Source organism: Amia ocellicauda, chromosome 17, assembly GCF_036373705.1.
Source record: "Amia ocellicauda isolate fAmiCal2 chromosome 17, fAmiCal2.hap1, whole genome shotgun sequence".
In the NCBI taxonomy this organism is placed as follows: Eukaryota; Metazoa; Chordata; class Actinopteri; order Amiiformes; family Amiidae; genus Amia; species Amia ocellicauda.
Window position 1 is genome coordinate 745,251 of NC_089866.1, and position 142,584 is coordinate 887,834.

General features: G+C 48.3%; 4 protein-coding genes across 10 annotated transcripts; 2 read left to right on the forward strand and 2 right to left on the reverse strand.

Moving 5' to 3' along the window:
• Positions 1-835: 835 nt before the first annotated feature.
• On the forward strand, positions 836-41,855 carry axin1 (axin 1). 3 transcript variants are annotated; one of them, XM_066689769.1, is made up of 10 exons: positions 836-977; positions 16,964-17,929; positions 28,921-29,061; positions 31,144-31,240; positions 32,987-33,124; positions 34,759-35,312; positions 35,583-35,753; positions 35,933-36,181; positions 38,692-38,841; positions 38,985-41,855. In XM_066689769.1, the coding sequence occupies exons 2-10, from the start codon at positions 17,052-17,054 to the stop codon at positions 39,109-39,111; spliced, it is 2,505 nt and encodes an 834-aa protein (XP_066545866.1). In that variant the 5' UTR covers positions 836-977; positions 16,964-17,051; the 3' UTR covers positions 39,112-41,855. The 3 variants fall into 3 exon arrangements, with proteins under 3 accessions (XP_066545866.1, XP_066545865.1, XP_066545867.1); XM_066689768.1 differs by lacking the exon at positions 836-977 and adding an exon at positions 12,819-13,040; XM_066689770.1 differs by lacking the exon at positions 836-977 and adding an exon at positions 12,820-13,040 and having other exon boundaries at positions 35,936-36,181.
• Positions 41,856-42,949: 1,094 nt separating this feature from the next.
• gtf3c1 (general transcription factor IIIC subunit 1) lies at positions 42,950-56,637 on the forward strand. Of its 2 annotated transcripts, none has more exons than XM_066689766.1 (37): positions 42,950-43,448; positions 43,597-43,806; positions 44,085-44,261; positions 44,427-44,570; positions 44,701-44,797; positions 45,047-45,170; positions 45,581-45,742; positions 46,347-46,462; positions 46,719-47,088; positions 47,180-47,385; positions 47,463-47,605; positions 47,696-47,849; positions 47,960-48,063; positions 48,170-48,363; positions 48,537-48,854; positions 48,939-49,084; positions 49,195-49,292; positions 49,423-49,519; positions 49,826-50,003; positions 50,102-50,243; positions 50,426-50,558; positions 50,837-50,918; positions 51,188-51,367; positions 51,740-51,900; positions 52,028-52,170; positions 52,331-52,412; positions 52,599-52,711; positions 52,802-52,867; positions 52,964-53,057; positions 53,294-53,466; positions 53,659-53,946; positions 54,251-54,495; positions 54,604-54,893; positions 55,040-55,550; positions 55,666-55,723; positions 55,892-56,087; positions 56,205-56,637. In XM_066689766.1, the coding sequence occupies exons 1-37, from the start codon at positions 43,228-43,230 to the stop codon at positions 56,427-56,429; spliced, it is 6,441 nt and encodes a 2,146-aa protein (XP_066545863.1). In that variant the 5' UTR covers positions 42,950-43,227; the 3' UTR covers positions 56,430-56,637. The 2 variants fall into 2 exon arrangements, with proteins under 2 accessions (XP_066545863.1, XP_066545864.1); XM_066689767.1 differs by having other exon boundaries at positions 55,669-55,723.
• Positions 56,638-56,719: 82 nt separating this feature from the next.
• LOC136712770 (SEC14-like protein 5) lies at positions 56,720-79,883 on the reverse strand. 4 transcript variants are annotated; one of them, XM_066689525.1, is made up of 17 exons: positions 79,424-79,883; positions 78,365-78,456; positions 76,690-76,759; positions 68,141-68,290; positions 67,752-67,883; positions 66,317-66,445; positions 64,799-65,036; positions 63,232-63,344; positions 62,718-62,747; positions 60,833-61,111; positions 60,636-60,706; positions 60,263-60,434; positions 59,909-60,043; positions 59,392-59,529; positions 59,034-59,273; positions 58,327-58,505; positions 56,720-58,075 (listed from the first exon to the last, which is right to left on the reverse strand). In XM_066689525.1, the coding sequence occupies exons 3-17, from the start codon at positions 76,750-76,752 to the stop codon at positions 57,970-57,972; spliced, it is 2,175 nt and encodes a 724-aa protein (XP_066545622.1). In that variant the 5' UTR covers positions 76,753-76,759; positions 78,365-78,456; positions 79,424-79,883; the 3' UTR covers positions 56,720-57,969. The 4 variants fall into 4 exon arrangements, with proteins under 4 accessions (XP_066545622.1, XP_066545620.1, XP_066545619.1 ...); XM_066689523.1 differs by lacking the exon at positions 78,365-78,456 and having other exon boundaries at positions 63,232-63,341; XM_066689522.1 differs by lacking the exon at positions 78,365-78,456.
• A 2,180-nt stretch (positions 79,884-82,063) lies between these two features.
• LOC136712834 (syntaxin-binding protein 4) lies at positions 82,064-121,289 on the reverse strand. The gene is made up of 23 exons (XM_066689628.1): positions 121,183-121,289; positions 117,585-117,658; positions 115,681-115,776; positions 112,836-112,905; positions 112,104-112,178; positions 105,619-105,698; positions 101,730-101,853; positions 100,243-100,384; positions 99,446-99,552; positions 98,121-98,262; positions 97,553-97,625; positions 94,240-94,331; positions 92,163-92,259; positions 91,599-91,726; positions 91,323-91,415; positions 91,117-91,182; positions 90,722-90,913; positions 90,224-90,340; positions 89,734-89,783; positions 89,342-89,466; positions 88,310-88,367; positions 87,901-87,952; positions 82,064-83,572 (listed from the first exon to the last, which is right to left on the reverse strand). The coding sequence occupies exons 1-22, from the start codon at positions 121,248-121,250 to the stop codon at positions 87,922-87,924; spliced, it is 2,100 nt and encodes a 699-aa protein (XP_066545725.1). The 5' UTR covers positions 121,251-121,289; the 3' UTR covers positions 82,064-83,572; positions 87,901-87,921.
• Between the last annotated feature and the right edge of the window lie 21,295 nt (positions 121,290-142,584).

Below are 142,584 nucleotides of genomic sequence, written 5' to 3' on the forward strand. Positions count from 1 at the left end.
AGGTGTGTGTGTTAGTGATGGTGAGGGGTTAGTCCTCATCGGAGGAGTCTGCGGAGTGGAGGGACAGCAGTCAGACTCGAGACGCTTCACGGGTTAACGAGCTGTCACTGACTAATTTTTCCGTAGCGATAAACAGTTTGTTGTTTCTTGCGTCACAGAGCAGGGCCATGGCGGTGGGAGTCGACACATTTGATTCACATTTTTTGGTGGGATATCAAGGTGTCAGCAACAACAACAACAACAAACATCACCACACAAACAACACTAGCGCCCCGACGCCACCTCTGCATTATTGATGGCAGTGTGTTCGGTGTGCCATGCTGTCGTGACTCGCGGCTCTGTGGGGGACGGGTCTGCACAGTGATGGTGTTTTGATTGTTGAGTGCTTGGTTTTGGTGTCAGATCAATGTTTCCAGCAGAAACACAGTACAGTGCTGCATTGGAGCTCAGCTGTGGGTCGGACAGCCCTGGTCCATAGTCTTCACCCCTCTCTTTCATTCCAGCCAGCACTCGGTGACACTGATTAGTGACTTAATTAATCAGTAGTAATATAATCTTTAGCCACCACCTGTGAACGCATGCCTCTGTACTTCAGTCTGAACCTGAGAAATGCCCGTGAGAGGTGAAGGACTGGGGGAACCGGGGCTGTGGCTGGGGCCACTGCTGTGGTGCTGCTGAGCTGAACTGCAGCGCCCAGCGGTGGAGAAGGCCCTGCCTGACACGGGCACAATTCAAACCCATCTTCTGGACTGCCAAATGTTCTGTCTGTTGTGTTGCAGGAAGTAATGGATAGGACATCCAGCCCGGGATGGCAGCATGGGGGGCCTGCGCAGAAACTCGCTGTGCTATGGACCAGGACGCCGAGTCTGCAGGACGGAGTCTGTGTGTCCGGAGGTTCAGCACTGAGCGGCCCAGCCAATGGATTTACAAATAGGAGGTGTGCGTCTGTGTGCCAGATATACAGCTGCTCCGTGAAGGTGAGTACAGTTAATCTCTTTCTTACATACAGTGGGACCAGAAGGGAGCAGCTCGGCTCGTGTGCGGACTGATACCTGGAGATTGTGTGTGTGTGTGTGTGTGTGTGTGTGTGTGTGTGTGTGTGAGCAGGATACGTGGGGTCGATAGTAAAGGATCCGTCAGTTAGAACTTGGCCTCTGGGTTTGTGCCAGACCTGACTGAACTTAAAATTATAAACGTCCAGCCTTACAGAGACCACTTTCCAACGAGTTGATGGAGAATTCCTCGGTGATGCCGTGTGAAGAATGATTCAGTGTACCGACCACTCCCACGACTGAGTGATGTCATCGGGCAGCACGGGAGGGAGGGCTGGCCAGACACATGTTTGCCATGCAGTGTTTGTGTGAGTGTGTGTGTGTGTGTGAGAGAGAGAGAGTGGGAGTGTGTGTGTTTTATTTCCTTCAGACGCTTGCCTGTGAATGCCCCATGTGGCACGGCCAGGAAGACAGGAAAGGAGAACGGAGGTGTAGAAAATAAACCTGAGCTGGTGGTGGCATGGCTGTTTGGTGCCTACTGATTAACCCCCCCCCTCCCGCCCCCATTCGTGGCTGGCTCAGCTCCCATTCCTCTGCAGGTCCCGCTAATGAGCTGTGCCGGCCGGCCAGTCGTAGAGCGAGCGGCTCCCTGGATCTGTGCAGAGACCACTTATACCTTTCACATTGATTGGTTGATTGATATTGGTGTGAGGAATGTGTTGACACACACACACACAGACACACACACAACACCACCAAGTACAAACTGCAATGGAAACCTCTTCCTCCGTTTCCATTTCAGTTGGAGAGCAGGGTCTCAGGTGAAAAGGTCACTTGGGGGATTGAGGAGCAGAAACAGGCTGTTCTGAAACACAGGCTGGAGTCTGAGCTTTGGTGTGGAATTTGTAAAACTGCAGTTTCCTCTTCTTTTCTCTGTACATGATCACAGAAGAGAGGTAAAATACACACACGTGTAAATAAGTGTAAATACGGCCGAGTGGTGAAGACACAGGATCTTACACTCACTGTCCATCCCTAATACTCGTTTCGTAAAGTAATACGTGTGGTTTTATGCCGTCTGCAAATAATTCGAATTTGTTATACTTATCTCGGGCCCGAGAAACATTCATATAAACTGATGCAATCAAGGCCGCCGAGTACAACAATGGCTCTCTGCATTCCTGTGTGCTTTGAACTTTGTGCAGTTAAGCCTGCAGATTACATCCCCAATTGTTTGCAGGTGTGCCGTTTATAAAGTGTGCAGGTTTAGCGCTTACAGTGCTGAGATAAAACTGCAGCCCAAAGCTGCCAGAAAATCCGGCTCAGATAGTTTACACGGAGTGAGGAGAAAATGCTGCTATACGACTGAACTTTCTCCCATTGCCTGTGTAAACTTCAATAGAAAAACACTGACAATGAGTTCTTAATTAGAAGGGAGAAGAACTAAGGAGCAAAAAGTGTTTTAACCACAAATAGCTTTTATAGATGTTTGTGTGTTTCTTACCCCAGGAAACGGTATTAAAACTCACACTTCAGCCCAATTAAATGAAAGCTTCAGCCCCATCACCCATCTTAGATCTCTGTCCCGAGACCAGAGCGCGACCAGAGAAGCCTCTTGGACACAGAAACAGTGCAATAGTGGGTTTGTACTCTGCGATCGGTGGATGGGCTTCATTGTGATTTAATCCAGACACTTAAAACAGGTGAAATACCTCCACAGTTTGACTGCACGCATATATAGAGACAGAGAGAGAGAGAGAGAGAGAGATATGCAGAGACTGATAGCTATCCTTTTTAGGCTTGAGCAGATCAGAGGGCGGATAACAGGAACCACCTGCATGTTCTCGCTTCGTGAAGGCAGCTCCGCCAGGGAGGGAGATCCAGACGCACAGCCCTCGATGGGTATCTCACAGGCAGCGGTGAGACGGGAGCGGGGAAACGCAGAGGCCTTTGTACCTTCAAACGCAAAGCCCCGACTCTCCGCTTTGCTCCAGCGTGGATTGATTCTCTGACTGATATGATATAAACGCATTTCTTTGCAGCCGCTCTGATGTACGCACATCTCATGAGTGCCGATCTCCGAACCCATAGAGGAATCCTAACAGGCAGATAAGCCGGTGCTGCACGCCTGGGGACGGACGATCCCGCTGTATTATCTGCTGATTGTTTTATTTCACGCCCAAATTAAACTGCAGAGGAGCAGGTAAACAAAGAGACGATCTGGGAATCCCATCGTGCCCCCCCAGTGTTCCTGTATGGCGATAATGATCTCGCGGCTCCGATCTCATCTGGGATTGATTCCCTCAGTGCTGCACGTGGCGGGATGAGATTCGGCTCCACGCTGGGCTTATCTGTGCTCGGCTTCATTTCATACACTGCCACACATGTAGCACGCTTAAAAATTACTGGTGTTCTGGAATCTGCAGGAATGGTAGTGCTGTTGTGTTCTAGAACTAAAGCTGACAGGCTCATCAGAACACAGTGCAGGAAAAAGGCATGTTGTAATTAATAATATTCGAGGGGGGGGGTAGGGACAGCAGTTGCATCTTTGGTTTTATGATTTTGGTCAAAATCAAATTTGACGTTTGAAACGATAAGGCCAGCCGCCTGTCGGTAGATGTTTTTCTGTTTTCTTGCCCTTCTGAGATGCAGTGTTTTGGTGAGGTTTTTGGGTTTCTTTCCCCCTCTGTTGCAGATTCAGCCAGTGAGCTTCACGTTGCGACGAGGGCTTTTCATTCTGCCTTATGTGTCTGAAAAACTCTCTCTCCGTCATCTTTACATGTCGTTTGTGCCAATCTTCCCTTTTAAACCCACCAATTAGACGAGCTAACGATGCGCCGCTTCACCGTTTCATATCGCATCACTGTCTGAAGCTGGAGCCTCTGTAATGCAAACTCCCGTTTATTTATTTATTACTTCATCAGACAGGTGTGCGGTTTTATTTCATACAGACGAACAGGCCAGCGCTGCATGGGTCCACTGCCCTCTGTGGCATCGTGGTGATACAGCAGTCATTGCGGCGACTTCACCAGCATCGCATTCGCATGTGATTCATCACTCGGTGTCTGTCTGAGGTTCCATTAAGAAACGGAGACAGTTTATGGCTTAAGAGAGATGAAACGCTCAGGAATTAGACTTGCACAGCACACACCCCACCTGCAGGTCTTCCTAAAGCAACCCAGTGAGTGTTAGTGTCGTAGAGAAGCGAGGGATTTGGTGGAGGGTGTACAAGTGTATGCAGAGTAGAATTAAACTGAATTGAGTGCGTATAGCTCGTACCCAAACAGACAGCCACCACATATTTGACCATTAATATGATGTACCCACTTAGAACAGTTTGTGTGTATGTGTGTTATTGTGTGTGTCGTAGTGCAGGCCCTCCTCTTGCCTTGCGATGTGGGGGGGGTGTCGAGCGAAGTGTGTAACAAATTCTTTATTCTGCCAAGATTTGTACAAGGCTTTTTTAAACTGTGCAGATATTTTCCGCCAAGAACATATATAAATAAATAAACAGAAATAAAAACACGACTCCACAGAAAGCAGAGCTGACCGACACTGGACTCCAGTTCTGTGTTGACATCGTTAACATATTTAATACGCATATTTAACACTTCCTGTCCTCGAAATCGAAAGCTAGACATCTTGAAGGGAAGTCAGACGCAAGCTAGTTTGAAAAGCCTCACCCGGTTGTGTGAACATTTGTAAGTGCTAACTCTGTCCAGGATGTGTCTGCCGAACACAGCACTCCACTGTGCATAAACGTTTCCAGAAGAATAATTATAATTCTGACAAAAGGTTGGAGAGATGGAAAGGACTTGGCACAATCTGTAAGAACAGCAAACACTACATATTTTTATACAAATGCAATGCACACTGCCCTTCTTGCTCTGTATGTGCGTTCCTACCCCTTACGCTGCGGTACCGGGTTTATAAACGCACACATTTACACACACACACTGTGTTCGTCTGCCAGAGAACGGTGACCTCGACTCTGAGATCCCTCCTCTCGGAACGACATTGTTTTTATTTATTCAGCTACTGAAGTCTCTTCTCCATTAACAATAAAGACATCTGCAGACTCTTTAACTGTGCAGGAGTGTGCAAGTGCAGTTGTTGTTGCCTGGCTGTTTACAGAAACGCTTTCATGATGAATTCACGAAACAAACAATTGTCAAACAAACAAATGAATAAATAACCTTCTGGACGGATTTATTCTTACTCAAACTTTTCTTTCTCTCTCTCTCTGGAGCGAGTACAGGAGCAGTGAAACACACATGAACTTGTGCAGTTGCTAAACTTTCAGTCTGCACATAACCTCAGTGGTATTAAATTATGGATTCCACTCATCTATAAGCCAGGCTGTGTTTCTTATCCTTGATTTCGAGGGAAGGTCATACATACCTCAGTTTTGCTAATCCTATCTGTCACGTATGACTAGCTTTGCCCAGACAACACTGTTTGAATGTGTATTACTGGTAGCTTAAGCAGTTTTTCTGACTTGATCTTCAATGTGCATTAAAATTCACAAAGCAGTCCAGTTGTGTATCTGCGTATTATGTAAAGTAGTAGTAGGGCCATAATGATGCAAATTACAGAGCGGGTTCCCGTACTAATTCCATTGTTACACCAACGGGCTCAGTATGTTTTTACAGAGATTTTTTCTGTGCATCACAATGCGCTTTTCTTGAAATGAGAAGCTCATGAAAGGAAAAGAAAAGTTTTCTGAAGAACAGGTTTTTGCATGTGGGGTTTGTGATTTTTCTCTGCTGATTTTCTTTCATTCTTTCCTTTTTTTGGATGTTATGCCTAATTTGTACACCGTGTCACAGTTCAGTTTTTTGAAGCTATTGTGAATAAATAAATAAATAAATAAATAAATAAAACCCGCCCAGAGAGAGAGCACAGATGAAGGTCTGCATTCTGGGGCTGGTCCGGCCTACATCCCAGTCGGTTAGTAAATGGTTAGTTGATCGGCTGTTATCAGCGGGAGTCACCGGTCTGCAGTTCGTGGCGACTCCAGCTGGACCTGTTTTGACTGGTGGGACACATGAACGCCCGCTTAGCACACGGCCTGCAGAGGAGGGTCCAGTTATAACGGTCAATGCAGTTCCCCGTCCCTTACCTTAACGTGATCATGTATAACTTTCAGATGGCACGTCCTTTCTAAGGGCTGTTGTATTAAAAGAACGATCCCACGGTGACTCAGATCCAGACACAGATCCATCTCTCCCCAGCACGGTGGCCCAACGGCCAGGGGCCCAATTTACCCTGCTCAGGAGTGGCAAGTGTGTTTTGCCACAGAAATCCACCCTCGTCGAAATTGCACACATCGGTAGTTTATGGAAAGCATGAAGGGTAAGCTAATAACGCTGAATTATTAACTTGCAGAGGATTTATACGTGACAAAATAAAATGTACCCTTGTGTCAGAAACAAATAGTGAATCCCTGGTAAAGTCCGGTCACTGCAGAGTTAGAGATTTATAATTCTGGTTTATAAAGAATGTGTCATGGCTGTTTGTGTGGACAGATATAAAGTGGTACCCAAAACAATAACAGAAATTAAAATCAGGCGGCTGCCGTCTGTATGAAGGATAACAGCACTGAAATAAGAACATAAGAAAGTTTACAAACGAGAGGAGGCCATTCAACACATTGTGCTCGTTTGGTGAATGTTAATGAAAGTCAGGTATCTGCAAATCCACTGGCCATGCAGGGAAGGGGTCAATGCATGAGGTCTCAGAGGTTGTTCATAATATCAGCCTGAAAACATGGCGGAGCAGTGAGAGGGGGTGGGGGTCTTGACTCTGACCCCGCTGACCTTCATGGTGGTCAGATAACCGTTTCACCCCCCCTCCTGCTAGAATTGTTTAACGGGAGATATGTCAGTGAGAGCAGAACCTCTAAATCAATAATTACACTGGAATTTGAATTGAGTGCAAAGTCAGTTAAAATAAACACCACACTTATGCAATTGCATTTTGTACTGTTATTATCATCATTGGTAGTATTATGCTGCTACTGCTGTCACCACTTCAGTCCTCTTCACAGAGAGTTAATAAAGACACAGGGCTGTGCTGAGGTGTGGGGGTTGACCAGGGGAATGGACCTGCAGCTGCAGAGACCGAAGTCAGAGTCCTGTGGATTTTGTGAAGCATTAAGAGGCTCTAAAAGGGCTTCGTGTAGGATCGGAATCTCCTGTGCAGGTCGTTAAATGTGCCGTTAATGCAGCCCAGGAATCCCACACACTCCCCCTGCCCTTGGGAGTAGGGCTGATCCCGCCAGCTACACAACTGTGATCTGAACAGCATTAAAAACGCATTCAAATAATAATGAACAGGTACACGTCCACTGTGTCTTCTGCGTTGGTGCGACTTCGGTACCCTGCACTCCCAGCCCGGCTGCGGGGCACCGTGTCGCAGTGTGGGGCTTGAGCCTAGCCTGCCCTGCTGTGCGTGTCCGCCGGACTGCCGCTCTCTCACACTGCAGCCCCGGTCTTGCGGATCTTCATCCGTCTCTTGCATTTCATGCGGATAAAGTTCTGGTTGTTTTTATCTTGGTACTTGCGTGTGATAAAGTTGTAACTGGGTCAATTTTAACATAACGCATCTGCTTTTGGGAACAGTCGGGCTTTGAAAATAGCTGTCGCCCGTCACCCACGCAGAGCCGGGATACAGAGCCGTCTGCGTGCGGGGCCGGCGGCGGGGCCCGGGTCGCAGGATGGAGACTCCGGTGCGGCTCCTGCAAGGCGAGGGGAAGGTCTGGTTCAAGCCAGAGTAATCGCGTCGTCTTCGGCAGCCGTGACTGGGAGCCTCCAGAACAAACCCAACCGCACAGGCTCTTCACAGCGCCCGAGTCTCCGCGCCGTCAATGGCTGCAGACGCGCGTCTGCTGGAGAGCAGCGTTTCATTTCTGCCGGTAAACGCGTCTGATCGCTGCCTGGCGGCTCGGCGCGGCGCGGCGTCGTGGGATCCGCACGGTGGGGCTTAGATTGCAGTGTGTACGGATTGGGTTTGTAGTACGGATCTACATTTAAAATTTTTTAAAATACAATACACATTCGCAACAGAAAGCAAATATTTTAATTTAAATAATAATCTGTTTTATTTTATGGCGTTTTACGTTGTGTTGCGATATCTCTATTGAAATAACTTGACTTTTCAGTGTTTGTCCAAACGTATAGCGACGCTTCTAGTTTGCAGTAGCACCTGGGCTTGGTTCCTGTTTTTGTTTTTAATTGCATATCCAAACTGTCTATTATTATTATTATTATTATTATTATTATTATTAATAATGTTCATAATAAGAAATAACTCAATGCATAATGCATACTTTTGTTTTCTTCCTAAAATGGTACATTAATGAAGCATGCAAATATAAATTACTTTCTCTTATTACTTTCTGCGGTCGAAGGAAGAGCACTTAACGCTTAATTAAAATGTACACCTTATGCAGATTATAATTTAACATAATTATAGAGACCTGTTGCGTTTGTTTGGGCGATTGCAGTTGCCATTAATAATGTTAATTTAACGGCTGAGGTTTATTTGCCTAAAACAAGTGGATAATCTCGCAGCGTGACATTTTCCTTCTAAATATGGAGAGCTGTTTCCCATTTTAAGTGCAAATATGTAGTTGCTGAATGTAAAAATATACCAGTGCCTTCTGGAGCGTTTGGTTTGTATTTGTGCATTGAGGGATATTTCTTCAATGAGGCTTTTGAATTTGGGAAGAGAAAAATAAGGCGAGAGCCCCCAGACTCGCCACGCACATTGCCAGGCTTCCCCGCCCGGTCGGGTTCGGGTCCATTGTGTTCAGCCTGTATGGACAGGGGCGGTATGGCAACTCGGGGCCTCTGGAGGTGTCTGTGAAATCACTGCCAGTTTGTGCAAGTACAATACTATCTTTGAATGCTTCTCATTGTGAAAATGCGCTCTTCAGCTTGCAAATGTTATTTCTAGAGGATAACGGCATGGCGCGAACTTGTTATTCTGTGTCTGGGCGACAAGAGCAGCACCACGTTTTCAAATATTACTGTTGGCTTCCGACTAGAACTTCCCTGTCAGCCAACAGCAACACTGAGGTACCGGGTGCGAGCAGATCTGCAGGGGGATCCGAAGAGACTGTCCCCGGCTTTGCAGACCACCCAAGCACTGCATCGGTCCAGATGGGTTTAGAACCGGATTCTGGTTGTAACGGACCCTGTTACACTGCAACTGTCCCTCAGTTCACATCTTTGTGTTGCTTGAGCTGCTTCCATGGCGGAGCTTTTGTTGAGATCCATGGGCTGCTTTTGAATGCGTGTGATGCTATTTGGTTTGTTGTTCTTATGTAGACTTGATATTTATCTCATTATCAGAAGCACGACACAAATACAGATAAAGCAGCTGTTGACTGACATAGATTGCGTTTTGATTCATTTATACTGCGTTTACACTGTGGCCGGACTTAAAGCGGTTTACATCCGACCCCGCACACCTCCTAATTACAAAACGTGACGTCAGAAGCGGAAGTGGACCGCAGCGCGACGCACACGGGGCCGGGCGCGGTTGTACAGACTGCGTTTATTACAAGCAAATAAAATAACACAGTGAAAGTCAAATTACCGCGAACAGAAAATACTGAGACCAGTCCCGACGCGGGTCTGCATTGTGCTGTAAATGTGGCTTAAAAAGTCGTTAAGAAAACAGAATATTTCTTGTACAGAATACAAACTAGGAATTTAATCAGAACGCGTGGACACATTTAAATACCTCAGTTTCCTGTTTATAAATTGCTTAGTGTTTCAACTTGAATCGACCTCTTTATTATTTAAATAATTTGTAACCTGCATTCTGGTAGAGGATCGCAATCCCTCACAACCAGTACATAAAATATATAATGTAGCCTATACTTTTACATCGTCTTATAAAACATATATTATTAACTCATTGTTACCAAGGTTAAAAAAAATAATGTGAATAGACATTATATAGTCTATTCACAAGATACACACTATACGCGTTTGTTTTCCTGGCACATTATTTCTCATTTACACACATTATACGTAGAAGCAAAAACATAATTATTCATAAATCATACATTTGTCGTTTCGTTTTCTTCCGCTTGGAGGAGGAGCCTAAAGTGACGCTCACTCGACGGGGGCGTGGCCTGGAGACGCTCATGTTGTGCGTGACCCGTCCGAGGGCCGACCTACGGGCCGCCTCTTGAGCACAGGCCGGCAAGCGCAGTATTAGAGCTGTTTCCAGAGGTGGGAAAGCTAGAATGTAAGATGTTGGTCAGAGTGTGTTACAACTAACATATCTTGCCCCACAGTGGTTGGAATAAGCTGCCCTTTAACTCGATTTATTATAATAATAGTGATGATAAAATCCCTATTGAACAATAAAGCAGTGAACACAGCAGCTATTCCGTTACCTGTCGAACTGTTAAACGTGTTCAGGTACTTTGTGCAAAACCCTTAATCTCCATGAACAAACTTCAGTTGTATAATTCAGCTGCAACTGGCCCTTCGTTTCAGGGATTCGGCGTCTGTTAATGAGACAGATAAATAAATAAAGGGAAGACGGGCACGGTGCCCCACAAGGCCCTTCTGAATATCAGTTGCATCTGGCTTCCGATACAAGTCCGATATATTGGACTATTAATGAAACCTGAGCGTGGTGGACGTCCGCCTTTTCGTGGAACTCACCTAAAGCACCGACTGTCCATGTGTAATTAACATATTTATATATGCATTTGAGTGTGTCATCGAGTATTGTTCTCGTTTACGGAGTTCGTCTTCTGAACCACTGCAGTAACACTGTGCATGAAAATTAATTTCCCATGGAGCTGAATTGTCGTCTCTTGGATCTCAGAAGGCCTGTTGACCGGTCTGTGTCTTGAGTTTTATTAACTGAGGGGAATTTACTGTAACAGCCCTAATGGCGCAGTGAGAACATGCCACTTGCTGCTGCCGCATGTCAGAAAGGTCTGCTAGCTATTATTCTTCCTCTCCCCCAGTGATTACTGACAGGGAAGTGTAGTTCTAACAGATGACTCTTAGATGAAGAGCTAAGCTGTTGTTTGTTTCCAGTCATTGCACCAGTCTCTGAAGTTTGTGAGCACAGTGGTGCATTGCTGATATTTGGATTGGTTCATGTTTTCTTTTTATAGGACACCGATGTGTATAATACACAGGGCCTGGGGGAATCCTGGTTTCGTTGGAAAACAAAAATGCACCCTATAACTGAGAGAAGTTAATAAGAAATGCAAGAATGATAGCAGTATAAATCTGTGTGTGTCTCAGTGGAAGGATGGTGTTTATTTTGTGTGTTGTACTTTAAATGAGTTGGAAATCAGATTTTACACGGGAATGCTTTGCACACTCATGTGAGCATGTTCCAGTCCTAGTGAATGGTGTGTGTAAGCAGGTTCATGTGTAATGCAGCTTCCCAAATGAATACAGTGCCCTGCGTTGTGCCAAATGTTGTGTAATGTAATTGCTAACTCATTGAACAAGTGCGTGGCAGCACCCACACACTTTGAGACCCGTGATGCGAGCCAGAAAACTCTTTGAACTCTGTTTATTTATTTATCTGTTTATTATTCTGAGAGCTTTTCATTTCTGCGGGAGCTGTTGCTTCAGATCACACATTGGGCAGATCGATCTAAGAATATGGTTTCTGTTGAGTTTTTTTGGGATGATTTAAAAAAGTAGGGGGCAGTACATGGCATTAGCTTAACCCTAACAATCCATACCCAAAAGTATGAAAAGCCAGTGAAGTATTGTTTTAAAAACGGTGTTTGTGTCAGTGAAATAGTCATTCTGGAAATTACCTTTGCTTGGTATGTGAAGCATAAGCAAGTTTTAAAATCTCGAAGCTTCCCTGCCTACTGCTTCAGCCAACTTTCACTGAATTGTTCATCAGAAACAACTAAGTAGTGAAATGAGCTGAACAAGTGGACATTTAATCAGGAAGCCGCATAATGCAAAAGACGTCTGCTGGGGGCCTATTAGTCGGGATTAATGATTAATTTAGTGTGGTTTGTAACGCTTGTACTACAAAATGAGTCTGTGTTGTGTGCGTGCGGAGGAGGGGGGCAGTTACGGTTGTATTCATCTTGAACAGACATTTCAGTGGATATGTGGGTCACAGCGCCGGCCAGGATCGATTCATTTTGCTCTGGATCAAACGCATGCGGGCTGCGGGGCCGGACACGGGGCGGCATCGATCCCTGGGCTGATCAGACTGCCACCCTTCCTTGTATTTTGAGAAAGCGGTTTACAATCCCTCTGTGGCACAGCAGTCTCCCGTGCGTGTGTGTGTGTGTGTGTGTGTGTGTGTGTGTCAGTGTGTGTGTGTGTGTGTGTGTGTGTGTGTGTCAGTGTGTGTGTGTGTGTGTCAGAGTGTGTGTGTGTGTCAGTGTGTGTGTGAGTGTGTGTGTGTGTGTGTGTGTGTGTGTGTTTGTCAGTGTGTGTGTGTCAGAGTGTGAGTGTGTGTGTGTGTGTGTGTCAGTGTGTGAGTGTGTGTGTGTGTGTGTGTGTGTGTGTCAGAGTGTGTGTGTGTGTGAGTGTGTGTGTGTGTGTGTGTGTGTGTGTGTGTCAGTGTGTGTGTGTGTGTGTGTGTGAGTGTGTGTGTGTGTCAGTGTGTGTGTGTGTGTGTCAGAGTGTGTGTGTGTGTGTGTGTGTGTCAGTGTGTGTGTGTCAGAGTGTGTGTGTGTGTGTGTGTGTCAGAGTGTGTGTGTGTGTGTGTCAGAGTGTGTGTGTGTGTCAGTGTGTGTGTGTGTGTGTCAGTGTGCGTGTGTGTGTCTGTGTGTGTCTGTGTGTGTGGTTCCCAGCCCGCAGTGCGCCCCGTGGCCGCCGGTGGCGCTGCCGAGCACCGCCTGCTCCGCACATCCACACAGACAGCAGAGCAGGAGAGTGAGGGACAGCCATGGGGCGGCGGAGGACGGACTGTTTTCTTTGTTATTTATAAACTCCTGCAACTCGTCCCTATGACACGATTCGCAGCGGGCTGTGGACGCCGGGATTCCCGATGCACTCGGAAACGGAGGGCAGCCTTTCACGGGTAAAGTGAGAAACTTTTCCTCGCCTGGCTCGGGGTGTCGGATCGCGGGAGCCGGAGAGGAGAATGTGTCCCTCCGCTTCCCCCGCCGCTCTCGATCCGGTCCGGTCCGGCGGAGCGGGGGCTCGGCGGCGGGCTAAGGGCCTGGGTCCGCCGAGCGGCCGCGGATCGGCTCTGAAGTTGAGCCACTCGGGCGGCTGTGCGGAGGCCTGGCGGTGTGTGTGTGGAGTTTGTTTCTGCTCCCCTCCCCCACCCGGCTCCGCTGCTGCCGCTGAGACGGAGGCCGAGACGGGCTGAGATCCGGGGCTGCACTTCAAAGCCGCCGGGGGGGCGAGGGGTGCGATCGGGCCGGAGCGAGCGAGCCGAGCGCCAGGGCCTGCGAGCCGGGAGAGCCTGCTCCGAGGAGCCGCGCTCGGCGGAGAACAGGGTGCTTCTCAGCGCTCGCTCCGTGCTGGTGCTGGGGGGAGGAGAGCCACCGATCCCGGGGAGAGGGGCTGCGGGCGGCCGCGCAGTGCTTCTCTAAAGTCGGCAAAGTAACCGGAGCCGCGGCCGCCTTTGATGTCGCTAATGCACGTTTCTTTTCTTTTCAATGAAGAGGCGACGTGGTGCTGGTGCAAATGAAAAACAACCCCTCCTCCGGGGCAAAGGGGTGAGATTGTGCCCTCGGACGCCGCTTGTTGTCTTGTTGCCCCCAGCTTCGTTGTAATTGTAAATAATGTGCTGAACGTCTGGGCTCTGTACACACGACACAGCACCGACGCAAGCGCTGGGTTGCCTCCGGTTTGTGCTTCATGTTCGTGTTAGGAAGTTCAATTGCAATCAAAACACTTCGATTATGTTTTGCTGATGACTTGGGTGTCAAAGCTGTATTGTGTTGTGGATAACAGTGTTATTTGTGATCGATCTAATCTGATTTGTTAATACAAAAGTTCTCACCAGGAGGCTTCCTGCAAACATTTTGGGTCATGTTTTTCATGCCACAGACTGGATGCAAAATGCATGTCGTTCATTGGGTAATAGTTCTGGACAGGAATGGAGTAGGTTTGCTAATAACAGCCATGGCAGGGCAGATTTGTTGTGTTAAGCCTTCTGAAAACAGTATATTACAAAGAACAGGAACATTGAAGCCGTTCCAACCATATGTGTCTTGGAAGCATTGTCTTTTAGGCAGATCCACTGAAAACAGTTCCTCTGATGAGCCAGTGCAATCTGCTGCCTTTGAAGTGCGTGTGGTGTGAAGCCCTCTGACAAGCCTTCGTTCAGGGCAGTTAATTTCAGCGAAACTACTGGATACTGTTGTATTGCTTTTCTGCAAAAATGCATTGAGAGGAGCTGCTGCCGTCTTGTGTAATTTATGATGACAAAGGCAGCAACAAAACAACTGAATTGAACCCATTAATGACATCATTATTGCTGATTTTGAAATAAAAACATTAAATGTGCTTACACGCACACAGTCTGAATTTGGAGGTGGTGTCATTTCAAAGTGGACACAGGATCCTGCATCCTTGTGGTGTGTGCAACACAAAGCTGTGATTTATTTATTTTTGCCCCTGATGCAAACAAAGTGAAACGTGCCCTAGTTGTGTTGTGCACAATGTATGGCATTTCGAACAAGCAGATTTTAACAGCGCCAATCTGAGCAGGAGATACTGTTTGCTGTCCTTTGATTTCCCATCAGAACGGGGAGAAGTTTCACTTGCTGAGGGAGAGATGTTTGTGCGTTATGGCAGGCCGGTCACCCGTCTCCCAGTGTGTTTTCATATGGTGTATATACACACACAACACACATACTTTTGTCTAGAGAGCAGTAAGAGTGGAACTGCAACCCAGAATAGCACTAGCAAAGAGATTGGAGGGTCAGAGACCAAATCAGTGCAACATTAGCTTAAGAAACAAAAGTTATGGCCTATTTCTCTCATTTATCAGTGCAATATGGGAACGTGTGGAGTGGTGTCGGCTGGATCGTTTAGTTGGTGAATGTAAAGGTTTGGGCTCTGTAGTGCAGACAGGATTTTTCTCAGGAGGCTGATTTTCAATGTACAGGTGATAACGGAACAACACAAATAGAAATGTGGGTGTATTTTATATTTTAATGTCCTGTATTTGTATAGAACCTCAGGTTTTGTTTAGTTTTTTCCTGTGAGGAAGAGATTGGAAAATAACCCCAGTGGACGAGTAACGTCTGCACGGGCTCATAATATGAAAGATTTATATCCAAAGAAATACAATATTTTTATGAAGGGGAATCACAGTGTATTGGTCACTTTGATCCTCTGGAAACGACTGTAGTCCAGTATAATATAAATCAATATAAATATCAAGTTTATCTCTCAAGTTTTCTTCCCCAGTATATGTGCTGTGTGTGAACACGCAAAGCTGGAGATAAGAGCCGTACACTGTGCAGCTTTGCAACATTTAAACCGAGTGGTTAAGTGTTGTGGGGGGGGGAACTTATAAGAGCAACATGCCTGGTTTTGTGCAGCTCTTCTCCAGCAGCTAATGAGGGTTATACAAAGTCACCTCCTACCACCACCGTTCGCTCCCAGCCCCCTCCAGCCCTCCGCAGGCCCTGAAATACTTCAGCCAAGGTCGGCTGTTGAGATGTTATCAGTGAGTGACTGCATGTGCCTCAACTGTCACCGTCATGGCAGATCAGGCGGCTCTCTGCTCTGCAGTTGCTTTTTTAACCTTGGAAGGATCCAGCCCCCTTTTTTTCCCCGTCGCTCCTGGCTGATAGGTGTCCGAGCTGGCGAGACGGCTGAGATTGTGTTCAATTGTAATCTCGGCTGGTGTCTCCGTGGAAAAAACCTCTCCATGAGATTTTGAATTCCTGCAGTAACCTCTGGGGCCGTCTTCCCCCAGCCGCCCGCGGTGAGCATAAGGGTCAGGTCCGTCGGGGGGTTTTGTTAGCAGGATTCCTGACATGGCAGAGTAAATGTTGACCCTTTTGTAGAAAGACCCAGAAGCTCCCTGGACCCTACGGCACTGACTTGAATCCACCGAAAGTATGGAGATGGGTCTTTGGTTGACGTTGATAGTCCACTCACCCTCTGCCTTTTGTGAAAGCTGCATGAGAGCGTGCCTTTAATAATAATAATAATAATAATAATAATAATAATGGGCCAGACGTGTACACTCTGAACTGTACAGATATTGGTTCTCGGAGGTAGTAGCGCTATATGAGACCTGTACAGCATTTAATTTTTGTAATGCTCTCGTAACCTGTCCATATGAAGCCGCCTGCCTGATTCTTATCACAGCTCTGAAATAAAATGCTCGTTGCTGCCCGTGCCAGCTTCTCCTGCAGACTTTGACACACCTCGACTGCGCGGATGCATGGTTTTACATTGTTATTTATATAGTTATTTATTTTTAAGGTTGATAATGACCGAGTGAACAGTTACGTAAGAGCTGAACGGGTTGTTGTCTGATCCAGGGGTATTTTTGCCATGGCTGTGGACTGAATCCGGGGATGTCTTCTAAATATTTCATTACAGAAGACGGTCTCATACATTTTAAATGTTATTAATGTAGAAACTGGAGAGATTTAAGCCTTTTCTGCTTAAAATCCTATCAGGTTGTTAACCTGTTTTCTGCATCACAGTGTGTTTTGTAGCCCCGGGTGGAAATGTAGACATCGCCTTGGGGGAGAGTCTTGGATGAGGAAACTTGATAACAAGAATGTGTGTGTTTTAAATACACAGGTATGTGGGGAAGACAGCTATGCCACTAAATACTTCACACTTGATTTCTGAGGAATCTCTCGGTGGATGTTCTTGGCGCTGCATGGTGCAGGAGCTCTAGGGCAGCAGTGTGGGTTCAGTTACGCTGCCGCCCTGAGACGGGGATGCAGCTGCCCGTACCAACGGGAGGTAAAGGGCGTCTTGTTGTTTTCTAATGCTTCTCTCTTTCTTCTCTTGCAGGAGGAATTCTTCGGCAGCAGCGCTTGTAGAAGTCTGGATTTAATTTGTGTGAGATTTGGGCTGTACTGGGAGTGGGTGCGCTGTGGATATGAGTGTGAGAGAGAAGGGGTACCCGGTGGACCTGGGGGGCAGCTTTACTGAAGACGCCCCGCGGCCACCTGTTCCCGGGGAGGAGGGCGAGCTGGTGTCCAGTGACGCCAGGCCGTACCACCACAGCTTCTACTCCGCCAAGAGCGACGGGCTGAAGAGCGAGGCGTCCACGGCCACACCGCGGAGACCAGACCTCGACCTGGGCTACGAACCCGAGGGCAGCGCCTCGCCCACGCCCCCCTACCTGAAGTGGGCAGAGTCCCTGCACTCGCTGCTGGACGACCAGGATGGCATCCACCTGTTCCGGACCTTCCTCAAGCAGGAGGACTGTGCCGACCTGCTGGACTTCTGGTTCGCCTGCAGCGGCTTCCGCAAGCTGGAGGCCAGCGAGGGCAACGAGGAGAAGAAGCTCAAGCTGGCCAAGGCCATCTACAAGAAGTACATCCTGGACAACAACGGGATTGTGTCGCGGCAGATCAAGCCAGCAACCAAGAGCTTCATCAAGGACTGCGTGATGAAGCTGCACATTGACCTGGCCATGTTCGACCAGGCCCAGACCGAGATCCAGACCATGATGGAGGAGAACACCTACCCCGTGTTCCTCAAGTCGGACATTTACTTGGAATACACCAGGACAGGCGGGGAGAGCCCCAAGCTATACAGCGACCAGAGCTCGCTCTCGGGCAACGGCAAGGTGCTGCCGGGATACCTGCCCACACTCAACGAGGACGAGGAGTGGAGGTGCGAGCAGGAGCCCGAGGAGCCGGCCGAGAGCGACCCCACGCCCGCCAACCGGCTCACGCAGAAGCTGCTGATGGAGACGGCGCCGCAGAGGGCCGTGACCAACAAGAGGTACCAGGAGAGCCGCGAGTACAGGTGAGTCGAGGGAGGGGGGGGCTCTTTGAGCGTAATGTGTGTACCGGGAAACCAGGTTCATCTGTGGTGCTGCAGCTGGCTGGGGGCAACTTCACTGCCGTCCTCCTGACTGTCGGGTTTTATTGGAAGACTCTGATCACCTTGTCATCCCCCACGTCTCCGTTCGGTTATAGTTCAGAGCTCTGATGGTGTTTTGAGCCTCCATAGGCTCTAACTCTGTAAATACGGTGCAGACTATGCTGTCTGTGTTGATCTATTTGTTTACTTGTGAGGAAAGGTGGGGTTTATGCCTGTGACTGTAGGGGGGGGCTCTGATCCCTGTCCACACTGAAGCAGATGCTGCGCTGGGCTGGTGAGCCGGTCAGGAGGCCCGGTGCGGCACGGAGGATTAGAGAGCCGTGTCCTGGAAACGATAAAGGGGGCGGCCCTATGTATATACATATTAATATAGATATTTTCTTGTATATTATTCTGCACTTGCTGGTGAGGAGGATAGTTTCACCTCTAACACCCAGAAGTGGAGCCAGGCTAGGCGGAGGGGTTTCTCCAGAGAGAGGCGCCGAGCTCGGACGGTGTTTTCCATGGTGCTCCTCGAATCCCAGCTGACCTAGATTTCCAGGAGTCCTCTTATTGACAGTCTTGACGTCTGTCAAAGATGGTTATTCTGTTTCATGCAAATGTCATTCATGTGGCTTATAAATAGCAGCTGAAAAATTTGACGACAATCCGCTTTAATGTGTAATTCAGGGTTTTTGTTTGTTGTTTTTATTGCATGCGTGTGATCATGTGCTAGGCATGTATTCTGTGCCTTTGTGTGCTCTGTGCTCAAAGTGCTCTGTGTTTGTATTTATTTACCTTGCACACTCCTGCCTGGACTGCAGGTTCACATCTGCAGTGGATTACCCCCCCCACCCTCGCATTAGGCAGGATTATTCCAAACGAGGAGAGATGAATTATGTAGTAGTTGCAGTTTGAGGGGAGCTCAGTCAGTGGGGCTGCTCTGAGTGCCAACAGGGAGAAGGCTTTATTATGGGCGCTGGATGAGCCTCTAACAGGCACCAGTCCTCCCAGCACAGGGGCCTGCCCCCTGCTCTGCACCCCGGGGTGCGGCCGCCCTGCACCCGGCCCCTCCACCTGCCTGTCGTCTGCACGGACGTGTGCCACTCCTCGGAGGTGTGCTGTGCGTCGCTGTTGGCACATTGTGCACTGGAGCCGGACCGCTTTGTCATTTCTGACACGAATAAAAATCAGTGCCCTGCAGTGTGAAGCTTTAATTCAGCGTCTGTGTTTCAGAGAGAAATAATAATTACAGAGACGCACGGCAGTGCATTCCTGATCTCTGCCATCGCACCGAGCCCAACTGACTCCACACGCTCACCCTGGCCGTCACGCGCTGGGTGTTTGTGGGGTTGTGGACCCGTGTAGACCCTGGAGGTCTGTCCTGCAGGGCTGCACGCCTCTTTCAGTACAGAAGAGCTTCTGTGCTGTGTTGCGTTGAGGGACGTTGTGTGCCGACGTGCCAGGTTTTGGCTGCAGCAGCACCGCGGGGTGAGAGGGGACCCGTGTTTCAGATGAGGAAGTGGCCCGTGGAGAGAGGCAGAACTGACAACTAAGAGCAGGGGAGGGTGGGCAGAGAGATGGACCAATATTAAATGTATTGCTTTACCAGTTTCTTTCTGCTTTCCCAAGAATCCCATTGCTTCAGATTCCTAAAGAAAGTAAAAGTGGCTGTTAAATCTTTCAAAATGATAACCCCCCCCACACACACTATCACTGCATCCTTTTCTGCTTCTAATTTTATATGCTGTGGCCCCGAGGCCGAGATTGGGTTTTAATTACTGAAAGCAATGCAGTTTTGAGGTTGTTTGGAAATTATTATTTCATTAGGTGAAATACTTGGCTCGCATTACAGAAAGACAACCTTCATTTTTAACTAGGCTATAAAATTTGCCCTTTGGGTGTCATAGCTGAATATTACATCAGTCATATGGTTTTTGTTTTTTTCGAGTTTGAACGAGGGCTAACGTGCTCGAAAGAAATTAACTTTAATTTAAGTTTAATTGGTTGTAGAGGGTTTGGTAATAGTGTTTTTTTTACACAGATCAAAACTTGCTTTTAAAAGTTTGTGAAAAAACAACAAAAACAGCCAGTCTGATTCAACACTCAGAAGAAGTGAAGGATGGGCCCTGTTTATGTAACGCTGTTCTGTGGGGTTCTTAGGCTCGGCGGATGATGAAGGACGATGCTGGCACTACAGTGACGGCGCCAGCAGATTTCAAACGCGTCGCGTCTTTTTATTGCATCCTGCTCTCTGGAGCAGAAGTAAACATTCAGAAAAGTACAACTTTTTTTTTTTTTTTTTTTTAGTGCAGGAAGCTGCCTCTTTTACATTTCTTTGTAGTTTATGATCGTCATAAATATTGTTTTATAGCTGTGGCAATGTTGAAATATATAATATAAATATAGTTTTATAGCCGTGGCGATGTTGAAATCATGTTTGGATGTTCTGGAGGGAAAGGCCAAGTCTTTACTGCGGCTCCGCGGTGGGAAAGCTATTATCTCGTGTGTGAGGGTGAGAACCGCTGTGCCCCGGTTACCTGTGGGCCGTCCCTGTACTGTAATAGCGTGGATATTCACCTGTATGGAGTGGCATCCATTTTATCACTCCCTCTCTCCCAATTTGGGTTATTTCTGATCGCTGTGTTCAATTTGGACTTTAAAAAGTTTGGGTTTGGGTTTAAAAACCGAGGCCTTCGTGAAACTGCTTTTATTTTAAAACAAACAAACTTAGAAACTGAAAACAAAAGAGATGCACATCCAGACTGTCAACATGGAGAGACTGATTTCCCAGAGCCCTGGTCCCGGAGTCCAACACCTCTGCCCAGCTTAGCTCACTGCCGCGCCACTGCAGTTAAACTGTCCGAGCTGGTGGAGCTGGGTGGCGACTGGTGCGGCGCTGCAGGTCTGCGCTGTTCGCTGCGTGTGTCTGCTTTCACCGGCACTCTCAGAGTGGGAATGTAATCTCACGATAAGCAGTGGCGTCTGTTGTGTTGTAAAGACGGGGAAACGCGTCTCCCTGCTAGTGCATTGATAGCAGTGTCGCGTTTGATCCCGGTGATTCAGTTTTATTTATTGTATTTACTGTTTTTATGATTGAGGACTCCATGTAACGCCAGCTCTCTGTAGTAGACGTTTCTGAGCCGAGTCTCCTGTCAAAGCCTGTTCGCTCGGCCCTGTGCTGCCCCTTGGTGTCTGACAGGGACATCCTGAGCCACAATTAACTCGCTACAGACGAGTCGGGTGACCTTTCTGCGGATGCGAGTGTAAAACACGAAATGGCCAGGAATCTGAAAGGGAGGATCATGTGTTTTATATCGAGGGCTGCGGCAGCATCCCCACTTCCCTCTCCTCTGCCTCTGCCAGCCGGCAGCAGTGGTGGCATGGTACGCTAACCCCAGTTATCACAGCCATCTTAATTAAATTCTCTGGCCATGATGAAAATAATAAAAATGGATTCATGAATCTTAAGCACAGCCAGGCTTTGTCAAGGTTCAGCATTTTTTTTAAAGATCAGAACACAAGAGCGTGTCACTATCCCTGCAGTCTGCTGGGCTCGGGGGTTTTAATGGGCCTGTATTTGAAGCGGTCTTTCTACTCCAGCCTAATTCTGGAGTTTCCCTTCTCTTTTCATTGCAGCTAGCTAGCCAGGGTGAGATGGTCCCTGCAAAAGCTGGTAGGTTTAGGAAGGCTGGGTTCACTGACTATTGGCTGTGTTATAGCTACAGATTTGATCAAGATTGTTATTCCTGCCGAGGGCGTTGGGTAAAAGGTACAAACGTGTGCTGATGCTCATCCTCTGGGGCAAAGGACCACACGCTCAGGGTTACCAGATGACTGTGCTTACTGATGGCATTGAAGGGCTACAGAGACTCCTCCTGTCAGTACATCAGTGTTTTTTGTTGAACTTTGGCCACATATTAAGTTTGCTCTCATGCTGCATTTGAAAGCTCAGATTCGCAGTCGAGTCATCAGTAAATGGCACTTCAGTGTCACGTTCCAGGAGTATAAGTTATGATACAGAATAGAAAACCATCATCTGAATGGTTCGGCCACATTCTGTCACCACAGCAATTGGGATATTCACTTCTAACAGCCCAGAGCTGGAATATTTGGGTTCTCAGTACGAGTTTCCCAGATCAGTCTTCCTCGTAGCGTTTGCATGGGAGGGGGACTGAAACCTGTCCTGTTATCAGGCTGTACAGGCAGGCTGCGATATCCCGAGCGCTGCCCTCAGACGTGTGCTGGAAGCCCGCTCCCATTATAGGCCAGGGCTGTAATCTTTACAGGAGATGCTGCTCCTGTGTGTGCGGACTGTACCGATGTGAGTGAAGAGAAGATAATCCACAAATAATCACAAATAAATCCCTGTGAGTGTTCCCATCCATCAGCCATCAGGACTTGAATGGGATTGTGAAGCTCACGGTGTCTCTGCTCAGACTTGTGTTTCTCCTCCGGTCCTGCAGAAGAGCAGCACAGAGATGCTGTGTCTCCGCAGAGCGCTGAGAGGATCCTGATATCCCTTGCATCTGTAGTTGCTACCATTGCCGTTTGTGAAAGCCACGCCGATGCGATGGTCTTTGGACTGCTCCACTGGTGTCCGACTCCTCGGCCCGGTCTTGGGGTTTGCAGAACTCCCTACCCCTCATGCCAACAAACAGGCCTGGAGACATCCTGGCACTTGTGGGGTATCGGTTTTTATTTTTTAAGCAACTTCACACTCCATTTCAATCTGAATACTGCAAGCAGATGAGCTTGATCCACAGTGCACGTTACAGTGCTTTGACATTAACAGGGTGGTTTAGATGGTCTCCTCCCAGGAGGGCAAAAGATGAGCTGTGGCTTCCTCTCGTCTTGGGTATCGGAGCGCATCAAGGCCCTTGCGTATTCCTGCATCCAGTCAATCGGTCCTTCGGACGTTGATCTAATTGAGCATCACTGTTTAGCAGATCACTGTGGAGAATTAAACATGGACACAGTGGGCTGTGTGTAGAAACAAAGCATTTAAATCGGTACAAAAAGATGAACAAATAAAACTACGTCTATTAAACGTTGAGGCATTACAATAAAGCTGTCTGCTTGGAGATCTCTGACTGAATAGCGTCCAATTTTGAGAATCTTCTACAGAGTGGATGTCTCACAGCGCAGTGGGCGGCCTGGGCTTTGTCTCCTGCCCACCCAGAGCAGCACAGTGTGGCTGGCGGTGCCGCTCGCTGGAGAAGTGGAGGAAGTGTTGCAATGATCAACTGGGCAGACTTCTCCCACCCCCCACCCTCTCTGCCACGATTGGTCTGGTGAGGAGAACACCCTCCCCAGTCTCACTGCGTCCTCCAGTGTGCATGTTCTCCATAACAATAAAATAACATCCCCCTCCCTCTGAGAGTGTGGAAACCCTGGGATCGAAAGACTGGGCCAGGCCACGGTGTGGCGGTCCTGGGGTGGCAGTCGGTCCCGTCCGGGCGGCCCGAGTGCAGGCACTGCTCTCAGGAATGTCAGAGGCTCAGGTAGAAGAGCCGCCCTCCCCCTGTTTCCCCTGCGGTGCCCCAGAGCTGGCATTTGGAACTAATTTAGCAGGGAGAGCAGAGAGACCCTATCGGCTTCCAGGGTTCAGAGGAGCTGCGCTCTTCCCCCGTGCTGTGGACTCATGGCACCCCCCCAGCTGCTGACTGCCTTTGCATTCCCTCTCGGAGCTGCTTTTTTAAAATTATTCCTGCGCTGGCAAGCTTGAGGGAAGCCTCTCTCGTCCCTGTGGGTCCTTCAGTGGTCTCTGTAGCATTAATAGTGCCGAGGTTCCCCCCCGTTGCAGTGGTGGTGTGTTAAGAAGGCTGACGCCAGGTGCACCTGCGCAGGATTGGTGAAAGCCGCGTGTTTTGCAATTAATTGTTGCGTAGTTGGCTGCAAAGAAGGCAATCAGCGGCTGCCGCCTTTGCAGCCAACTTCACAACAATTAATTGCAAAACACGTGGCTTTCACCAGGGTCAGGGGTTCCGATTCAAACGATCGGTAATTGATACATGTGCGTGATGTCTTTCCGGTTAGCGCTGGTGCGCAAATCGTTGACAACGAACAAAACTGTACCAGACATTCCTGCACCGTTTTTTGGACGGTTGCATCTCGAGCGATTTCACGTAGAGACCAGCATGTTGGAGGGGGTGGAGCTGCCTGAATCGCTGTTGCTCAGACACACAGCCTTTTGTGCAACACCTCCTTCATTTGTTCTGAACCTTTTGTGTAGATAGATGGTGAAATCCAAGCAGTTAGCCTTTAATGTTACCTATTTGTTGTTTCGGCATCAGCCCTCAGATTGCTTTAAGAGCGCTGCTTTGCATTATTCATCCAGTGGGCGTATCTATCTCTGCGCGTGTGCGTGTGCGTGTGCGTGCGCGTGCGCGTGCGTGTGTACTATTGATTGTGTCGTTTGTAGATGTGTATGTAAAGCCGTGGCTTCAGAGACTGAAATGATTGTACTTGTAATTTATAAAGCAGCCCTGCTTCAGAAATGGCTGTCCTCGGTGTGTCTGTTTCTTAATGCATGAAAGGGATCTCTGTGGATCCGGCTTCAAATCTGCCTCGATGGCTCCCATTCCCACCCCAGCAGTGTGCGCCGCTGGGCCGTTTGGACCTGGAGTCTCGAAGGTGTCACCTCGTCACCGTTGCCTCTCTGTTCTGCAGGCGTGACTTTGAAGAGACCTGGTGCCGTGTGCATTGGTCACATTTACACTGAATACATGCAATCTGCCGTTGTCATAGAGAGAATTGCGGCTGCTTTACGTTCACTCGGTTTTATTTTATTTTTAAAGAGCTTTCAGATGTGAATTTTAACAGCTGTGTTGTACAATTTATGTTCACTGGATAGATGCATGAAAACAAAGTGATCATGTAAAATATATAATCCTTTAGGCTGCTACATTAGTGATGCACTCAGTTCTTCAGACGTGATGCGCGTGTTAAAGCTTCACACACTGCTCTGCTCTCAGCGTAGATTAGGAAGTTGGAAGCAAACGGTGCCATAAATGCTGGAGAACATTTGTCTGTTGAGTGACGGCTTCTGAGGGAAGAGCAAACGGCAAAAACTGAGCTTTACCGCGTCCGTTTCCTGATGACTGCAGTGTGTTAATGTGCGACTGTTTTTAATCTGCTTTGCTGAAAATAAAGCTTGATATGGGAATTACGCTTGAACTGACTTAAAAGGGAAGGACAGCCTGCGAGGGGCTTTGGAAAGAACCAACAGGACTTAGATTATTAACAGATTATTATCATCAAGTGCGACTGAAACATAGGTGTGGATTGACGACCGTCTGAAGCGAGGCCTGCCGTACACATGTTGACCAGTTCCGCTGGCGTGCCATCCGACACGTGAGGGTAGTTGGGGGCTTTTAAAATTAATTTGTCTGATTTTGTTTGGATTATTCTTCGGTGCATTGCCGCCTGCTGGGGAGAGCGACTGGCTGTTGTCCTCTGAAAGGCGGCGATCTGGTGGTCAGTTTTCCACGGTTTGATTTCTCATAGTTTTGTTACTTTTGCAAACTTTGTGCATCTGTGTGACTATGAAAACAATAAATCAATAAAAACAACATCCTTCCAAAAACTTGTCAAAATTTGAGAATGTAGGAAGTGCTGTCTCGGTTGGGGGGGCTCGGTCTGTTGTTCGGTCTGAATGCAGTTTTCACCTGCAGTCTGTTCCTCTCGTTCCTCTTGCTGAACCCATGTAGTGCTTTTTGTTTTGTTTTCGGATGGCGAAACAGCCCCCACACACCCTGTTGCCTCCTCTCTGGTGTCACTGCGTTGTGGGTGGTCTGCGCTATTGCTCTACTTCAGCGTATCTCGCCACGGCTTTGATCTGCGTTTCGGTGGCCGTGCCAGGGGAGAGATACGGTCCGTATTGCAGAGCCAAACTCTGGCGCTGGAGCTGCTCTCGGACCGGGACACTTTCCTGTCTGTGGGGAAAGGTCTCTGGAAACGTGCGCACAGGTCTATGGTCATCCAGACACATTTTAAACACCACACAGGGACGCATCTTGTCTTTTGTAAGAGTTATTAGAGAGCGAGAAATAAAAAGTGTAAACTGGCCAAAGATTAGAGGACAGCGTTTCACTAACCTTTTTGTTTTTGTTGTTTTAAGCAAACGGTCTGTCTGTTGGGGGAGTTTGGCAGGGTGGGGGTGGATGAATGTTTTCTCTCCCTGTTGGCAAACGCAGCGTTGTATAAATAATAAAAACAGAAGAAGAAGAAACACTTTAGTGATTAAAACCGTTCTTGAGTCTCTGGAAACAAAACAGAGGAGTTATCATGTGTGAATTCGTCCTGGGGCGATTTAGTTACAGAATCATCTGGGAGAAAATAAATATATAAATAAAGAAATATATATATAAATTAAATGAAAATACTGTGAACTGCATCGCTTTGAAGATGAAGGGAGAGAAGTCTGTGGGCTGGTGTAGCTGCTTTGAAAATGCGCACAGCAAACACGCATCCCTTGCCGAACTTCACAAGTAAAGGAGCAGAGAGCTATTTTAAAATCTTTATATAATAACTCGACCGTCTGCCAACGCCTCGCATCTTCCAGGCGCTGATTTGGCAAGTATGGAAAGGTCTTGCTGCCTAATCATGTCGGTTGTGAGGTACCTGGCCGGGGAAGGCAGCCCCCTGCCCCATCACGACTGTGTGATTGTCCTTCACGACTCTGGCTCCCCCTGGGGGGCAGGGCAGGGGGTGAGAGAGAGACAAATGTCCCATTAAATGCACATTTTAATATCCCGGCGATTTCGGCCAAGAAGGAAATCAAAACCATTTAAATAAACAAAATATAGTTAAAGCATGAACGAACAGTCAGTGGAATTCACTAAACTTGGAGGAAAAGCACTTTTCTTCATGTATATTTTTATTTTACGTACCGTTTCCACAGTCTTAGGAACATAGTGTCCAATCGAGAGGAGCCCATTCGCCCCATCGTGCTCGTTTGGTGTCCATTAATAACTAAGTGATCAAGGATCCTATCCAGTCTGTTTTTGAATGATCCCAAATTGTCTCTTCAGCCACATCGCTGGGGAGTTTGTTCAGATTGTGACGCCTCTCTGTGTGAAGAAGTGTCTCCTGTTTTCTGTCTTGAATGCCTTGAAGCCCAATTTCCATTTGTGTCCCCGGGTGCGTGTGTCCCTGCTGATCTGGAAAAGCTCCTCTGGTTTGATGTGGTCGATGCCTTTCATGATTTTGAAGACTTGGATCAAGTCCCCACGTAGTCTCCTCTGTTCCATGGTGAAAAGGTTCAGGTCCTCAGTCTCTCAGTAGGACATTCCCTTCAGACCTGGAATAAGTCTGGTTGCTCTCCTCTGAACTGCCTCTAGAGCAGCGATATCTTTCTTGAAGTGTGGAGCCCAGAACTGTCCACAGTATCCAGATGAGCTCTAACTAGTGCATTGTACAGTCTGAACATCACTGCCCTTGTTCTCAATTCTACACTTTTGACAATATACCCCAGCATTGTGTTTGCCTTGTGTATTGATCTCAACACTGAGATCCATCACCCACAATGCAACAGTGGAAAGGCAATGGCGCCCCTGTGCTTGTTTTATCATCTCAGGTTTTTTCTTTTTTTACTCCCATCGTCCTTCCTCGTACTGGAAACCGCTGGTCAGCTGGGCAATGAGAGATTTCTGTACTGCTGATAGCAATACAGTTAGCGGGCGCCCGGCCGACGCAGTGTGAGCAAAGTTGACTTAGACATGAGATTCTGACCCCCTCCATGTCTGCAGAAGGACGACCATAAGCGAGACCCCACAGGGTGTATAATTGAGCATGCAGTGGGCCAAGCTGTTGACACAGGGATCAGTTAGATTGACGCAGAGAGCTGTCCGCTCCGTCCCCCCGTCCTCCACACAAGACTTTGAGAGGAAAGGTAGCTTTTGTCAGGATGTACGCAGCACAGCGCATCTCCTCAATTTTTTATTTTGCCGTTTTGTTAGGGTTTTATTCTTCCCTGTGGTTTGTTTGTAAGCTTTCATTTGAAACATTGTTGAAAAAGCTGGAGACACCGCACCACATCTGTTGTGCCCAGCAGCCGCGGTGACGCAACGTGTACGAGTCGTCACAGGATCATGGCAGCATGAACACGCACACGCGTGTGTGAAGCCAGGCTCATTGCTTTTGTCAACCTTTGCGAGTGTCGTGTGGAGGTGGGAGTCAGGGTACTTTGTAGTGTACAGGGGAATAACGCCCTGCACAGGTTGCTTTGGGATACACACACACAAACGCACACTAGACCAGTGTCTGTGTCTGTTTTTTTAGTTCCAGTTACCAGACCTTTTTTTAACTTGAGCTACTTTGATAGCTCCGAGATGTCCTGTAAGCTATAGGGGGGTGCTGACGGTATTCTCTCAGTCGTGATACAGGGGGGGGGTGAGGCTGTATTTCCTCCGCCGTGATCTGGGGGGTCGGGCGAGCTACTGGTCACTTGCAAGCGACGTGTTGGGGATCCCTGCACTAGACACTCTTCACTGGGACTTATTTATTTTGATTGACCTGCCCAGAATCATTGGCCCGGCTATGTGTGCGACCTACAGACGCTGTGAATGAGTGAACGGCCGCCGCAGCCTGTAGCCCACGAGCCCAGAGCACGCTAGTGTACAGAGAGCCGTGCGCTCGCCAACTGTTCCTGGGAGATTGATCTGTACATGTGTGTCAGGCTTGTCATCTGAGAAGAGGGTTTAATTCCTGCATGACAGGAAGCTCCCTGTGACCCGATCCGTCTCTCTGAGATGAACTGTGAGAAATAATGACCAGGAATAAACCTTATTTGCGTTTTGTGTTGGTACTCGAGCCTGATTTCACAACCTGGGCTGAACTCGTGAAGAACGTTAAGGTGATTTCAGTTTGCCCCCCCACCCCCCGATTGCTGCTCTGCCTCTGATCCGATCTCTCTGTTTCTCTCTTCTCAGGCACGGCACGTGGAGGGAGCCCATCAACCCATACTATGTGAACATCGGGTACGCCCTGGCGCCTGCCACCAGCGCCAACGACAGCGAGCAGCAGAGCATGTCGAGCGACGCGGACACCATCTCCCTGACAGACAGCAGCGTGTACGTACCCCCCCCACCCCCGGCTTCAGTCAGACAGCACTAACACGTATGACTCGGTGTCTCCGGTTTGAGCGAGTGCCTGATAATGATGTTTTGCTGTTCATTGTGGAGGAAAGTGTATAGATCCTCCTCGGAGCAGCGGAGCGAGACGTGTCCACCTCCCTCTGTCATTCAGACCTGGTTAATGTCGTTACTTATGCTAATTATAGGGGGTTAAATGTGATTGTTGGATGTAATTTAGAAGAATCGATCTCTTGCACAATCGACCCATCGACTCCCAAAGGAAGGCGTGTACGTCGTCCCTTAGACTGGCGGTTCTGTGAGAGGTGGCAATGCCTTCCTAAGAGCCGACGGGAAAGCGTTTAACCCAGGGCAGGTGCTGATCTGATCCCCCTGCGAAGAGTCGCCGTCACCGTCTGATTGTCCGATAACGTACAGATAAAACGAGGCACTCCAGATGGACAAGGCTTATTAACCGACTAATACTGGCGTGAATTGGTGTTTGTTTACGTTTTGCTCCAGTGCGGTTTGCTGAAGCTGGGCACACATTTACTGTTCATACAATGAGGAACAAGTGTGTTTTAGCTGCAGTCATACTCATTTGCATAATTCTCCTGGTTCACATGATTCCCAGAATGAAAGCATTTGGTGGGTAACCCGACACATCAGAGCAGCCCTGGGTGCAGCGAGAGAAGGTTTTATTTATTTTAAAATTGGCTGGATATCAGAGCAAATGATTCCGTTGACTCTCAGCCCTGCGAATTGTGAATAATGGATGTGCTGCAGACAGGGGAGACTGTAGTCCCGCTGATCTCGGCCTCTGACCCGGTCTGTGCTGTTGCACACACTGGTCATCATTCTCTGCTGTGTTTTAGGGGTGCGTTTGTCTCACTGTAAGATAGAGGACGCAGTCACGGAGCAGGGTGAGACAGAAAGAGAGTGTGTGTCTTCTGCTCTGATGCTGACCACGAATGCCGGACAATTCTACCCCCCGCGCCGGGCCGGGAGATGGTACCTCAGCGTGTTGAGAGCAGGGCTGTAACGGGATGGAGGTCCTTCCAGGCTTTTACGTGCCGAGAAGAAAACTGAATATATGATGCTCTGTCTTCCCAGGGTGATTATTGATCTATACAGCAGCCTATTGATTTTTTTTTTTTTTTCTCTTTTCCTTTATTTCTAAACTTTGAAGTTTTCTCTGAGAGCTTGAAAGAACTTGTTCCAGACCCCTTTAATGGCTCCCTTTAAAGAAACGCACAGAGGAAAACCAGGGAAGGTTACGCATGCTTTGAATAGGAACACAATGCACTTTAGAAAGTCTCTCTCTCTGCCAGTATCTCCAATCCAGGCTGTGAATCGTGCTGTCATTTCGCCCCGCAGATTTGTGCGCGTTCCTATTTTTTTTTTCCTTGTGAAGCAGGAAGTGAGTTCCCTTTGAATGGCTGGATGAGTTGGCAGCCGGTGGAGAGAGAGTGCGAACTTCAGAGATGGCACTGGGGACTCGAGTTAAAGAAACATCAAAGGCTGCACAGCAGGACAAAAACATGTGTTTCAGGCCGGGCGGATTAGAGGCCGTTATCAGCTGTTTGCCATGGAGGCTCCAACAAAGGGAAGCCGTATCCGTCGGGACTGGCGCTGCGCAGAATTAACCGACTCGCGGCACCCTCTCTGTGCGCCCGCGCCCACTGGCAGGAGAACAGGGGCTTCAGAGAGATGGAACTCGGCATCGTGCCGAGGGAGAGGCCGGGCCGGCGTGTGGGGAGAGGCCCGGCTCTCCAGCGTTGGAGTGATGACGAATCTTGCCTGATGCTATCTGGGGGTTCTTTTGGAGGCCAGCCTCCATGTTCTTCCCCGGTCTGGATAGTTATGGTATTTCTGAGGCCTCGGGCCCGATCGGACCGGCACACACCGTCTACTTCCTCAGACCTGCAGAACGTTTAGTCGTTTCCGTTCTGTTCCGCTCTGTACAGTTTATTTTCACATTGACGGTTTATTTATCCTTTTTTTGAACTTGCATAGAGTTTTATTCAGTTTTATTCAACTCTTAACTCACCGCTGTGTTTCTCTGTCTGTGTTCGTCTCCAGCGATGGGATCCCGCCGTACAGGTTTCGGAAGCAGCACCGCCGAGAGATGCAGGAAAGTGCCAAAGCGAACGGGCGAGTAGCACTACCTCATATCCCTGTAAGTGTCTGTCTCCTTGGTCAGCTGTGTGTTGGTGTAAGGGGGGGGAGACTTATAAAGGCAGTTGTAGACATGCCGGGCAGCAGAGTGTCAATTAAAGTGGATTTGCTTTCGACTCTCCTGCTAACCGCCTCGTGGCCACATGAAACCGGCGAAAGCGAGGGGCAGACAGAGAGAGAGAGTGAATCCCTGCCTCCACTGCAGCGCTGCTGTTTGGCCTGTGGCCTCGTCTCTCTGTCCTCGAGCGGCTCCAGCGCACAGGCAGAGGCTCGTCTTCAGCCCAGCCTCGAGAGTCGGCTGTTTTGCATCCTTAAAATGTGGAACAGCAATTCCCCCTCTTTGATCGCCCGGCGTGAAGAGACGCGGCGTGGAGGGAAGCGTCAAAACCGTGCCGCCGTGATTTCCCTTCCCTGCAGCCCGACGTCTCCTTCAGCTGGAGATCTGAGCGCCGGCTCTGACTGCCACGGCTCTGTTTCTCTCGCTTACCGAACGTCACCATTTAATTGGGGCTTGCAGTTTGGTGGGGGGGGGGGTGCGATCAAAAAACAGGGAGCTCATGGATGACAGCAGTCCTTTGTTCTTCCTCGTATCAAACTGTGTCTGTGGAGCTGATCGCACTTGGTACAGCGTGATTTCTCTGAGTCCGGTGTGCCTTGTGATCGTTGTTTTAATCAATGGCATCTCTGACAGCGAGTGGAGTTGATTGACCTCCCCGTGCCGAGGCCCCTGAACCCTCCGCTCTGAGGACGAGGGCCGGTCGTCTTGCTTTATCGTTGTTCAGAGCTGCCCTGACAGCATGCAGTTGGTTTAGAAATTAAAGCAATGCTGTGAGAATTAATTTATCCCATGCATTCGAATAGCCATTATGAAAACTGCTGTCAAAATCCATGTCAAACCCGCCGTGGTGGTGATCGAGCAAAACAGCACGTCTACACCTGGACTTCGCAGCGGAAACCTGCGGCGCACGGGGCCGACACACGGTTGAGTGAATCACAGCAGCGCAGGGAGGCGGGCGGGACGAGCAAACAGACGTGTTGAACGAGCGGAGCCGGGTCTGACGCCGTGTCGCTGGCCGTGAGGCGGCACTTGTGTGTTTTGGCAGCGCTGCCTGTACAGTGAGCGCCCTTAGTTTTGGTTTCCAAAATATATATATATTTTCCTTATTTAAAGGTATCTTTTAATTATGTTTAAAAAAACATAAAAAAAGAATATTGCAACGCTCCTTTTGTGCTAATTTTAGGAAAGTAATATTTTCTTACTTAATGAAAAAGAAAGAAACAGCATCCGCTCTCAGCCAGAGGAAGGATAGAGTTTCGCAGCTCTGCAGCTTTTATAATGAACCGCAGGTGACAGTGTGGCTCTGTGGCCCGGAGACCGACCAGCTTTAATGTGGTGCTGCCATCTGAGGCCGGTGAGGAGGGATAAGTGACCCCCCAGGCAGAGGGGAGGAGAGAGCGGGTCAAGGTGCGAAGCATCTCCCGCACCCACAGGAGAGGCGCAGTGGGGGGGCAGGGACTGGTCAGTGCTGTGGCACAGAGGGCATCAGAAGGCACCCTCTAGGAGTGGGGCATAGGGGGCTGCCATGGGGCCCAAGCAGTGACCGCAAGGGGGACCAGGCTGGTGAGGGACGCTGGCGCTGGCTCTAATTACGGGGGCTGGGGAGGGACGTGGACGGTGGCTCTAATTACGGGGGCTGGCAAGGGACGTGGACAGTGGCTCTAATCACTGCGGCCCGTGTCTCGGCAGCGCACTTACCGGATGCCAAAGGATATCCATGTGGACCCGGAGAAGTTTGCGGCGGAGCTGATCAGCCGCCTGGAGGGCGTGCTGCGCGAGAGGGAGGCGCAGGAGAAGCTGGAGGAGCGGCTGAAGCGCGTCAGACTGGTATGTATCGCTCAACCGGTGGGTGGGGTTCAGGTCTGCCGTGGTGAACTTGGGTGTCTTCGTGGGACAGTCGCAGTGTGTTAGATGAGTTAGGAAGCACTTGGGACGAGTATCGGTCACGGCTGGACAGATTGAACCTGATAAAAACCGCAGATCGTATTTTCTGGAAGTGCAAATGCTAACTAACTGCGTTAGAAGAGACGCCACATCACTGCAGCCTGCCGGTAACCCAATAACAGTTCTCCCTGTGGGACTGTCCTCTAAAGCCCATCTCAAATAAATAAATCCAGGCCTGGATGCACTATTTCTGTGTTTCTCGTTCGAATCATGTGAAGCTCTAGCCATCAGGTCAATATGCAGAGCAAACTGCTGCAGAAGGTGAGGGACGGTAAGCAGATGCTTCTGTAGCTCTGGGGTAATTTGCTCCCCTGATTCATGAGGTAATTAATCCTTTCCCCTGTATGCTGTTAAACTGAAGGGCCCAGGAATCAATGGGATCAATCGTCTTACAGATAGATATCGGTGATTCGAGGTCGAGCGTGGTGTTCAGGCCGGGTGCCTTTCTCTGCCCACACTGGACGGCCCTGATCCGATTTTAAGATACATTAAAGGGATGTGAAAGGGACGGACAGTGACGCGGCCCCCTGCAGCGCCGCCGTCTCGCTTAGGTTTCAGTGTTAAAAATAAATAAATGAGCGACCCCAGCAAACACCGCAAACGTAGTTTTCCTTTGAGATTAAAATCTATGTGCACATGCGCACACATGCATACTCGCTGACTCCCAGATTTCCTGTGGACGGAGCTTGTCTGGAGAGTGAGGCCCGTTTTTGGCTTTCTGGATCCTGTCAGCGTTAACTACACAATTGAGAGGCACGATAATGGGCCGCACAGCTGCGCACAGAAGAACCTCCAGCCAGAGCCTCATCAATCCCCCCGAGTGCCGTACCTGACGCCGGCATCAAAGAGCCACGCACATAAATTATCGGCCGCGTTGCCAAAGTTTTCAACGCCAGGTCATTTCTCACATCGGCTAACAGGTGAAGCTCGTCTGATGTTTTATCCATCAGGGCGCAAAGAAGCGTCGTTCCTCAGGCATCAGAGAGGAAATGTGCACGGGGATTTGGGGAAATTAAGTGAAGAACAGTTAAAGGAGGGAGTAGATGCCAGAACAAATAAGTCATAAAGGCCCCGCAGTTAAGAGACCAGAATATACATCGTATATTTATATATATTGTTCTGCTCTTTCTCTGGAACTTCTGGGGAGATTGAGTTCGCATCTGAGCTCTAATCAATAAACACAAACTGCAACACGAAGGCAACCAGCTGTAGGAAACTGATTTATTACAGTTAATAAAACTTACAGAATTCATGTACGTGGACCAATACAATAAAAACAATAAAAAGGTGTTCACGGCGATCCCTGCTGCTGACCTGCGGAGGGATGCCACCTGCTGGCAGAGATCTGTCCTGGTGTGTGTAGACGAGTGGGGAGAAATGGTAAAATCTCTCATCCCCACTCTCGGCCGCGTGGTTCTGATTGGCCGAGCCGGTGCACGAGCCGTGATGAAGACTGCATCCCTGCAGTCTCTTACTCTCTGTAAATATCTCCCCCCTTCTCTCTCCTTCATTTGCAGGAAGAGGAAGGGGATGATGCAGACGTGTCGGCAGCCCCCTCCTTGGCCAGCCACAAGTTGCCCCCGGCACCACACCCCCCGCACTTCGGCCCGCGCTGCTCAGACATGACCTACAACGGGCTGCAGCTGCGCGACGCCCACGAGGAGAACCCCGAGTCCATCCTGGACGAGCATGTGCAGCGCGTCATGAAGACGCCAGGCTGCCAGTCCCCCGGGCCCGGGCGCCACTCGCCCAAGTCCCGCTCTCCGGACGGCGGCCTGGCGGGGAAGGTGCCTGGGCTGATGGCACCGCCAGCCCCGGTGCACGGCAAGCATCCGGCCAAGCCGGGGCAGAAGCCGGAGGGGGCCAACATGTTCCACCACAAGCACGTCTACCACATCCACCACCACAACATGCTGAAGCCAAAGGAGCAGCTGGAGGCTGAGGCGTCGCAGAGGGTGCAGAACACCTTCCCCTGGAGCGCAGAGCCGCACCACTACGCAGCCAAGGGGCGCAGCTACGCCGACAGCATGGGCACGACGGCGCCCGGGCCCGTGGAGATGCTCGGACACGGGTGCGTGGGGCGCCGGGGCGGTGCGGGCCGGGGGGGCGGGGAATGTGAGGAGATGAGCCTGTCTGTTGTGGAAGTTAAATATTACAAGGGCATCACAGGTATCTCATGAGGCTCAAGAGGGTGTGACTGATTGTCCAGACTGAGGGGACTTTTCTAACCAGGGCCATTTTGAGTGTCTGCTCTGGGGCTGGGGGCTGGTGTGTCAGAGTCAGTGTGTGTGTGTAAATGTCGCCTTGTATACTGAAGTGCGTCTGTCTCTCTGTCCTGCAGGAGTAAAGGCAGCACGCTGTCAAAGCGCGGCTCCAAGCCGGGCAAAGGGGATGAGGGCAGGACACTGGACGCACAGGTGCCCCCAGAGGAACTGGAGAGGAACCAGAAGATCATCCAGTGGATGATGGAGGGTGAGAAGGAGGCTGTTCGGCACAAGAAGGTGCCCTATGGGTGAGTCCTGAGTGCAGCAGCGATGGCTTCCATTCACACTGATTGATGTTCGGTCGGTTTGTTTCTGGAAGGCCGAGGAAAAGTGGCCATGTAGATATCAGAGTCTCGAAGGAGCCCAAGAGTGACGACTCAGAGGTCACTGTCTGTGATCATGTGACTGACCTGTCTCTCTATCCCAGCAGCAGCGCGGCCGTGAAGAAGGCACCCGGCCACGAGCCAACGAGGCCCAGCTCCATCGAGCGCCCGGGGGCCGTGCACCCGTGGATCAGCGCGCAGTTGCGCAACACGGTGCAGCCCTCGCACCCCTTCATCCAGGACCCCACCATGCCCCCCAACCCCGCGCCCAACCCCCTCACGCAGCTGGAGGAGGCGCGGCGCCGGCTGGAGGAGGAGAAGAAGAAGTCGGGGACGCTGCAGACGAAGCAGAGGTGAGAGACGGGGGGGTTACAGGCCCACCGGGCCTCCGAGTCGTTGTGCTGGTCTCGGTGCTGTGCGTCGGCCCAGTTGTGAGGAGTCTGCCTGGTCCTTGATGAGCAGAATCAATTGTTTTGGTCTTTTCCTTAGTCTTGGAATTCTTAGAGCATGTGACCAGTCTCTATCCCATGATCCTTTGCTGCACGGCGCTGGGCCGTGTCTAATGTCCAGGTTGTTCCTCAGGTATGTGCAAGAGGTGATCCAGCGCGGGCGCCGTCAGGCCCGCCTCCGTCCCCTCACTGGGCCTGGTGCCGGCCGTCTCCGACACAGAGCTTTCGGAGCCCGAGTATGTGCAGCTGCTAGTCCCCCCCTGCTGCGGTAGCCCCTTCAATCATAGAGCTAATCCACCTCCACCCCCCACCCACTAGAGTGAGTTTGCTTACCCACTGTTTGTACTCAGAGCTCTTACAGTTGTGATTCCAGCCGTTTAATTAGTATCAGACAGGGGCAGCTGTCTGATGAGCTCGGGCTCGTTAACCGCTCCTATAACGAGTGCTGTCAGTGTGGCGCAGGGCTTGAGTTCAGACATCCGTTCAAGGCGGGTGTGAAACCAGTTTAATACTCATTCATAACCCTGCGCTGTTTTTAAAGAGCTGAACACCAGGTCTAATACATCATCACACCAATTAGGCCTGGGCGATATGACTTAAAAATAATATCTCTATTTTTGGACGTTTGGGCGATACACAATATATACCTCGATATGCCTTGTTTTTTATCCAATCAAGCTACAAAATAAGACCAAAGACATTTAAACAACAAGTCTTTATTTAATCATTAAATATGCAAAACTACATGCAGGCTGTCATGGTAAATATATGCAGAATGCAACATATAACAGCGCAAGTGGTGTGTGATTACTATTACATGTGTTATGTTATGGGATATATATATATTCACATACATACATATACACATGATTTACTGTCACATAACAATAACACAAGTAATAGTAATCACGCAACACATGTGCTGTAAAATGGTACAGATTCAGTTATATTTACCACAGCCGGGTTTATAGTGGTGCATTTAACATCTGCTAGACAAGAGACATTTCTCCTCTGACTGTCACGTTTCGATTCTGCTTACTGGTACAGCACGTGTTAATACTAAATAGATTTAATAATAATATTATTATTAATAATAATAATAAAAGCTGTTATACCACTTCACCATCTCATGAAACTTTCTGCATCTGTTTGCATTGCTTTCCAATTTATTAAAATGCAAACAAACTATTATTCTTTAATTTTATACAAATTATATCCGTCTAAATTAGCGGGGGTGGGGGGTGCGATCGTGTATTGTCATGGGTGCTGCTTGCAGACCGAGTTCAGCCCGGCGACGAGAGCGGGGCGGACCGTGTGCGCTTGTGCATTAAAATGTCTCTTGGTTGTGTTGGTTATTGTGTGTCAGTTCACTCTCCTCATGTCTGTCTGTGTTTCTGATGCTCATTTCTTGCCGCATCCGACACGTGTGGAAGAACCGGGAAGAACGCAAACCGTCCTAATGACGAAAAATACTGCTGTAAATAGTGCGATTTGCGACACCACGATATAAACGATATAGCATAATATGAAACGATAGACGTTTTTCTATCGTTAAACGATATATATCGTCCAGCCCTAACTCCATTTATTGGAAGGGTTCAGTTAGTCCCAGTGGAGTTATGATAACTACTCTGTAGCTTCACAGATGACATTAGTGACAGAGACACAGGATTGTTGCTCTGCGATCAAACCCTCTAGTTCTGTGTGTGTGATTTAGATTGTCTATCTGTTTTAGGTCTGATTTTTTTAATTTGTCCTTTTTTTGGAGGGAAAATTAGAAGGAAATCGCACCAGAAAGGTAAACGAGCGCAGAGATGTAGACGCGGCATCAGTGAGCTGGGAGAGTCTCGCAGTGTGTGATTGTTGGTCATTACCAGCTCTTTGCCGCAGTGCTGGCTGTGACGGTTCACGTGAAGGTTGACGGGACGGCCTGTGACACGTCTTGCCCTTTTGGTCACGGCCGCTGAGGTCTGAGATCCGTTGTGTGTTGAGCGTCTTCCAGAGGAAAGCAGCGTCACTATAACCAGCCAGACGAGAAGCTTCCCTCCGTCCCTCCATTGGGCGCAGAGACCGTCATGGCGCTGGTCAAAGCAGCGCTCGAACCCAGGGGTGGCCAACCCTGGTCCTGGAGAGCCGCAATCCATCGGGTGTTCCAGGTCTCTCAATTCTCAATCAGTGGATACCTTGAACACAGGAACATTTTGCCTAATTAAGACCCACAAATGGTTCAATTAAGCAGTTAACTATCTGGATAGAACTAAAACCTGTAGACCCTGAGCCTCTCCATGACCAGGGTTAGCCACCGCTGCCCGACCTAACCGTCCATTCGTTGCGTATTTATAAAATCTCTCCCCTTTCTAGTTAATCATTTAAGCTTCTTTTTCCAAAACTCATTTGTTTCCCCCCGATTTCAGACACAAAACGCAGAAGAAGCAGCCCTGTGAGAACATCGTGGTGGCCTACTACTTCTGTGGAGAGCCCATCCCATACCGGACCTCCGTCAAGGGCAGGATCGTCACGCTGGGGCAGTTCAAGGAGCTGCTGACCAAGAAAGGGAGCTACAGGTAAAGCATCGTTGATCGTCTCCAGATCACTGCTGCGCACACGCACACACGCACACACTGGCACACTGACACACACACACACGCACACATTAGTGTGTCTGTCTGACGGCCGCGGTCCTCTGCTCTGCCCCGCTGTACTGCAGGTATTACTTCAAGAAGGTGAGTGACGAGTTCGACTGCGGCGTGGTGTTTGAGGAGGTGCGCGAGGACGACGCCATCCTGCCCATCTTCGAGGAGAAGATCATCGGCAAAGTGGAGAAGATCGACTGAACCGAACCGCCGGCAGGAGGAGGGGCGGCGGCGCAAAACGGCAACCGTGGCGACACGAAACAAACAGCCAATCGGAGAGAAGCGAGCAGTTCGGCCGAGAGAGAGAGAGAGTGGGGGGGCATGGAGCCGGGGGCGTCACGGTAGAATGGACGTCCGTCTACAGGGAATGAGAGGTCAGAGGTCGCGGTGGAGATCGAACACTGACTTACAGAGCCTCCCGCCCCGCGGGGGGGGCGTCTCGGTGCCAGGTAGACACAATGGTGCTCCGACTGCAGGACTGCGCAGACCCACGCAGCTCGGGCTCTTCGGCAACTTTCTATCTCTGTCACGTAGCATTGTAAAGTCGTACTAGAACATGTACTATGAACCCGTTTACTAGAGCTGCATATTTTTGATAAGATGTCCTAGAAGGAGAGTAGCCTTTCTAACGTAACGATGCTTTCTTGTAATTTTGATATGTACCGGTACTGAGTATACCAGGGCCGCCTGCTAACCACGGAACAGTGCGCGTCGGACACAAGTCACGGCCACGCCCGGTCACCGGGTGGGTGCGGGTTCGAGAGGTTTGCGTCTCCCCCTGCCCGTCCGGCCCGTCGCTCACCCCGAGACTTCTACCAAATCTCTAAACCCCCGGAGCCTGTCTAGTGAAATGCAATATCCTCTGAGTGTTTGGTTTGTTTTTGTTTGCTTGTGGAAACTCCAGATGGTGTGTGATGCTGGGCGAGGTCGCGAGGGGTGGAGAGAGGAGCATTTCAGAGACGTGTTCGTGTCCGGCCTCCTGCTGGAGCTCTGGCTGCTGTCGGTGCCGGAGCCGCTCTTGCAGGGCTGGTCCTCTCTGGGCGGCGCCAGGTTTAGGTATTCTGAGCGCCGCCCGTCTCGGCCCGGTGTGAGCACGACGCCCCCCGCCAACCCAGCGAAGCGTCATTTGCCCGCTGCTGTACAAACCCTGCCTGTCCTTCTGTATATTGGAAGAGAAAAATAAGATTACGGTATTTATATTAAATGAAAATAAGCAATATTTAAGAGCAACAGTTTTTAATTACTAGTAACCATTTGTACATTATTTCAAGTGCTTGCTGTAGCCATTTAAGATTAAAAACAAGTATTTTAATGCCAGTGTTTGTGATGGAGGGACTCCGGGACGTGCCGGGTGCTGGCGAGGAGGACGGTCCCGTCCCACAGGAGCTCCGCATCGCCACGCGGCCCCGTCCTCGCGGAACATCTGTCCTGTTTACGCATACCTTAACGTATTAAAGAACCGAACATCTTGAGTCTTAGCTCCTAAAGCTTTTTAAAGCAGAATCTGGGTGCCTGGTCAGTGAGTTTATTTTAAATGTGTTTTAGTCCAACTGATCTACTCTTTGCTGGATCATAAAACGCCAAAGAGCATCACATACATTAAAAGGGTAAAACTAATCGCAATCAGTACTTAATTTTTTATTTATGTTCCTTCCTTTGGTGCTGAGGCGTGCGGCCCTGGCCACACACAGCCCGTCCGGCAGGCCTTAGAGACAGCTTCCCACGGTCCACTGATTACCCTGAAAGACCGGAGGCACAAAGTGACAGCATTCATTATAAGATCCCCTGTGGCCCTGTTGCCCTGCCCTGTGGCCCCACTGGACTGGACTGTGGCTCTCCAGGACCGGGGCTACAGACCCTGCTGTATCACATCCTCAAGCGTACGACACAGTTCCGGCTTTTCCTCGTCCATCCGTTTGCTTCCCGTCACGGTTCCGTTCAAAGCGGTCGCTCAGAGCGCGATGATCTGATTCTGAGGTTGAATGTTTTAAATGTTGGCGATTTTATGTTGGTTTGATTAGGCTGGAAAAAAGGCACGAGTTACAAGAACATCTACACGGAATGCTAAATTGCCAGGTGCATCTATGTGTGTGTATGTATGTGTGAGTGTGTGTGTGTATGTATATGTGTGCGTGTGTATTCTATATATACACAAACACACACCCTATAAGTAGGTTTTAATCTCCAAATGCTATTTTTGTATTTATTGAGATGGATTTTTCTAATCTGCAGTTGTGTACAAATTTAACATGCTAGTGAATAATTTTTACAAGTCCTTAAAAAAGAAAAAAAAAAAAAGTAAAAAGAAACCTTGCTTAATTATTTTTTTCTTTTAATCTAATCTCCACTTAACTGCAGTATGGAACAGACATCTGTACCAAAAGCATGTTAAAAAGAACAAAAACACAGCTGGCTTTCAATGGAGACTCCCACAAGACTGCGGTTTAAACGGTTTTCTGTTCTGTTGTGTTGCTGTCACAGTATTGCTCTCCAGCACTTTCCCGTTTCCACTCGACTGTTCCTCAGCTGCCCTGGATCGCAGATGTTCAAAACGCAACTACACACACAAGCTGTGAAAGCCCAACAGTGATCTGTCCTACTTTAGGTATCATGTAAATATATATCACAGAGTGCCTTTGTATCGCAATCTTATGTCTGCCATGTGATTCCCAAATGTCAGAGGATTTGCTTTCATCCAGGGATTAGTATTGTTCTTTTATTTTGCTGATTTTGTGAGATTTTATTTCTTTCCTTTAAAAACAAAAAGTGACATTGCATTCACTGAATCTGGATTTGCCTTTTTCTATGTAAATATGTACATTTTCATATACATGTCTTCAGCCAGCAGCACATTTGCATATTTAGTACCCTGGTCATACGTCAGTGTGCTGATCTGTGCAGTTATCTTTTAAAAGGTACTTGGACAATAAAGAAATGAAGAGAAACACGAGTGTGCTTGTATTATTCAATGTGCGTCTGTCTGATTACCTCGTCTTCTCTTGTGCATTTTATTCACTATGATTGTAATTATGGAAATGGTCTCACCCCTGATAGCGTTTATTCAGAGCAGTTCTTTATACAGCCGTATACAAGCCCTGGACCGCCATGTTGGGTGATAACACCGCTCCTGAGACAAGGTACTGTAACCAGCGTTGACACGGTTTCACACCATGTTTCGTGCTTCATTTATTTAGCTTACAATACAAAAACGAATTCAAAACATTAGCATAAATCCTGTCAAGCCCAGCTGTGTAATTATTTGATCTGTTCAGCTCCGACGGGTAACTATCACCTTGACACGATTTTGCTTCACTTCCGGGTCACAAACCCAGACGCTTCCGGGCCGGGGACTCGCTTGCCGAGCTGAGCCGAGCCGAGCCGAGGACAGGCCCTGTGTTGGACCGGGCTGTACCACGCTTGACTATCTGGACATGCCGTGATCGTATTGTTAGTGTTTTCACTATGGTCTTTACACGTTGCCTGTTGTATTTTGTTCCCACATGTGCTCATTGGTTGCGCTGTGATCTGCCCATGGGCTCGGCGCGCACAGGGTGAAACTTCACTGCGTGAGTTCATGGCCGAGCTGCGTGGCATGTGATCAAACATGAATTACTCGGGGGTTATTTCCATTGCATGGTCAACAACAGTAACACTTGCCCTTAAATCTCCTTATGGTAACTTACCTAACACGTACATCCCCGTTACTACAGCTAGTAACGCACTTGTTTGTACTCCCACTGATGCACAATTACAGCACTCGGATTTAAAACTTCACTGGTATTGACCTGCACGACCATACGGATCACCTGATCAGTAAATCACGCAACAAGCCTCACGCAGGCCGTCATCCTCAGATCCTCTCACTGCAGCGCCTTGTCCCACTTCAGGGACGTCAATAATGACACTGTAGGTAGCAAATTAGATTAGACAGTTATGTATTTAAAAAAACTATTTTAAAACACTGATACATTTATATTTTTCCATGTGTTCTATTTAGTTTTATATTTCACATTTAGTGTTAGTTTTTGTATGTCTTATCACTCAAGATGGACGCGATGCCTTCCTCGCACTCGGTTGGATATGAATTGCGTTGGTTGTTACGTCACGGTTAAAGCGTGCACTACGTACTACGCAAGGTCGAAGGTAAATGTGTCGGACGTCACGCACGTATCGCACGCATGTAAACAGTGCGGGTCTGGAGAAGCGGGACAGCGACGCTCCGGTGTGGCCGTGCGAGAGGCCCGTGTGTGTGAGGGAATTGACGCGCTTGTTTAGTTGCGTTGATGTGAACGGCCGAGTGGCTCCAGTCGACCCGCGATGGACGCGCTGCAGATGCTGGAGGACGAGGTGGCTCTGGAGGGGTTAGACGGCATCACCATCCCGGCTCTGTGGCTCCGGCTGGAGACCCGGGTCCCCAAGTTCCCGCTGAGGCTGGACGCGGCGTCGCGGCAGTTCCTGTGGCAGTCCCTGGTCAGCAGCCCCGACATCGAGCTGTTCGTGCTGCCGCAGCCGAGGCCGCCTCTGGTGCTGCTGGACCGGTGAGTCGAGGCTGTGGCGCGGATTGGGACGTGCGTAGCGACTACAGAACAAGCCGACTCGCTGTCAGCGGGCTAGTGGTGATGTCATCTGCAGTGCTGACGTCACCTGTACTGATGTAACATTGTCTCCACGCGCATCCGGTTTCAGGTTCAAGGAGATCGACCCCGAGACGGGCATCCAGGAGATCCGGGAGACAGTGTCCACAGTGGAGGACATCTACCCGGTGCACATAGTGCTGGACAACAAAGTCGGCATCAAGGGCTCTTGCCAGTTCTTTAAGGAAAGGGTGAATGTGACCAGTCAGGTCAGGAGCCGGGATCTGCAGCCCCTGTGCTCCCTGGCGGAGGCTTTGGAGAGGTGAGTCTCGCACCCTGATGAGCTTTTACACAACCAGTTGTCTTGTAACGCAGCGCATCGGTCAGTGTGTAGGAGGGTCTGACACGGTGCAGAGCAGGGTGATTTGCAAAATGGTGAATAAACGATACAGCACAGACACTGTGGCGCTGGTGGGTCGGCCATGCAGGTGACCTCAGTCTGTGTGTCTGTATGTCTGTGCAGTGCTGTTGTGTGTGTGTGTGTGTTTGCTGTACTATGTTTGGGTGCCCAGAGCCTGGACTCTCCTCTCTCTCCTCCAGGTGGGAGCAGAAGCTCGTTCTCGTCGCCTCTCAGACGGTCCGGTACCGTGCTCTGCTCAGCTGGGAGGGGGACCCGGACCTGAAGCTGCCGGACTATTCGTACTGCATCCTGGAGCGTCTGGGCCGGGCCCGCTGGCAGGGGGAGCTGCAGAGGGACCTGCACTGCAAGACATTCAAGTACGAACTCCTCGGACCCCCGAGTCGATGCCCTGCTGCTCAACCGTTAGGATGTTTATTCTCATTTGTTAAACAAGTATTTTCCCCCAGCTTGATGACGTGTGTGAGTGTGTGCGTGTGCACATGCGTGTGCAGCTTTTATAACGTTGCGCTCCCGTCTGCTAGGACCGACGCAGGGAAGCTGCACTACCTGAGGAAGGTGCTGGACAGGAACGGCCTGGTCACCCTGCAGCCCCACGTGATCCGGCTGCCCAGCGGCAGTCAGCAGCACTCTGTCCTCCTGCTGCTGCGGCGCTTCCACGTGGACCGGTAAGACAGGGGAGGGACAGGAGAGCAGCCCGTCCGATGAGACCGCAGAGACGGGATTGACTCCAGGACTGCCCCGGCCCTGACCGGGTCACCGCGCCGCTGACCAGCTCTGCTGTTGTGCTCGTTTCAGGAGGAGCAAGTACGATATCCTGATGGAGCGAGTGTCCAACATCCTGGCTGGGAAACCGGAGCGCATGGCCACCATGCTGAAGCTGAGGCAGCAAGTGGTAAAGCGGACTGTGGACTGTTGCATGATGGGACTGTGGACTGTTGCATAAAACATTTTAAATATTGAGTATTTTACAAATAAAATGCAGCAATGTTTCTAACCAGACTGTTGGTTTCAATGCTGACCCCCCTGAATACCAAACGCAGGAACACCGGGGGGGCAGATCAGTAGCCTCTGAATTCATGTGATTCTGTCACGCAGAAGAGCGGAGGTTTGTCATGATCGAGGTGTTGTTGCTGTCGTTCAGGGTCTCAGTGAGCGGACCTTCAAACGCATGTATCAGTACATGATCGCGGCCGGCCTGGCGCAGGTGGTGTCGGTGCCGCTGCAGGAGCTCAACCCCGAGGGCGGGCCGCACAAGACCAAGAAAGGTACCGCTGGCCCGGTGTGGTGCCGAGTCACTGTAATATTGTCACTGCATTGGAGTGAGATGTGTGCATGTGCGTGTGCGTGTGCTGCTTCTCCAGTGTTAGAACGTCAGTGAAGGAGTTCAGTATGGCTGCCGCTAATCTCTGGATTCGGGAAGTTATTTTCCTTTTGGTTCACCACTTTTGTTGGTGTGGTGAAGTGGTGAATAGCAGTTCCTCTGCCTCGTCTGTCTGTCTGTCTCACTGCAGTCCCCGTCCAAACCAAAGCCAACATCGTATTTATTTATTTTCCGAGGAAATACGACCTGTTATAACTTCCGACCCGGCCTCAGTAGTGGGGGTGTGTCACTGAGGGGGGGCCTGGCGCTCCTCCTCATGTGAAGCTGAGCCTCTGAACTGCTCTTCTTCCTCAGGGACAGACATCATGGTGCGGTGCCTCAAGCTGCTGAAGGAGTACAAGAAGAAAGTGGATGAGGAGGACGATGACAACGATGACGAGGACCGGGCGAGGAAGAGTGGCCAGCTGGACACTCGGGTCGTGGAGAGGGACGTCCTCGCGCAGGCCTATGAGATCAGTACGTCCAGCGCTCTGCTGTGGTGTTGGCGTTTGTCACAGAGAGAGAGAGAGAGAGAGAGAGAGAGAGAGAGAGAGAGAGAGAGAGAGAGAGAGACAGAGACAGAGAGACAGAGACAGAGAGAGAGAGAGAGAGAGAGAGAGGTTATGGAGGGCCTGATGCAGGGAAAGAAGGCAGAGAAACTCCCATTGGCAGAAACAGCGCCCCCTGTTGACATTTTCTCCATTTCATAAAGATCTGTGTGAAGCTAACAAGTGAATATAGATACATAGTGCAGTGAATTAAATATATTAATGCTTACGTCTCCGAAACACTTTGATTAATTACACAAGTCATTGGATTTGTCTTCTTGCATTTGAGACAGAAAACAGGAGACACTTCTTCAGACAGAGAGGCGTCACAATCTGAACAAACTCCCCAGCGATGTGGCTGAAGAGACAATTTGGGAACATTCAAAAACAGACTGGACAGGATCCTTGATCACTGAGTTATTAATGGACACCAAACGAGCGTGATGGGGCAAATGGCCTCCTCTCCACTGGACACTGTCTTATGTTCTTATGTCTCCATTTGATCTCTCTTTTTTTTTTTCCGTGATGAACAGTCGAGAGCACGGCCACCAAAGGGATCTCGCAGTCGGAGATCCGGAGACTCATGAACGTGGGGAAGCTGGAGGGACGCATGATCTGCCGTCTTCTGGAACGATACCACATGGTCAAGGTAGGACTGGTTCCTTTATTGATTTATTGGTTGATTTGTTTATATTTGCTATGAAAGGGGTGGATGGACTGGCATGTTGATAAGGAGCTCTCACTGGTCGTTTGGCTTTGTACGACGAGGAGTTTGACATTAGAAGATGAGAAAAGCCTAAACAAAGCAAACGGAAGTCTCTTCTTAGGGATTTTAGTTTGTTTGCACATTGTTCAAGTCCTAGGTGTCTTTTCTGGGTGTCACTGTGGTCGTCTGTTGTGCTCAGGGCTTCATGGAGGACGAGGGCCGGCAGCGCACCACCAAGTACATCAGCAAGATCTTCGTGGAGCAGAGCAACCTTAACCAGCAATTCGAGAAGGAGAAGGCCCGCAGCGAGCAGCTCGGCACGGGGGGCGGCACCGAGGTGCGGGTGGTGGAGATGCTGCAAGAGGTGGGGGAGGAGGACAAGGCCCTGTCTGAGGAGCATGTCTCCCCGGTGCTCTCGGAGGAGGAGGAAGAGCAGGAGGAGAAAGGAGGGCGTCGTGCATCTGCCAGGAAGAAGACCTCAAAGAAGAAGGTGCTGAAGGTGGACACACGGACCCTCCTGAGGACGTCCAAGCTGAGTTCAGCAGTTCAGCACTCGACACCAAACAAGAGTGAGTGGCCGTTCTGTGGGACCTTCCTCTAGTAGAGCTTCACTCTTCAGCCAAGAGTTCCTCCCTAAAGAGTGTCTTCTCTCCGCTTCAGAAGCCAGCACTCCGGCTCTGCGGCTCGTCGCCCCCGAGGCGTCGGATGTCTCGCTGGACAAGGAGGACCCCTGCAGGCCACCGGAGGAGTCCGACCGCAGCCCCGACATGTCAGACCGGACGGCCACCCCAAGCAGCAACGCCCAGTCGGTGGAGGAGGAGGCCAGCGTCACAGTGGTCGAGGAGGTCCAGGTGCCGCCCAGCAAGGTGAGACTCCCGATCCTCCTCTTTGTGCTGTTCGTCATTGTTGTTTTTACCAGCACAGCTTGGTGTCGTCTTCTCAGGACACGGGTGCCACGCCCAAGAAGACGAGGTCCAGGTCTGTGTCTCGCCAGGACCGGCCCCATGAGACATACCGGCTACTCAAGCGCAGGAACCTGATCATCGAGGCGGTGCGCAGCCTCAAGCTGATCGAGAGCCTCTACATGTGAGCAGATGAGTCCGTTTCGTATTGTTCCATGTTCTAGAATTCTGACCGTGGCGAGTGAAAGGGTTAACAAGCGTGCTGCCCCGCCAGGTTGCAGAAGATGATTCTGGACGAGGAGAAGCAGGACGGCGTCGCCACCCGGTGCTGCAAGAAGTCCATCCTGAGGCTCGTGCGCCGGCTGTCCCAGGAGGGCTTCCTCAAGCTGTTCTGCACCACCGTCATCCAGGACGGGGTCAGCAAGAAGGTACCACCGCTGACTGTGCAGGATGACATTGTTTGTGCTGTTCTTTGGCTTGTTCCCTCCTGCAATGGCCGATGGGTGACCGGTTTGTTTGTGCTCCTCCTGCTCCTCAGGTTGAGTTTGTGGTCCATCCCTCCATCCTCCCCGACGACCCGCTGGTGAAAAGCGCCATCGATCAGATCCGGTTCCGCATCTCTAGCTCCTACACGGCGCATCGGTAAGAGAGCCCGTCGGCCGTTTCTCGCCCGTGCACCTGATGAAGCCCTCCCGAGCGGACCCTTGTATTAGTTTCGGTTTCTGTTTCCCTCCCTTTTCTGCTCTAGGGTTAAGGTCCAGGCAGAGCCAGGCCAGGCTGGGGTGGCGGGGGGCGGTGAGGAGCCACAGAGACAGGGGGCTGGGGCCTCCAAGGAGCCCGGGAAGGGAGACGTGGTTGGACAGAGCCCCTCAAAAGCCCAGAGCAGCAAAACTGATGAGAAGATGGGAGTCACACAGCTGAAGAATTTCCACCCCACCATAGGTCAGCAGGGCCCGCCGTGTTCTGCATGCTTTGAGTTGTGTGTGTTCGCACTGCCAGCACTCGAGGGCACTTCCTGCAGGCAGATCAGTGTCGGTCGGTGATTGCTCGGGTCTCTGTTGTGTCGTGCCATGATAAACATCCAGCTTATTCCTCTTGTCCTTTTCCTTGTGTAGTTCCAGGTCTCGGCCGCTCTCTGGGATTTCAGCCCAAGATGCCGCGCCTGCGACTGGTGCACATGTTCCTGTGGCACGTGATCTATGGCCATCCCTCCAGGAAGCTGCCCGGCTCGGGCACCAGAGCCGCGAAGGGACAGGAAGTTCTGAGGCGTGGCACGGCGGCCAATCGGAGCCATTCACTGCCCGCGAAAGCCAATCGGGAAGCGCCGGCCCCTGACAGCGGGGCCAGTGAGACGCCGGGCACTGCCCATGCCGAGGGAGACGTGGAGATCGGTGCCGGCACGGAGGTTGACCCGGTGCTCATCGATGAGACGGGTAACTTCCTGAAGAACGTGGCGCCGAGTCCAAGTTGTGTTGAGGTGGTGCTTGTTGCGTGACTGAGCCTGGTCTTTCCTGCAGTGTACGTCAACGAGCTGTCCTGGAAGAGGTTCGTCCCGGCCACACCGGTGCACCGGGAGTATGGCCTCGGCTGGGCCCTGGCCAGCGACATCCTGCTGTGCCTACCCCTGTCCATCTTCGTCCAGATCATCCAAGTCAGCTACAAGGTACTGGAACAGGGGGAGGAGTCACACAAAACGCATGTGTAATTAGCCGTGCAAAATACTATTGTATTGTATTGATGAGGGCGTGATTAAGTGTCTGTGTGTTACCCCAGGTGGACGGCCTCGAGGACTACCTCAACGACCCCCTCAAGCAGCATTTTCTCATCCGGTTCCTGCCGGGGAAGATGAAGAAGCAGCTTTTATACAAGAGGTACCGTCGGGTCACGGTGGCTTAAGACCCCGCGCTGCTTTGTTCCGCGGAGGAGGAGGAGGGAGGGAAGGAAGGAGGAGAAAGACGTGATGGTCTGAAGTGAACTGAGGGCTCTGCTCTGTTGTTGCAGGAGGTACATCTTCTCCTTTTACGAGAACATGCAGCGCCTGTGCTTCATGGGGCTACTGCAGTTCGGACCGATGGAGAAGTTTCAGGACAAGGACCAGGTAACTGTGCTTCGGAGATGGAGTTGCTGTGTAGCGTTCCTGTGATGTTGACGGTGCTTTGGGGGTGTTCCTGTGGCCCTCCAGGACAGGAGACCTGTTTCAGAGATGTCTATACCAAGCCCTGCACCTCTCGGCACTGTAGGGTACGGCACAGGAGTCCAAGATATTGTGAGATAAAATTCCTGTGCCTCTATCGGTCAGCAGAACAGTCCTACTGAGTCTTCTCGGATAAACATCCACACAGACAACCTGAGAAGAACAAAGCTGAACACACCGAAACGCGTGTCATCTCTCTTTTTCCCGCAGGTCTTCATCTTCCTGAAGAAGAAAGCCACCATCGTGGACACCACTCCCTGCGAGCCCCACTACAACCTGGTCACAGGCAGCCGGCCCTTCGAGAGGCGATTCTACACCCTCGACACCTCGCAGGACATCGAGAACTTCTGGTTCGACCTGCAGTGCGTCTGTCTCAACACGCCCCTAGGTGAGGCGTCCCGCTCGTCGCGCTCGGCTCAGCTGTAGATCGCAGGCAGGGAGACGGGCGCGGCGTTCCCAGGGTTGACACCCAGGTGTGCATTGCAGGTGTCGTCCGCTGCCCTCGCATAAGGAAGGGCTCCTCGCAGGAAGGCCAGCCGGACCAGGAGGACCCAGAGGCGGCGCTGGAGGAGCTGCCGGCGGAGAAGCCCACGGTCCGAGAACCGTCCCGGCTGCTGGAGTATGCCAGGTAATGGAGTCCTATGGGCTGGATCCGGTCAAACCCGTCTGACTGTCCCTCCTGACTCGGACGCCGGTGTGACATCCTTTTAAACAGGCTGATGAGACCCGGGTTGCACAGAAAACGTTGTTGTTGTCGTTGTTGTTGGCTGACAGTCTCTGCGTGTCTCTGCGTGTGTCTGCGTGTCGCAGGGGCAGGAAGGAGGTGACGGATGACGGGGTTATTCCAGGGGACGGTCAAGGGGCTGCAGGGATGGATTCCACCTTCTTCGGACACCTGAAGCGTAACTGGATTTGGACAAGTTACCTCCTCAACGCCAAGAGAGTGAGTGGTTTACTTTTTATGCAGGTGTACTGATGTGTAAACGGAACACTTTGTGGATTTTAAAAGGTGAACGACAATGAAAATTCCATCTCATTATTATTATTATTATTATTAATATATATCTCTTAGCAGACGCCCGTGTCCAGGCAATACAAAGTGCAGTGATACAGTACAGTTCAGAGCACAATACATTTGACACGTTCCAGTTTACTCCAAACCCGCGTGGCGATTGCTGTGGTTTCTGTTGTGTTATCGGTGGCTCATTTTGCGTCCTGCAGCCCGGCAGCTCTCTGGAGGGAAACCCGATGCTGAGACTGAAGACCTTTTTGACAAAGATGCCTCTGCCCTTCATGTCGGAGAGTAAGTGACCTCTGACCTTTCAAAAGCATCTGGTCTCTTCTCAAGAAGCACCTTCTGTGCAGCGCAGAATTCGCTCTGCGTCCCTCTGAGAGTCGCACCCCTGTCCTGTCATTCCTCTCCCGGGGGCGTTATTGTCCACGGGTCCATTGTGCTGTTGTGTCTGTGTGACGAGGCCATTCGTGTGTCTGGCCTTGACCCGCTGAGGGGGACAGATGCCTCTGGTTCCCGAGGTCTTCTGATGTCCCTGTCCTCTCTGCTTCGCCCCGCAGACCGTAAGATGCACATGATCTCGGAGCCCCGACTGCCAGGAGCGCTGAAGGAGTTTGATGTGCTGGTGGAGCAGGAGCCGGGGGGCGAGTGCAGAAACGCGCGCGTCGTCGGCGGCAAGAGGCAGAAGCGCAAGAGGGGCAAGAAGGGCGTCGAGAAGAAGGCCAAGAAGAAGAAGAGAGGTCTGAACGTTGGTTTAGAAAGGGTTTTTCAGAAGTGTTTTTGGCTTGACCTGCTCTGTAGGAGAGAGAGGTATCTGTGGTCGCTGGAGGGGACACAGTCTGTCCTGCCTCATGACATCACTGAAGACGGGTCTGAGACAACATGGTGTAGGACAGCAGGAGACCTTCTCCCTGGCCATGACTCTGTAACTCCTCATACTTCATGCTTTAGTTATTAGTGTTAATCATTTCTTAGAAACCTTTTCAAAACATAACAGGTGCTTTAATTGGACCTGCTGTGCTTGTCCTGCCCAGCTCCTGGGGGCCCTCAGTCTCCACGGGGCCCCAAGGACTCATTGCTTGACTTGTCCTCCTCTGTGTGCGGTTCCCCAGAGGCCCGAGTGGAGACGAAGCACGTCCGCCCGCCCCGCTTCCACGACGTTGCCGACCAGAACGCCCTGCAGAGGATGACCCGGCAGCGCGTGTCCTGGAGTGCCCAGGAGGACGGCTTCCTCATGCTGTGCCGCGTCGCCAGCCACTTCCTCAACAGAAAGGTGTGTGGTCCGTGCCCGCTGGGTGGGGGTCCGATTGTGGGTTCACTGCAGCAGCCGCTCCTGGGCTGGACGGGGTCCTTCCCTTCTCGCACAGGGCGTCCGTGACCCCCAGTCTCCTCCCTCTCAGATCAAGAGGCCCTTCGTTCCCTGGCAAGTGGTGCGGGACCTGCTGCACGCCCAGTTCGAGGAGTCACTGGACAAGACGTCTCTGTCCGTGGGCCGCCGGGCGCGATACATCATGAAGAACCCCCAGACCAGCCTCAACTTCAAGTGAGTGTCTGTTCATCCCCCTTCTGGGGCTGTGGGGGGGCGGTGCGCTTACATCAGTGTCCCTGTGGAGGGAGCGTTACATGCGCTAACGAGCGTCTGAACACCGTCTGTGCGGTCAGTGCAGCCCAAATGTAACGCTTTCGCTGTGTCTGTGTTGTAGGATCTGTCTGGCTGAGGTCTACCAGGACAAACCCCTGGTGGGCGAGTTTCTGAACCGGGAGAACGACTACGAGAACCCAGAGGTATCCGTCCTGCCGCGCCGTCCCGGTGCTCCCGATTCTCGTTCGAACACACTGCGACCCTGAAGAAAACGACTAGATTTACTCAATGCTTTGGATAATTATCTGTGATCTGATGAAAATGTTAACTTGTATGACTTTGAAGACTTCCTGGGCCGGCCCGGGTCCTAACGCGCGTCTCTGTCACAGGTCTGCTCGGCCGAGTTTAAGGAGTTCGTGGCCGTGCTGAGGCAGAAGTTCTCCACATCCACTGGGTATCTGGGCTTGAAGATCCCAGACACCAAGGAGGAGCTCTTCAGGAGGTCGGGAAGCTGAACCGGTGCACTTACATCTATCCATCCATTGTTGAAGGAGGTGTTAATGGTTCGCTTGTTCTGTGTCGGTCCCTGCAGGTTCAAAGTCTACGCCATTGGAGACCAAGAGGAGGTGGAGCAGAACGAGCCGGACATGCTGGCGAGGTGGGGGAGTGAAAGCGCAGTGCAGTGTGTTGTGTGTGCCGGCCGCTGTGTCTGGCTCCTGTGCTGACTGTGTTGTCGCTGCTCGTGTGATCGCAGGCACGAAGATATCCACTCCCTGGTCCTCAACAACCTGATCCAGAGCACCCTGGCGCTGTCCAACGCGCAGATGAAGTCCTGCCGCTCCTTCCAGGTAACGAGCACAGCTGCACCACGGCTGGGGGGCTGCTGGGGGGCCATGCCGGCCCATTTCCTTCTTTCTCCATAATTTCATCCCCTTGTCCCGTCACTTGTTTGTGTTCCAGGCTGTGTAGACCCTGCAGTCCATTGAAGAAGTAAAGCATTGCTTCCTTATTCCCTAGAGATCGACTCATTACCCTGACTTTCCTCCCCCGCGTCCCTCACCCGTGTTCACGTGTCTCTCCGCAGACCTTCCACCTGTACAGCCGGTATGACGACGGCATCCTGTACGAGGCTTTCCTGCGCTGCCAGAAGAGGGGCCTGGTGAACCGGCGGCGCATCAGCAAGGTGTCGGAGCCCAAGAAGAGCCGGGCGCTGCCCTTCCTGCCCATGTCCTACCAGCTGTCCCAGGCCTACTACAGGTGTGGCAGCTCATGCAGCTCAGCATGTCGGTGTCTAAGAGTGGCAGAGGGGCAGCGGCTTTAATTACAATAAAACCACACAGACACGGACGCACACAGACACACCCCCTCCTCCCCACACACACAGACACGCACACACATATTGAAGTGCTTTATTAATCGTCCCACCAAACTCTTCTCCCCGTCTGACAGGTGCTTCACCTGGCGCTTCCCCAGCACCCTGTGCACAGAGGCGCACCAGTTCCTGGAGACGCTCCGGGCCGCGGGCCGGCAGGACCGGCCCAACACCTTCGTGTTCCAGGACCAGGCGGAGGCGCCGCCGGACCCGGGCATGGTGCTGTTCTGCCTGGACGCCCCGGGCGGCTGCTGCCTGGCCAGCCTGTCCCTGCTGATCCTGGGGCTGCTGTCTGTGGACGTGTCCATCCCGGAGCAGATCGTGGTGGTGGACAGCACCATGGTGGACAACGAGGTCGTGAAGAGGTACCGACCGCCTTGGGCAGCACCGGCCATCTGGGCACTGTAGTTGGCACACTCAAACCACGGCCTGGTGCCGGCAGTTCTTCTTGAACTGTGGAACCTAAACCGGGCTCTTAGAGATGTAGAATATAATGATAATATATAACCTTCCTGCTATTTGTTCGCTTTAGATTTTCGTACTTTTAGCTCGTGTTCTTTTGTGGTTTGTGAATGTGCCAAGTTTCTGAGACCCCTTCAGCGTTGTGTGGCAGTGTGAGAGGATTGTGCGGCGTTGTGAGTGCTCGGGCTGTTGTGCTGTTCTCTCCAGCATGGGGAAGGAGGTGGCGGACGAGGACGACGACGAGGAGGCAGAGGAGGGCGAGGGCAAGAGGAAGATCGAGGTGAAGGCCAGGCAGGCGTCCCACACCAACTACCTGCTGATGAAGGGCTACTGCTCCCCCGGCATCGTCAGCCTGCGCAACCTCAACACCAACGACAACATTGTGGTCAACTCCTGCCAGATGAGGGTCCGTCTGCGCAGCTCCCCCGCGCACCGCTGGTTCAGCACCGCAGGTGAGTCCGCTCTCCGCACCGCTCCCATTGGGCCACCCCAACCCTGAGCGGCAGGTTTGTCGTGTTTCTGACGGCCCGGTTCATGCTGCTGTTCTCTCTCTCCCTCAGAGCCCTACGTGGCTGACGACCCGGCCTGGGGAGAGACCTGCCTGCCGCCTGGCTTCACCCGGCTGGTGCGCATGAGCAGCGACGACTCGGGCCGGCTGCAGCGCTTCAGCGCCTGGTGCATCGACCGCTGCGGCTACAGCGCCGAGGACCTGCAGGCCGTGCTGGAGCTGAGCGGCGTCGTGGAGGAGGCCCGGTGCTTCGGCTGCGACAGGCGGCAGCTGCGCGACCGCTTTGCTGCGCTGGAGGAGGTGGCGGGCGGGCGGACCAGGACGCTGTGGCAGTACCTGCAGGTCCGTGTGTGTGCGGGGCGGCGGGGGGGTGAGGCTACGAGCTTGGGGGGCTGTTGTATTGGTAGAATTGCATTTATAAGCGCTGCGCTGGGTGGTCCGCAGTGTCGGCCCGTTGGAACCTCACTGTCCTGTCTCTCCGATCGCAGGACCTGGTCGACCTAGAGGAGGTGGTGGAGGTGGGGGGGAACACAGTGCGCCTGGTTGCCATGAAGTTTCTGGACCCCTGGCTGCTCCACACGACCAAGAGGTGCGGCCCGAGAGCGGGGTCTGACAGCCAGGCCCAGCCCACCTCCAGGAAGAGGAAAGTGCAAGAGGACCCTGAGGAGGACGCCGCCCCCCCAAGGAAGATGGTCGCTGTCGATATGGACGGCGCGGCGGCAGGGGATGATGTCTCGGAGGAGCCGGGGGAGGAGAAAAGCCTGGAGACGTCCCCCGGGGGCAGCAGGGCTGGGGATTCCCCTGTGCTGGGCGGATCGAGCGACCCAGACCCGACACAGGCTGCTGCAGAGGCCCAGAGCACCGGCCCGGTGGACGAAGATGAAGGGGGTGCCAGGGAGGGCGGCGCGGAGGAGGACAGCCCAGAGGGGGACGCAGCACCATCTATCGAAGACCAACCAACGCCGGCGGACGCAGTGCCAGGGGGGGAGGCCGGCGCAGGTGAGGCAGCTAGATGTGGTTCATTGCAGGAGAACAGGTGTCGGGTCACTTTTACTACAGTGCATTGCTCACTCAAATGAATAATTAAAGATAATCCCTCTCCCTCTTCCTCCAGTAGATGAAGATTGCACTAGTTTCCCTCAGACGACCGCAGCGCAGAGTGTGGAGGACAGGTGAGCAGAGACCCGGGTTTGAGTCAAAACCATAGACCCAAAGTCCGCAGTCAGATCAGTCGCACTCATCTGTGTACGGCTGGCATGGGGCTGGGCAACAACACTATCTGTCTGACCCCTGACCTCTCTGACCTCTGACCTCTGACCTCTCCCCTGGCGGCGCCGCAGCTCTGAGCTGGAGAGGGTGAGCTTCATCAGCCGGCCCTGGCGCATCGTGGACGGCAGTCTGAACCAGCCTGTGTGTAAAGGCATGCTGGAGGCGCTGCTGTTCCACATCATGACCCGGCCTGGCGTCCCGCAGCCCGTCCTGCTGCGCCACTACAGCGGGGTCCTGCAGCCGGTCGTGGTGCTGGAGCTGCTGCAGGTGAGGCGGGGGGGTCTCTGTACCATTTCCTGTGTTTAAGTACGAAGGCCCTGTATTGGGGCTCGTTAGGGGCTGCTGATTTGCGTGGCTGAGTGACCCGGTGTCCCCCATCCTCAGGCGCTGGAGGAGATGGGCTGCATCCAGAGGAGGTCCATCAGCCCGACCCCCCGGCCCTCCCTGTTCTCCCGGCCCGGCCCGGCCCAGCTGAGAGAGGGCCCACCCCAGCCCGTCACCAGCGACTGCGTCTTCTACGAGCCGGCACTGGACTGCTGCCTGCGGCTGGGCCGGGTGTTCCCCCGCCAGCCCAACTGGAACAAGTGGGTCCAGTACATCCACACCTGAGAGGCCGGGCCGCCAGGGGCCACACAGTGAGGGGCCACAGCAGAGACGCACTGGGTCTGAGCTGTTTGTTTACTCTGTACAGTTAAGTGCTTGAAGGATAGGCAGAGATTTTTATTTTTATTATTTGTTTGAAATGCTTTTTTGTGGTATTGTTATTGTTCTGTTGTTAAGCTTGAATGACTTAAAATAAAGATGCTGTTTGTGTGGCGGCAGTTGTTTAACTCTCATTTCTTACACACACTATTGAATTAATAACATCACTCAGGACACAAACAGCCGCAGAGCCAGTATGTTTTGTAGTACTTTATTGTAGTAACATCTCTTTGTACAACTCAATTAATGGTTAAATAGGTTTTAAATATGATCTGAAGTTTCATAAAATAGTAGATTCTAATGCGGATTTATTCTTCACAGCTCTGACTGCAGTTACAGTGTCTTAAAAAGTGAACAAGCTATTCATTCAATATTATACTCTATTAAATAGAAAATAGTTTTAAATTCTCTGACTCGCATATCATTATTATTAAGTATTATTTAAAAAAATAGCGATTAAATGCTGACTAGTTCCCAGCAGCTTTAACTGCCCTGCTCTCAGCCCAGCCCTGCTTTGTGCATCAAGAGCGTCCGATTACAACGCCCTGCTGTCGCTCTTCAAATTCGCGTCAAGATTCAAGAGTGAAAAGGTCTTTAAAACTCAAAAACCTCTTCGCCAAAACTGTGCTTTTGTTTGGTTTTCGTTCGGTGTTGCCACACCGCCCCCCCGCACCCTGGTAGTTATCGGATTCGAGTCGCGTCTGATGAGCAGTCGGTGTGTCTAAGCTACGGTAAATCGCTGGTGGTTAAGGCAGACATGGAGGCGTGGGTGGGGGGGCTATGATTAGTGCATTCTCTGTGCTCCACAATATTGCTGATTATAGAAGAAGCCCTTTGATAATCGATCGGTCTGCCCGTGTCGCAGGCACGGCATCGCCTGCCTCGGCTCTCGTCTAATATGGCTTTCAAATACATTGTGATTATTATTATTATAAGTACTATTTTTTGACTACTGTATGAAAAGGACAGTTTAAACCCTGTGCTTCGTGGGGGTTATTTACACAGACCGATGGCAGGGGTGGAAGATGCTCGGGCTCCAGGGTGGAGAAGCGCAGAGCGACGGGTCTGGAAGTTTCGTCGGGTGTCGGTTTGTCCCGTACGGCGCCCCTCTCTCCCTCGCTGTCGCCACACAGCGGCCCGTGACACAGCGGTACCTCCTGGATACCTCAAGCACTCAGCCCTGCCCCGGGGTCTGCGGACTGACCCTCCACAGAGCATTAAGATCTTCCCTCCGAGGTCAGAAACCGCAGACACAAACAGACATTTTATATTTTTACACACTGAAAAAAAGCATCTTGAAAGCAGTGGATCAATCCCTGGACTGTCCCTGTAAAGTGACGACAGACTCGCATGTCCTCTTGGTTTGTCTAGCCCTTCTTTGTGTTTTTATTGTACTGATGCGTATCGATATGGCTCGTGTAGCGTCGCTCCTCCGGGGGCGGCGGCCCTATCTGGAGATCAGGGAGCTGCTCTGGGACTGGCTGGAGGAGGTGGTGCCCGCGCTCAGCTGTGAGAATCCGCTGTGGCACGACTCCAGGCTCGTCATCGACCCCCTGCAGGACACGGACAACACACAGGGTCTTTATAGCGCAGTAATGCAACACAGGATCTTTATATCGCAGTAATGCAACACAGAGCGCCACACAGGGTCTTTCTTATACAAGCAGAGACTTGAGTGGTACCAATTGTTACACACTAGTGGGCGTGCACTCCACTGGGGCAGTTGTCGGGACCCCGGAGACCCTGCAGGCGCCAAACAGCCCCACGTGTGACACATATGCACACACACACGGGCTGGACGTACCTGAAGTCCTCGGATGCCAGCACCTCGGTGTAGTACATGACCTTGCACTTGTGTGAGGAGACCTGCAGGGTGGCCAGCACGTCGTCCACGCGCGGCAGGGCGGTGGCCGGGCCCAGGGGCGGCCCATTGGTCTTCCACTGCAGGATGTAGAACCCGGGCCAGCGTGTGATGTGGGAGCCCTGAGGAGAAACGAGAACCCACAGCCCCCGGTCAGCATAGCCGACCCCTGACCCCTCTGCCCTCGGGACATGGGGCTCTCTGACTGTTCACTGGATGGCCGCGCTGTCTTCAGACCTCCGTTGTGACCGAAGCGCTCTCTAGACACGGTCCTGGGGAGCCCCTATCCAGTACGTTTTGTCAGTCATTCTAATTGACATACTGGGACGACATGGAAGTTATTGATCAATTAAGTAATTGTTAAATTAAGGGAATTCTGGTCAGTGCGGTCTGAAAACAAGTTAATTTTCTTAATACCAACTCTCACCTGTTTAATTGATCACACTGACATGGTTCCAGATGTTATGAAATTAATAATGAAAGGTTACCTATAGAAGCTGTTGGGTAGGGGCCCTCGAGGACTGGGTTTGTGCAATACTGTGTTAATTCATCCCCTTTATAAATCGTCACACAAGACTATATTTACGACGCGGTGCGAATTATGGTAAGTATGAGGCAGAGGGCGGCCCAGTCTGCTCTCCCAGGCCCACCTGGATGCTCTCGCCCTCCCGGCACATGAGCGGCGACTCCACCATGCTGTAGTCCACCCCCAGCACCCAGCTCCTCTCGATCAGCTGCACGTTGTTGCCCCCTGGCGTGGACAGAGAGGGGTCCCTCCGGGCCGCCTGTGGGGATCTCTTGGAGTGGAAGATGTTGAACACCAGGTCTCCCTTGAGGATGTCGAAGTCCCACGTGATCACGGACGAGCCCTCCAGGATCTCTACCACAATCTGGGGAGCGAGGGAGACGGACGAAGCAAGAAATGAAGGAAGGAATGAAGGAACGGATGAATGAAAGAACGAATACAAGAGAATGTGTCAGTGTTGTGCAGTGTGGAGGGGTCCTGACCTCGTGTGGCGCGCCTTTGAAGACTGTGGCGGACTGGTAAATGGTCTCGGTCCACAGCTTGATGTGATCCGAATTCTCCAGCTCCTCCTCTGTCTGGTAGAAGGACTTGGGAACCAGGCCCCCCTCCGGCACGTTGCACTGTCCAACAGCACAGGGGGCATGTCACTTTCTCTGCTCCACACAGAGCCATGCTTGTGTTTGAGATTGATTTGTGCGTTAGTCACTAAGTTTGGGGCGGGAGTATTTAAAAACTATAAAAAGCAGAACAAGTCTTATCGGTTTCCTAGAACCCAGCGGGAGAGGTACACTGTTAGGCTGGTTTTGTAAAGCTCCAGCTGAGATAGTGTCTGGATTTTTCTCTTTAAATCGTACAAAACCCATCCATCCATCCTCCACGCCCGTGTGTCTGTAATACCCCGCCGCCCAGCCGCGTCGGAGCCGATTCATAACCCCTGCCCCGCGCTTTGAGCCGGGAGACGAGCTATTGATTGGGACGGAAGATGGTTAAGTAGCTTACCAGACAATCCCCCCCGAGGAAGTCGGGTATAATCTCCTTGTCGATGTAATCCACCAGGCCGCCCACCCCCTGGTAGTTGTTCCCGCTGTAGATGAGGAATTTCTGCCGCGTGTTGTCGTTGATGAAGGGGCTCACCTGCACCGGGAGGGAGAGAGGAGAGGCGTCGGTGCGCTGTGCTGCGGAAACGCAGAGACCTGCAGCCTGACTGTGGCGATGCACCACAATTATAGCAAAGGCTCAGATTCCTTCATTGATCGTGACTCATTATTGGTATTATTATTATTATTTTGATTAATTGAATGATCAGTACCCGCTCTGCCGTCACCGTGCAGCTCCCCGGCACTCGGTACTCACCAGTGTCCACAGGACAGGGAAGACCCGGGGGGCGCGGACAATCAGGAGCCTGCCCAGGGTCTCGGGGTAATTGGCTTCTACCACCTCGATGATGCGCAGCAGGGCCTTCACCCCTGGCCTCCACAGGTGCCTCATGTTCAAGCCCTCCAGATCCACCAGGCAGGTCCAGGACCTGTACCGGAAGAGAACGTGTGTGTCACGGGCCGGACCAAGCCGGGGGAGATCGGTGTCGTGTGAATCTGCGGTGAAGGTCCTGTTCTGGTGCTCTGCCACGCCACACATGTGAACCCAGTCCACATCACAGTCTCGGTCAATAAACCAGACCTCAGGCGCCGATCCGCGGCTTCTAGAACCCCACCAGAACCACACTCACGTGATGGGTCTCCCGAAGAGCTGCGTGTTCTCCTCACATCTCTTCTGGCCTTCTTCATTGATGGACAGCACCTGCAGGGCCAGCACAGAGCAAGTGAGACATCAGTGTTCATCCCTCCCTCTCTCTCTCTCTCCCCCTCATCAGCGTTCATCCCTCTCTCTCCACACTGTGGGCGGTTGTATCTCCAGGGTACCTACATGCCTGAGCAGGGCCTCCTCTCCCAGCGCCTTGACCAGCCCCTTGGTGTCCATCTGGCCGAGGCGCAGGATGTAGAGCGGGCGGCCGTTGCGGTCGTGGAAGTGCCAGCCCCCGGCATAGTACTCGTCCAGGAAGGCGGGGGGCCGCCAGGTCTCCAGGATGTAGTCCACCTGGTACTGCTTCCGCCAGGTCAGCGACTGGCACAGCATCTCCCGGGCCTTGTCCATATTGAAGTCCCGGGCCCGGAGGAAGCGCAGGATGTGCTCGTCGCGGGGGATCTGCACAAGAGAGGAGCGGGTCAGAGCGAGACCCCCAGCCCACCTCGGGCCCGTCTCTCTCGGGGCCACAAGAGCGACACAGAGGAAATCACAGCAAACATGAGTAGCTCGGAAAAGGAAACCAACCGAAACAGTTGAATGGATGAAGGCAGTCTGTTCTCATGTTGCAAACAGGGTGTGTTTCCAACATGTTGCTGCTGGGCGATTAATAGGTGGCCGGTCATGCAGGTCAATGTACATAAAGAGAAATAAAATCCAGAGCCAGAAAGCTTGTGTTGTGCGAAAGGGTTATTCGAATCTTTCTTCATGCAAACTGTTGCAAATCAGGAATGAATCGGCTCCGGGGGTTTTGTGCATTCATTAAAACCCTTAATCAGAGAAAGGACATTTTCTCAGACGTCACTAAAGTCTATCAGCGGTCGATCGAAATGGAAATCTGTCTCGTCACTAAATCGGGCGCCAGCACCAAATGAGGGCGTGAGAGGAAGCTGCAATTTAAGGATCTGATTAAAAATGGGAAACGAAACGTGGCCAAGCTCTTGACAATGATGGGATGAGTGTTAATGGAGCTCAAAGTCAAACCGTATTAGAAGGAGATTTGTATGCTCCGGTTCTATAGCAGCAGCCCGTCCTGCTGCTCTAGGCCTGTGCTGTCCTGGTCCAACATGACCTTTGCTCAAATGGCGTTCTTGTGACCTTTGGCTTTGCAATGTGCGACTGACGGCTGACCAAGGAAACCCCGCTCCTCTTTGACACGGCGATCACTGCATTAGAAACACGGCGCGGCTGCTGCTACAGAACCAACATATAAATCTCCGTGAGGTTTTCTGTGAAGATAGAATCTGCAAGGAGGCGTGTTTTTTCTCTCTTTTTTCCTCTGGCGTGTCGTGCATCACCGGCCGCTACACTGCAGTGCCCCCCCCGATCGCTAACAACACCTGCAGCCTGACACTGTTCTGCACACGCCCCCCCCCCCCCGCCGATCAAAGACTGCATTCACTATTATCTTCTACTGGTTTACAATTGAATGTCCATCCTACTCCCTTCTGCGTATATAAAACACCAGCTAGCCCCTGTGCGTTTCCTGACACAATGCCGCCTGCTGCTAAAATCCCCTAGCAGACTTATAGCGCCCTGCGTATACACCTTGATCTATATTTATAACCCCAAACGAGAGATTAACGTATTGTGGGCTCCGCTTCACTCTCTATCACATCCCCACATCCACCCTGCCAAATGCTGTCACTGTAGGAGAGTAAACAGTGCTTCAAACAGTTTAGGACCAGTGATCGACGCTGCTTTGTTCCTCCCACAACCCCTGAGAGTTTTGGTTTCATGTGCAAATATAAGCTTTCCTGGCTAGAAAATCACTGCAGTCCCACACACCCACACAGGCCCTGTGCCCCCGCATTCACAATTTGGTGTAGCTGATTGATTGTTGACACACAACAGTGCGCTCACGCTAGGCAGCGGTATAATTGCAGTAGAGATGCTCACACAGTCTTCTACAATTATAATCGTTTAAAGTCTCATTGGTTTGCTAACGATTCCTCCCCAGATCTATAGGTTTGTCCACACGGTTCACACAGCATGCATTACTCTTTACCTTTTCTGGCTTCCATTCACCAGCTTCTGACTACAGAAAAAGAGAATTATTTTTCAGAGAGTGAAGCCACTGGCACTAAAGCAGCGACGCAACACGCAGTCGTGCTGAATCGGCGGCTCACACTCAGGCATGAGTCCAGTGACACCACTGTCCCAGCGGAGCTTTACTCAGATACTGGGTCGTGGTTTTCTGTGACTATAAGGCGTTTGCATTTTGGGGGAAAAGAAAAGTCAATATTTACATTTGAAAAGCACGTTAGTGACAGAGAAGCTTACACAGTTACATGACAGTAGCCTCGGACTCATACATCTGTTTATCTGTTTGTTTGTGTATTTCTTTGACTATGTGTTCAAACATGTTTCCGTTCAGAAACCCGTTGTTAACATCGATACTCTCTAACCACTGTGAGTGCGAAACTAATTCATGAGCGGGACAGACAGCGCTGCACTGTCTACATAAACAAGCAAACAAACACAGCTGTGTGTGACGGGGGTAAGAGTTGGCGCAGGTGTACCTTTCCTTTGTGCGTCTCCTGTAGCCACTGCCTGAGCTGGATCAGACCACTCTCCTGCATCGGCGTCAGCTGCCCCAGGTAGCGTTCGATATAATCGGCATCTAACTTGTCTGCTATAACATACAGCCACAAACAACACAAGATTAGTTACGTATTGTGATTCCCACAGCGCAGCAATCTGACATCCATCGACAAGCGTTCTCAATATGATACGTTCGCCTAGTTTAAACGTACTACAGACCCATTGAGGTGTGAAGTGATCGCTCTCCTGCATACGAATCCTGCGGTTTACAAAAACAGCAGCAGCAAACAAAACCGAACGAATAAACCAAACAAACAAACACAAACAGGTGCGGCACCAAGAGTCGGGCGATGTCTCTGTGTGGTTTCGGTTTCTGTGCTGCCCGTCACGGCTCCTGCACTTTGACCCGAGGATGGAGGGAGAGGGAGCAGCGCTGCGCTCACCTCTCACACACTGATCTACAGACCCGGCGGGGCGGGGTGGCGGGGGCAGTAACAGCAGTGACACAGTCCATTGCCCTGCTGTGTCATGGGTTTGTGCGTTTGCTGAAACAGCTCAGGGACAGTCGCTGGGTGTGGGGTGCTGTGTGTTCCTCAGTTACACTCTCTGCTGGAGCGAGGGCTGCCTCCGATACGTCTCTTATAGCAGATCCATCTGCCTTCACTACATAAGAACATAAGACATCGAGAGGAGCCCATTCGCCCCATCGTGCTCGTTTGGTGTCCATTAATAACTAAGTGATCAAGGATCCTATCCAGTTTGTTTTTGAATGTTCCCAAATTGACTCTTCAGCCACATCGCTGGGGAGTTTGTTCAGATTGTGACGCCTCTCTGTGTGAAGAAGTGTCTCCTGTTTTCTGTCTTGAATGCCTTGAAGCCCAATTTCCATTTGTGTCCCGGGTGCGTGTGTCCCTGCTGATCTGGAAAAGCTCCTCTGGTTTGGTGTGGTCGATGCCTTTCATGATTTTGAAGACTTGGATCAAGTCCCCACGTAGTCTCCTCTGTTCCAGGGTGAAAAGGTTCAGTTCCTCAGTCTCTCAGAGACCGAGATTAGGAGCAGACAGGTTACAAAGAGGGGAACAGCTCCGTTTACTGTCATTGTCCTTGGGCAATGGAAGTAAACGGAGCAGTCCCTCCTTTGTAACGAAGTCAGTGAAATATCTGCAGTGTAAACTAGAGAGTCATTTGTGTGCTGGACCATTAGAGGGCGATGTGACCGCAGGGAAAGAGTATCTCCTGGCTGGGAGACGAGGTCGGGACAGGACAGAGATCCCCAGCAGAGCCCAGACACTGGTGAACCACCGCCAGAAATATATTAGACAAACCGGACAGACAAATTAATTAAAACTCTCTTGGTACGCAGGTGAGTGCGGTCAGCGTGGAAAGACAGCATTTAATTCCCCATCGGACAGAAAGAAACCCCTCAGAACAGAGACTGTGGACGGTCGGTCCACTGCTGCGATGCTAAAGGACGGGGGAGGAAAATGGACACTTAATTATGATTATTAATGATGATGATGATTTGAATCAGCAGCCTCGACTCACCGTCTGGCGTGGTGGGCTCGGGGGGGCTCAGGCCGCAGGGGGTGGTCTCTTTGGTGGTGCTGTGTGTCTGGGGGTCCATTTCCGTGCGGGACGGCAGGGGCAGCAGCTGCGGGGGGGCGCGGGGGGGGCCCGGCAGCTTGCGGGGGGCGGGTCTCTGCGGGGGGGGGGCCCAGCGCGGGATCTCGGACACGCCCTCGGCGATGAGCTCGTTCAGGTAGTACTCGATCACCTCCTTGCCCTGGAGGAGAGGCAGTGTGACTGTCATCACCATTATTTATTATTTATTAGTGATTGTACTGCCTTCACCACAATCAATTCAAATATAGTGCTGTGAAAACGTTTTAGGCAGGTGTGAAAAAATGCTGTAAAGTAAGAATGCTTTCAAAAATAGACATGTTAATAGATTATATTTATCAATTAAATAAATACAAAGTAAATGAACAGAAGAAAAATCTACATCAAATCCATATTTGGTGTGACCACCCTTTGCCTTCAAAACAGCATAAATTCTTCTAGGTTCACTTGCACAAAGTCAGGGATTTTGTAGGCATATAGTCAGGTGTCTGATTAAACAATTATACCACACAGGTGCTAATGATCATCAATTCAATATGTAGGTTGAAACACAATCATTAACTGAAACAGAACTGGGTGAGGAACAGAGCCCTGATCTCAACATCATCGAGTCTGTCTGGGTTTACATGAAGAGAGAGAAGCAACTGAGGCTGCCTAAATCCACAGAAGAACTGTGGTTAGTTCTCCAGGATGTTTGGGCCGACCTACCTGCCGAGTTCCTTCAAAAACTGTGTGTAAGTGAACCTAGAAGAACTGATGATGTTTTGAAGGCAAAGGGTGGTCACACCAAATATTGATTTGATGTAGATTTGTCTTCTGTTCACTCACTTTGCATTTATTTAATTGATAAATATAATCTATTAACATGTCTATTTTTGAAAGCATTCTTACTGTACAGCATTTCTTCACACCTGCCTAAAACTCTTGCACAGTACTGAATGTGGTTATATTGTTACTCAATAGTGATGTAAGAGGCCGTCAGTCTGTGTCCCTGTGTCTGTCACTCCCACAGACAGTGCAGGACCAGGATTAGAAACAAACAACGCAGAAACAGTGAATAAGGTTGTGAGCCCAGCCTGGAGTCCGGCCAGTGTCACTTCGACAGACACTCGCACTCGCACACTCACAGATAGCTATGGTACATATTCTGGGAAATGGGCAGGTTCGGCCCAGTTTCTGCGGCTCCTCCGTGCCGAACCCTGAGCCGCTCCACACACGTGCCTCAGCACATCCGAGCGGACATCTGGCTCAGGAATGTCCCCCCCAGCCCGCCGCTGCTGATCCGGGCTCAGTTTAGCCCCCGGCTGCGCTCCTTACAGGGACAGCAGTTCCCAGGCAGGACAGACGGACACATTTTCCCTGACTGTTTGTAAAATGCCGTCAGGACATGAACCCCGCATTCCTCCCCGGCTCTCCAGCACTGTCCCGTCCTGTGATAATTACCCGCTTGATGTTGGCCGTGTACTGCTTCATGGCGATCTTCTCCACTGTGTTCTCGAACCCGAAGAAGGACTTGATGTCTAAGGAGGCCGACTGCTCGAAGCACGTCCAGTCCTCGTTCTCCGGGTGAACCTGCGAGGGAGAAACACGCAGACGCACACGCATACACGCACAGACACACACACACGCACACAGACATGTTCACAGTGAGCATTTCAGATGTACCTTCACATTTACTTTGCTAACTGCTTTCTGTGCAGTGCTTACACATCTATTCACAGCAGAGTTTTGACACTATGCTTGGTGGCTGTGCAGCTCCAGTAAGAGGTTCTGGGCCCGGGTTCCAGTGGCTGGGCATCTGTGTGCTGAGGGATTGTGGGTTTGTGAGATAGAGGGGGCCGTGCGGAGACAGGTGGCAGCTGGGGAATGTAAAATAAATAGAGCGCCTCCTCTGCGAAGACATGCAATTTGTCACAGACGCAAACGTATACTTTTCAGCAGACTCTCAGGCGGATGGATTCCCTCCTCCTCTCTGCCAAGAAAATTACAGTCGCACAGCTCCGCCGGGCTGACGGACGCTGTTTGGTGAAGAGGCCCTCAAAAGCCGGTAACAATAGGGGGCGGGAACGGCGTGGTAACACTCCCACGCTGCCGAGGTGCTCTGTGCACGTCCGTCACCGCGGGGAGAGAGCAGCACAATCTGGATCAGCGCCGAGTTTGTAAATAGAAACGGGGCGAAACAATGCGATAAATAAGGACACCTAACCCTGAACAGAAAGGAAGCTGTGAGTTTGTTTTGTCACAGAAGACCCGTCCCGCCAGCGTCGTCACAACCCTCTCTCTCCTCGTTTGGGTTCGGACTTCATTACGGACGCACATTGTCCCGGGTGCAAGAAAAGGAATATAGTCGCTTAGTTAACCAGGAAGAGTTGTGCAGCAGGTGCGTTCAGGAGCAACACCGCTGTGTTTCTCTCGCACACAATCTCCGCTCGTACCGAGAGGAAAGCGCTGTCCTGGAAACGACAAACACTGGCACAGGACTCCACAATCAATGGGCATCTATCTCTATAATGGGAGGCTACTGTATCTCAGACCAAATCACATCTTTGATCTGTCTGCCAAATGTAAATTACAACACCTATATATTATTCTGGACAGAGGAAGCTCAACCGACCAACACAAACGCACCGTCAAGAGTTTTCAATTTGCTGATGGAGGAGAGTCTTTCATGAGCTCTGCGTTTTTCTGTTAATACCTCGTCTCTAAAAACAACGTAAATATCTCAATAAAATGTAAAAAAGATGCAGGTCCTTGCTCTCACACTGTGTAAACTCAGACACTCTCTCACTGTGTAATCTCAGACACTGTGTAATCTCAGACACACCACTGTGTAAACTCAGACACACTCTCACTGTGTTGTGTAATCTCAGACACTCACGCTGTAGCTGCAGGTCTCGATGACCGTGACTCTGTTGGCGAAGGTTTCATTGTTGGCCTCGATGAGCAGCGTCCTGTCTTTCCAGTTGAGGATGTTCTTCTGTATGAAGTAGACATACTCCACTCCTGCGATCTGGGGGAACAGACAGGACCCCCACACGCACACACAGGTCACACTTCTGTCTAACTACAATATTAATAGTAATAATAATAATGACTGTGAGAGAGGCAGTGGTGACAGAGAAAGAGCAGAGCCCAGTGGAAGTGACAGTGTGTCCCACTGAGAGCAGCGTAGTCGGTGCAGAGCGATATGGGAGTTCTGCAGAGAAACAGGCCATTGTTATCTGTCCTCTCAGCCCCAGTCGACACATCCTCTGCAGAGGAACTCACCTTCTTGAGGAGCCGTGGTGCATCCACATTGAGCTTGCAGCTGCGCTCGGTGACCTGGAGCGCCCCGTCCTCACTGCACGACTCCCTGAGGACCTCGCTGCCCAGGAACACGGGGATCAGCGGGCAGGTGGGGAAGCGCTTCTCATAAGCCTGCGGAGCACAGGGACACGGAGGGATACAGGAACACACGAGGGGACAGAAAGGGACACACAGAGAGACACAGGGACACACAGAGGGACAGAGAGGGACACAGGAACACATGGAGGGACAGAGAGGGACACAGAGAGACACAGGGACACATGGAGGGACACAGGGAAACACGGAGGGATAGACAGGGACACACAGAGAAACACAGGGATATATATTATTGTTTCTGGAGGACTGCAAACAGGAAGCACCTGTTTACACAGTGGGCTGCAGGACTGCAGATCAAACTGCAGTAGAAGCCGACTGTGTACAAACCTGTGGCCTATCAGTTACTCAGATTCACATGAGCAATGTGAATTAAATGGCCCCCTTCCAGGTGTGACCCCCACCCTCGTGTGCTAATGAAAGGGAAGCGCAGGCTCAATCCGCCGCTCTGAACATGATCCTGTACCAACAATGTGATTCGCACACAGAGGTTTGTCAATACGTGACCTTTATTCGGGGAGTTAAAGTGGGTTTTTGTTCGTGTTGTTTTGCAGCCTCTATTGTTGTGAAACATGTTCTCCTCCTGCGTCAGCCTTTGAGCCCAGCGAGCCGCAAACAGAGCGAGGCAAACGAGAGACTGAAGGCGCAGGTACGGGGCTATTTTTAAACGCAATCGAGAGGCCGTATTCATTAAAAAAAGATCTGCGCTCAAGCACTTTAAGGACAGCCGGATTGGGTTTTGGTCTCTGGTTGCACCACGCTGTTTTTTTAACAGCCTAACAGAGTGAGCATGTTACTCAGTTTTTCCCTAATCAGTCATTCATTGACATGGGCATCTGCCATGAGGCGCCCAGGTGTTGAACGGGATGGGAGACTGACCGACACTGTGAGTTAGTGTCAGGTCAGCGTGGGATCTTCTCACAGCACTGCAGGCCTGGATCAAGTCCAAACTCGATGGATTGGCCTTCGCTTGAACAATACAAACCTCCACCAGCTCCTAATCTAATTTTTCTAGCACCAGTGAAATTAAGCATCCAAATCTTAATCAGGAGGCAGTGAGACTGAGACAGGGACGGGAAATACACGGAGACACTGAGGGAACTGAACCTTTTCTCCCTGGAACAGAGGAGACTACGTGGGGACTTCATTAAAGTCTTCAAAATCATGAAAGGCATCAACCACATCAAACCAGAGGAGCTTTTCCAGATCAGCAGGGACACACGCACCCGGGGACACAAATGGAAATTGGGCTTCAAGGCATTCAAGACAGAAAACAGGAGACACTTCTTCACACAGAGAGGCGTCACAATCTGAACAAACTCCCCAGCGATGTGGCTGAAGAGACCATTTGGGAACATTCAAAAACAGACTGGATAGGATCCTTGATCACTTAGTTATTAATGGACACCAAACGAGCACGATGGGGCGAATGGGCTCCTCTCGTCTGTACACTTTCTTATGTTCTTATGTTCTTAACACATACTCGATCACTGCGACACACCATAGTGAACAGACACACGCAGAACCGGCTCAGCTAAAGCCCAGCCCTGCGCTGGGGTTCAGGAGCTCATCGAGACCCGTGACACACCAACCACACCTAACAGCCCAGCAGTGAGGCGAAATCTCTGTGGCCAAGGCGTTGTGCGCCCTGGGTACCGTGTGACCACATGTGCTCCGGCCAGCCCCATCCACCACTCACACAAAAGGCTCTTCAGGACAACAGAACCAACAGACCTGCCATCACAGCGTTCAGAGGGCATTTAAATTAATACCAATAAATAAATAGATACCACTGGGTGTCGGGTTTCCTGGACGCGGTGCTTTGTGGTTTACACTGGCAGGGCTGGCCTGGGATGCACTGAGAGCAACAGAGACTGGGGCGTCAGCTGCCTGAAACAAAGCACATTTCCACGAAAGCCTCCACAGAGCGAGAGCAGGTGCGCACGACACTCACGACTGGATACAGCGCCAGTGGTGAGACCATTTCCAGGGTAGAGGTTTATTTTATTCCTCGATTGTTAAGAAAACATTGATTTGTTTACCAAACACAACCACCACCGCACACACAAAGGCACGGGCTTCGGACCTACGCTGGTAGCTGGTAGCTTGCTTTATTATTATTATTATTATTATTATTTATTTATTGGCAGACGCCCTTATCCAGGGCGACTTACAAAACATTATTTTAAGCAAAGGAAGCAGATCGTTTTCTGTTCTGTGTTTGTTGCTTCACCTCCACACACTCCCGGTGCACAGAGAGCGTGTGAAAGGGGCTTTTACCAGACGTCAAAATAAGATCATGGAAAGGAGGCTAGAATCAATCCTACTGTGGAAGAACATAAGAAGAACATGTCCAATGCAGAGGAGCCCATTCGCCCCATCGTGCTCGTTTGGTGTCCATTAATAACTCAGTGATCAAGGATCCTATCCAGTCTGTTTTTGAATGTTCCCAAATTGTCTCTTCAGCCACATCTCTGGGGAGTTTGTTCAGATTGTGATGCCTCTCTGTGTGAAGAAGTGTCCACAGTGTGGTCTGGCATGGCCAAAGACTCGCACATGACATGTCACTGACACTTGACTTCGAATACAATACAAACGTTCATGAGCAGAGGTTCAAAGATACTCTTAAACCCGCGGCACTCGGTGTGATGGGTCAGAAACGCCTCCCCACGCGGCGCAGCTTTGACCGGAGGAGACAGCCGTCTTCAGGGACGATTTGAATAATTGATTGTGCTCAATTTGTTTTGATCTGTTATTTACTGTAACCCAGCCCCGCGATCGACCGGCCCTTGTCCCGCACTGCAATAGATCCCCGTCACCCCGCTAATGAATAGAAGAGTCGACGCCTGACGCTGTGGAGCAAAAATGAAACATTATCCCCCTGGGCTGACAGATGGAAATGGAGCCGAGCTAAATTAAGTCTGTATATTATATAAGAGGATTGGGGAAGGTAGGAGAGTGACTTATGGTCCGTGCTGAGAGACAGAGACGGCTATAGCACAGGGACTGACATACAGGAAACACAGCCCGGGAGTGTGATCTCGATTGATAAAGAAAACACACAAACACAAACACACACAGTCAGTTGCGCTGGTATCTACTGAACAAACCATCTTTTAAAAGACAAGCAATGTGTATTATTGTGTATTTGTGTCGGGTTTTGTTTGTGAATGGGCCCACTGCCCTCCTGTAGCTGATATCAACTTCACAATCAGCGTGTCTCACCAGACCGGATCGCTCCTCCGGGACTAAAAACAGCACGGCCCAAACCCATCTCCAATTACATATACATACACATACATACATGACACTCCTTTAATAAGCACTGCAGAAGGAGTGTATACAAGTGTTTTTTTTTTTTTTAATTATACTTATGGTTAAAAAAATAATGATTATAATAATGATAGTCAACATGGGTTGATGAGGCAGATCATGTCTTACTAATTTATTATAATTTTTTGAACATGCAACTGCAGCTGTAGATCATGTGAAAGCATATGATATGATATGATAGATATTCAAAAAGCTGTTGATAAGGTTCCACACCAAAGACTGATCCTCAAATTGGAAGCTGTAGGCATTCAGGGTAATGTAAGTAGATGGATTATGAACTGGTTCATGTATAGGAAACAGAGGGTGTCGATTAGAGGAGTCGCTTCTAACTGGAGTGAGGTTGTTAGTGGAGTTCCACAGGGATCAGTACTAGGGCCTTTGCTTTTTCTAATCTATATTAATGATCTGAACTCTGGGATAGTTAGCAAACTTGTCAAATTTGCAGATGATACTAAAATAGGTGGCTCAGCAGATACAATCTCGGCAGCACAGGCTATTCAGAGGGACTTAGATAATATTCAGTTGTGGGCCGACACCTGGCAAATGAAATTCAATGTGGACAAGTGCAAGGTAATGCATGCAGGTAACAAAAATGTCCACTATACACTATGGGAGGAATAGAACTAGATGAAGTAACGCATGAGAAAGACCTAGGAGTCTGTGTGGACTCCTCACTTTCTCCATCCAAACAGTGTGGGGAAGCAATAAAAAAGGCAAACACAATGCTAGGGTATATTGTCAAAAGTGTAGAATTGAGAACAAGGGCAGTGATGTTCAGACTGTACAATGCACTAGTTAGAGCTCATCTGGATACGGTGGACAGTTCTGGGCTCCACACTTCAAGAAAGATATCGCTGCTCTAGAGGCAGTTCAGAGGAGAGCAACCAGACTTATTCCAGGTCTGAAGGGAATGTCCTACTGAGACTGAGGACCTGAACCTTTTCACCCTGGAACAGAGGAGACTACGTGGGGACTTGATCCAAGTCTTCAAAATCATGAAAGGCATCGACCACATCAAACCAGAGGAGCTTTTCCAGATCAGCAGGGACACGCGCACCCGGGACACAAATGGAAATTGGGCTTCAAGGCATTCGAGACAGAAAACAGGAGACACTTCTTCACACAGAGAGGCGTCACAATCGGAACAAACTCCCCAGCGATGTGGCTGAAGAGACAATTTGGGAACATTCAAAAACAGACTGGATAGGATCCTTGGATCACTTAGTTATTAATGGACACCAGACGAGCACGATGGGGCGAATTGCCTCCTCTCGATTGGACACTGTCTTATGTTCTTATGTTCCTGCTGTCACATTCACAGGAGATACCAGGCTTTCTATTATCTTTTCTTTTATGTATTTATTTATTTTTAAAGCGAGTGACTCCATCACGCATCTTGCAGGATATTGATAGTCACCCTGCCGGGGTCACCAGCGCGTCCTGAGGTCAGCGGCACTTGCAGCTCGGCCAGAGACCCGGTTTCAGAGACAAAAGGCAAGCGTCTCTGACTGCAATCAACTGCAATCAGAGAGCGAGAGACGCAGTTATGACCACTGACAGCCCCAGGACAGCTGGTCTGAAGTGCCTGATTATTGCAAACCTCACAGAAGAGACAGGAGCCATGTCGGCAGGAGGGTCAACTCAGGTCGTGCAGGAGGAGCCGCTGCACGGCTCTATTATACAGCGTTCATCTGCTTTTTATATTTCGTTTTTTTTACATACCGTTTAAAATGAGACAAAAGCAGCTCTGACACAAACCCCTGCAGCACCAACATCTCAGACAAGAGCACGAATGCCTGCGGCCCTTGTCTCTTCTAACACTGAGAGCCGGACCAAATCAGAACTGTGGCCCACCAGCAAATCCCAAATGATGAGGTTGTACCCTATCGTGTTCTGATTTATAAATAGTAGAAAGAGGCTTCTAGCTATAAATTAAACTGCGACAGATTTGCACCTTGCGAGTCACGGGGAGGTTTTTGCTCTAGTTTGCTCTAGTCCGACGTCATTCCAGGGTTTCTTGGACCTCAAAGGAACAGATTTGTTCTCAGTGACGCTGTACACACGTCAGCTGGGTTAACATCAGATTAAACACACCTCCCTGGGAATGACTCCAGTCGGTCAGACACCAATGTCACCCTCATCAAAACACATGATGAGCGATTAGTGTGCACACGTCTGTCTCCGGAGGCATTGAACACTTAATGGCATTTCAGCAAGACTCACACGCAGATCTCAGCCCCCTGATCCATGCACAGCTCACTCTGGTCTGGAGTGGCTGCGTGGCACAACCCGTGGTGACCTTTGACCCCACGTGCAGCTCTGGAGCGCAAAGGCCGTGACGCCCGAGTGATCAGTGTTCTCGTGCCAGTGCTCTGTGCGTGGTGCCGGTGCCAGAGTCAGTGTCGGTGGCAGCCCGGCCTGTCAGCACCTCCTCCGCAGGCAGGAGCGGTGGCTCGGGCTCAAAGTAGCGACGCTGCACTTTTCCACGGGAGCAAGACGCAGCACCTGCTCCAGCGAATATCGTGCCGCACATGTTCTCAGTACATGGCAGTTACAAATTCATTTCTTTTTTGAGGGGTAGAGGGACTGTTGTACTACTGATGAATTATTGTATTATTATTATATATTACACATATTAATTAAATCCGTGAGCTTCACCGCAGCCCTTAGACTGAAATTCAGAGTGAAAAGTTAATGTAGCGAGTAATTCAAGTCACACTGACCCTGCAGCTGAGCCGGGGGGGGGCAGGAAACAGGAGGAACGCACATGGGTCTCCATTCACAGAGCAGCCTTAATTAAAACAACTCGATCTTTCTTGGCGACACCAGATATCCAGTTGGCGGGCGGATCAGTGTGACCCCGGCCTGTCATTCGAGCTTCAGAGCAGCGCCAGCCTTCTGGCTTCACATGAATCTGTACGAGCTCCTGGAAACCGCCGGCCCCGCGCCCCGGCCCCGAGAGCGTGAACGAGACACGACGCCACACCAAAACACAACAAACACGAGCTGAGGACACTGCCAGCGTGAGGCTCTTCAGCACAGCGGCGCCGGATTGCAGGTGAAACTCTGAGATTAACGTGGATCGTTACACTGAGACAGTGTGATAAATAACGAGTTTCCTTCATCAGACACAGGCCCTGGTGTTAATTATTCACACCCCAGCATCACCACTGCCAGCCACACCTCCGCACTCTCACCCCACCCCCTGGGTTCCGGCAGGAATAATCGTCCCTATGATTCCTGTCCTTTGATGGAGCCACAGGCCTCTGCCCCCACCACGCGCTCTGTACGGCTCTGGGGAGGGGGTGTGTGGGGGGATAAAACAAATATTTGCCATTACTCAAATCCCAGCGCCGCCCAAAGAATGCCCGGCTGCTAAAAATAGGCCCTAATCGCTCACACACACAGCGGCAACAATGCCGGGCCGGGCGTTGAGTTGGACTGAGAGAGAGCGGTGCCCTGGGGGGGACACACTGACCCCTTATTAACCCCTTCAACAGGGCCGGGAAGTGCGATGTGATCAGCTGAGCAGAAGAAATTATCCTGATTAAATGACACCTAACTCTTCACTGGGACACGGAAGTCATTGCAGTGGCTGTGAAGAGAGATGAGTCATCGCGACACGTATACAACTGTGAGGCTTAAATCTGTCTAAAAAATGAATAAAATAGACCCATAAGCCGAGTCAATTTCATCTCCTGAAACGCCTGCTTTGCCGATATCTAATTCCACTTTGACTCAGGCAGACAGAGGACAGCGAGAGCGCCAACCACGACACGCAAACGGCCGGTGATTTATTCAGCCCATGTATGCACTATGAATGCGTGGCAGGCAGGTGTGAAAAGCATCATTGCGATTGTAAAGAGAGAGTATTTCTGACCAGTTCAATCTTCTTCCGGAAACACACAGAGCTGAGTGCCAGTTATACCCTGCGAGCTCCTAGCAAAGACGCCGTCAGTGTTTATTCAGCAAATGCAATTTTAATGACCTCTTGTGTCACAGAGTGAGTCAACTTGAAACTGAGCCCGAAACACAACCGACGGCCGCCAGGGCCCAGTCATATTGCACTTCATCAACAGATAACATCGCTGCTACTACACAATATCAGTGTACACTAAGTTTCACACAAAGGCAAACCCGTTTCTACCCCTGACCCATCGGGCAGACACACTAATGAGACAGGCATCCTTTACATTTTCTGACGAGGGTTTGTGCTCCAGATGACGCTGCACTGTGTTATTGAAGACACAAAATAACTGCTAGCAGTCCGCTGTGTATTTTATTTTATCATGTATCATATCTTTGTGGTGTTTTAGTGTCTTTCTGATGTGTGATTCAGACCTTCATTACTGAGGCTAAGGAAACTCCCCTGGTGCAACAAAACACCAACCGGAGAACAATCAAATGTAGGTCTGTGGAAGAGTGACCCGCGGGGCACTCCTGTGAGCATCCTGTGCTCTGGGGCTCGAGGGCTGTGATTGGTTGCGCTGGGTCAGGAGGGAACAGATGGAGAACATCTATCTGCGTCACATGGGTGCAAAACACGGCAGTGGGCGATGAACACAGGGGAGCACCGGAGAACAGCTGGGGAGTGGATACACACACACTGTCACACACTGACACACAAATACACACACACTCACACATACGTGCATACACAACACAATCAGAGCGTGCCACATACAGGGAACCGCGAACACAAGTCCGAGGCTGCTGTGTGGTAATTGTGTTAGTTGTCTTTATTTGCAACAAAACACTGCACACACACAGAGGGAGGGAGAGAGAGAGAGCTGGCCCTGCGCTGCTGCAGCACCGCACTGCACCGCTGCTCCTCTCACGGGGGGAGGGGGGCACCTGCCACAAAGTTTGAATCTCCTCTATTTGGGGGGGTTTGACATCAACAGAGAATAAAGTCAGGGCCGGATACTGAAGGGAAGCACCGCTGTTCCTCTGAGGAGGGGAATCGTTCGTCACGAGGCCGGTCTTATCTCCTCTAGCGGGGTCTTATCTCTCGCCTGCGCAGAGTCGCACCTTTTTAGGGAATGTGACGCCCGTGTGCCGACACACCGGGGAAATCCACTCACCGCCATCACCATCTCGAAGGAGTATTTATACACCCGGACTGGAGACTGATACTTCTGCACCATTTTCTCTCTGCAATGTAAACACACACACAATTAGTTTCACAGACTGAAATGTCCAAGTGTTTACCAGCAGAAGACATTATATAACATTCCAAGTATTAATGAGGAAAAAACAGCTGTGTCGTCGTGTTGTGAACCGGTCGGACTGCCGCGAAGTGAATCGAAAGCGCTTTTGGAAACACCGTGCATGTGATGTCCATAGACTGAAGACCTGAGACAAAGCAGGCAGGGAGCACTGAAAACAGCACTTTAAAGCGGAGAAACAATCAGGGCACACGGCAAACAATCCCAGTACAACAACACGGAGACGGCTGTTTTGTGCCATTTCTCCAGTGGGTTTTATCTCAGAGAACATGTGGGCCAAGCCTGAAGCAGACGTCAAACCAACAGACTTCAGGATGCGTCCTTACAATCCTGCTGCTCTCCTGCACTGAGTATGCTGATTACATAGCGGTGTCACAAACGCCTCTGAGCGCCTGGTCCTCACAGCCCTGACAACAGATCCACCCCAGACGCCCCTGGCCCGGTCCCTCGGCACGGGACCTTCGGATGCGATGGAGTCTCCGAGGCAGCGAAGTCTCACAACACAAACTACAACCAGAAGAGGCTGCGTCCCCAGACCATCCCTCTTTCCTTTCTAACACCTTTGTTTTTCCTCTAGTCTCCCTGTTCAATTCATCAGCAAAATCCACTATAATTTCAAATTAAATTCAACTTGAAATCCACCAGGTTAATCAGGTCAATTAAGGTGCAAATCAAACCCTTTTTGTTTTGCTCTCATTCCCTCTCCGCAAACACGGCAATAGCTACAGCAGAAAGGACGTGACCGTCTCGCCGAGGGGAGAAGGATGGCATGTTGTCCAGTGTGGCTAAGTACTCAGTTTATGTCACCCTAGCGCACGGTGCTGGAGCAGCTGTCCAGGCTGCAGTTCCGAGGAACGGTGCAGCTCGGCCCTTACCTCCACGTGTGGATGGGTGCCTGATTAACGCAGCTCTTCTCACGCATGCAGACAAAAGGCCATCCGGAACAAGTGAAATGAAAGGAGACGGGTGCGGGTGCGGTCTCTTATTTACGTAACTCGACACCGTGTAACGCAAGTCAGATGGCACTCGTCCTGCAATCCACATGACAGACACATAACCTGCATGCTACCAACACGCACTGGACATTACAGAGCGTAATTGCACTCCGCGGTTCAGGAGATGATTGATTTCTGATGAATATGTTTCGACAGTAATTGAGTCCTGGCTCTAGCTGGTGTCTCCCTAGAAAGAGCCATGGTTTTCACTGGAGCGCTTTCCGTCCTGACACCGGGAAGCTCTGCTGTAGCTGACTTTAGTGTGGCTGGCTAGGGACAATCATGGTAACACAACACTACAGCGCAGTAAGACACAGTGAGGATCAGTGGGCAAAGCACACGGACGCAAAGGTGACATTAGGGTGAACACGTGGTGGGAATGTGGGTAAAACCGTGGTGAAGGAGCACAACTGCTGTGTAAATGACTCGGGCAAAAGCTGAAAAAGGAAACAGTGAGTGACACATACATATATATATATATATATATATATATATATAAATACACTGAGCCCTGGAACGAATCAGTGTTCACTCACCAGCAGTAGTGGGGAGACTAGAGTGCCCCTCCGCATGCGACTGCTGGGCAGGGAGAGCGATGGCTGTGGGGGTGTCAGTGCTGGCACTCAGCCTGCAGGGGGACAAGGATTGGAGCAGTCCTGTCAAACTCAGGAACTCAAACATAACCCTTCCCTTGACTGACACACAGAGACACACACAGATAGATATAGTATTTTCATTCCCCTTTTCAGAATTTCTATGACTGTGCCAGCCTCCTTAAAATAAAATTAACTGAACAGAGAATATGTTCATGCTATGGCAAGTATACAGTTACTCTCCATAGATGAAGAGTTCCCTCTGTCTTGTGCTGTGAGCGCATTTGCGGGTCTCTGTCCTGTGTGCGGGACGAGGGGCAGCTCTGCCGTGCCTGCTCCCTGGCACTGGGATCCAGAGGAGCCGGTTCTGTGAGTGTCGGCCTTCGCTATTTTTAGATCATGCGCAAAAATGTAGCATTTATTCAAGCGCAAATTCCAGATGGCCACATTTAGGGAAATATGAAAATGGCCATCCAGTACTAGACAGCAATGAACTAATAACAACAACAATAATAATAATAATAATAATAATAATAATAATAATAATAATAATAATAATAATAATAATAATAATAAAACAGTGAATAAGAACTGGTGATGGTAACTGGCTGGCACTTGCCAAGTTGCCAGCCACATCAGTCTTGAGGGAACGGTTCGTTTTTCTAGTTTGTTTGCTTGTTTTGTTATTAGTCGTGTCTTACAGGCTATTTATCATGTATATGTACATATCTATTATACTATATACACGAACACACACACACACACACACACACACATTGAACATAATTATCACATTTATCCTGTGCCCCCAAAAAGCGTCACTTCCTCTCGCTATTTCCACTGACAATTTACACAAAATGCATTTTAATAACAGTCTGTTCAAGCCGGTTGAGGTGGCAGGGAAATACACCTTACAGCACCGACATGGACAATCATACCTAGGCACAATACTGGTCCGCTCTGGTACCACATATGTGAATGGTTCAAATAACTGGGTCTTACCTCACATCACACACTGGTAACTCAGTAGCCTCGTCCTCCGTCACTGCCGACCCTTCCTCTGCACACACTGGTTTATTCTGCATGGGCTTCGTGCTGTCTGTGCGCATCGGTGCTGAAGGACCGGGCGGCCGCGCAGCGCAGGATACATGCGCTCCTCAGCCCAGTCTGGACCCGTCCATCCCCGGCGAGCCCGTCCTGCGTCCGGCTGGGAGATGCGACCTTCACAGCGCGCCTCTTGTTGATACGACACCACGCAGAAAACGCAAAGCCTGTTACAATGAGTAGACCAATTAATTAATTAATGCAATAAAAAAGGACCGTGGCGACCCCAGTTGCCAAAGGGTTAAACCTTCAACGCGCCGCACGTCCTTGCACCAGCCTCCCGCGGGGCTCTGCAGGCGCACTGCTCTGGACCAGCCTCTGTGTATGGCTCTCTATGGCTCTGTCTTGCTCAGCACCAGTCTCTCTCTCTCTCTCTCTCTCTCTCTCTCTCTCTCTCTCTCTCTCTCTCTGAGCCCGTGTGCGCGTGTCACTGTGACGTCGCGCGGCTGCACGCGCCCCCCGCTGGCCGATCCTGTGCGCTCGCGAGGGGGGTCGGGATGGGGGGGCTCTCACCCCTCTGCGCACTCACTTAATGCGGTTCTTCATTTCAGTGGCGAATCTGCAGATTTTATCCTGCCAATTAAAGAGCTTTTTCAGTTAGGATTGGAATGACAGAGACTGCAAGTACCTCACACCAACATCCCCACATTCTCAGCCTCTTTGCACACACGCTCACACACACACATAGAGGGTCTTTAACACAGAGCGGTCAGTGTGGCCGATGGTGGGAGCAGTGTGACAGAGGCAGGGCTCAATGGTGCCTTCACGCACTGTGAGGAACATCTGCACAGGGACACTGCGCAACACTGAGGGATTGTCAGTGCGTTCAGTCACTCCAGATGTGCAGGGCCCTGGCAGGCTGGCGCAGTGGGCCGGGGAGGGGGCTTCACTCACACAAAGAGGAAAGAGGGCCTCAGAAACAAGGCAGGCACTGGTCTCCCGTGCAGCTGTGCTTTGCTGCAACGCACAGTAACGAGCACTAACGAGCATGGACACAATACTGCTCTCTGTCGGCCCCCTACACCTCTCCCTTAGCTCTGCTCACCTGGGCATCCTGAGTACAGGCAGGTGTCCATTAATCAGTCCAGTTTGCACTATGTGAGATACCTAGGGGTGTGAGGTTACAGTCACACCCCTCTGTTATGATAAGTGGGTAGGATTTGATTGACAGATTGGGTGATTGACATGTCAAATGGGACTGGGGAGCCCAGTCTGTCCTGCTTCTCCTGAACTGAAGCTTGGGCCATTACAGTACCAACACCAAAGCAGCAGAGAAACCAAACTGAAAGGCAAAGTGTATGAAAACTAGCAGCAACACTGACTGTGAAAACAGATGAACGCTCCACACTCGTTTCAGACGCCCCGCCAGCAGATACTGCTGTCCTCCAGGGAATCAAAGACCCTTTGTTATCACAGCCCCTTCCTGTGCGAATGGTATTCATGACAAGCAATCTGGAGGCTGCTTTGCCAACACCACATTGTCTGAAGAGAAGAATTCTTTCTTTTTGTGTGTGTGTCCTTTTAAAACCTGAAGGGACAGATTCCAGTAGGTATAGGAAGGTGATGACACTGCGCTTTATTAACTCTGTGTGCAGGGAGTAATTAGAGTGATGGGTTATGTAGGCAGGGAGCGTCACAGGATGAGTCTCACTTGGCCTGGCTAGCGTGACACCCTGCTCTGAACAAAGCCCCTGTGTGTCAGTCGGACGTAAACCGATGCACGGTGTGAACACCGGCTGCACAACGGCTTCAGTGGACAGATTATAGAGCTGGCACAGAACTGCGTAGCTCTGGACCCTGCAGTGCACATGATTAATTAGTTCTAAAAATGCATCCTGAAGACATTCTAAAAAGTCATTACAACCGCTGTTAATTATATACAGTAGAGCTGAAGGACACATGGGACGGCCTATCACTGAGAAGATATCAGTTTTACTCCCTGTCTGTTTACTGAGGTGCGGCCTCCTCTTTCAACCCCACTCAGGGTTTCCAGCCACCAAGACAAACACATCACCAGTGTGGACGGATGCATCTGCAGTATCTAGACACTGATGTCGTGTTAGACGGAAACAGATAAGAGAAGAAAGACTTTAAAACAGGCTGGTGGCTTGTAATCACTTGGCTGGAGTGGCTAAAATAATTGCATTCTGTCTAACATTTCAGCTCCGCCGTGGCTGAGATGGTCCCACACAGTCATTAAAATCTTGCCTTTTTTTTGCCGCATTTCTTCTATGAGTCACTTAATTACACTGGAGCACTAAGCACAGATTGGGGAAAAAAAATACATACATAAATAAATGTCTGTGCTCTGCTGTCTTACCTGAGTCACAACCTGTACTAACAGGAACCTCCTTCACTCACTGCACAGTTCTGTCACTTTTATTTGCCTCTCTCGGACTAGGACCGCACACAGGATGCTTATTACAATGAAAGATCCCATCCTGCTGCAGCACTGATGTCTAACAGCCTTGAAATGGGCAGCTTATGTCCCCAAACCTCCTCAAACGACAACGAGAGCAAGGAAGAGGGACAGACACGTACTTTTCTGTTCCTTTAATAGAAAAACAAACCAACAAACAAAATAATTGAGGCCACACATGTATTGCAATCTAAAGTACAGGTCTAATCATGAGCATTGAAGCCCTTGCAGCTACTAATATAAACCAAGCAAATCTTACCTGTCAGTCACTGTTTAATCCATTACAAAATGTTCTATGAAGGTCTGCTTTTGAAGGAGTCATTTAAAACTGTTTTCATCACAGTAGGGAGCGATTTACATACGTACAGGACCTGCTATTACAGTCCTGACTAGACTTTGGTTATCAAGATCACATGAACAGTAAGCGCTTGTTCCTGATCTCACACGTGCCATGGTGGACACACACACACACTGCAAACACCCACAGTGTAACGCCGGTCAATATGCGTTTTCAAACGTGTAAAGGATGCAAACAAACAAGCCGGGTTCTGTTCCATTGTAGAATCATCACAGTGCAGTTAATTAGTGAAACACATGGGTGAAATCATATACAGAGCTCAACAGGTGCTTCTCAATGGGACACTCGAGGACAGCATGCATTTCCCAGCACGTCCTGTGATGTTGTCAATGCTACGAGAGTGGGATCTTGAAGGGCAGCCCTGTGGTATTAACGTGAGCAAGAATACCATCTGAGAAACTGAGTCTGTAAGATTTGCCAGGTCTGTCTCAGCAGCTACAGGTCTCTCGAAGTTTGGACTTTTAACAAAAAGACATCTCATCTTATAACAAAAAGACTGGATGCTAGTCATACAAAATGTCAGAAATCTCAGAGCATTTATATATATATAGAGAGAGAGATGTATAGATATATATATATATATATGCAAGAAATACAAATGTGCAGTTATTCAAACATTGTACACTCTTTATTTAATTTATTGGATTTATTTTCTGGTCATGTAAGAACCTCCAGGTCTGCAACCAGCGAGATTGTAAAAAGTATCAAGATGCACCCGATTCTGGACAGACAGCACACCAGCACTTTCCCTCGGCATGAAATAATAACACGTCTCACAGCATATACACAGTGGCTCTTGTATAATATTCACACATCCTGTTGCATCATGTCCTTGTAGGCGGCAGAGATCCTTCAGGAGGTCCCTGCACAGTACTCAGTGATTCATCTCTCCTCTCCTCTCCTCTTCTCCTCTCCTCTCTCTCTGTATTTCTGACTAGTTATTAGCATGCCTTCTTTTCATTTGCAATCTGACAGATGCAGAATATTTAACTCTTACTGAAATTTAAATAATTTTACACATATATTTGGATTTCTTTTTTTTGTGATTTTTTTTTGCAGTTAATGAAATCTCGGAAATGCAATCACCACTTGGAGCCTCCGCTAATGTTACAGTTAATTAGAGCTGCCAGACAGAGCTTCACGGGCGTCTCCGCTGAGATCCTTCAACACTGTTTTAATAGGATCTCTTCAGAAGCCACCGCAGCCGGTTTTCTCCAAGTCCTTCTGCTGTTGTCTTTTCCAGGAGGGCCAAGTTGGGCATATCTTGGTTCTTGAGAGAGAGAGAGAGAGAGAGAGAGAGAGAGTGAGAGAGAGAGAGAATTTTCATTAAAACCATCCTACACTAACAATTTGTGTTCCCCTCCAACTTTAAGAAGAAATAAATAAAAAGACAAGATTAAATGTAGCAGCACGGCACTCCTGTTGACAGAGTTTGCTTGTGGGTGTCAGATGGCTCTCAGTGCGGCATCCCCGCTCCTTGAGGCGGCGGCTCAAAGTCGACCACAATGTCGGCTGTCACTGCAGGACCTCCGGCGGCTAAAGTCCCTCACACTCCCGGCCGGCCCATGGACACGTAGCGGATGAGAGAGGCGATGCTGTCACGGCCCGTACTGCCAACATCAGGCGTCGCACACGGGGCTGATTCCTGACAACCGCCTCCTGCCATGTTGCCGAGGCCATCCCCGGCACACAACGCCTCACTGTTCATCTGTGTCTCTGTCTTCAGTTGTAGGACGGGCAAAATTCAGACGCGAGTATTTAGTCACGTACGGACAGTAACGCACTGAGGAGGCTGACAGGACAGAGGCTCAGTGAGGAACAGTAGGTTGTTGACACCATTTATGTGACTGACAAAAACAGTATCTTTGGGGGCAGGGAGGGCAGGTGCTTCAGTCCTACCAGCCACCCCCTGCACACCTCACTGGTCATGTATGTCCAATTCAATGCAACTTTATCTTCCTAAGGAATGAGGGGTTTGCTTTCAAAGATAAACCGTACATACACAGTACCCTGTATATTCCCTTCCACATAGACAGACAGTGTGACAGGAAACTTTCTTCAGAAAGCAGAAATAAATGTATAGCTCCTGCAGTGCCTCCTGAGCTGTTGACAGATTCAGGGGGCTGGTACGAGATTCGAGGGTCTGCTTAGAGATTCAAGGGGGTTGCTGAGAAATTCAGGAGGCTGCTGAGAGATTTCGGGGGTCTTGCTGAGAGATTCGGGGGTCTGCTGAGACACATTCAGGGGGCTGGTGAAAAATTCAGGGGTCTGCTGAGACATTCAGGGGCTGCTGAGAGGAAACTGAAGATATCAACACTCCTGGTTTCCTCTGCCTGTGAGAGCCAACACACAGCTGCCTGCCGGTTCACACGTTACACTGCGTGTTCGCTCGCATCACTGTCACACTGCGATCTTCAGGGGCAACAGCACTCTCTCCTACACAAGTCTGGCTTTAAAGCATGTCTCTGCTGGAATCCTGAGCGAGACAGAGCGAGACGACATTGTGAAAGTGCTCTCGTAAGTGAAAAGAGAATTTTGCTGACAGAACAACTGAAAAGAGTGCTTTTCTTTGTCCCTCATAGAGATCAGTCAGTGCTGATTGATATTCTTGCACAGTTACTAACATGAGAGGATGAGGACATCATTTATTGGCAACTTAATAATAATAATTCTGAGAAAACTTAATTAATATAAACATACCCTTTTTAGTTTCACGTTTACATTGAACTGATCTGTTACCAGCTTCTTATAGTCATATTTTTAATTTCTCAATCCAACCAGATAAAGACTGTGACACGAGGCTTTTATAAGAGTTGAATCATTGATTACCACAGCACAGAGTGTGCCATTATTATCTGCGTTGTAAAACTATCAAGCTTTGAAGTTACAGTTCTTTAAAATGTGTTTAACATGCTGAACTGTTTATATTCATCAGATACTCTTTTAAAGGGTCTTAAAATGGCCGTTTGACAACGCAGATGAAATTTCTAGAAACTTCTTAATCTCGTTTATGTATTGCTTTGCTAAGAAACTGGTAATGCCTCTGACAGGAGATTTTACGGTGTTGGGACAACACTGATGGTGAACTGTGGATTTTTGGGACCTCGAATAAGCTGAAGAGACAAAAGGGCCTCTTTAAGCTATATTGCTTTGAATAGCTTTACAGTTCCATCATTTCATATATATAGAGAATGAGAGAGAAAGATAGAGAGAGAGAGAGATTACTCCAACTGTTCCCACTGCCTCCCAAGGCTTTGGATGATTTGCTTCACCACAAGCAAAATACAGTGTATGTGTCTCGTGTGGGTCTTGTGTCGCCCGCTCGGCCGTGTGTGCTAGCAGTTCAGCATTGAGCTCTGTTTACCATTGGCAAGCATCTGCTCGACCAGTGAAGCTACAGTGAATAGGTTTTCTGCTGATCGCTGCGAGAGCAAACAGCAGCGATACTCGATCACAATAAGACATCTCTTCTGCATTTGTCCGTACAGTCAGGCTGCAGACAAATAGACATGTGACCAGAGAGAGACGGCGCACACAGCATAATATTGACAATAATGAGGACATATACATCTCTGGAAAAAATAAAGAGACCACTGCAAATGTTTCTTAAATCAGCAATAACTATTGAGCATGCCAAAACAGTTGAAAAGGAAAGTTTTGAGTCAGGAAAAGAAGGGTTCAATTCTGGCTTTACTGGCAGAGGGATACAGTGAGTGTCAGGTGGCTTCCATCCTTACAATTTCAAAGACGGCAGTTCAGAAGAACAAGGTCAAGCAGCAGAAATTGGGGAGAACAAAGCTACAGACCGGCAGAGGGCAAAAATGACTCTCCACTGACCGGGATGACCGCCGACTCATTCGAATGTCACTCAACAACCATAGGATGACATCAAGTGACCTACAGAAAGAATGGCAAACGGCAGCTGGGGTGAAGTGCACGGCGAGGACGGTTTGAAACAGGCTGCTAGAAGCTAGAAAAAAAGCCCTTCATCAATGAGAAGTAAAGAAGAGCCAGGCTGAGGTTTGCAAAAGACCATAAGGATTGGACCGTAGAGGAATGGAGTAAGGTCATCTTCTCTGATGAGTCCAATTTTCAGCTTTGCCCAACACCTGGTCACCCAAAGGTGAGACGGAGACCTGGAGAGGCCTACAAGCCACAGTGTCTCGCACCCACTGTGAAATTTGGTGGAGGATCAGTGATGATCTGGGGGTGCTTCAGCAAGGCCAGAGTCGGGCAGATTTGTCTTTGTGAAGGATGCATGACTCAAGTCACGTACAAGGTAGTCCTGGAAGAAAACTTGCTTCCTTCTGCTCTGACAATGTTCCCCAACTCTGAGGATTGTTTTTTCCAGCAGGACAATGCTCCGTGCCACACAGCCAGGTCAATCAAGGTATGGATGGAGGACCACCAGATCAAGACCCTGTCATGGCCAGACCTGAACCCCATTGAAAACCTCTGGAATGTGATGAAGAGTAAGATGGATGGTCACAAATCATCAAACAAAGCCGAGCAGTTACTTTACGCCAGGAGTGGCATAAAATCACCCAACATCAGTGTGAAAGACTGGTGGAGAGCATGCCAAGACGTGTGAATGCTGTGATTGAAAATGAGGGTTATTCCACCAAATATTGATTTCTGAAGTTAAAACATTAGTATTGTGTTGTTTAAAAATGAATATGAACTTATTTTCTTTGCATTATTCAAGGTCTGACAACACTGCATCTTTTTTGTAATTTTGACCAGTTGTCATTTTCTGCAAATAAATGCTCTAAATGACAATATTTTGATTTGGAATTTGGGAGAAATGTTTAGTAGTTTATAGAATAAAACAAAAATGTTAATTTTACCCAAACACCTACCTATAAATAGAAAAACCAGAGAAACTGATAATTTTGCAGTGGTCTCTTAATTTTTTCCAGAACTGTATATATGCTTGGTAGAATAAAACCTTGATTTTAAGGGGCACATATATTTTAGTGATGCCTCTGCAGTCTGTGCTCTGTGTGTTTAATGCATTATGTGAGGCTGCCGTTATTCCCCTGTAGTGACCGGTGAAGTGAGTGAGGCCAGGCTACCCGGCTGGCACCCCTCTCAGCAGCGCCACCCTGTGGTGAGAAACCCTGAAGAGGTTGGCACTGTTATTCGGGGTGCTGGCACAGACTGGACTCATTCTCTGAATTCCTGGCCGTGTCGCTCCGGGGTCAGGCCCTGCTCGTGCAGTGTGGGCGTGTGCACCCCCCCCCCCCGATCTCCATTCCAACCAGGCGGAGGCCAGAGAAGAATAGGAGCCTTTGAGCAGCCGAACAGAGCTGGGGGGTCTGAGGCCGGAGCGCTGGCCGCTGAGGAGGGGCGCCCGCAGCCAGTCCGCCCCCTGTCCGTGAGAGGAGCTCTGTCAGCTAACAAAACAGAGCGGTCCCAACGAGGCACATAGGAGTCACTTTAATTCTAAAAGTTATTTTTTTTAAGAATGTTTTTGTTTGTTTGTGTAAAGCCATAGTAAATGTGTTTGCTCGCCCAGCCCGTGTCATTTGACTCCCTATAGCCCCCAACTCTCCATGTGTGCATTAGTGTCGGGCGAGGAAGTGAGGGGAGCCTCACCTGTTCAGGGTTTCATCCCATTCAGTCTCTGCTCTCAATCCGACACTTGTCTCTGAGGAAACAGAAGAAATCACCCACATGAGACAGGGCTCGGCTCACCCCACAGGGCTGTCACAGGAGGCCAGGGAGCATTCATTTAAAACGGCCTTTAAAAACAGCCCAGCTAACAACATATAGCGCAGCCCGATTTCTCGGCTTGATTAGCTTGGGGGTGCAGCCGGGGTTTCTCTTGTTGCCAATCATTCTGATTTGCCAGCTTTACAAATTGAATTGTCTAATGTTGTACCGTAACCTGCTTAATGCATCCCGTAACACTTATAAGTGACTGCTGACACACACATGCAAATGAGCGGCGCTGTTAGGTAACTAATGGAAGTGTTTGAGAAGATAAACACATTAGGTTACTTACTCAGCTGAGTAATGGCTCCCTTCCACGGGGCTGCTATGGTCCCAGTCATCTGGCAGTGCTTCATTAGTGAACACACACACACACACACACACACACAGAAATAAAAGGTAATGGTAATTAGGCTCTCAGTGTTCGCCTCTTATGTAACACAGCACGCACTCAGGGGCTCTCAGATGCCCCAGGTCAGCTCTTGTGCTGTAGAAACACACTGAGTTTTTCCACTGCTCTCCATTTGGAGTTAATTAACTGCTGTGGCACCTGTGACTAACAGGTACATTATAACAATTACATTTTTTTTTTATACTGATGCAACAATTCTTCCTTTTTGGGGGGCAGGTCAGTGTGGGTTTTAAAACTGAAACAAAGGGGGCAGTTTATAAATACAGCCAGCAAGACAGGTGTGATGGAGGTTTAGATACACTACAGTATCAGTACAGTGTTCTAAAACCTCCCTACCGTGCAAAGCAACGTATAACTGAAAAGTCTTCTGTGCGGCACTTTGAATTAATCAATATTAGTGTTTTAAGACATATGACCGATTATTTCCTAATTCTGTTTACCAGCAAATACATTGCACTTATACATTAGATTTATCTGCAGTGTAACAAATTACTCTGAGGTTTAATTACATCTCATAAATAAAAAGACAAGGAATGCACACAGCATTGTTCTGGGCAGAGGGTGAATGTCAATAATAATGAGGGCTTCGTGGCCTATTTACAACTTTAATTTCTGCTGTGAAAAAGCCGTAAAAATAAAATCAGCTACAGTATATTAAACAAGTTGAGCATATTATTTTATTCTCTAAAATATTGAGAATTAAGATGCACGATTTATACTGTGATATACTGGTTACTGTGGAAATCATATACCGTCCCTAGTATGCATGTATGTTTGTGTATATTTATATGCTTTGCTCAGGCATATCAGGTGTCTGCAGTGGCATGCTGGGAAACATGCTGCAGTGGCATGCTGGAAAATGTGCTGCAGTGGCTGCTGGGAAGCGCTGGGCCACTGACAGAGGGCTCTTACTGTCGTCGGTGCTGAGGGAAGACACACACTCCACCAGCTCTTTCGCTTCTGCCGCCAACAGCCGCGCCGCGTCCGGCGCCTCCACGCTGCCCCCTGCCTGGGAGGGAGTTAAACTGGAGCTCAGCCTGGAGACGAAACACAGGCAGCAACAAAACCATCAGCGCATCTTCAGCGTCTGTTTATTTTCCACATCCCTTTGTTTGCAAGCGCTGAGCAGTAACTGCAGTAGGATGAGTGTGTTACTCCAATAGGCTCCTCTCTCAGTGCTCTGACGTTTGGATATTGTTTTACACTGTCAATATGTCAGTGAAAATCCTGCTAAACTCTGGCAAATGACCATGAATCCCAGCCACATGGTCTTTCAACACTGAACAGACGCCACAAACACTCACCCGTTCTCGGTCCCGAACAAACTGGGGGATGTTAGCACTTTGTGAACGTTCTGCAAACAGAAACATAAAAAACAGGAAGAAGGGTTATACAATCCCAGCCATGATGCATCGTCAACACGGGCCATGAAAAGCCAGCGATACGTATGTCAGTATTCATTAGGATCATGCATAATTATTTGTATTAATGGTGACTGAGAGGGTGTTGAATTACATTACATTTACTTTGCTCTGTTTTTGAAAAGCAATACACTTAATTGTGCCATCCTGAAATGATGTTCATGTCCCACAAGGTGGCAGTACAGTCAACACTATGACTGGTCCAGGCTGTAGTTGTGGCTGTGTATGGAGTGAATGCCGGCTACACTGTTACTATCTTCAGTAAAATCTCCAGCCTCCCCCCCAACCCCTTACATCACACAACATCTGTTACGGACCAGCTGTGGAGTTTGCGCCACCGCTCCGATCTGCGCCGCAGCTGAAGATCCCTTACCTGTGCGAATCCCAGAAGTTTCTTGTTGGAAATCTCCAGATGTTTCCTGGTGAATTCGGATTTCCGCAGCTGGCAGTCGATAACCGACAGCCTCCGCTTCAGCTCGATGATGTCATCCTGGAATGACAGCACACGGCGATGAACACTGAGTCTTCGCTTGGGTGCACTGTCTGCTTATCTCTTTCATTTTTTTTAATATACAGCCAACAGCAGAGATGCCATCTAACGTTTCTCAGCGGGATCATCCACCATGGAGACAGACACAGGCGTGCGGGGTTTGTGAGGATCTTTAAATGGTGAAGGAGTAATGGTGAATGAAATGCTCTAATGGGGAGATGGAGGGACGGTGGGGCTTCGGGACCAGGGCTGGAGACCCCTGACTCCCGCAGGAGAGAGTGAAGCTGCAGCCCAGGACAGCCTGGCTGCTCAGGAAGCGCCTGTGTTTTCGCAGCCTTACCAGAAAGCGTTCGTTCGGGCGGGAGAGATAGAGAGCCCTACCTTTGTGGCCTCGAGTCCTTTCTTGCGGTTCTTTCCTGCCAGCTCGTTCTTCAGGTCCCTGATCTCGGCCTCCAGCAGCTGGATGACTTCCTCGTAGTCCTGCTCGGCGCTGTTGGTCTGCTGCTGCACCGCCTCCGCCACCTGCAGCTTGCACTTCAGGGTCTTGTTCTCCGCATAGGTGGCCGATGCTTTCTGTGAAAACACGGCGGGGCGAAGAGGGAGGTGAGGAGCTGGTGGGACAGTGAGAGGTGACCTAACCATGGTGACGGTTACGCCACAGTTCCAGTAAATGCACACGCTTTTCATCGCCCCGGTGGAAGGGTTTTAACATTTCTAGATGTATGTATATATATGTATATATATGGCAAATCGTTTAAAACATTCCTGACGGATACCTCTGTAGTTTTCTGCAGCTCCTCCTCCAGGGTTTTCTTGCTGTGCTCCGTGTCCTTCAGTAATCCCTGGGAAATAAGAAATCACAGCTTCAGCCAAAATACACAGCGAACGCCCTGATCATTTTACAGTAAAGGGTCACCCGGCAGCACCACAAATACACATCAGCCGGGATGGGGTGGCACAGTGCATTTACTCTGTTTGTTACCTTTAGGTGCTTCATCTGATGCTGCAGCTGTGTGACCTCGGTCTGAAAGTGCTCCAGGTCGTCCGTGCTGTATGGGCTCTCAGAGTCGTAGGTCTGCAAAACACAAGAGAGCGACATAAGGCTTCAGTCGATCAAAATCAAAAAATCTAAAACTAAAAAGGAACACAGTAGCAAAGATGTCAGAAGCCTCCAGGCTTTCCCTGCTTTGCTTTGGATCGCTCTGAATCCTTGTGGGCCATTCTGACATGTTGGCCACTGCGTGCTTCTCACACTTACTGGTGAGTGGAAAGCTGATGTGTCCATCAGGTTGGCAGCTTCGTGATACGAGTACATGAAAGGCCCCTGTGCCAGGCCCGCCTCGTCCAGTTTGTCCTGAAGAGCATCTCTGGTTGCCTCCACAAAATCTGCCCAATACACATCCGGCCGTTAGCATGCGCTTGTCCGAGGGAAAACCGCTCCATCAAATGGGGTGAAGAGCCAAGGATCTCACATTCAAATTCAATTCTAACAATCCCCTCTAGGGTTAGATAGCACAGTTTACTTTGAAGAATAAGCAGGGGGGAGGCGGCGCATAAATAATTTTCTAAAAATTATATGACATGTATTATTCTTATCTCTGGACTGATTTTCAGGCTGTCAGTAAGATGCCACTTAAAGAAACAGAAACAAACAAGCAAGCCAAATGAACTGATTACTAAGAGCTTCATATCAACGCCACTGCCCTGCCCACACTGAGACAGAGTAGCGGACTGGAGTCAATGTGCAGCCGCGGCTCAGACTGGGCGCTGGGAGGAACTGGGACCAATTATCCCTCTTCACTAGGACTTAGTTCAGACTCACCTCCAAAGGCCACGGTGCCCTGTGGATCTGTTGTCAGGCTCTGTCTCAACTTCCTCCGTCTCTCCTCCGGCACATCCAGCCCCAGATACTTCAGAGCCTGGAGATACAGCACAACAGAAAGTTAAGACACACATCCCCTACACAACAGAGTTTGTTAGAGCTACTGTGTCTCTCCAACAAAACTACACGTGACGTAGTAATGGACTTCCTTGGCCTAAACTGTCATTCATTAGAGCAGCTGAGCTCTCTGTGGATTTTGATCGTCCTATAAACTGTGTGTGGACAGCGTGTCTCTCGCGTAGAGGATGGGGTTTGTGGGAAACAGCTTGGAGCTTCAAATTTGCAGATGATACTAAGATAGGCGGCTCAGCAGATACAATCTCGGCAGCTCAGGCTATTCAAAAGGACTTAGATAATATTCAGTTGTGGGCCGACACCTGGCAGATGTGGACAAGTGCAAGGTAATGCATGCAGGTAACAAAAATGTCCACTATAATTACACTATGGGAGGTACAGATCTAGATGAAGTAACGCATGAGAAAGACCTAGGAGTCTATGTGGACTCCTCACTTTCTCCATCCAAACAATGTGGGGAAGCAATAAAAAAGGCAAACAGGATGTTAGGGTATATTGTCAAAAGTGTAGAATTGAGCACAAGGGCAGTGATGTTCAGACTGTACAATGCACTAGTTAGAGCTCATCTGGATACTGTGGACAGTTCTGGGCTCCACACTTCAAGAAAGATATCGCTGCTCTAGAGGCAGTTCAGAGGAGAGCAACCAGACTTATTCCAGGTCTGAAGGGAATGTCCTACTGAGAGACTGAGGACCTGAACCTTTTCACCCTGGAACAGAGGAGACTACGTGGGGACTTGATCCAAGTCTTCAAAATCATGAAAGGCATCGACCACATCAAACCAGAGGAGCTTTTCCAGATCAGCAGGGACACACGCACCCGGGGACACAAATGGAAATTGGGCTTCAAGGCATTCAAGACAGAAAACAGGAGACACTTCTTCACACAGAGAGGCGTAACAATCTGAACAAACTCCACAGCGATGTGGCTGAAGAGACAATTTGGGAACATTAAAAAACATACTGGATAGGATCCTTGGATCACTTAGTTATTAATGGACACCAAACGAGCACGATGGGGCGAATGGCCTCCTCTCGATTGGATACTTTCTTATGTTCTTATGTTTTTATGTTCTTCTCCACAAGGTGGCACTAAAACATCAGGTCTTATCATCTCGCCTCTCAAGCTTCATGCTCCACTCCAGTGTTTTGCACAACTGCCTCGCTTTCAGATAAATGCAAATCCTCTCTTTTGCTGTCAGTATCAGTTGTAAGGTTGGATAATTAGTGAATATTCTTAAAAGAAAATTCAGTTTTTGGAGCAAGGCATTTGTATCACTGAGATATCTCTTTAAAATATATATATGTACATATTTCTATAAAGATCCCTGTGGATTATATAATTCAATGCCCCTGCAATGACTTTGTGGGTCATCAAGTTTCAAATCTCACCATCGTAGCAGGTTTAACGTTTCTAAATATGAAGTATGTTGCGTCTCCACTCAACATTAAAATGCTCTTCTTCTCCAAGACATAATCCCATTAATGGCCCAGTAGATTAGGGCCAGCACTGGGATTAGTTGGATCAGATTAAATCACTGCTAAACAATTGAATCAAGAAGAAACGCAGACAGCATGTGACATATGAAGCAGGGGAAAGCGCCATAACGAGGCCTGTGTTCCCCCCCCCACATGCATCCACAGACAACACAACACCCGGGAACCTCTCTGTATTACATGACACACATATGTCAGCATCAGCTTGTGTTGTCGAGAGTGACCTCTGCGATTGAACCCTGAGCTGAAGAAGTGAAGAATGGAACAGGTACAGGGGACTCCTGGATCTGAGCAACACACACACACGCACACACGCGCACACACACACACACACACACACACACACACACACATACAGAGACACACACACACAGACACACACGCACACACATACACACACACAAAACCCAACGGCATGAAAAGCACTGGCCCCTACATTGTCTTACCAAATCCAGCTTTTCTGACTTTAATCGCACGTGGGGATCGAGGGACACCTTTGGCTTCACTCCCGGGCCCGGTCTCTGGGATGCGGCCGATCCTGCGGAGACAAACACACACCCATTGGAATCACGGGTCACAGCACCTCCCTCTGCAGCGGCACTTTCAAGCCCAGACTGACAGGTCTCGTGTGAAAAAACTAAACAAAAAACACAAATAAACTCAGGCATAGCGGGGTCCTCGGGGCCCAGTTTATTGGGGCCCACAGAGCTTTTACAACACACTGCTATGGGTCTCCATCTCACACACTTGAGCGCCTGTGTCACAGAATGGAAATCGCAAAACTATTCTGTTCTAACCCCCCCGCCACCAGGTTTCTGAACCTGTGTCATTGCATTGTTTCCTGACTCCTGTACTATTTCCTGAGCCGACGGCACCATGACGTTGACGGACCAGAAGCATGCAATGCACACAGAGCAGGCCCCCCACCTGACACAGATCTCGCACAGTGGAACTTAACACTGAGCCAAGTGAACAGGTGGCACCACAGGTTCAGGGCCTGGCCTTTCAACCCTGGAGCTCCATGTCTCCATTAAGCTTAATGTTCAAGGGAAGGATGTTTCGTAATTATATTTATATATATATATATATATATATATATATATATAGAGAGAGAGAGAGAGAGAGAGAGAGATTTATACATCCTACAGTAAAGAACTGAACTGGTATTGTGAATACTGATCATGGTAATGTAGAAGAATTGCCTCTAATAAGTTACAATGTGAGGCCACTGCTCGTCTATAGAGGCACAGTGTTGGGGGGCATAGGGTTAAAAAGCGCTTTTAAGAAACAAGCAAATCAACATCATACTCGTGCCACAGTCAACAACGTCACTTTGTCCTCCGATCCTCCCAGCTGTTACGTAAAATGACTCTTCTGTCATTAATAACTCTCCGATACAGATATCCTGGCATTGCTATTGCTTAAACCCTGAGTACTATGTCTACTAGTGAGCAGATATTACACAAAACCACACTAAGCATTCTGGGAAAATGCGATTATGGTAAATGTCCCGTTCTGTGGTGGGGTCTCGCCAAGCAACAGCTGTTGAGGTTTTCATTAAGAAAACATTGGGAGTAAAGTAAAGAAGAAGAAAAAGGAATTGCGATACGGAGACCAACAGAACACAATACAGAAGAACGGGTTTGTGAAGAGGAGTAAGGATGAGGTTGCAGGTCGAGGTTGCTGGGGGTCCAGATGAGCTGTTTTTTTAATCAAACCCATCGCTAATGGCCTGCATTGGGGACAGTTGGGTGTAAAATCATCTCAGTTGGAGGTCAGTTGGAGGTCAGGTCTGATAGCCTGGACTAAGTCCTGATGCAAGACCATGCGTCTGTCCACACTCCACCTTTAAAATCTTTTGTTTTTCCCAAAACAGGATTTAACGGCTTTTGTTAAGAAGGGTACACCAGAATGAGGTATATCCGTGGGTCTCTTGCATGTCAGTTTAATGGAGCTCCAGCACAGAAGCATCAACAACAACACCGAATTTGTAAGCTAGTGTCCTTAGAGCAGCACCTGCATGCGCCTTATAATAGACAATTGAGTCCACATTGAAGGAATAATCAGATAATCTCCTTCCATCACGGAAAAGAAAACGAATGCGGAGAAGTGGGGGCTGCCTGCCGAGGGCTTCCCAACCTCTCCTCTGTGTTTTTATGAAGATTGTTAGACACCATTTTGTTGGTGTTTTTTTTTTAGGAAAGACCAAAGGAAGGAACTAAAATAAATAAACATGAATGAATGAATGAAAGAGTAAATAACGTGTTTACGTTTTCTCACGCTGGAATACCCTGTAGTTGTAAGTATGAATCAATCCCAATTATAAAGTCCCCCCGTAACGAGCAGGTATGGCCTTTTGGTCAAGGACAACTCAAATTCAATTAGGCTTAGCTGGTGACGCCAACCTAAGCGCTGCCTCCAGGCTATCACCCGCTCCCTCGCTGCCCGTCTGCTGCACTCCCTTGACCTGTCTTGCCCCTTTTCTTAGGTATTAATCTTCCAAGTTTCTGGAGTTCAAAGTGCAGTCACAGACGGTGAACTTGTGACCTCGCCTCTCGACCCAGCTCTCACCCCCGCAGCTGCCTGCAGCCGGTGCTGTTGCCCCCCCGCTACCTGTCCCATCAACGCCCCCTCGCTCCTCTTATCATATTTCTCACATTGAAATCACAGCGCTGTGTTGCTTTCCGTGCGGGGTTTGATGTCGCGCTTCTGAATTTAAAACAACGTGCATGTTCTGGTGCAAGCTGGTAACTATAGCAACACGCCATCCCCCGGCAGAGGCCGATATCCCGCCAGGCGAGAAGGAGCCAGAGCCTGACCAGCCGCTGACCAGCCATAATATCGCTGTCAGAGTCTCACAATAGTGGATTTATTGTTACGTCCTTGGGAATTTGATTTAAAACATAAACACTTTCTCTGGGTGATTGCCCTTCAGCCCAAATATGAGATTAGTTTCCGTTGCAGGTATGATTAAATCTGAACCAGAGATCCTGTCTAATCCGGGATCTTTTCTTTTTTTAAGTTTTTTTTTTCAGAATTAGTCGTTCCAATGAACCCAGATTTTTTTTGTACGTGTAAGTAAATTTTGTGTCGTGTCTTGTGGAAGGACTGTTGAGGCAACTTTGCTGAGAGTGACATTTCCTTAATAGGCTTAAAGAAGACCTCTACAGTACACGATTCACATTTAATTTCTTTTCAGCTTTGATCATTACTTCCTCAGCTAACTGCCCTCACTGGCAACAATGTGTCTTTTTAACCAAAGCTTTCGAAGGCCTCTGAGTCAGGCTGCGCTAATCCAGACTGTGGCACTGCAGTGGGGGGCATTAAAGTCAAGACGCTGGGGATAAAACTGGTTTCAAACTGCTTGGCAGAAAAAAGACTTAAGACTGAGCACCCTTGACATATTAAAGGTGAGGCACGGACGTGTCACAGCGCACAATACAGGCTGGCACTGAACACCTGAACAGTGTTTTAGCATAGACCGGTCAGAACCCATGCCCTCCCACCACAGAAACCCACCCTGCGTCCGTAGCCAGAGTTACAGTAAAAGAGCTTTGGAGTTTGTTAGGAAAGAATCGGGTTCATCCCATACAAATAATCTGCAACAGTCAAAATAAAGACACTAGTTTATAAATCACCTTCCTGGTGATGAAGAGAGAGAGGGAGGAGAGCGACCCTTCCAAAGGATGAGAATAATGAAAACCACAGGAGGCTGCTCAATGTGAAGACTGAGGGACGGGGCATCGCTGAGAGACCTACCTGAAACATGGATGTCTGGAGGACAGATGTCAGGGGAGGATGAAGGCACGGAGGCGGTGTCATCTAGTCGAGTCTGCAGAGGAGAGGAGAGGAGAGGAGAGGAGATAAGAAGAAGAGAGGAGCAGGCAGAAGAGGAGCGGGAGAAGAGGAGAGGAGCAGTCAGAAGAAGAGAGGTAAAAGAGAGGTTAACAGTGGTGCACAGACTGTCACACACTGCCCTCCGTTCCCCTGACTGCTTCCTTTCCGAAGTATCTTTCCACAGATGGCTAATAAGTGATCTCTCTGAGGAGCGTCTCTCTGTAAATTAACCATCTCTTTCTATGGTTGAACTCAACAATAGCTGCGCTGTTACAAACACCTTCATACAAACACCTGTCAGTCCTGTTCAGAGGGAATAAACACTTCCTTTATGACTCTTTAAAACAATTATATATATTGAATTCATGAAGTACTTATTGAAATATTGTCTCAATTAGTTAATTAAATAATGAGACTTGATCTGACTGGAGAGTTGGATGGCAGACTGGTGGCTCTGTGGGCGAGAGAGTTCAGTTCATCTCCTGCTCACCTCGGGGGACCTGACGTGGACTTTCAACCTGGTGGAGCTGTAGCCATTCCCCACGTTCCTCTGGACGCCGTTGAGCAGAGGATTGCTGCTGGACAAGGGCCCCTTCCCCTGGATGAAGGCGATCTCCACAGTTCCCTCTTGCCTGGGAAAGCAACAGGAAAAACAATAATTTAAACTGCGCTTTCGATATTACATACCATGCCTGTCAGACCCTCTTTTCTCTGGCAGCTTTTCTCTGTTTCTGCCTGGTGTGTGTTTCACACTGTTTTCCGTTTGTGACGCTCGAATACTGAACTGCAAACTCGGCTGGTAGAAACCTTTCTCCCAGTGGGCAAGACGTCAGGCCTCCACAATGACACAGGGGGCCTTTAAGAGATGCTGGCTGGCAGCTCCTCTGGTTTGTAACCTTTCCAGCGTATCTGGAACGGGAACAGGAGGGGAGTTCCTCATGGGCTCTGTGCCGGGGGAAGCCCCTCTGAGTCACGAGCCAGACAGCGCTATCAAACACACGCCAAGGTGAGTCCCTGTCGCACTCAACAGCAGGCCTGGCACAGACTCTATGATCATCAGTCCTCCTGTCTGAGCCGGGGGACACGGGCAGCAATATGACCCGGAGAGATGACGTTCCAGTCGGTAAAAACTAAATGTTAAACCCATCATGAGCCTATATAGATATTGCCATCTCTCAGAGTCTGTGTGTGTGCTCTGTGTGTGTGTGTGCAAGTGTGTGCGTGTGTCTGTGCGTGTGTGTGTTTGTGTGTGCAAGTGTGTGTGTGTCTGTGCGTGTGTGTGTGTGTGTCTGTGTGTGTGTGTGTCTGTGTGTGTGTGTCTGTGTGTGTGTGTGTCTGTGTGTGTCTGTGCGTGTGTGTGTGTCTGTGCGTGTGTGTCTGTGTGTGTGTGTGCAAGTGTGTGTGTGTCTGTGCGTGTGTGTGTGTGTGTCTGTGTGTGTGTGTGTCTGTGTGTGTGTGCGTGTGTGCTCTGTGTGTGTGTGTGCAAGTGTGTGTGTGTCTGTGCGTGTGTGTGTGTGTGTCTGTGTGTGTGTGTGTCTGTGTGTGTGTGTCTGTGTGTGTGTGTGTCTGTGTGTGTCTGTGCGTGTGTGTGTGTCTGTGCGTGTGTGTCTGTGTGTGTGTGTGTGTGTGTGTGTGTCTGTGTGTGTGTGCGTGTGTGTCTGTGTATGTGTGCGTGTGTGTGTGTCTGTGCGTGTGTGTGTGTGTCTGTGCGTGTGTCTGTGCATGTGTGTGTGTGTGTGTGTGTGCGAGTGTGCGTGTGTGTCTGTGCGTGTGTGTGCTGTGCGGAGTCCAGTGTTGTGCTGTGCAGAGGGATACCTGAACTTGACTTTGTTGAGTGTGCTCTTGGCCTCCTCGTGTGTCAACCCAATTAACGACTCCTTGTTCAGGGCAATCAGCTGATCTCCAGGTCTGAGACGGCCGTCCTGCGAGACACAGGACAGAAGGCCGAAGACAGCGTGAGAACTGGAGTCCTCGAGGTGCGGGAGTGTCCAAAATCCCCCCGTAAGCCCCGTCCACATGACGTGAGCAACAATCAAACACAGCCTCCGAACACCGGGGTTATCGGTCACCTGCAAGTGCCGATCCAATCCGATCTGGTGTTTTAGAAACCGACAGAACTTCATTTGACACATCCTGCCCTGGCTTCGGAGCCATGTGCCATCTTCATGAATGGACACGAATCTCCCCACATCAGCACCAGCCGGCACTTGAACGTTTTTATAGCGCCCAGTTAAATGCAATAGCAAATCTGACTCAACCAAGTTAAAGAAATATGATTTCCACAGAACTTGTATGAGACTAATTAAAGATGTATGTGATCTGAAATAAATTGAAGGAGAAGCTTAAAAAAACAAAACTGAAGTGAGATATTTCACATCTGATTTGTCATGCATCTAATAACATGTAACAGGCATCTTTACAAAATTAAATCTTTAAATTAAATATTCATCGCATAATTTTAAGTGCCATTTTAGAAATATTAAGATGATTCCTGGAGAATACAGCCCTGTAAGTGTTTGTAGTTTCCGCAGGGTGCAGCTCTCACCAAACTAATCTGCAGGAAACCAGATATCACATCACAATATATCACATTATTTTTGTCCCACTCTTACCCGGTGGCAATCTCCCCCGGACAGGACCTCCTGGATGAACACGGCCGGTCCATCGGGCCTGTTGGATCCGCCCCCGATGGATATGCCCAGACCCGTGGACCTGGTCACTGAGATCAGCTGGATCACGCCCTCACCTGGGTGACTGACAGGGCAGCACGGCAGACAGAGGGTTAGAGACCAGAGCGCCTTTACAGATGTATCGACGGGCAAGCTACTGCATCCTGACACTGAACTGAGTGTGTGATACAGAGTGTGTGTGCGTCTGTGTGTGTGTGTGCGTGTGTGTGATACAGGGTGTGTGTGTGTGTGTGTGTGATACAGAGCGTGTGTAACGACCTGTGTTACTGTCATTGCTGTTGCTGTCGATAAAGTGTAATTTATCATTACGACAGGTCGGTCAATGAGAGGCTGTTACTATAGTATCCTTGGATCACTTAGTTATTAATGGTCACCAAACGAGCACGATGGGTCGAATGGCCTCCTCTCGTTTGTAAACTTTCTTATGTTCTTCTTATGTTCTTATACTGTGTTGTGCAAAGTTTGTGTTACTCAAAAAACACTCTTAATTGAAATTGTCTACCCATCTACCAAAGACAGAAGATGAGAATGCTACAATCATAGTGTATAATTATATTAAAAATACAGCAACTATATAAATAACAATTACAAACAACGTATAGAAAAAAAATGAAAAGCTATTGGGAGTCTAGCCTAACAAAAAGAAAATGAGTGAATGATGAGAGTGAGTGATTGATGAATGAATGATGAAAAGGTGAGTGATCGTCATATTTGCTGTTCCTCCAGTTTGCAGCTCGCAGTGTTGAGGTGGCTGGGGAGGGGTCTTTCCTGTATTGTATTGGGGGGCTGTGTTTTATTGTATGGGGGGTGCTGTGCTGTGTTGGAGTCGTCAGCCTGTGACATTTTCTCTCTTTAATGATCTGCTGCTTCAGCTCTGCTCCGCTGCTTTGCTCGAAGGCAGTTAATTCTCCGTGAAGCTAATTAATCGCACATTAATAGTGTATCGCAAGGCTCTGTGACTTCGCCCGACGCACACATCCCAAACACACACGCTTCTCCAGCCCCCGAGCCCAGGATTACAAGACACTGTTGTGCGCTGGCACTGCAGGCCCAAACTTTCACTTGTCAAATTTTACGTTTATTAGTCGTCAATGGTGCATCACTTTTCTTTATTTTAGCACAACGGCTTCCTTGTCTGCCTCTACTGAGCCGCAGGGTCCAGTGCGTTCTGCCCCCGCAATCCCATTGGAGGTCCAATTATTCTCCAGTGTGAGAGTCGGTCACACTCACAAAATCCACATTCAAGAATCAGGCAGCGATCAGTTACACTCTTTCATGGGTGTGGTTTATAGTCCCCCTGACAGACAGGAAGAAGAAAGTGTCCTCAGAGGAAACAGGGGTCTGGGGGAGTGTGCGGCCGGGCTCGGATTCGGGCTGGTGCAGGAGGGGGCAGATTGCCAGGGCTGTACCTGATGGAGCGCAGCAGGGGCCCCGCGCTGCCATTGTAGGTGCTCTGGGAACCAGCAGGGCTCAGGAGGAGAGGACTCTGCGACCGCGAGGAGGACCCCGAGGACGTGCTGTCGATGTATTTGCCTGAGAAAGAAAAACAACAAGACAGGACTGGACGTCAGCAAAGAGGAGCAAAGCACACACACACACAAACGCAGACGCTTCGGTGGCCAAGGAGTGTCCATGCCATTGGAAATCTGTCCTCTGTGAGGGCTGTCTCACAATCAAAGAGCTGCTCGATAGGGAGGCAGGATGCTGGGCTCTTATACTGGGAGGGATGTGGAAGAGCTCCTGTTTTTGTTTATCCTGGACTTTTATATTAAATATAATAATAACAGAAAGTATAAAAATAATCTATAGGGTGGCACGGTGGTTAGCGCTGCTGCCTCACAGCTCCAGGGGTCCTGGGTTTAAGTCTTGGCTCAGGGTGTCTGTCTGTGTGGAGTTTGCATGTTCTCCCTGTGTCTGTGTGGGTTTCCTCCGGGTACTCTGGTTTCCTCCCACCATCCAAAGACATGCTGGTTAGGTTAATTGGCCACACTAAATTGTCCTGTGTGTGTGTATGCCCAGCGATGGACTGGCGTCCCATCCTGGGTGTATTCCTGTCTTGCGCTCTATGCTTGCCGGGATCAACTGATCCACATGGATAAGCAGTTACGAAAATGGATGGATAAAAAGAATCTCTGTAAATACTGATGAAACAGCCAGGCGAAGCAGGCCTGTGCTGTGAGGATGTGTGATTGCAGTCAGGGAGTCCCTGATGCGCACCAGAGGGCACTGTGAGCGGAGGAATCAGACCCATAAAGCCAGGTTTCACTTCCCTTTGCAAACTACCAATCTCACATTATTCCCTCCACAGCTCAATACTTTGAAGAGTGAAGCATTTGCAGACAATTGCAAAATAAGATGAAATGATTTAAACTGTAAACTGTATATCTAATACCAGTGGTGAGCGATAATAGTAGACAAGCAATTAAAATGATGAGAGAATGTAACCTACATAATATCAGTTTAATTTAATGCTTCCGTAGGGAAAACGAAGTATGGGAGCACAGGCCACTTTTCAATCCCATAAGGCCACTGGGGGAAAGGGGCGTGTCTGATGATGTCATTTCATGTTTTGGAAAACGACGGACAACTCCGTTTACAAGTGTAAGTAGCAAAAACTGTATTAGTTATGATAGGAATGATTTATATGTTTGTAAATAGTCGTCAGAAAATGTAAATGTACCGCGGTGTCTTTTGTTTACAGGACGTCGTTATTGTGACATTTCAACCCGGCGCAATTTTATTACATAATTAGTGCCTCCAAATTCGTGCCTTCTGTTAATCTGCAATCTTACTGTACATACTTCCGCAGCGCGTACTTCAGAGTAACCAGTGTGTGGTGTGTAATGTGTGGTGTGTAATGTGTAGTGTGTGGTGTGTAATGTGTGGTGTGTAATGTGTAGTGTGTGGTGTGTGGTGTGTGGTGTGTGTAGTGTGTGGTGTGTGGTGTGTGGTGTGTGGTGTGTGTAGTGTGTGGTGTGTGGTGTGTGGTGTGTAATGTGTGGTGTGTAGTGTGTGGTGTGTAATGTGTAATGTGTGGTGTGCAGTGTGTAATGTGTGGTGTGTAGTGTGTGTAGTGTGTGGTGTGTGTAGTGTGTGGTGTGTAGTGTGTGGTGTGTGGTGTGTGGTGTGTAATGTGTGGTGTGTAGTGTGTGGTGTGTAATGTGTAATGTGTGGTGTGCAGTGTGTAATGTGTGGTGTGTAGTGTGTGTAGTGTGTGGTGTGTGTAGTGTGTGGTGTGTGGTGTGTAATGTGTGGTGTGTAGTGTGTAATGTGTAATGTGTGGTGTGCGGTGTGTGGTGTGTAATGTGTAATGTGTAATGTGTAATGTGTAATGTGTGGTGTGCAGTGTGTAATGTGTGGTGTGTAATGTGTAATGTGTAATGTGTGGTGTGCAGTGTGTAATGTGCAGTTTGGGACGCAGCCACTGTTTTATAAGTTGGCTGGAGAGCTGCGTGTGGAAACGCTTGTTTAGGCACAACGCATGCGCACTGTCAACTAGCTAGTCAGTCACACGGTCAGGCAGTAACGTCGGCCCGCTGGACGGCCGGGAGACCTCCGTGCGTCACGACTGCAAATCGCCCGGCCGCTTTACTGCACTTTACTGCACTTTACTGCACTTCACTGCACTTCTGCAAAACGCACCAAGGCTTTGGATGAGGTAAGAGACGTTTCCCCAGAGCGGCAGGAATTGCATGTCCTGTTTGCTAAACACGACTAAAGTAAAGTGAGTCTAATCAAACTGCAATGGGGTGAAAAATCCCTCGGCTGTGTCTTTTTGCATAATGTTGAATAAGATTCCCAATTCCACTTTCTCTTGGAGCAGCTTATATGACAGTCATTGGAGGATTTACTAAAAAAGCATCGCAGGATGGACTTAATTTACAAATAAGGTATATATTATTATGATGATGATATTATGCTTGGGTTTCTGCTCTGGCCCGCCGAGGCCTCCTGTGTTGGGGGGGAGCTTTGGACCGTAGCTTGTCCAGTTGCAAATGTTACCGCTTGCCACTGTCTAATAGCATTTCACAATTTTTGTATAGATTTATAAATGTGTGTGTGAGTCTGAGCATGTATGTATGTATGTGTGTGCGTGTGTTAGTGCTGACTAGATGCATGTAAGAATCAGTGAAGTGGAATATGAAGCTGCCTGGATTACAGACCAGCACGTTCTGCCTGTCAGAAAAATATTAATCATCACAGGAGCTCAGATTTATTAAGAACATCATCCTGTGTAGTGCCTTGCATGGGCATCTGTACACCAGGACATAAAACACTGCAGAAGCATCTCACTGAGGTCTGACATGCGTATAGTCAATGGATTTGTTTGAAAAGAATTCAAAACTTGTGCAGCTTAAGCTGGTTCATATAATTATTCTTGTTATTTTTAATTTTAATTTAAATTTAATAATTAAAATGGAAATATCTTATGAATATAAAACAATACAGAACACATACAGGACAGATTTAATACGTTGTCTGTAAACAGCAATATCCTTTACATAGCTGGCATTTAATCCTGCAATGTAATTGTCAGTGTAAAACACCGAGGCATAAAGACATACTCAAACACGACTCATTATCATTTAAATCCTCGCTGCCACGATTACAGTTTTCCTTCTACAGAAAATGATGATACTTTGCTCTGTAAACAAAACAAAACAAAAAATACCCAGAGATGAAAACAACAGAGTCTGCAGTAGATTACACATGAGCTACTTCCAATTATGAAAATCTTAAATTACTTTCAAAGGATGTGTGTATATCCGCCAAAAAGCTCCATGGCAAGAGGATGACTTTCCCTCCACAGAAACAGATGTTTGCTGTTGCGTAAGAGCCCAGACCTGTCATAAGCCATTTTCAAAGGCTCATTTATTTGGCTTTCCAACTTTAAACACTAAAAAGAGATGACAGATTTTGGTCAAAAAGAAAGGTTTTCTTCTACATCTTTTTTTTTTTTGAGTCTTTAAATAATACCCTTCTCTCACGCAGACAAGGGGGGGCCAGATTAAAAAAACACTCTCTAAATCTAGAGCCTAAATCCCTGTGAAAGAAAATTCAAGTGTTTAAATCTCTCATGAAGGAACCCGACTGACTTTTTAAAGTTTGCTCCGGGTATGGCCGGTGTGAGGCTACATGCTTCACCGGTCAACAGCACATTCCCTGAAAAAGTGGCCCTTTAACTCTGTTTGGCTGGACATCAATAAATTAACACATCGCTGCCCTACAGAAATGGCCATCAGGGAAAAGTGTGAACTGAAATGAAACCGATGCAGACAGCTGTGAAAGGAGGCATACCGTGCTGAACCGGAGAGCTTCTGGCCGAGCCGGTGTTGCTATTGGATCCGTACTTCTCCAACAGTTCGGCGAATTCTCTCCTGTGACAAGAAGCACAAAGCGCAGGGTTACTGATGCTGCACGGTGATTGTAGCTGTAACAGGAGAGGCCTCACCTTGACCATTGATATTCTCCTAAAATATCTCAATCTTAATGTCAGACAGATATGGTAATTATTAGCTCCACAGCAGAATAATAGCCAGAATATATCTGAACTGAAAGAAGAAGATTTACACCATTGCATACTTCAGTCAGTTTCCTGCCCCGTTTTAAGCCCTACCAACTGCCTGAACCCCAACACTAGCAAACAACAACATCTCAAGCTCCGCTCACACCCACACCTCAGGATAGAGCAACCCCAACCTTAACGAAAGCCTAAATGTACTGGGGATTGTAAACCAAACCCTGTCCGAAATATAACCAAACTTAACCCATTTAAAAACACATTTTACATTCATTTTTTAAAAATGTCTTATAATTGCATTTTGTTTATGCAAACCGTGGTGTTTTGTTTTGGGGCTTCTTTTCAGGCCTTTCATTTTCATCTCATTCAATTACAGTTTTTCTCAATTGCTTGAGCACATTTCTCCAAACAGAATACACTTTTTCAAAATAATTAACACACAGCCCCAAACTGAAACACACTGGCCAAAATGACACAAACCCTCTGCAAAATGCACTAAGAGTCTCAAAACATTAAATACATGACACAAAATCAACTACCTCCATCAAAACATACAACTTGTGATCAAATTAAATTATATTGCAATCACTCATTACATAATAGCCCAATAAATACTAACTACAACTTTAAATATCCCCTAACATGGTTAACCCACTTTGACATGTTTGTGCCATTAATACTATAATTATAGAATGTACCATAAAAGTAGACATGTTATCACAACATGGGGGTGTATTCTTTTTTTCCTAAAATTATTTTACCAAAGATGATTGATGCAGAAAGAATGTCACTCAAGAGCAGGAATATCCAGAACCAACAGGCTATATTTGACTTTATTATTTTGTCCTTTACAAATTCAAAATGATGCTGTAGATACAGAGAATACAAATAAAATACTCCAAGCTGACAAATCAATCAAAACAAAGCAATGTCAAAACAGGCAACACAAATTCAGTATACACCACAGTCAGTCCATTTGTTGTCGATCAAGCCACATGTTTTCATCAAATTCATACTGGAATACTGCAATGCAACAAGGAACAAATCTCCTTGCATGGCACATCCATGGTTGGCCATCATCTGCAGTAATTGCCAGATAACCGGCATTCATTGCATCTAGGAGAGACATCTAGTCATGAACTTTCCACCTCCAAGCAGAGAAGAATTCCTCGACTGGATTGAGAAAAGGCGAGTATGGTGGGTGACGTTGCGTCACCATTCCTGGGTGGGCTGCAAACCATTCAGTACCTAGCTGGGAGTGGTGGAAAGCAACATTGTCCTATATGATGAAGAAGCAGGACATGTCAGGTCTCACCAGCCCTCTCTTGTCTTGTGAAACCACTCTCTGGTGCACCAAGAATTGTGAGGAGACGTTCTGTATTGTATGGGCCAGTTGTAGGGATGTGGTAGAGAACCCTACTGCTTTGCACATTCACAGTGGCCCTCTTACCAGTGGGGTTCCTCCCTCGACTCCTTACATTTGAAAGGTTGAAGGCGGCTTCACTCACATAAATTGCAGTAATGTATGTGGAGTTGCGTTGCCCAGCCTCTCTCATGGAAAGGCCATGATTGACAAAATGGTCAATAGTGTAATCTGAAACATTAGCTCTTTGTATTCCTCTTTGAGCTACTCCACCACCACACATCTGATCCCCTCTTCCTTTATGGGCAGCTCTACCTCTCCTTTGCCCTTGCCCTTGTCCATGTATGTGTCCTTGCCTTCTTACTTGGTCCATCCTTGCAAACAGCTCAAATGTGAGCTCTTTTATGGATGAATAAGGACTGCTTGCTGAATGAACAATTGTGCAAAGAAGTTTTGCACACGTGCAGAAGAGGTTCACATTCATGGGAATGATTTATAGTAGATGTGACCAAATGTTTTAATTTTGTTTGACATAATTTACTCAACTGAGTTTTGTGTCTTTTGTAGAGAGTTTACAGTGTTTACTGTTTTGCAAAACTGTGCTTAACATTTGCATTATGTGTGAAAGCAATGAGAAATGACTCATTAGGTTATGATGGAGATCAAGCTGACCCCAGTTTCATTAAAAGTGTAAGGTGAACAATTTCAGTTCCAGGAGCATCTAGTGCTTCTAGGGCTGTGCGATATGATGATATATATCATGTGACGATAGAAAAACGTCTGTTTTATGCTCTATCATTTATATCGTTGTGTCGCAAATCCCACTCTTTATGGCAGTATTTTTCGTCATTTGGACAACGCTTTGCGTTCTCCCCGGTTCTTCCACATGTGTTGGATGCAGGTAAGAAATGTGCATTCAGACACACAGACAGACATGGAGGAGAGTGAACTCGACACAGAATAACCACAATAACCAAGAGATACTTTATTGCGCAAGCGCACACATTGCACCCTGCTACAGCCCCGCCCCTCTCATTGCTGGGCTAAATGCGATCTGCAAGCACCCCCCACCCCCGCTAATTTAGATTGATATAATTTGTATAAAATTAAATAATAATAAAGCTGGTTTGCATTTTAATAAATTGGAACGCAATGCAAACACATGCAGAAAGTTTAATTTTTATTATGACGGTGAAGTGGTACAACAGTTTTTATTATTATTATTATTATAACTATTTTGTATTAACACATGCTGTACTGGTAAGCAGAATCGAAACGCGACAGTCAGAGAAGATGTCCCTGTCTAGCAGATGTTAAATGTGCCACTATAATCCCAGATGTGGTAAATCTACCTGAATCTATACCTTTTACAGCGCATGGGTTGCGTGATTACTATTACTTGTGTTATTGCTGTGATGTGACAGTAAATCATACTATGTATTTGTGTACATATATATCCCATAACATGTAATAGTAATCACACAACACTTGCGCTGTAATGTGCATTCTGCATATATTTACCATGACAGCCTGCATGTGGTATTTGTTAGTTTTGCATATTTAATGATTAAATAAAGACTTGTTGTTTAAATGTCTTTGGTCTTATTTTGTAGCTTGATTGGATAAAATTAAGAAATATCGAGATACATATCGTGTATCGCCCAAACTTCTAAAAATACCGAGATATTATTTTTAAGTCATATCGCCCAGCCCTAATTGCTTCTGTCGTGTGCCTGTTTTTTTGGAGAATGGAAACCTGCCTCAAAGTGATTTCTGTGTTCAGCTCGTGTTTTTCCCCTCTTTTTCAACTCAGGAAAAGTTTTCATTGCCGATTAGAAGGGTTTCTCAAGACGCCTGGATATTTTAGAAATTGTAACCATCCACATGTAAAAAGTTGGATATCAAAGGCTCCACAGATCCACAGAAATTCCCCAGAGTTTCATGCACCTCAGGCAGAATAAACTAATCCAAAAGTTTCCGTAAAATAATCTTCCCTGCCTACAATCGCAAATCATAACGCATTCATTTTCATGACGGCAACTATTGCCTGAGATGCTGTTTTTGACAGAAAGGGCCAATTACTGTGTCACAGTAACTGAACATCCAGCAGATTACCGTGCCTTTGTGTTCTTCTTTATTTCACTGCAATGCAATTTAAAAGAGCAAGAGTAAGACTGCCCGAATCTGTGTTTCGTTCCTCACAACCTGAGAAGAGCTTTGTCTTGTTTATCTGTGAGGCCGTGCAGCTCACAGAACTAGAGGTCAGGGGTCAGCAATCCTGTGCTCGGGGCAACTGTCTGTGTGACGTCACTCCCAGCTGGTGGGCCACGAGAGATTACAGGTGCCGCCATTACGTCACAGTCTGAGGGAGGAGATTCTCTGGTAGCTGGGGGTGATGTCAGACAGACAGCTGTAACAAGCTATCCCCCACCTCCCCACTTAGTGGTGAACTTGTAACTTCCAAAAGTAAAAAAAAATGATATATGTCGAGAGGATAAGTTGACGAAGCATGTAGCGACGCGTGAGACTATACACAACCTGCTATTGGCTCTTTAACATCTATACCCCGTTATGTAAGTCTCTCAGTGTCAGTACATCTAGATATTAATTTTATTTTAATTAAAAAAGTGCTGTTCAAATAACAGTTAATCTTTATAAAAATAAATAAATACCTAAAAGCAAATCTTCTTAAATGCCATACCTACTAGTTTAATAATAAAAAAGAAAATTTAATCACATTAACCTGAGCGTAGCCTTCAGTTTAGAGAGAATATGGATTAGGATATTTCTGGATGATTATCGGACCTGGTGGAGTTGTCGTAATTGCAGCACTAAAGCTGTCATTAATTACAGCTATGCCCTGATACTCGCTAAGACCTCAAGCTGCCCGGGCTGCAGTTTGGGGGGCAAAAGCATAACACAGCTGTAGTGCAACCAATATGCTTTCAGCACAACCAGCACATACATGCATTGGCCAGGGAGTGATAAAGATGTGCACTCCCTTAGATTAATTTGCGTGCACTACCTTAAATATCTTTGAGTGTGAGTGTGAGTGTGTGTGTCAACAAGGACAATTTCTGATCTGCAAGGTGAGCTGAGGAAGCCGACTCCAGCTCCGCAGCCCCTCTGTGCTGGGTCACTCTGGCAGTGCTCGGTCAAGTGTGGTTCCTGTGTGAAGGTGGACCATCCTTGTTTCTGATATGGATGAACTCCAGGCCTGTGTTGGAGACATCGGTCGGTTTTGGCATAAAGATTTTATACCAAGATTGAAGAGCCCATGGATGTATAAATATCAAACGCTTTTCCGGTTCTCTTCTGAATCCTGAGGCCCCCTCTGGTTTCATCCCCTTTGACTGTCAGATGTAGGTCAGCGATGCCTGCACTTCCCCACTCAAGACAGATGCTGCTACAAACTTTCTCTCCGCAGTCCTACTTAAACTCGGACAGGAATTCCCTAATGCCGCCCGCCGCCTCTCCGCGCCTCCACTCAACTTGAGCACTGCTAAAATATTCAGCTTCTAACCGATGGGCCTGTCAGAGGGATCTTCAGACTGAGTTCATTCCACAACTGCATTCAACTGAGGTTCAAGTTGAAGATTTTTTTGTTTGTTTTGTTGTGGTTGTCATTGCAGAGGGTTATCCCTGGGTTTAAATGTTTCCGATCATACCTGGTCAACTGGCAGAGGGAGTGCTGGCATGGTCCAAGGTAGTCAGGAGCCTTTCAGCCTATATTATGATTCTCTAATCAAGGCGATGGCAGGATCTCTGGGACTAAGGGCACCAGGCCAGGAGTGCCAGTTAGCTCACTTTACTCTACGGCCCAGAAGCTCAGGAAGGTCAAGTCGTAGAGAAACGGCATTGCTTCCCCCAAGACATCTCACAGAGGGGAAGACTCATCTAAAACGGCACAGATCCAGACAGCGTAATTGGAAAATCAGAACGTATCTCAAAAAGCAGGCATTTTTGAGCCATTTAGAAGCTAATCACTTCTAAACTGTGGCTTCTTTTTCTTGGCAACGACTAAAAACAACAACAAAAAAAACACCTTAGTCTGGCACCCGTTTCACTCCGGACTATAAAAAAAAGGAGAGTCTTTCTGCCAACAACACGGTGTCACGTGACATCTTCCTAGAGGTTAATGGGAGCAGGTCATCAACAGTACATTTGATTAGTGCTGTGTTGCCAGTTGCAGGGGCATCTGTTCTGGACAACTGACAGAATCAGCGACACCACAGATACGAGGAGGGACAGGTGGGAGCTGCCCTGGCAGATTCACACAGCGTGTCATTGCTGATTTCCTGTATTTTCCATAAAATATTGGATCTGAACGTCTGGCTCAGATATGGGAATCTAAGCAGCTGGCCTGGGCTGACTCTGATTATATGAAACCCCCAGAGGTTAGGATGGGATTGGTCCTTAATCTACTATCCTATCCATTGCACCTTGCCGTAGAGATAAAATTAGACCTTTCAGACAACTATAAATAAATTGAAAACACGCAAGAATTTCAGAAACAGCAGTGTATCAATAAACACCGTAAACAGGTAGTTGTATTTCAACGGATAAGTGATTGCACTGGATTACAGTCAATAACACCGGCAACCAAGACTGTTAAACTGTTTGTTTAGGAGGCAAAGGACGACCATCTGCCTGGTTGCACGGTGTGATGATGAGAGACCAGCTGACCCACACCCGATACCTCACATTGACCTCCAAGGTGTTTGTGATCTTGCTACCCTGGCTCATCGGGGATGCTGGCAAGGTCAACTCTTGTATCGCAGACCACACAGATAACCAGAACGCCTGCCTCACTGCTGTGGTCTCGGCCACCCGTGGGATTGCCTGTGTAAGCCCTTTTCACACTGAGCAGGGCCGCTCAGGAGCCCGGCAGTAGCTTACCTCGCCTCTTCATCCCGCGCTATAAGAAGCCGCATGTGATTGGAGGATGATGCAGTTCTGAGGATGTCGACCGCCCTATAAATAGAAACAGACAAGCTTTTATTTTCTGCCCACCAATATGAGTGCATTAAACCCTGACACAGACAGAGGGTAAGGACTCAGTCAAGTCACAGCAGGGTTATTTTAGCTACACAGATCTAGTCAAATGTATGAAGGTTAATAAGAAATATAATCTACTAATATAGAGCTTCTCTCACATTAACAGAAACCAGGGAACAAATAAAAACAATTCACATAAATAAATAAATGATTGATAATATATTTTCTTTATTCAATATTGACTTATTTTACTCCTTTTGCAGTAAACTTTATACTTTGTTCTGCTGTCCCTGTCTTTAGCAGTGAGTTCAGTAATAAAAAATGTTTTTAAAAACCTGTCCCTATGAAATCGGTATCCACAAGCACATTTTCCCAGTGTTTAACCGCACTAAGGACATCTGCAGAGGGCATTACCATCTGATACTTGGCCCTGGCTTTCAGATCAGTATCCCCACACTCAGCCATCAGCAGATAATACCCTGCGCATTGGACATTAATGCTTAATTAAAATTCTTCACTTGCTAGTGCGAGCAATTAAAATTCTAATTTACTGCCAGGCCGCTGTTTACTCTGGCCGTGTGCAGAACACTCCCTCTTCAGCACGAGACACAGACAACACTTCCCTCTCTTTACCTTTCACTGGTCACTCCAATTAAACTCTCCCCGTTCACTTCCAGGATCTGGTCCCCTGGCTGAAGGTGTCCTGCAACAGGAAGTGAGGAAAAGCTGTGAGTTCGTACTCTGAAATACACAACAGCCGTCAGCAGGGGGTCCGAAGCTACATGTTGAGGGAGTTTACTCTGGTGTGACAAGAACCTGAAGCACAGTTTAATCTAAACCAAACAAGAAAGCGGTTCGGATTCAATCCAGTGTGGATTTCCATATTGCAAACAGGCGAACTGACTCATGACTGACGATCTTAAACAGCAGCCCTTCATCGTGACTCCTGAGAAATTGCTTCCCAAGATTCACTCAACTCACAGATGAATGCCAATATGATCGCACAAGGATGGCATCGCTTGGCGATTCTCCTTGGCTGCTTCTGCTGGGCATGACTGAAGTGATGCTTTGTCTCTAAATTTCTTATCTGCTTGACAGCGATTTAATGTGCTTCTGTGCCCCTTGTAAACCCCTATTAACATTAGCTTTGCAATGCAGTGTAAAGTGTAATCCATTTTCCATGATGACACTCTAGGAAGCGGAGGTTTCCAGTTTGATTATATTCCAGTCTGATGAAAAATCAAGCGTTACAGAAAGCCACCGTTCCGAGAGAAATGCGATGCAATAATTCTGTCCAGAAAGCAGCCACACAAGTTATGCAGTAGATGAATAAACAGAGGGGCATGTCACTATATCAAATGGAAGGCCATACCTCACCCTGGCAAAATCTGAATTCAGGTTGAATCCAATAGGATATTTCTTTGCAGGAATTAGCTGCATGCATAATTACACGTCTACAATATACCTAATTAGCACTGCCTCAATCATTTTACTTTGCTGTAATGGATCATCATGGTTGGGCTTAGGAAAACCAGCTTAATTCTGTCCCACTTTAGAAAAGGCATTAGAATATCCATTTCAGCTCATTAAACTTTTATTATGTCACAGGACAGGGTAGATACAGTAAGTGGTTTCATTTGGAGAAGAGACATTAGAATGTGAGAATCCGGTCCTGTCTTTAGCGCTCATTTGCAGTGCGCTGTACCGAGCTGCGATGTTCGTGTGAGGGAGTCCGTTCCCCCGTGTCTCTCACCCCCGCATTGCAAGTCTGAAGAGCTGAAACTGGGTCACATGCAGCTTTTAACTTATTTATATAGCACTGCTGTGACATTGCTCTCTGTCACAGCGCTGTTCGCATCAAGCCAAAATAATTTCCCTTCAGTCTCATCTTTGAGGCCTGAAGATGTCACAAGGTCACTGTTGTACTGGACACAACGGGGACTCGGTTTCCCAGAACGATGAACACCCCATCAGGAATCCAGAACGGGCTGTTTTTGTTTCAAATTATATGGCAGCACATCAACTATGAACAGCCTGCCACGGACCGGCACACTTTACAATGGCTGTAAATCTACAAGCCTAGAGAGAGACCATGAAAGCCACACAATACTGATACAACGGTAGCGCCTGCAGATTTGTGAAGTTCGGTGTAGCGCCCTGTGTTATTAAACCCTGTACAATCACAGGGGTGTAAGAGACATTCCTATTACTGTGAGGAAATTCACAAGGCTAGATTTTTACTTTGCTTATCCTTTTGATGTTTGCATTGAAGATGTTATTGTAAGATTGCTCCCAGTTCTGTCTATATTTTCCCGGAGAAGCGACATCCTTGTTGGGGCTTACACTGTGAGATTGCACATGTCTCCTAACAATGCTGGCAGGAAATACTCTGAAGACCTCTAACCTAAATCCAAAATGGTGTGGCAAAACTATATGGAGGCTATATGTGGCTACAAGTAGAAATCACCTTTCTAACACAGAGCACCGTGATGATTCACACTTCACAAAATATGTAGCGGTATTTAAAGTAGGTATCTGATATTAGAAGAAAAGTTACCAGGTACTTTTCACAGAATTACTACAAACAATCTTCCCTTGAAGACTCATGTTCATGAAGTCCTGTTCTGTTGCTCTCAGTTTATCGTATGCACGGTAATTCATTTCCTAGTTTTCCTATTTCTCTCTGGGTCCCAAACATGAATTTGAGATAAAGCATATTTGACTTTCAGATGCCTTGATTTACAATAATGTGATTGCGCATCTTAGTTCATTAACTGAAGACCCAGTTGTCACCAGCAATTTAATTAAAAGGTCCCTTGTTGGATCAGATCATGTGGAAATGATCAGTTGATGCGTTTCATGCAGGCCTTGGAGAGGTCTGAAGGGCCACATCACAAACAACGTGAAAGTCATCGGTTGAGAAGAATTATTTTTGTCAGTGTTGCTCTATCTGTTGGGAAAGCTCTTTAAAAATCAATAGCTCAGTAATGCAATACTAATTAGCAGGGCAAAATATAAACAGAAAAGAAGAGCAAGGGGACCTCAACATTGTGCCCTTGAGAGGAAAACAATCTTTAAGATCGATTTAAAGTATAATGTTATTTCAACTTCAGCTAATGCAAAGAGAACAAGAAATGCAATATATAGAAGACACTGGTCCTGCAGATATGGTAACAAAAGTCACTTTGCTTTGAAAAGCTGGGGATGCTAAACATCTGCACAGTTGCAGTATGCCAGCGTCAAAGGGGCGTTGGATAGGCCCAGGCTGACATTCACCAGTCTTTCTTTGATGCATCTAAATAGTTTCAAATAGCAAAACCAAGGTGTTCATGGCAAACATTCAGCAAGCTCAGCATGGACCCTGTATTCAGTCTGCAGCACTGGTGCATCATGGGTAAACAACAGAATGTACAAGGAAAGCATGACAGACTCCTTTGCACTAAAATTACATCCTCTGGGCTTTTCACAGGCTCCTCACCATCATTTGAAGCAAGGCCACCTGGTAAGATCCTCTTCACATAGACTCCAAACTCCTCTCCCGTCAGCTCCTTGACGCCTCCGATAACTTTAATTCCTAAGTGGATAGAAAAGTACGCATGTTAGCAGGGCTTTGCCTTACTGTGAGTAATCCACCGTGTTCGAAAGCATTCCCTTTACACCCACAGCAAGACAAAAGCAGAAGCTTTGTTTAAGTCCCTGCTCTAAACTGAACAGAGGTTGCCCAAGCGCATGCACTGCCTGCTCTCACTCTCGAGAATCTGTTACTAAAGTCATCGTGAAAACAACATAAGCAATTAAGCCGGGGCTAAGTCTGCAGTGCAGTGATAAGACTTATCATTGTGGTTATCCAAGTAGTCCTCTGCTCTTGTGAGCGATTACCTGCTTAAAAGAAAACCATTAGTCTGATTGTGCTGATTAGCCCCACAGGTCAATGACCTACTGGTTGGTGAAGGTCTGTGGGTATCTGAACACAGCTGCACACCCAGGGGCACAGACTGACCCGAGCATCTCTACAGGGCGACCCAGCACAGTGGATAGAGCATCATTATATCGTGTGTGGTCAGCCAACTGGAGCCAGAGCATCTTCTGGTGAGAAGGTCAGAGATCTTGGATTACGGGCTACTTTCACTAAGACCATCGCGGAGCAACTTGATCCCTGGCTCCGTGGGCCCACACAGTGGTTCTTAACCTTTTTACAGACTTGCACCCTCCGTAGAGATTCCTGGTAATCCCCGACCTGGAGGGGAGGACTGGTGCTGCTGCCAAGATGTTGAACTGAGTGGGGGTAACAGTGCACCACCAGAAGGGGCATCTCACACCCCTGGTTGAGAACCTCTGGTCTAGCAGATACCGTATGTCTTTGATCCCTGCAAAGCCAACGGGGCAAAGGGCTGGGTGAAAAGCAAGTTTCAGAACAAAACCTGGCACAGGCTTTGGATCAGCTGGGTCTGAGACCAAGCTGAACAGGGGCAGCTTTGCGATTGTGACTCTGTCTGCATTATTTCAAAATACTGTAAAGTCTTTTTACGCTGTAGACTCTGGCAGCTCTTTAGCAGCATCTTCTCTACCTTTGTCACAACATGAGTAAGTCTTCCAGACTCTTAAGGGTGACCCAGTCTGGCCACCTCCTCGTGTAAAGCGGCCGCGTGCTGGAGACTTCTGGTTTAATATCAGATGACACCCATCTTTTCACATCGCCTCCCCTTCAGTCACTGCTGTCCTCCCCTCCTATGTCACATGGTCTACTCTCCGCCTCTCCCAGTCTGTGTCCCTCCAGCTGCCTTCAGTTGCCTGTGAGGAATTGTGCTGCCACTGTCACTGTCTGAATGATTAACTCTTTAAATTACAGTGTTCAAATGTTCAACCCCTCTCTGAAGATCACCTGTAAAGAGCCTCCCACAAGAGAGAGACTTTCCACACAAGAGAAGGAGCCCGTTTCTCCCTTTTCATAATCATAATCATCATCATCATAATTATCATAGTCATTTCAGAAGAAGGATAATTGGGAATGCCGTACGTGTACAAGACCTCCCGCTACGGTGATCTGATATTCATTCAACTACTTGCAGTTCTAAACACTACCTGCCGTCTCGATTGCAGGCTGTGTCTCGCAGTCGGAACACGGCGCTCCGATTCGTTTTACTTTTTATATGAATAAAGGCCCACGCAATAACGCAATTAATATTTCCGATACACAAAGGAACTCTGAATTGTAAGGAAGTCTCCTGACAATGCGCTGCTCCTCGATCTATGGTTTCAGAATCGAGGTGGATTTTGTAATTCGATTCATCAGAGCAGCAAGGTGGCCCACTTTTTGCAGGGATGTTTGTCTTTTAGTAATAATAATCATCATAATAAAGATAATAATCATAACAGACGTACCCAGTCCATTCTCACAGTCAGTGAATTCCATGGAGTGCACGGCTCGATCTACTCCGTAAGGACCCATCAGTGTCCTGCACAGAGAACAAGAGAGAAACAATCATAGTTACTTCTTTAATTAATCATTTAAATATTTATGATACCATTCACGATTTTCAACAGTGAATAAAAATACTTGGCCCAGTGTCTTTTGTTTTAATACCTTTTTCCTATCACTGACTTTGCAGTGGAAAGCCACCTCCAGATGTGCATCGATAGACGCACAGAACCGAGTTTGGATGTTATTATTTATCCCCTTTCAAACTAATGACTTTTTGCCCATGTAGTGAACAGATTTGATGGTATAAAAAAAGAAAACGCGGCCGCCACATTAAAGCCTCCTATATTTAAAAAATCTCCTCAGAGTTACTGAAATGTCAGAAGGATTTGGTCAGCGATGATAAATAGCTTTTCCCTGACGGACCGGAATCATGTTTGGCTCGAAACCGGAACCCACATAAGTTGAAGATTGGGATTGAGATTTCTCCACAGCCGAGAGAAAACATTCAGTTCAAAATAAGGAAGAGACATTTATTGGCTTCGCTCTAGACAATTCAGAGCAAATTCTCCTCAGCTTCTAGGGTTTTGTTATCCTCAGAAGTGTCAGTTGAATTCAGACCTGGAACACTATGTGCAGAGAAAAACAACAGACAACCTCGGTCGCATATCAGCTGAATGTCACGTTGTTTTCCAATGAACATCACATAGTTGGCACCTGTGATCAATGAGCCGGGCGAGGCTGACAAGAAGGCCCAAAGACAGGCACCTCAATCGAACGCTTACATTTCTGGTGTCATCTCAAACCCTGTGACGCACGCCATCCTCTCCAGTCACCCACCCAGGATAAAGTGCCCCAGTGGTCCGTCCCAAGGAAGCAACGGGCCCCACAGGAACATCCGAGCGTATTAAAATGATTTGACCTCGTTCTTAAAGATAAAATCAGCTTATCAGCCACATCAGGTAAGCCATTTTATCATCCTCACGGATGAAATTACACCTTGGTTGTTAATAAAACCTTTATTTTGTAAAATTGTTTTATTATCAAACTTTTTTTTTTCACTGGTCAAAAACGAAACGCAGAAGTATTTTTGAGGATGTTTTTGTGGAAACGTAGTTTGGATCAGCTTTAATCCAGATATACTGAATAAGAAATTATTCTGTGGGAGGAGCCAGACTACACAAAACACACACACAAACAAACAGAAATTATCAAAATGCTCCCTTACAGTTTTAACAACATAAACCATTGGTATTTGGAGAGAATTTGTCAATGTATCTATTACTGACAGTGACTGTCACCCCGAGGTGCTGCGTGGCAGTAACAGGGTGTAAACTGTTGTTAAATAGGTGATGTGTGCTTTATAAACTGGGTGGCAACAGCAGGAAGAGTAAGTGTTATATAAATAAATGAAAGACCACATGTGTAGAAAATACAAGTGCCTTTTTTGTTGGGATTAGGAGCCCCACTGAGACGCCCTGTGAAGCCTTGTGGGCAAAACAGAGAGGATGCAATCTTGGCTGTTTGCTTCCCCTCCCACGGCCATCATTAATATTTCATTACGAGCTTTTGACAAAGGCCCGACAGTGAACACTGGTACCGTTCCTCCTAATTAGCGTCTCATCCCTTTGCACACCGCAGGCCCCGAGTACACAACTCTCTTCATCAGCCGTTTCCTCTTTCTGTAATGTTACTACAACAACAACAACAACAGACAAAAACACGTCCAGGTAAACCGACGCTGGACATCTGTTCTCGGTCTAAAGCCCAGAGCTTTGGCAGTGGACATGCTGCTGGAGTGATGCTGTGATTCCCCGGTGGCCTGGCTGTGTTGTGTCCCATGTCACTGTGGCGTTGCTGGGTACGAATGGTCTATTCCTATCCCTATTCCTTGCCCCCAGGCGGCTGCACCGATAGCATAGCCTAGCATTACCCGAAGGACACCTCCAGGAGAGAAGCCAGAAGCTCTACAGAGATTGTTACTTACTGATATATAGAAGAACCCTCCTCTGAACTCCTACAATGCTCAGTCCTGAAGTAAGCCACTTACTCGAACCTCTGAGGCCATGCCCATGTTTAGAACGGCATCCCATCAAGATTTACAGGCAGGTTTTTTATAGTAGTAGTAGTAGTAGTAGTAGTAGTAGTAGTAGTAGTGGATAACAAATAAACAGCTCAGCAGTGTGTTTACACTGTGTGACCTATTGTTTCTCTGGCTGTGCATCTTGGAGGCTGCGTGCCGCTCCACAGGGACACCAGAGACGACTGAGTATTTAGGACACTCGAACAGAAGGGACCTTGGGAGGCTCGGGAACCCGACTGAATGCGCAGTGAAGTCTTTTCACTAACAAAATAAGTCCATGCGGGGAGGCTGAACCCCTCTGAGCATTCAGAGCGCTCTCTCTCGCTCCCCTCGAATACCCAGCCACCTGAGAAAGACTCCCACTAGCGCCGGGAACCTATCGGAGCACCTAACCAAGTCCCTTGGCCTGTGTGGTTCAGATAATGCCGTTTCTAATTAGCCTCCCCGCTAGTTAATTACACATTCCAAAGTTAATTAAAAACCCTTTTGTGTTATGTTGCCTGGAATAATGATTCGATAACTTCTACATCAGATTATCGAATTACGAATTAAAACATAAAATAAAACTATATACAAAATTCATACATAACATAATTAAAAACTACTGCTGCTGCTACTACTACCTCCACCACCAATGATAATAATAAGAATAATAAAATATCTTAATGTAAAAGGCTTATATGGAAAGTCATCCATTTAGAGAGAAAAAGCTGTTTTTGTCAGCACAGCCAGACACCCCACTGTGTTATTGTGCTGCCTCTGATTCCCAGTAATGTCACACAATACGCAGCGACAGACACGCTGCACGGCACACTGAGAGGCTTTAAGATCTTTCTGCAAATGTGTTTGTTTCACATTTATACAAGACAATGAATTTACTCTCCAAACTGCCTGTGAGCAAATCCAACCAGCATCACTCTTCTCTTAGTCTTCGGGACAGACAAACCCTCAGCTGGTCTCAGGAGAGGGTTCTCCCAGCTGTGGCTCTGTCCGGACATTCCCTGCTCCAGGTTTGGGGTTTTAATTAACATTCACAGCGACTGAACAAACACAAGAGCCGGCTGCCGGATAATATCACATGCGGCTGAGCGACCTAAAGATCACAAGGAAAGCTCTCAGCCGTCGGTGCAACAATGGGCACAGATTGCAGATCGCACGGGGACTCCCTTTTCCTTTCTCAAAGTTCATCTGGGAAGTACAGTCACACACACAACACATTCCGATCCCTTAAATTACAACCACCAAGACAACCCTGCACTATGAACACGGGGATGCAACATTGTCAATCCTCTTATAACACATGCAGCGCTGGCATGAAAACTGAACGGCTATTATCCCGTGTGCAGCAAAAGAGGCAAGCGAGAGACACATGGATACAGGCATTGTGTTTAAAAGGGTCTTGCATGCATTTAAGACAACACACTGCCCCAACCCCCACCCCGACACACACACTGCCTGTCTCTGTGTCCCAAACTTACCTGCTAATGATGACAGCTCCCTTATACATCACAGAGAAGGTTGGCATTATGGACACACTCCCTTGCATCAGCAGCGGCAACTATCCGCCTCAACCAGACTGCCTCAGCACCAGCCGAGCGCTCAGCCCCGTCGAGACACATGACCGTCTCTTGCTGTCGTTTAATTCCACTCGCTGTTAACAGATCATCCAAAACAATGCTAACTTTGCAAGCAGATTAACTCTTATGCAAGTATTGCTATAATTCAGGCAGAGACTTCCCCACGACCCTTTATTTCTGTTGCATCACATTTTTTATGTGATGTATTTTAAATAAATGTGTATTTTTTGCTTCTTTTTGTTTATTCAGTTCCTGTGACTGACTTTTAAATATTATACTTTTTTTTGGGGGGTGGGGGGGTTGTTTTAAAGTTTGAAGCGAGGGTGAAGCGAGAAAGGAGAGAGGGAGAGACAAGTGTAGCGTCTTCACATGAGGACGTCTTAGCAAATTAACAAACAGTACTACAAATATAAATTAATGAATACATAAAAGTAAACGCTGAAGAACTAAAACGGCAACACAACCAGCTGAAATCCATTCACACGCTCTCTGTGGGGCCCGGGGGGCAGGCAGACAGACACTGCCTCTACGGCTTCAACCTCAACTTCATTTTCTGGTCACACGTCTCGGCAGACACCCTGTCACGATTCATTAACCAGCAGCAAAGACGGGCTTGATGACCATGAGTGGATTATTGCTCATGTTGTCACCCAAGTGGCTTTACCAGTGTCTTTGCATGCAGCCACTAGCTTTTCACTTCATTGCATTCCTGGTATTCTTTATTATTTATTATTATTATTATTATTAGTGTACTTTAAATTCCCAAACTGTGAGCTGACCACCAAACTATATTAAAATATAATAAGTATTTAATCTCGTGTCTCATTGGTTTCGGGTGAATTTTGCTCAATCTGCTACTCCAGATATCATGTTGCTGACAGGAGCTCTGTGCTGGAATCATCCTCTCACTGCAGCATCTGAAGTAAGGTTATATAATCAAGGATTATGAGATACTTTATTTGGGGAATTACATTTGGCTTTTTTCTAGAGAAGCTATTCTTATAAAAACAATGTTCCCAGAAATCTTTATTAACCAAATATAATACAGTATCCATTATGCAAATTGGGAAATTTCGTGTCTAAACAGGATTACTGCACCTGGCAGAGCACTGGACAACCCGGCGTGTTTATAAAAGCCTGTGCGCCACGGCTGGACCTCTAGCTTATTTTAAAATACAGTTTTTACATATTTTTACTTTGTAGTTCTGTACATTTTTACAATTTATTTAAACTTATAGTAACATATTGCACACTGGAAATATGCCTGGCTCACAACAGCTTTCAGCCAACAGTTTATCATAGTGAGATATTGAAGGGAAAACCCCAGTAAAGTCTTGTGCCTCTTGTGAAATATATCACACAAATACTGCCCTGGAAAGGTAGGCCATCTTTACCAGCTGACCCACTGAGGTAAATTTCCACTTTTAGAAGCGATGATGTGTGCTACCTGTTAAAGTGTGTTAGTGTAACGACTGGGGGCCGTCACTGGGACTGACACGTCCACTCACTCTCCGCCACGTCGCCCCACTTACACTAATTTAAAGGGACACCAGCATGACACGCAGCGCTGCGTCACAACAACCACCCAGAGACGAGTCTGAAGCCTGTTTACATTCGCATGTCAAAATGAAACGTTCATGGTTCTCTCCCTGGACTGACTCAACAAACAAAACAACAAACACACAACAACAACAACGTCCTAATAGTTGCTACTGCAGGGGTTCACTCTTCAGAACCTCAGCCAATCACTGCCTTGCCTCGCATGGGTGTCTGACCCCCTTGAACTGCCAGTGTCACTGCACCCCCCCCACCATGGGATGCTGTACTCAGGACAGACTGATCGTAGTGCTGCAGGGCCACTCACACACACGACAACAAACACTACAACAAGTACATCAGCGATTGTATTACCATTTTATTCATAATTTCTTAGCAGATGCCCTCAGCCAGAGCGACTTTATTATTTAGTTATTATTATTTTACTATCATTATTATTAATGTAGAATTGCCTAGATTGATGTACTACTTAAAAAATGGGCACAAAGCATTATCTCTACAGAAATACTATAAAAACAGAAGTAAAAAAAAAAAAAATGGTTTACAAGGTTTTTAAAAAACAAAAAAAACTAAAAAGCTGAAGTCAAAAGATTAGTTGCTATGGATACAGAAACTGACGTGCTGTTTTAAAATAATGATGATGGTAAAAAAACTGCAAGGGTGCCGTCTCTGCCACGGACACCCTGAGGTCTCTGCCACTGACGGCGGTCCGAAGCTTTCCTCCCGCCCTCCCTCGCGGGTCGGCACTGGGGGCCCGTCTGTACGTTTCCATGCCTGCGGTGTGATAAGCTGGCTAAGTAGCTCAACGAACAAATCAGTTTTACTTAAATGAGTTCCCTGTTGCTACGGCTCTTACTGTGACGGCTTGAAATATATACCTGCACTTTCTTCAGGGCTGTTCGTATACAGTGTGTGTAGTTATATGTGTGGCCTATTAGTGCTGTAACCTGGAAAAGAGACGCTGCAAAATGAATATATATTAACACACACACACATATTATTTTTATTTGTATTGTATTTTTTGTATTAATATAGATCTGTCAGCTGCAACATTCAAGTCAATCGAATTGCAGTCAGTCTTAGCCGTGGGTAAATTGTGAACAGGAATGTATAGATTAAAAAACTGCAGCGTGACGCATTCATCTTGGAATAATAATACAGACGGAACAGAAATTGCTCTTCATCTGCAAGTTTTTCACCGTATACTGGACAGCGACGCGGCTCTCGCCCGGCTGGCTGCAGATTAATGCTACATCTTGAAAGAGCAATGCAATTCAGTGTGATAAACTCGTGGCGGTGAGGAAAGCAGATTAATGGCGTCGCACACTTCAAGATGGGGGAGAGAGATTTCTCATTCGTGTGGCCGTTTACTCCAGATCAGCAACATCACAGGCGGACCAGTGGCCTGCAGCATAATGTAAACACACACACACACAATAACACATACAAACTCTCACACACAATTACACATACACTCACACACACACACACTAACACATACACTCACACCATCTCTCTCACACACACACAATAACACATACACCATTTCTCTCTCACACTCTCACTCTCCGGGACACTGAACTACTATCACAATACAAAACTGAAAGAATTTAGAAGAAACATTTAGGAACATGCCTCCGCTTGGCAAGAACAAGGAATATAATGATAATAAGTGCTTCCATATTATTCTATAGCACGTTTTTCATGTAGTAAAGCAACAACCATGTTTTTATGCACATTACAACTCCTAAGCATTCACTTGCTGTTCCTCACTCTGGCACAAGCTCACAACGGCCTGTGATTTGATTTATTCGAGCGCACAAATGACTCACTGGCCTGAGCGTTTAGGCATTTTGCCATTTCAGCACGGAGATACCCCTTCTTCACGGCTCAAACTCCCTGTCAGGGTCTGGGCTCCACCGGGCCAGGCCACCTGCAGGTCTGTGAGCATCTTGTGATGGCCTGTGTGTGTCTTTCTGTGATTGTACTTTGCCTGCATTGGCCCACGTAAGTCCTGGTGTCAAATACATCACCAACCTTAGAGACAAACAGGTTTGAGCGTGTCGTCACACAGAACGACACGGCACTATTGCGCGGTTTTGTGTATTAAACCTTTTTGTAATGACCCACTCTCTGTTTTAACTGTCATCGTTCATTAGGCACTCTCATTCCTTTAGTTACGCAACCGCTGCAATCGCAAAAGCAGACTGGCCGATGACATCAATGTTTTAGGAGATCTAACCTTTATTCGGTATGTTGTTGTCATTGTTGTCCTCGTCAGTCCTATTTATTTATTTATTCATTTATTTATCTGAAAATTCAATTACAAACCTCCCCAACCCTCAGCCCCCTCCCCTTCGACACACCAACAAAAACAGTGTGCTTCTGACTGAGGTGGATTCAGACAAATCTCAATTATTTTCTTCCATCCCGCTGCCATAGCAACCACCTTTTGCATCAGGACTGTAATCACCAGATCTGCACAGTGGGTCGTTATCAGATTATAGGATAATCCGGGCCACACTGAGATATCACAACTGCGACTCATTGGGCAGCTAGCGCTCCGCACACATCCCCCACCCGTCGCAGCAGGACCCAAAAACCACAACACACACACAACGAGGACAAAGCATCGAATCACACGCAACAAGGCATCTGACAAAAAGGGCGAGGGGGTCAAGAAGTCGAGCGGCAGCGTCTTCAGCGACCCGGTTGGAGGGGAGATGGGCCGGGCAGGCGGGCGGTGGCTGAAAGAGGTTACTCTGAGTTCATGCAGCCGTGCGGTTTGACCTGCTTGCGGGAGCCGAATTCAGAGTCCGCTCTGCCCTCTAGAGGCCCGCAGCAGGAGGCACCGCTGCCGGGAATCAGACGGCCGCACGAGCCCACTTCGTCGCAGATTAGGAGACATCACGCAGGGGGGAAAATGCAAGATTAAATGAGGAGATGAGCCTCACAGAATGAGGACAGGCAGAGATGGACAGACAGACGGCAACCACTAGACAGATACACTGATAGACACAGATTAATAAAGAGAGAGATATTAATGTATATATATATTTATTATTATTATTATTTCATGGCAGATTATGTTCTTCCAATAAGCCAGGCAGTAATAGTCTTAAAAGATGTCTATGACAGCCAGGTGGGGGCTCTGGATTCCTTTCCCCTCCCTCTAAGAGAGGCTTCCTCAGAGAAGTTTTTAAAACAGTCACACAAACAAATGTTTTGTTACACAAGCATAAATTATTTGCTTGCTCAGAAAATGCATGGCTGTATCTTTGGGGAAAACAGTCAGCAGCTGTAGCCCAGAGGTTGACTGTGGGAGGATAGAAAATCAAAGCCACCAAAACAGAAAGTCAATACTCAGAGAAGTGAGGGGCGAGTTTCCCCTCCGAACACAGAGACTCCCTGCGCTGCAGCCGAGGGCCTCAACCTACGGGTCCTGTCGAGGACAACCTGCTTCTGTTTGTGTATTTTTAACCCACAGGACAGATTGAGAAATGTCAATACACAGCCATTTAGATGAGAATCACTGGAATTGATTCCGTTAATTAGACACAGGAGAAGTAAACTGTGCATGATATGGATTAATCATTTGCTTGATTGTTTAGGAACATCGGCTGTGGATCGGAGCATGAACTAATGCAATACCTGACTGTACCAGTATTTATTTCTATGCACACAGCTTACAAATCAGGGGAAGGTGTGGTTTGAAGATGGAGAGGAAACAGATGGAGAAAAAGTCACAGTACAGAACAGTCTTGACAATCAGCAAGATACCTAAAATCTTCCAAAAGCCCTTTCACCATCGCTAATCTACCATTCTTAGCAATGCTGCTGGTGCTGCCAACACAGAAACACACTGATACATTAGACCCCACACCTCAATGAGCAACCGGCTCCAAACACCTCTCAGAAAGAGTCGACAATCAGTTCCACTTACAAACTGCCGTGCCTCACGTTGAGTGGTTTTCATCCGACAAGTTAGAAACCAAACAGAAGCATTAGGAAAGCTGTGCTACTCGCCTGGTTCTCTGTAGCTTATTGATACAGGACTGCATCCCTGCGCTAGCCAGAATTAAACATGCGCTGTATCTTCTTTATCACCCAGCATCTGCTCCCTCTCCGGGACGGCTCTGAGGGGGCCGTGGTGCAGTCGCCGTGTTTTATAAACCTGCGCTGACAATGGCATTTGTATAACTGGGATTTGCAGAAGATTATCAGGGCTGGAAAGCATTCCACTTTCGGTCGCATATAAAACAGACAAAATAACCCATCGGCAAATAAAGGGGTTAAAAGAAGATAAGAAAGTGGGTCAGCCCTGCACACCGGTCCGGTGGCACGGGGAAGGGGGTGCCCGTGGAGAATCCTGCAAACCAGCCACAGCAACAGGAGTGAGTCTCGGAGTCGGGATACGTGAGGCTCATTGAACACAGGGCAACTTTTTAAAACTATGCGGTTTCATCTCCATCCCGACCGTCCTCCCCCTGTTTTTGAAAAGCGTTAATTGAAACAGACACAGTAGCTCTTTTATGTGGCAGCATGTGGATTAATTGAGAGTGGCAATGTAGCAGCTTTACACAGCCAAAAATAAAAAAGAAGATGTTTGGAGATAAAGGCACACTAGGACTGAGACTTTAATGGGAGCACAGCCCCGGGGCTTTGAACAGCACAATTTGGCACGCAACTAATCCACAGATATGGGTTTAAATTGCTAGAGCGCTGATTAAGCCATCACCACCGGGAGGGCGCAGTCTTGATCCAAGAAAATAGTACTGTGTAAAGCACGCTGTGTACTGCACAATATGACCCACACAGTGTTTACCGCCCACTGTTTACCGCACAGAACTAGAACTAGAATAGGAGCCAAGAAAAGTAAAGCAAATCGTCAAATAATATCACCAATTTAATTAAGATCTGCATTTCAACCAGGTCCATTATAATAAACAGAACAAAACTGAACTCTCTAACATCTGTTTGCCAAAGGGGACTCACGTTCTGCCACTCAGGATACCAGACCCCCCCAGGAAACCCCCAGTCCTGCTCCTATGCTCAGACACAGATACTCACACATTGCTACGTCCAGCTCGCCTCATATTCAGACTGACAGCATCACTTACACACCAGCTTCATTAGTGCCTGTAAAACAGTCCAATTTCAATAGACTGTCTGCACAGCCCGCCGCCTGATTAATGGCGTCATTAACTCCTGGAGGAGAAGCTTTATCTGACCCGCTGACACAATAAATAACAGCCACTGCTTAAATGGAAGTCGCGGGCTGCGTGCAAAACCAGGTGGTAAGCAAACAATATCGCCAGAGGCAGAGACGAGCGACTGCGGCTCGCGATGCTGTCTCTCCTCCACACTGCCCGCAATGGGGGCTGTGTGCGTTTCTCACCGCCCCCCTCTCAGTCCAGCAGCCTAGGACTCATATTCACAAAGCACAGAGGATACGAGGGGTTCACCTGAGGAGGCCCCCTGGCTGACACCAGCGCAGCTCAGCTCTTTAGCCACTGGATCAAATGCTTAGCGAAGCTCACAGGGTCATTAGAGTATTATGTACCCAGTTAAATCAGACTGTATTCTGGCATTATAGCCCCTATGTCTTGCCTACACCCTAACCCTACATTCACACAAGTCTGGATACACCGTTGTGGTCATGTTAGATCATCCTTAACAAAGAAAAGAAAAGTCTGATTTCTAGAATCTAGAATCCCATGCCAAGTTGTGTTTTTATTTTACTCGACTTGATTCTAAAGCATATTGTAAATATAAGAAATTGCAGTTTGGTTTCAGCGGCTTTGAACAGATCAGATTTGGGTTAAAGGTTACTCACAGCTTTGTAACATTAACAGAATTTAAAACCAAACCAAGAAACAAACAACAACTACAACACAAACAGTAGAAATGTTTCTTCTGCAAAACTCTGGCTCATTTCCCTGCCCCAATGTCTCTACAGCCTCTTTACTAAAGACGCTGCGCAGCGCACAGACCCGTCTCACACGAGGGCAGGCGTCCAGAACTGTATCCACGGCTCCTGGGCAGAAACACGGCGCGGATTTGTGAGAGACAAGTGGCGCATTTTAACCTTCCAGAAACATGGCATCTGTGGTGCACCTAAGGGAGATCACCTGACACACACAGCATCTCGTAGCAGGGAACGTGTTTTCACCCAGAAACTGCGTGCAAATAAATCGCAGTGTCATGCATGCCCTCCCTCCAGTGTGTCTGCTGTAATAACTGGAAAACTATCTCACACCCTCACACTTCATCAGATGGTCACTTTTAGTCCAATTTGTAAGGCAGCAAACATTAAAATGTAAAATGCATGCATTAAAACAGACACCATTAAAGTATGTCACCCATCTAGGGGGCAACAGAAACAGGGTGTTATTTTTGGTCCTGGCTTGATGCTGTCCTCAGTTTAACTGTCAGCGCTGGCAAGGCTCTTGGTTTCCAGGACGAGGCTCCGCAGTGCGTTGTGTGTCTCCTACACTCTGTGCTCGGGTGACAGATGTCAAACGTTTGACGCGGTAACCAGACAGAGTCAAGTCAAGAGCGAGCGACAGCTCACCTCTGTGGTGCTCAGCACAGCCCACTTGGCAGCCAATGTTCAACACAGCAACAACAGATAAGAATAATAACAGTGACAGTTCCCCAACCTGTTACCTGTAGTGTGCTCATGTTTATCATTTCAGTCTGTGAGATACAGCTTACCCTGCGTAGCCGACAGAGCTTCACACAGCATTGTGTACTCAAAACAACACAAGCTTTTGACAGAGCACAACTTTTCCTGCTGTTTGATTGGGATAAAAAGAAACACTGAAGTCGAAGGGAAGTGGAGATAGTTCACTAGTTATCAGCTTGGAAGAAGGTACCCAACACAGCCTTCTCACTTCAGGTGTGCCTAGGTAAAGATATGAGACCCTCATAAAAAAACAGCGCTCTGCCGCATGCATTACAGCACATCAGATTTTCATGAGATGCTTTTAACATTTAAACTTTTTGCTCCTTTCAATTTGAGCCCAGGAGTTCACAGCATCATAGGGGAAATCAGGTGAAATGAACAGCGTGGGTTTCAAAAGGACCAGCAACATTGATATCCCCAAATAAACCTTGTAAAGGGTTGATATTAAATGTAGTGTGTCTCCACCTTGGGCACCTTTACAAATATACTACAAATGAAGTGATCCAGTTACAGAAATTGAGCTTGAAAACTTGCTTTGTGACCGAAAACTCTGCTTTGAGTGTTATAGAGCCCCTTGTTTTTTGCAGAGTTTATAGAGACCCTTGTGTTTTGCTGAGTGTTATAGAGACCCTTGTGTTTTACTGAGTGTTATAGAGACCCTTGTGTTTTACTGAGTGTTATAGAGACCCTGGTGTTTTACTGAGTGTTATAGAGACCCTGGTGTTTTACTGAGTGTTATAGAGACCCTGGTGTTTTACTGAGTGTTATAGAGACCCTTGTGTTTTGCTGAGTGTTATAGAGACCCTTGTGTTTTGCTGAGTGTTATAGAGACCCTGGTGTTTTGCTGAGTGTTATAGAGACCCTGGTGTTTTGCTGTGTGTTATAGAGACCCTTGTGTTTTACTGAGTGTTATAGAGACCCTGGTGTTTTGCTGAGTGTTATAGAGACCCTGGTGTTTTACTGAGTGTTATAGAGACCCTGGTGTTTTGCTGAGTGTTATAGAGACCCTGGTGTTTTACTGTGTGTTATAGAGACCCTTGTGTTTTACTGAGTGTTATAGAGACCCTTGTGTTTTACTGAGTGTTATAGAGACCCTTGTGTTTTGCTGAGAGGGATAGAGCCCGTTATTCACACACAAGTGTTTCCACATCTCAGACCCTCCCCGGCATCTCAATCCGCTCTGCTGCGCCACAGTCCCGGCACAAGAGGCGAAAAACAAGCTCACCGCCTACTTCACTAGCACTGCATTATACAATTATCTTTTAATGGACTGCATTTCGTTGACTTGCTGAATTTGTGATTGGGTATCGATCTGTTGTACATCAACACTCGCTTTGTTCGGGCAATAGTTGGATTCAAATGCCAACGTGTAGTGTGTAAAGTGTGGCAACACAAGCGTTCAAACCCGCGCCGTAATCAATCTCAGCCGCCCACGGTTGTATTAAATCGAGCATCACGGAACTTACAGCTAAACTGTTCAAAGGCAGGTCCGCGCTGATCTCCCGGCGCAGCTACAGAAAAGACAAGTAAACAGCGCTGGTTTGCAGATCTTTCTCATCAAGTACAAATATTGCCCCTCTCGCCATAGCTGTAATATACTATATTATACTCCGTATGTAAAGATACAACTTCAAACTTTTGAATGAACATATGCAGAGCCTGCTTTGTGTCGCATTTTCTGTTTCAGTCCAGTGAATCAGACACCCAGTCCCACACACGGCTGTTGTTTCCGTACACTAACCAGAATAAACCACTATGTTGCGACAATTCAACAGCCCGGCCAACACGACACACAAGCCCTGGAAAACCAGCAGGAGACACTGGACAAACACGGGACACGCATCCCACCCGACAGCACCTCCACGGCTGCTCGGACGCACAAGGCTGTGGAGTAACGCAGGAGTAACGGGGCTCCTCTACGGCAGGATCACAGCGCACTTACGATTCAGTTTTGAATCCACTGGAATGAACTGTCCTGGTGAAAGAGAAGGACTACTTTACCAGTAGATGAGCGACAGTCCGTCAAAGCGCTCCAGCGATCTGCTCGGCGGCTTCAGGTATGACATTGCATCCGACCGCAGCGCCCGGACAGCCCCCTCTGTTAGCACGACCCCCGAGCCGGCAGAGCGCAGGCATGGGCAGTGTTGTCCGCACAGCTGAGTCGGGGTGTCTGGCAGCGACACTGGCACCGGCCGGACACGCAGCTCCGCGTCTAATCTGCGACACGTCACGGTGCGCCGCTGCCCCCCACAGCGCCGAGAGGGGCTTCTGAGAGCAGACCAGCCCCGCACAGCCCGCACAGCCCGACCCAGTGACAGGCGCCCCGGGCTCGGCTCGGCTCGGCTCGGCTCGGCTCGGTACCGGCAGCCTGGGTTGGGAGCCCTGCTGCTGCAGAAACACATGTGCCTCAGCGGCTGCCTTACGCAATGCAGTTTTCTCCAGCCTGGTGCTTGTTCTGGTTTGTTGGTTTGTTGGTTTATTTGAGGCTCGTCAACTTTACATCTGAAAGCACACACAACGAAACCCACCAAAACTCCGCATTGCGTGAACACACACGCATTTCTGCCGGTAGGTTATTCGTGCTGTTATATTGTGACTTATTTCAAGCATGGCTAACAGATAACAGTGATCTACACAGTTCATGCAAGACATGTGTTCATTACAAACTGAAGATTGATAGGATTACTGTTTGAAGTGCTGGCTGTTGAAAATTGAATGACTCACTTCCCTCTCTGACCCACCACAGAATGTGTTAAATGTAATACATTATTTCTAAGAGTTTACAGTACCAAACAATCTGGTGTCTCTGAACAGACAGACGGCAGCAGAAATCCAGGAGAAATGTCTGGGAAATACGAATAGCACTGCAGGGAATACAGTCACTCCAGATTGAGCCTTATTACAACTGTGAGTGAACTAATATCATAAACTACCTATCAATGCACAACATCATCTCTAACTCTCTCTCTCTCTCTCTATCAGTGCAGAAATACAAAACATCTATCTATCTCTCTATCTATCTGTCTATTGATTTTAATAAACAGTTGTTTTTAATTGATTTGCAGAAACTGCTCCTGGCCAGGTGGCACAGTTTAATAAGGGCTCCTCTCAGCGACAGTACAGTCCTGGGGGTCAGAGCGTAACTGGGGCTAAAATGTTTCATCCTGACCTCCAGGACTGGTAAAATCTGAATGATCAGAGTCAGAGTGTGCTCTGTAGGAGTAATGAATCGTCTCCATCTATCCTAGCGCTGTAGTAAAGACCCTGTAGCTTTAAGCATGGCTCCGTGTCATTATCAGTTAAGCTGCTGTCCCATATGCTCTGAATAACAGTTTGCTGAAAACATCAGGAACGCTAGATGAGCTCCAATTGCTCGACCTCGTTAATCTTTAGTTACAGGTATTTTCCACACGGCGCTGCATGGTGTTGTGACACAGCTTTGTCTAACCGGACTGAGGACAAATCTGTATTAGTGCAACAGATACAAAACACTCCAAACAGATGACAGCAGCAGAGTCTATAGGGGAGAACAACCCCAGGTGTACGTTCACCTGAAGAGAAACACGAATGATTCAGACCTGCTCGGAGACGCTGGGGTTCTTGGTAGCATCTGGACTTTGGGGTTGTTTGGAGCACAATGGGAACCGACTGAACCGGTGCGAGCTGCGAGTCTGACCTGAACTGGTCCTCTGTAACTCCAGGGGAAGGAGGGGAAAGTGAGAACTGCCCAAAATTGAGTCCTGAATGAAGTCCGAATGAAGCTAGCAGGACTTAGACAGTATCGTCACTGTTCAATCAAAAGGAAATTAAATTACGCTTAATAGGATTACATCCATTAGGAGGGAGAGCTGGCCCTTACATAATTATATAGATGCGAGTGGTTCATGCCAACATTGTGTGTATATTTCACCAGCTGATTTCTGTGCTACCTGATTCAGTTTCCATAAGTTGGCAGCTCTAATTGTAGCACCTTTTCCTTCATTAGGTTCTTAAACTCTCTCTGAGGGCTAGGCAACAAACAGCACACTTTTAGAGCGGGGGGGAGAAAGATGCTTTGGTGACAATGACCTGAGAGGACAGGAGGGTTGTTGTCAGTCTGGGTTATGCTCTGCTGTGATGTGGATTGTCACTTCACTGCAGTGAAGTCTTGGAAAGTCTTGGAAACAAACAAACAAGCAAGAAAACGAACAAACAAACGCACAAACAAACAACAGAGACAGTGTTTTGTGGTTTCATGATCATCCAGCTTGTGGAATCCAATCACGGCTGCTGCGTTGTCCCTCCGGTTTGAATTGGACTTAGAGGTGTCAGTACTTCGGCAGTAGGGAATTATACAGAGATCTAATCCGGCACCTAAGAGGGTTATCCTTCGCTCTCCTCTTACGAGTTGCTAAAGACTACCAAATCTTCCCCAGTCTGCCGGGTGTGTGTTCCTGTTGTTTTCAAGGCCGAGGCGCTGCTGGCAGTTTTGGGTTTGCTGCTTCGCAAATTATCCTGGACTCTGAAGTGACACAAACAGCAATTCTTGTTATTTCTTGGCGGTAGGGAATGATTTACCAACATGCAGAGAATTCAAGACAAAGGGTTTGAAAATAGAGGAGAGAAAACATTGCAACCATATGTTTCTTGTAAGGCTGGGCTGTTCAATAGATCAGAACATTTCTCTTCCTCTTGCTGGTCTGTCTTTAGTTATACTGCCCTCTAGTGGGAAATCACGGTGCTCTGGACTCTGATACTACTACTGAAGTGGCCAGAATTGTGTGGCTACTTGGGGCATTAGGTTACACAATACCCTCAGACACAACAGCCAAAATCAGAGATCACAAGATTCCTTGAGAAGACATCCATGTGCGAGCGCCACAGAGGCACACCTGTATAAAAAACAACAAAAACAAAAACCTCTTCACCCTGGAACAGAGGAGACTACGTGGGGACTCGATCCAAGTTTTCAAAATCATGAAAGGCTTCGACCACATCAAGCCAGAGGAGCTTTTCCAGATCAGCAGGGACACACGCACCCTGGGACACAAATGGAAATTGGGCTTCAAGGCATTCAAGACAGAAAACAGGAGACACTTCTTCACACAGAGAGGTGTCACAATCTGAACAAACTCCCCAGCGATGTGGCTGAAGAGACAATTTGGGAACATTCAACAACAGACTGGATAGGATCCTTGATCACTTAGTTATTAATGGACACCAAACGAGCACGATGGGGCGAATGGGCTCCTCTCGATTGGACACTGTCTTATGTTCTGATGTTCTTATTTATTCTTCTTAAATGTTGGGAAAACAAGAACACTTTGCCATTATCAAGATTCTGATCAGTCTCTGCTTGTGTCTGTAGATCTTCAGTGAAAGGAGGGACACGGTGGAAGGGCTGATGGAGGAGAAACTCTTTGGCTGTTGCGAGGCAGGACCGCCGCTTCCGAGGAGGTTTAAGAGGAACGTGACGAGGGACTCTAATCCCTTGCTGCTCACAGCCTCTCCTAAGAAGCTGGAGCTCAAGGTGGAGCCCTGATTAATTTTCTTCCGCAGCGACCAGAGTTACCACTGTGCAGATTTCATTCACAGGATTAACCTGACCCCTGACAGCAACTCCCCTCTGATTCACTGAGTGAGGGGTGTGGATGTCACGGGGGGGGGGGGGGGGCGGCGCTGATTAGGACACACACACACACACACACACACACTCTCAAACACAACACTCATTCAGACACTCACACAGACAGACTCTCTCACACACCCTGCATCGTTGCAGTAAACCACAGCAATGTGGAGACTGTGACGGGACGCCTCTCTCTCTGCGAGGACCGGGACTCCACCCAGCGACGCCAGAGCGCCGAGCCACGCGAGAACCGGGGAGCGCTCAGTGTCTGTCCTGGGCCAAGGACAGAGAAGAGAGGGAGAGGGAGAAGGAGAAGAAAAACAAGGTGTTGTGTGAATGGTGTGGGTGTGTCAGCCACTAAACCGAAGAGCAACAAACCCTGTTGTTCTACTAAACAATGTCCTCAGATGGTTCAGGCATTTGGGCTGGAAAATTCAACATAGTATTTTGGTTTTAGCTCCTTATCTTACAGTTTTTTTTAAAACTCTTTTAATGTAATAATTTCTGCAGCCGATACAACAGTGGCATTTCACCAACCAGTCGGGGTTATAAGGCGGCATTAGCTGAGGGTAGGGTTACCATCTGGTGTGGCGAGGGCAGGGAGTGTTTCAGAAGGGCAGCCCGGGGTCGAGCCATGTGGCTGTTGTTCCTGTATCCATGTAACCTGGACCTGACCCTTCTCCTGACCTTAGCCACCTCTGTGACATTGTTCCAGCAATAGGAGCCGCTCGGCATAGTCCACTTGTGCGCTTGGGAGGAGGGGTGGTGAGGGCGGCCTCTGCTGGCGCCAAGAGAAGATGCACTCAGTGAGGAAATGATGAGCTCCTGCTTTATAAGAACAAGAACAAGAAGTACTAAAGCCCCCGTAAACGCCAAGTTTATTCTACATTATTATTATTGCTGTGACCCTCACCAGCTGGTGAGAAAGAAACAAGTTATTAGTCTCATTAGTTTAAATATTAGTATTATAATGAGAAATCAATTCATATGTGGGTTTAAGAGCACGGTGGACATGGTGCATTGTGGGAGATAAAGCATTTCTTACAGGAGACGCAGTGTTTGACTGTTTTTAAAAGGACAGGCATCTGTTCGACGGGCCTCGCTGCTGATTGGCTATGGATTGTATCACTCACTGCTGATTGGCTCTCGACCACACAGCGACTGAATGCGTTGACTCCCAGCTGCTCTGGCCCAGTTCTGTGGCTAGATGTTTCCATGCTTAAAGTCAAAACACAGCAGTCAGCGTGGGAGTGCTGTAGTGTCACGCCTCAGTGATAATTTAGCGGTAGGTTAATGTCTCTGATGCTATGTCCGTTAGCAGTGTATATGTTACACCTCGGACGCGGTGACAAGCGCTGGTCAATTAGAGTGCCACATGCCACACACCACAAGCCATGGCCATAGGACAGTAACTTCCAGCTGTACCACCGTGTTACTGCCCTTTACCGGCCCTGTGTGTTTTGATATGTAACAACTGGTCCAGTGTGGCTAGGACTCAAGGTCAAAATCAATTAACTATATGCTGCTGTTCCTCTAATGATATATGCTCCCGTATGACATGTTTTTGATCATGTATGATACGTTTTGGTCATGTATGACAGTTGTCTCCCCACATGACTTTTTGACGCTTCATCTGGTCTGTAGAAACGCTGTATTTGTCTTTTACTTGTATTTCCCTATTAAGGAGGTTTTGATGTAAAACTTATCTTGAGGGCTATTTTGTTTTTCAATTGTTTTTTTTCCTCCAGGTCTTTTGAATGTCGAGGTGGAGGCCGGCGGATTACCTAAATCTCTGCACAACGTGTCCCAGCAGCCCCCCTGAGGAACAGCAGCACAGATCGGTAATACTGTGAGGGGATTCCGCAGCGTTAAGGGTGGGATTATAACTGATATGAGATGAATACTTCTGACGCTAAAAGTGGAAAGGTATTGCTCCCTGTGAGATTAAAGGGCAGAGAGAGAGAGAGTGAGAGAGAGAGAGAGAGAGAGAGAGAGAGAGAGAGAGATAGTTAAACTGACAGACAGAAAAGCTGAGAGCTGCACTACAGCAGATTAATGTCCTCATCGCCTTTTCATCGCAAAGGCATGTGCTCAGTGATAAGTCATGTGTGACTTCAATACTGTACCAGCAGTGCCCATAAATACACGGCACACAATACAGCTATGTGTTATGGGAATTTACTGCACAGACATTAACAGGCACTTATATTCAGCTTGACCATAATATAAATATAATATAAATCACCTTCATGTGGATTGAAATATTCTTCTTAACACCAATTAGAGAATCTTCCTGATACACTGGGCTCTATACGCAAATCTTTTAACACACATCCAGCATTACTAACTCAATTTCCAGCAGCACAATACCAAAGAAGATGAGGATGCAATAAGTCAAAGTGCGCAGTTTCCTTCACAGAAGATGAGTGTGAGTCATTGTTCTCTGATTCGACAGCGCATTGGCAGGTTCACAGCCTTAGGAAGCAAACGGTGTCGTCTCACGGTTTGCCGTTTCATATTTCCCCTCACAGTAACCCATCTTATTGTTTTATCACTTCACCATTGTTAATATATGGACAGACACAGAGATTTATTATAGCTCCCAGTGTTAATTGTGCATCTCGGTGGGAGAGCAGGAGCTCTGTGTTCATTGGCTCCCCGGACGACCCGCCTCCTGCCTGCCTCCTCGTCTTTATGGCCTTCCCCTCCCCACGAGCTCAGTGTTCCGCTGCTCAGAAAGGATGGGCGTTGTCTGTTGGCTTAATCTGCTATTGTCGATGTGTTGTATAATCGGGCGTCTGTCACCAGGCCCATCCCACTGCAGTTTTGGTGTACAATTGCACTCAGGCATGTGGCTTCTCCAGAAAAGAAAATGTGAGCAATATTTACTGCTGTATCTGGATTCCTCTGCGAAGTGCATTCACAAAAAACAATCTCAGCTATGAAGCCCGAGCCGAGCAACAGTGCGGCTGCAACGTCCTCTGAGCCCGTTCACACGACCTGACAGGGCACCACACAGAGACCTCACACCCCTGCCTTTCCCTGCCAGTGCCATCATAAACTGCAGGGTGAGCCTAGTGTTATCGAGTCACGGCTCCTCCATGCAGTGCTTTAGTGCGAGTCTGTGGGCAGGCCTCTCTGCTCCAGTGATTCACTGCCCTTACCTGTTGAGCCGGCTGAAGGCTGGGGGTGTGGCCCCGGGCCGGGAGAGCCAGGTGGAGATGAAAACAGCATTCCTCCTTCATACCTCTCGAGGGGCGTGGCACCTACAGGTGTCACCCAGTATCTCCCAGTAATCCCAGCACAGGGATCAAGGGTTCCGCGCTACAGAGGTATAAGAGACACTGTTTGCTAATGCATCGTTGTCTTTCTTCTTTTCATACCCTTGGTAAACAGGCTGCAGATGTGGCTGTTTTACAAAGTTCATTTAGTTTCGCAACTGTGTTTATTTTTTACTCCCTCCCTCCCCCGTCTCCCCGCAGTTTATCGTGCTGCCGTAGTTCCAGGCTTTGAGTCTTTGAAGGCGATAAGAGATCGTTTCAGGCAATCCACAATCTCAGCTGAGGCAAATAAACTGTGATCCATGTCAAAATGATTTCCATGCTTCGCTTTCTTTCTTTACAAATAATTAATGGACGAGTGTTTGGGTGATGAAATATCAACAAGGCAGCTGCTGTCGGGACACTTCACGGGTGCGTTACAGCTCTGCGGGGCCCTGGTGGTGGCCGGGATCCATTTAGACGTCGCCGCAGTCTTGTGAAAATACCCGTTTCCTCTGCCAGCCTGCTCTCCCACCGGGCGCGTTCTCACCAGCCATATGGCCCGGCAGACTGCAGGCCTCGGTGCGGGAGGCTGCAGGACAGGAAATCTGTGACTGCCTCCTGTGTGAAGTCGTTGTGGCCCCAAAGAATGGAACATTTACTGTTCATGTTTTAAAAAGCCACAGAAAGAATTATGAATGAACCCCCGCCACCACACACACAGGAAAGACCAAAACTGAAACTGCCTACCTTAACCTGAAGCTTGTGCCACCGACCTGAACATCAGAATCAACACAAGCACATGCACACTGGCCTTCTGGTGCAATTACACAACACACACCCATTCGTTTAATGTCAGAATAATATGCCTTATCTTTCAGAAGTCGCTAATGACTGATTGTATTATTTACTGATTCTCTATCTAAAGAAACTGAATAGGATAGGGAGCCTACAAATTTAACAGTAAAAAAGCACCAACAAATTAATCTCGCACCCAAGTTAATAGGGGAAACTATAATAGTATCTTCTCAAAATAAATAAACAAATGAAGAGGAATCACAGATGGGAGGCGAGCAGGAGGTAAAGAATTCACGTCCGCGGCGCCTTGGGGCTCGGCAAGGGAGATTGCAAAACTCAGAGATGTGTCCCAACCGCTGCGTTACAAAAGTGTGGAATGATCCTTGACATGAATAAAAACTCTTCCACTGATTTCCACACACCGAACACGGCCCTGTCGTTTCTGAGAACCCAAACCGGCTGTCTGAGACTCTCGGCTCTGTCACATGAGACGAGCCACTCCCACAGCCAGCTCCACGCCAGGGTGTGCTGAACATGTCTTTACCTGGTGGTATTAATACAAAATACACAAACATATCTATACAAAACAGTTTATTGAGCACAGAAGAGCACCAGCCCTGCACACCGACCTCGAAGCCCGGCGTGAGCATCGCCGTAAGCACGAATCGGATCCTGCTGCTGACTCTGAGGCGTCTCCAGTTTCGTCACTCGAGCGCTTCATTCTGTGCAGACTGTCATAACCTGAGGGAGGTTTCACCCACAAAAGAAAGGGTCTTTGTAACTGACATCCAATACTCTGACAGAAAAAGCTTTTGTATCTTTGTGTTAAGCTCCCCTCCTCCATTGTTGTGCGGCAGACAGCTGTGAGAAGTCAGGTGCTCGGCTGAAGGCAGTCCTCCGCGCTGTCGTGCCGTGCCGTAGCGTGGGCATGAAGCTGGTGTTTTATTTTGGAAACACAGCTGCCCAGGCTGCTGTTAGCAGTGCAAACAACGGCTCCTGCCTCAGACGGGGGTGTGAAAGAACTGCAACTGTGGTTCCATAGTAAAGCCACAGAGATATGCAATTTGTCCTGGGGTTTCTATGAATGGCATAGTATGAATTCTCACCTCTTTTTGGATTCCACCCTGATAATGACAGTACAGTGTGACAAGGAAAGGAGAAAAGAACATACTCAAAATATCTACTCGATCATCGACTGCAACAGTGGTCATCCGCTGGATTTAAAGCATTGAGATAATGGCGTCTTTAAAATTATATACATTTTCTTCTGCAGTTTTTAAAAGCTTCCTTGGCTGGAATGTTTTGCCTTCAGATCAATACGGACGTGTAGAAAGTGACTTGCAACATAGTTTCGTTTGTAAATGTTTGACATTTTTGTGGGTACGTGACTGCTAGGGGTGGGATAGTTTTGTGAACATTTACATAAAGGCTTGGGACATGTAACCCATAGTGCACCTGACTCGGATACTGCGGCACTGAAACATTCCCTCCGTGGTTGATTAAAGCAAGGCTCCCATTGTTCGCACGGCTGTTCACACCCAGGTCAAAAGGGGATCCCCAGATACAGCAGACAAGCTAACCAGCACACCACAACATGGAAACACAACTCGTACTCGACACATAGATATTTTTAGAAATGTGGGATCCTTATATTTTTCATAGTTGTTTATTTTTAGTATTTTAAATATATTGTAGTCTGTAATCCATACATTTATTGTATATGTTGTAGAAATAAACCTCACCATATATTCTCAATCTATAATACATCGATTACAGACTAAAATATGTTTAATATAAATCCTATATATTTTATACAATAAAGGGGGCAGTTTTGGCGTATGTACAAATAATAGGAGACCACATTTCTAGCATATTTCAAAATGTATGTTCTGTATCAGGAATTTCAGGTTTTGCTCCTCAGCACGATGCTACTGAAGTGTGTTTTTAAAGGCGCAAGTAGACAATGAAACGATCAATGTGGAGGACACAAATAAAACAAACACTGAGACACAAAATAATTATTACACAGTGAGAAATGTACTCATATCTTAGCTACTTTAACGTACCTCTGTAATCAATACAGTACCAACACAGTTCTCACACACTAACAGGAAAAGGCCAGATCCCAAACATCATCACCCAATCTGCCATTGATAACCAATACGTGCATGTTTTATTCTGTCATAAAGTTTTCTTATCAAAGCAGGGCCTTTGAACGAGAGTCATTGAATCCACCCTTTAATGACTTGAAACTATTGCCCTCACAGAGCTCTGCTGGGGTATTAGGGTATCTTCCCAGGGCGGCCCGGTCGCAGTGTCACATGTCACTATGAGAGAGCGCCCCGCCCAGCAGCGCTGCCTGCATTCCTCACTGGAAAGTAAGAGGCTGTACATTTCCCAGAGTGCACTGTGACACAAAGGACACTTGCTGTTACTTGGTTTACAGCACATCACCCACTGCAACACGATGTCTGCACCTGCGAACACGAGGAGGGCGCACCTGCATGGAGAACAGGACACGAATCGAAGAACAAACAGAGAAAACCCAAGGCTGTGCCACACAGGTGCGTGGGGTTCGGCTCCGGCTCCACACTCGCACACCAGCTGACAGTGAGAGACTGTCTCCTGTAACCCCGGGGGAGAGCCGGTTCCCTAATGCACGTCCACTCCCTCCACTGGCTCCCGATACAGGCACGCATTCAGTTCCCCTCCACTCCACTTCCTCCTGAGCCGCTCCTTCTCATACCTGGCCCCTAAGTGGTGAAAGACACATCTTTTCAGACTGTACTTGTAATTTAGTAATTTACTCTCCTGTAAGATAGCACAAAGTTTTATCACACTACTTGCCTTGCGTTACTAGTACTCTTATTATTTTGATCTCCCCTGTGCTCCATTTCCCTTGGCCCTGACTGTGACCTAACATCTTGTCTGCACTCAGCTTTTACAATCCAGGATGTAAGACCTCATATATTGTATACACTTGTGTAAATTGGAATTGGTAATGTTTGATGCCTTGTACTGAACTGTATTCTTGCACTTTGTATTGCGCTTATATTTTGTAAGTCGCCGTGGATCAGCACAGAGAGAGATAATTGTGGCGATTTTTTAGGATAATTGTTGAAATGTGATCATTCTCAGCAGACCAGAGAGAGATACGGGTGCACCGCTCCTGCCCCACAGGCCTTTATGAGAAGCTCTTTGATAAAAACCAGTTTGTTTTCTTTTCACCACAGAAATACATACATTCTCAGATTAATGCTGTTCTGAAAAATGTACGGGTCCGGCCGGCGGCGGGGCAGACCTGTGGGTGGGACACCCAGCCACCTAACTGGTTTGTATCCGTGGCTTGTTTAGGTGACTGCGGTGTCGCCAGACAAAGATCTCCTTTTATT

Bases quoted from the DNA above. Each gene is read 5' to 3' on its own strand.
- gtf3c1 (XM_066689766.1), top strand. From the start codon at position 43,228: ATGGACGCGCTGCAGATGCTGGAGGACGAGGTGGCTCTGGAGGGGTTA. The intron at 50,004-50,101 runs GTGAGGCGTCCC...TGTGCATTGCAG, and splicing joins CTGTCTCAACACGCCCCTAG to GTGTCGTCCGCTGCCCTCGC. The intron at 53,467-53,658 runs GTGTGGCAGCTC...CCCGTCTGACAG, and splicing joins CTGTCCCAGGCCTACTACAG to GTGCTTCACCTGGCGCTTCC.
- axin1 (XM_066689769.1), top strand. From the start codon at position 17,052: ATGAGTGTGAGAGAGAAGGGGTACCCGGTGGACCTGGGGGGCAGCTTT. The intron at 35,754-35,932 runs GTGAGTCCTGAG...TCTCTATCCCAG, and splicing joins CACAAGAAGGTGCCCTATGG to CAGCAGCGCGGCCGTGAAGA. The intron at 36,182-38,691 runs GTGAGAGACGGG...CCCCGATTTCAG, and splicing joins ACGCTGCAGACGAAGCAGAG to ACACAAAACGCAGAAGAAGC.
- LOC136712770 (XM_066689522.1), bottom strand. From the start codon at position 79,530: ATGCGCACAGACAGCACGAAGCCCATGCAGAATAAACCAGTGTGTGCA. The intron at 68,291-76,689 runs GTGAGTGGATTT...TGTGCTCCGCAG, and splicing joins CCTTCGAGATGGTGATGGCG to GCTTATGAGAAGCGCTTCCC. The intron at 58,076-58,326 runs GTACGTCCAGCC...CGTGTCCTGCAG, and splicing joins CTGGCATCCGAGGACTTCAG to GGGGTCGATGACGAGCCTGG.
- LOC136712834 (XM_066689628.1), bottom strand. From the start codon at position 121,250: ATGCAAGGGAGTGTGTCCATAATGCCAACCTTCTCTGTGATGTATAAG. The intron at 97,626-98,120 runs GTGAGCAGGAGA...TCTCCTCTGCAG, and splicing joins TCCACGTCAGGTCCCCCGAG to ACTCGACTAGATGACACCGC. The intron at 92,260-94,239 runs GTAAGACAATGT...CTGTATCTCCAG, and splicing joins AGTCAGAAAAGCTGGATTTG to GCTCTGAAGTATCTGGGGCT.